The 121,477-nt window shown below is 45.4% G+C and overlaps 3 protein-coding genes across 4 annotated transcripts; all 3 read left to right on the forward strand.

Annotated features, from left to right (window-relative positions):
* The first annotated feature begins 4,479 nt into the window (after positions 1 to 4,479).
* Positions 4,480 to 53,595, forward strand: LOC143961311 (transmembrane 4 L6 family member 4-like). The gene is made up of 5 exons (XM_077470567.1): positions 4,480 to 4,816; positions 35,278 to 35,343; positions 36,706 to 36,869; positions 38,520 to 38,718; positions 53,341 to 53,595. The coding sequence occupies exons 1-4, from the start codon at positions 4,634 to 4,636 to the stop codon at positions 38,710 to 38,712; spliced, it is 606 nt and encodes a 201-aa protein (XP_077326693.1). The 5' UTR covers positions 4,480 to 4,633; the 3' UTR covers positions 38,713 to 38,718; positions 53,341 to 53,595.
* A 3,690-nt stretch (positions 53,596 to 57,285) lies between these two features.
* On the forward strand, positions 57,286 to 76,959 carry LOC143961312 (transmembrane protein 272-like). 2 transcript variants are annotated; one of them, XM_077470568.1, is made up of 5 exons: positions 57,286 to 57,362; positions 68,187 to 68,274; positions 69,541 to 69,591; positions 72,882 to 73,079; positions 75,365 to 76,959. In XM_077470568.1, the coding sequence occupies exons 1-5, from the start codon at positions 57,321 to 57,323 to the stop codon at positions 75,553 to 75,555; spliced, it is 570 nt and encodes a 189-aa protein (XP_077326694.1). In that variant the 5' UTR covers positions 57,286 to 57,320; the 3' UTR covers positions 75,556 to 76,959. The 2 variants fall into 2 exon arrangements, with proteins under 2 accessions (XP_077326694.1, XP_077326695.1); XM_077470569.1 differs by lacking the exon at positions 57,286 to 57,362 and adding an exon at positions 63,827 to 63,954.
* Positions 76,960 to 93,467: 16,508 nt separating this feature from the next.
* LAMTOR4 (late endosomal/lysosomal adaptor, MAPK and MTOR activator 4) lies at positions 93,468 to 101,503 on the forward strand. The gene is made up of 4 exons (XM_077470570.1): positions 93,468 to 93,585; positions 95,931 to 96,011; positions 99,808 to 99,922; positions 100,276 to 101,503. The coding sequence occupies exons 1-4, from the start codon at positions 93,583 to 93,585 to the stop codon at positions 100,371 to 100,373; spliced, it is 297 nt and encodes a 98-aa protein (XP_077326696.1). The 5' UTR covers positions 93,468 to 93,582; the 3' UTR covers positions 100,374 to 101,503.
* Positions 101,504 to 121,477: the final 19,974 nt, after the last annotated feature.

Genomic DNA, 121,477 nt, shown 5'->3' on the forward strand with positions numbered 1-121,477 from the left:
TGATGCTGTCATTCGTTTTGAATTTTTGCATCCTTGATTTCATTTTTCATATTCTTTTCTATTCTTTGTCACATTTAAATGATGATAGTGTTCCTTCATTTTTACATTTTTTAAAAGCTCTTTTCTTATTATTAAAGAGGGATTCCACCAAAAAAAAAAAATATTAAAAGCCAGCAGCTATAAATACTACAGCTGCTGACTTTTATTAAATGGACACTCACCTGTCCCGGGTTCCAGCGATGCCGGCAGCCGAGGCCGATCGATCGCTCGGCTCTCGGCTGCTGCCGCCACCATTCTAGGTGAGGGAATCAGGAAGTGAAGCGAATCGGCTTCACTTCCCGGTTCCCTACTGCGCATGCGCGAGTCGCGCCGCGCAATAGGAAATCTGCGCGCTGTCACTGGGACCCGTGTGTGTCCCAGCAGACAGCGCGGCAGGGCAGGAAATGGCGTAGACTCCCACTATGCCCGGAAGTGGGTGTAAATACCTGTCTTTGACAGGTATCTCCACCCCCCTCCCCCCTGAAAGGTGTCAATTGTGACACCGGAGGGGGGGAGGGATCCGATCAGCGGAGGTTCCACTTTAGGGTGGAATCCCGCTTTAAGGCCTCATGCGCACGAGACGCAGTTAAACACGTGTTCAGATGCAGTTGGACACTTTTTTCAACTGCCCCTGAACTCATTCAATGTTATCCTATGTGTCCATGCACACAGTCTCGTTTTTTGGCGTTTTTATGCAGTTGCGTTTAACCTCGTTTTTCCAGAAGCAAAAAAATGGGTTCAGACGCAAAAATTTCCACGTTTCAGATGCAAAACGCGTCTAAGCGCGTCTAAACGTGTCTAAACCCGGCACCCGCGTTTAGCCGCGTTTGCGTTTATATGCGTTTTTAAAGGAACCCAATTTTTTGGACCTGAAAACTCAGAAATATGATCTGAGAATGACATTTTGTGACCCGACTTTGGGGGTCCATATCTTGGGGCCAATTATAACCCCAAATTCGGTATGCAGACACTGTGTATCTTGCACTACAACATATCCAAATTTGGGGTTCCTATCACCAAGTGACCCTGAGATAGGGGGCCCCAAAGTCGGGTCACAAAATGTCATGCACTTTTCTGCATCAGAGAATGACATTTTGCCCCCCGAATTTGGGGGCCCATATCTTGGGGTCAATTATTGCCAGGAACCTCAAATTTGGTATGCAGACATTGTGGATCTAGCACTACAACATATCCAAATTTGAGGTTTCTACCACCAAGTGACCCTTAAATAGGGGGCCCCAAAATTGGGTCACAAAATGTCATGCACTTTTCTGCATCAGAGAATGACATTTTGCGACCCGACTTTGGGGGCCCATATCTTGGGGCCAATTATTGCCAGGAACCCCAAATTCGGTATGCAGACACAGTGGAACTAGCACTATAACATATCCAAATGAGGATCCCATCACCAAGCGACCCCGAGATAGGGGGCCCCAAAGTCGGGTCGCAAAATGTCATGCACTTTTCTGCATCAGAGATACATGGCCTCAAAGTCAACTGTGTTATTGTTTAGGATTAAGGGTTGGATTAGGGTTAGGGTTGTTTAGGGTTAGGGGTAGTGTAAGGGATAGGGTTAGCTGTTAGGGGTTAGGGTTAGTGGTTAGTGTTAGAGTTAGGATGAATGGTTAGGGTTAGGATTCTGAATATTTTAATAAGGCATTAAAAAATATTATACTACCATATACAGCAGCAAAGAATTAAAATATATTAATCAGTACATATTTCACGATAAAAATATATTAAAAAATTGGCCAAATAAATTTAAAACAATTATAAAAAATCCAATGAACATAGATTTGCTTTTAAATAAAACTATTTGAAACTAAAAAAATGAATAAAAACATATATTAAGATTAAAAAATAAATAATTAACTATTTTAATATTGTTTTATATTAGAAATAATGAAAGCATGTTAAAAATTGCCACAAGAAAATTTTAGATATTTAAAAAAATGGGATAATTTGCTATAAATAGACATTATTTTTTTTAAAATAAAGGACAGAGAAAAAAATTAATCTGTACATCCATAGATAAATATATTTTACAAATATATACAAATACCTGATCGTTACCAACAGATGTTTCTCTGGTGACACACTGTTTCTCATATTGGTGTCCATGAATGTCAGACCAGGTTGTATTTTTTCTAAGAGCAGATCAAATGTGACAATGGACATCCGGCTAAAATTTAAAAAACTTGTCGGGGTCGGTAGGCAGCTGCACATACATGTTTGTGAAATATCCAACGGACATTCGCTGTCCCATCAACGGATGGGTCCAATATCGATGAGCTCTGACTCTGGACCTCTCACGAAATTTGCGACGACGTTGCTGTCTCATCAAGAGCAACATCAGGAGCATTTCCTGACATATATTCAATATGGGATCCAGTTCAAAATATATACCACAGAAAGAGAGGCAAATGCAAGTGTACAACTGCTCTCTATGCTGCTGCTGCTCACTCTGATCAAAATAGCAGAAATAGTTAAAAAAACATGCTTTGAAAGCTTGGGGAGGGTCTACATGATGTTATCTTTATAAACGCTTATAAACGCAAAAGCAGCTAAACGCGGCATGCAAACGCGGCAAAAACGTGCGTTTCAGCTTTTTTTGAGCAGAGTTTTCCCCTGCGTCTCGTGTGCATGAGGCCTAAGGCCGCGTACACACGCGCGGACTGTTGGCCCAACTTTGTCCGTCCAACAGTTTGAGCGAACAGTCCGCTCAAACTTAGCATGGACGGACATGGCCACACACGACGGACGAACAGTTTGCTGAAACCGCGCGCGATGACGTGAACGGCACGTACGACGGGACGAAAAATACGACGTCCTATACACTGCAATGCAACCTTCCGACGTGGAAATCCTTTCTGAGCATGCGCGAGACTTAGTTGGCCGAACAAGCCTACACACGAGCGAACAGTCCGCTGAAACCTTGTTTCAGCGGACAGTTTTTCGGAATTTCCGTAAGACCTTGTTCGGCCAACTGTCCGCTGAAACTGTCCGCTGAAGCCCCACACACGAGCGGACTGTCCGCCCAAACACTGTTCAGCGGACAAGGTTGGGCGAACAGTCCGCGCGTGTGTACGCGGCCTAATAGTAAAGAGCCTTAAGTTATAATGTGAATCAGTGGTGCCACCCTAATTCTGATCTTCACATGATTGTGGCCTTGTCTGTTTTCATTATGATTTAAAGAGTAAACACAGTTGATTGATAATAAATGGCTTCAGCCAAACACTAACCAGGAGGGAAAGAAAAATTTTTGCGTCATCATTCATATCCTCTGAAAAATGGCCAAGAAATCATAAATTCTGCCAGGGTATGTAAAGAGCGACTTATGAGAAAAACTGTGTGTATATATATATATATATATATATATATATATATATATATATATATATATACACACAATATATACACTACTATATTACCAAAAGTATTGGGATGCCTGCCTTTACACACACATGAACTTTAATGTCAACCCAGTTTTAGTCTGTAGGGTTCAATATTGAGTTGGCCCACCCTTTGCAGCAATAACAGCTTCAACTCTTTTGGAAAGGCTGTCTACAAGGTTTAGGAGTGTGTCTATGGGATTGTTTGACCATTCTTCCAGAAGCGCATTTGTGAGGTCAGGCACTGATGTTGGACAAGAAGGCCTGGCTCACAGTCTCTGCTCTAATTCATCCCAAAGGTGCTCTATCAGGTTGAGATCAGGACTCTGTGCAGGCCAGTCAAGTTCCTCCACCCCAAACTCATTCATCCATGTCTTTATGGGCCTTGCATTGTGCACTGGTGTGCAGTCATGATGGAACAGGAAGGGACCATCCCCAAACTGTTCCTACAATGTTGGGAGCATGAAATTGTCCAAAATGGCTTGGTATGCTGATGCCTTAAGATTTCTCTTCACTGGAACTAAGGGGCCAAGCCCAACCCCTGAAAACCAACCCCACACCATAATCCCCCTGCACCAAACTTTACGCTTGGTCGGTGAGAATACTGCTCTGGTACTTGCTTCAGCTACTCACAGTGGTCCCTGGTAATAAGGTTGATGGTCCCTTAGTGGCGACAGCTTCCCCTCTACCTCCGACCATGACAGGTTCTCCAGTCGGCAGAACCGTCACTTCTGGTTGGACTGCAAGCCACAAGCCCAACCCTGCGCTGCTCTCCCGCTTCTGGATAAGCCCTCAAGAAGTGTCTGGCGCCCATCAATCTACCTTGCACTACACTCACCATGCCTTGTAACCTACTCAACACAGAAGAATGCCAGCTGTCCCTAACTCTGGAGGTCACCATTAGGCCTCTGAGGGCCCGGGATCTTGCTACAGCAACTTTTCCTTACATGTGTTTCCTGGAGTAAATGTAACGATGGGTGTGTTAATCTTCCATCTGGGAATCCTGAGTCCAAACTTCACTTTGCTATATTGCTGTGACTGAGAAAGTAATAAGGAAGTACAGTAGAGAGATACCCAGAAGGATTCATATATCCCTTCTTATTGCAATTGCCATCTATCTGCCTCCCGGAGGCTTTCAGCGACCATTTTGGAGGGTCATCTCTTTTCTCTTCAATTCAATTTTTTGGAAACGCTGGGACATCATGTGTACAGGTCACTGTGCAAAGTTTATCGGGGTCGCCCTGTACCCCTTCTGTGTTTTATGTATATTCTGTAACATTCTCCTCCTGTTCCCTGGGTGGAGTACAGAAGCCGTGAACAATCCTGGAGAAAAACTCACGGAGGAAGTTCTGTACCTCGGAGGCTTCTTTGGTAGCGGATTCCTGGTGAGTAGAACTGGGTGGGCATTTGGTAAATTTAAAGGGCCAGTCTGCCCATGTCAGGTATTTCGGGGCACTGTGGTTACAACTATACACCTGAGATTTTATCTGCTACTGTTATTACCCGGGGGGGGGCGTGGGGCCTCGTGCTCACTTTTGGGTTTTTAGCGCATGCTATGGAGTAATGATTTTGTTGGAGGGCTTTTTTGATGGCTTTAGTTCATTCTCACCATATCCTGCATGGATATTCCGTCTTGTTGGGTCCTAAACCGATGATGGCCAAAAAGCATAGCTCCCAACTGTCCCCGATTTGGAGGGACCGTCCCTGATTTGGAACAATGTCCCTCTGGTCCCTCATTCCTCCTCATTTGTCCCTCATTTTGGTCTGATCTATATAGCTGTATGTAAAATGCACTTTTAATCTATCATAAAGTGTTTTCCAGCGCTAAAACTTTCATCTGATTTCTAAATTGCTGCATTTGTAAATTCCAAAAGCCAATATAAAGGAAAAGTAGTGGTAAAAAAGCACTCGTGGGTTTAACCAATCTTGTTTTTTTGTACAATTCTCCATTAAGGGGGCGTGGCAGGGGGTGTGTCCAATGCCTGCATACTTTTGCTGATAGGTGTCCCTCATTCCCATCTCAAAAAGTTGGGAGGTATGAAAAAGCCTGAAGCAGCTGTATGCTTGTATTGCCTCTTTGCCCTTAGAATCTGTCCTGAAGACTGGCATCCTTTTGAACAGGGGAGGGCGCTGGTGAGTAATTCCCAATGTAATAAGGTGGGCACGATAGGAGGATCTAAGATTAGAGCAGCTAAGATTGGACAGGTAAACATGTAAAGCATAACCTACAGCCCCACCTGTTGGTTGAAAATGTAGACGTGACATATAAGACCCAAGTACAAAATGGACAGTACTGCTACTTACCCGTCCTTAGATGTGGTGTTGGTATTTGTTTTTTTGTTTTTCTTATATTTTCTTTTCTTTTATTTTAACCTGGTAATCCTTCCATTAAAGTGGTTGTAAATCTCAAGCATATGAACAAAGCATATCCCCCTATATTGTGTACTTGTCTCAATCCAAAGCACCAAGTGTCATTTCTGTCTGCTGATCCATTCCTCTGCTATCTGCATGAGTCATTTTTGACCAGTGGAGGCTGGTGCTAAATCTTTTTTTGGGGGGGCAGCAAACAAGCCCCCCCCCAAGGTCCGCACTCACCCCTCCAGTGTCATGGCGCAGCGGCTTCCTCGGTTTCTCCTCCCAGCAAACTCTGTCTTCTTTAGATCAGCCTCCTGTCCTGATTGGCAGAGAAGAAAAGCCAGAGACCAATAGTGAATATTGATTCGCTAGTGTCACAAGTGGGCGCTCTGAGCCCAACCTTTTTTAAGCCAATTAGAGCCTCAGGCTCTAATCGTGTGTTTGAAGGAAAAAAAAAAACTCATAAAAGCTGTGTCCGGCACCCTGCATGCAAACTAGGGGGGGGGGGGGGCAGCGCTCCTACACCCCTTGTGGACCGGCCACTCCTGCTTCTGACACGTTTTCCTGACACCAAGAGTAAAAAGGTGACAAAGGAGGGAACTCCAGCACACAACCTGTTATTGACAGCCTCCGCACTGTTCCTGTGTAAATCGGATATGTCCCTTCCCTCCAATCAGTTCTCAGAGCTCTCCTCACTGAGCTCCGCAGAGTGCCATTTCATCTCTTCATCCACTTTTTCTAACTTATCAGACAATTAAATGACAATTAAATTCTGGACTTTGAATGGCTGTAGATAAGGGAGGGAGGGATGCAGATAAAGAGGTACAACTTATGCACCGGATCACGCACATGTACTTCAGACGCTGCCCGATCTGTGCTGTCATGCAGTACAGCACAAGTCGGTCAGCAGGTCCTGGCCAGTGATTTATGGCTGGTACCTGCTGATCGGCTTAGCGAATGACAGCACAGAGTCCGGTGTTCACTAACAACACAAAGCTCTGTACAGAGAACAGCGATGTGGCTGTTTTCTGCTTCCTGCAAAGCAGAGAGAAAAGTCAGCCACATCTGTTAGTAAAATAAGCACATATTACACATAGTTAGGCACACAGTTAACCCTTTGATCGCCCTCGATTTTAGCCCCTTCCCAGTGTCATTAGTACAGTGACAGTGACTTATCACTGTATTAGTGTCACCGGTGATGTCAGCGTCAGTTAGTGTCAGACTGCTCACAACACTATCGCACTCCCATTATAAGTTGCTGATCACTGTCATTACTAGTATAAAAAAAAAAATAGAAATTCCAGTACATATCCCATAGTTTGTAGATGCTATAACTTTCACACAAACCAATCAATATACACTTATTGGGATTTATTTTTCTACCAAAGACATGTAGAAGAATACATTTTGGCCTAAATTTATGAAGAAATGTGATTTTTAAAATGTTTATTTTGGAAATGGTTTATAGTTGAAAGTACAAAAATAAAAAAAATGAAAAAGTATATATATATATATATATATATATATATATATATATATATATATATATATATATATATATATATACATATATATATATATATATATATATATATACATATATACACATATACATACATACACACATATACACACACACACATATATATATATATATATATATATATATATATATATATATATATTATTTATTATTTTTTCAAAAACTTTTTGGTCTTTTTTCGTTTGTATAATAAAAAATAAAAAATGCAGAGGTGATCAAATACCACCATAAGAAAGCTCTATTTGTGGAAAAAAAAATTAATAAATTAAATTTGCTTGTTGTATGACTGCGTCATTACCAATTAAAGTAGCGCAGTGCTGAATAGGGATGAGCTTCGTGTTCGAGTCGAACGTACGTTCGACTCGAACGTACGTTCGACTCGAACATTGGCCGTTCGGCCGTTCGGCGAATTCCGAACGTTTTGGCCGTTCGCGTCAAAATTCGAGTGACGCGCGCGCGGACCACAATGCACTGCGTTGGCGCAGTGCATTGCTGCCCGATGATTGGCCAAGCATGCACTGTGACCCCGCATGCTTGGCCAATCGCAGCGCCGGCAGCGAGGAGAGCCATGATTGGCCACAGGCATCCTGCCTGTGGCCAATCATAGCTCAGGCTGTGTAGTGCACGCCCCACACTATATAAGGCCGCCTTTAAGGCGGCCTCCTGTAGTGTGTTACTTTGCATCTGAAGCAGTGGGTGTTCTGTGTACCTTCAACACAGTACACACCAATCGTTTTTGGCTGATTTCCTATGTTGCTGCTGTGTAGTGGTTGTTGTCTGTGCCCTGACTGCAGTATACACCACTATATTCACCTCACCTATATAGCTAGTGATCTAGCTTTAACCACTTAACAACTGCCCATTGCCGATTAACGGCTTCAGGGCGGTTGTTTAACTCAGAGAGGCCGTTAATTAACGGCCTCCCAGAATTCTGCTCTCGCGTGCCCCGAGGTGTGCGCACTCGAGAGCATCCGTGACCGCCGGGTCCATAGGACCCGGCGCATCACGGTAAACGGCCGCTCATAGCGGCCGTTTACCACGTGATTGCTCCGTCAAATGACGGAGTGATCACTTGGAAACAAACCGGCGTCATGTTATGACGCCTGTTCCTCCCTCCCCTTTCTGTACCGATCGGTACAGCGGAGGGGAAAGAGATCGGTGTCAGCAGCGATGTGGGCTGCATCTGCAGTGCCCACATCGCTGCTCACCGAATTTAACCCCTCAATTCCCTGCCAATACTCTGCAATACCAGTGCATACTCTGCAGTACCCTGCCATTACTCTGCAGTACCCCGCCATTACTCTGCAGTACCCCGCCATTACTCTGCAGTGCAGTACCCCGCCATTACTCTGCAGTGCAGTACCCTGCCATTACTCTGCAGTGCAGTACCCTGCCATTACTCTGTAGTACCCCGCCATTACTCTGCAGTGCAGTACCCCACCATTACTCTGCAGTGCAGTACCCCGCCATTACTCTGCAGTGCAGTACCCTGCCATTACTCTGCAGTGCAGTACCCCGCCATTACTCTGCAGCGCAGTACCCTGCCATTACTCTGCAGTGCACTACCCCGCCATTACTCTGCAGTACCCCGCCATTACTCTGCAGTACCCCGCCATTACTCTGCAGTGCAGTACCCTGCCATTACTCTGCAGTGCAGTACCCTGCCATTACTCTGCAGTGCAGTACCCCGCCATTACTCTGCAGTACCCCGCCATTACTCTGCAGTGCAGTACCCCGCCATTACTCTGCAGTGCAGTACCCTGCCATTACTCTGCAGTGCAGTACCCCGCCATTACTCTGCAGTACCCCGCCATTACTCTGCAGTGCAGTACCCTGCCATTACTCTGCAGTGCAGTACCCCGCCATTACTCTGCAGTGCAGTACCCTGCCATTACTCTGCAGTGCAGTACCCTGCTATTACTCTGTAGTACCCCGCCAATACCCCGCCAATACTCTGTAATACCCTGCCATAAATTGCCATACCCAGCCATACTCAGAGATACCCAGCCATACTCGGTGATACCCTGAAATACCCAGCCATAGACGCCCCTCACCGCCCTCCGGTGCTTCTACCAACTCGCCAGTACGATCAAAGCCAGAATCTTTTTTTTATTTTTTATTTCAGGCTTCCCAGCCTAGAGGTGAGATGTGGGGTCATATTGACCCCCGAGATTTCACTGTAAAGAGGACCTGTCACCCCATATTCCTATTACAAGGGATGTTTACATTTCTTGTAATAGGAATAAAAGTGATCAAAAATATATTTTTGGGAAAAAAAATGTCAAACTAAAATAAATAAAGTAAAATGAACAATAAAAAAATAAAATAAAAATTAAAGCGCCCATGTCCCCATGTGCTCGCATGTGCCACACATGTGAGGTATCGCCGAGAATGTTAGAGCGAGAGCAATAATTCTAGTCCTAGACCTCCTCTGCAACTCAAAACATGTAACCAGTAAAAAAATATTTAAAGTGTCGCCTATGGGGATTTTTTAAGTAGCAACGTTTGGCGCCATTCAACGGGCATGTGCAATTTTGAAGAGTGACATGTTTGATATCTATTTACTCAGCATAACTTCATCTTTCACTTTATGCAAACATTGGGCTAACAAGTGGTTAATAATAGAGCTTGCAGTCAGTAGTGTTAGGAGATAGTGCGTGCTGTCTGCGTGCTCTGTACCCAGTACATACCGCTATAATATAGGGCAGGCCCCTACTTTCAAACATCCAACTTACAAACATCTCCTACTTGCAAACGCAAGGAGACAGCAGCAAGTGAGATGAAAAAAGACGGACGACAAAACAAATTATACAGGGGTGATAACCCTTCCCTATGTTTTCCAAAAAGCTTAAAGATAATTTTTTTGACTGGAGCTACACTTTAAAAATGTACCGGTTGAAAATGACAAACAGATTCAACTTAACACAACAAACCTACACAGTCCCTGTCTTGTTTGCACCGCCTGTATACTGCTGTTCTGAGTATATAGGGCCTGGGGGCCACACGCATTTCCTTTTTTTAATATGGGTACGGGGTTCCCCTTAATATGCGTACAAGACCCAAATAGGCTGGTAATGGGCAGGGAGGGCTACCCATGCCATGTTTCTCAATGATTTTCAACCATATTGCAGGAACCAGATATAACATTAAAACCGCAAGCAGTTTTAAATGGTGTTATTTCCGTTTAATGTCATTTTGTGCAGGGACTGTTCTAAACACGGGAAACACATGGCACTTCACAGGCATACTACAGACACCCCCCAGGCACCATATTTAAAGGAATATTTCACTTTTTTTTTTTCACTTTAATCGTCATTAAAATCAGTGCTCCCGCCAAAACGGTAGTTTTTAAAACTTTTTTTTGCAGTGACCCATGTCCCCTGAGGCAGGAGGCAGGTCACCAAACCCTTTTTAGGACACTATCTTGCATATTAGCCGTTAAAATGAGCACTTTCCAATTCGAACGTTCGAGTCCCATAGACTTCAATGGGGTTCTAACGTTCGTACCGAACGCGGGGGTCGTTCGCAAGTTCTGGTGCGAACCGAACCGGGGGGTGTTCGGCTCATCCCTAGTGCTGAATAATGGTCAGGGCCAGGGCTACCACTAGGCAAACTAGGCAGCCGCTTAGGGCACACTGCTGCCTAGGGTGCCCAACCACTGGTGTTCCTACTTTATTCTGCAGCAAGCAGCTAAGTCTCAGCATCAGCAGGCAGTCCGCTTGCACATAGTGTCAGAGGCGCAGCCGCAGCAGAGGACTGTGTCTGTGTCTGACTCCCGAATGAATGGAAGCAAGCAAACATTCATTGATGGGTGCAAATAGGCTGCATTTGATGGGTGCTGGTGAGGCTGCATTTGAGGGGTGCTTCATTAAAAATTTGGGGTATACATGGGTGGGGCAAAGGGGGCAGAGTCAGGGTTGGAGCCAAGGGGGGAGGCAAAATTAGGTTTCGCCTAGGGTGTTAAAAATCCTTGCACCAGCCCTGATAATGGTAAAACCTTCCAGAGCATAGGTGGTTAAAGAGGAAGTAAACCCTGATGGGTTTACTTCCTCTTTTTTTCCCTGCAAAGGTAAAGCATAATGGACTACTATGCATCGCATAGTAGCTCATTATGTGTCACTTACCTGACACAGGAGCCAGCGAAGTCGCCGCTGTCCCCTGTAGTCCGCCGCATTCATCTTGCTGGTGGCGTCTCGCAGCTCCGACGAATGACAGCGACGCACGGGAGTCGCGTCTCGCAGCTTCGCCGCTGCCATTCGGCGAAGCCGCGATGACGTCACTCCCGCGCATGCGCACGGGAGTCGACAAATTAGGCAAATCCATTCTTGGACTTGCCGCATTTAGTGCGCCTGCGCGCCGCTGTCTATGGCGCATGCGCCGTAGACAGCGGTGCCCATTTTCGGGCAAATATCTCCTAAACCATATAGGTTTAGGAGATATTGCTTGGACCTACAGGTAAGCCTTAATCTAGGCTTACCTGTAGGTCAAAGTGGTTTGAAAGGGTTTACTTCCTCTTTAAAGCCCAACTTGACTTCAACCTCTGGAAAAAACAGTAAACCAACTGCAGGAGCTGATGGACGAGAAGGGCAATGCAGGGGATGCTTGTAACTTGACTTCAACCTCTGAGAAAACCAGTAAACCAACCGCAGGAGCAGAGGGATGAGGACAATGCAGGGGATGCTTGTAACTTGACTTCAACCTCTGGGAATATCAGTAAACCAGCTGCAGGAGCAGAGGGATGAGAACCTTGCAGAGATGTTGCAACAAGATTAAACATATTTTTCTGCAGTTTTTTAATATCTTAGCTGGCCACAGAATATATTTTAAAAATGTCCCATTACAAAACGGATATACAGCCCATGTTTTATCAGTTTTTCTCTAGAAGATTTCCTTAGCTGTTGCTCTGGCAGTTCATTAACAATCTCTTGTTCTGCATTTTGCTGCGAGGCTCAGCCACAAGGGAGATGGTAATCGCTTGTAATCAGGAAATGTAACTTTATGGTAACGTTTGCCTGGTTTTGCAACAAATTGATTCCAAAATAGAGGCAGCAAAGCGTCGGGCTGGATTTACATCTATACATTTGATGCATTTCTCATTAAAATCAATGGAAACACACCAAAACCATGCATGTTAAACTGCAATTTCTCACGTTTTAACATCTATGCAAAGCATTGTACGGGATGTCAATGCGTATTGTAATGCACATCAATGTACATAATAGTACGTTAAAGCTGAAATATAGTAAAGACATTTAGGGCATATAGCACCAGTCATATAATGTACCTCTAACCAAGCCTATCCCAAGTCATGCTGGCTAGTATAATAATCTGCTGTGATCTTTTAGCACTGCAGGGATGGGAGGCTGTGACTGTGAAAGGTTGCACTGTCACAAGACTCCTTGTATCATTTTTCCAGAAGGTACGACATTCTATGAATAGAGGAGGGCATCCTCCTCTTCTCCATTCACAAAACATCTTGCATTCTGGGGGAAATAATACTAGGAGTTTTGTGAATGGGAGGACACAATCCTTAAGAGTTGCAGCCAAAGCCTCTTATTCCTGCAGCCCTTAAAGGGAGAGTATCCGGCATCACCGATCACATTACACCAGGTTTCCTCAACCTTCTAACCCTAGAGGAACCCCACAAATTATTTTCAGGTCTCGAGGAACCCTTACTAAAACCAATTTATCAGGGGTCAATATGAACAATGCCCCTGATACTGGTGGCCAAAAGGAAGAATGTTCCCCTTAAAGTGGCGCTCAGAATGCCACCCTAAAGACAGCTAAAAAGATATTTGGAGTCATGCTGCTGGCTTTGCTAGGTGATGCTGAACCTTCAACTCTGTAGGCATCATCAAAAAGGTGGTTCATCAGCCACAGCTCAAGGAAACCCTAGCAACCTGTGGAGGAACCCTGGATGAGAATGGCTGCTAACCAGCAGGCAGCAGCTGAGATAGGCTTCATTACAGGTAGGTTTGTGAAATGATTATACAGAAAGAAGCCGCGCTTGTGGAATGGACCACAATAGACAGGGATATAGATATATATTGATGTACCCCCCAAAAAATTTTTTTCCTTATTTATTAGTTTTAAGAGGTTGCTGCCTCCCTAGAATACGCGGGCTGTGTTCAACAGCCCGTGTTAAAAAGTGAATAATTAATGTGGGCTACTGGCGCTACCTCAAACTTATTTCTATTCAAAATATTAAAATTAAACTTATTTTAATCACCATTTACTGGCCCTAAGGCCTAAAATATACGCAGATAGTGTTAAGTGCTTTAAACCAACTAAAGTGATTAAGCTAAAAAATTCCTCACTATTTTGATCGAGGAAAATGTGATTTCTCAATACTTTATACCAACTGACATGAATGAGCTAAAAAATTCCTCACTATTTTAACCAAATAAAATTGAGTGATATCTAAACAATTATGTGATATCATAAACCAAAGAAAAAGAAAATTCCCATATATAGGGAGTGTGGCAGCTAAACCCCCAATTTAAACAAAACCAGCTACATAAACATCCCATGTGCTAAATGTACAAAATCCCCAAAAACAATCCTGCACATTGCTTGAACCGCTCATAGGCAAGGAGTATTATAATGTGAAATTGTACATGTGAAAAAAATGAAGAAATGTATATATAAAAATATATATGTAAAAGTGTGAAAAAACAAAAAATAAAAAGATGAAAAAAAAATTTTGGTAATTAGAATATAAACAAGAAGAAAGTGAAAAAAGTGAAAAAAATAGAAAAAATATATAGTCCACAGTAACTCTTCTATCAGGTATCCACAAATATGCAATTTTTCTGCTTCCGGAGACAAGAAGGTGACTTTCGTGATTATGACTGCTTATTGGTGACTTCCGTGCTCATTCCCCCTCAAGGGTCCCCACTCACCGAATCCACGTACCCCCTAAGGGGTTATACGCATGTAAGCTGTATTCCACTTTGTTGAGGATTCCACTGCTCGGCTGTATCTTCAAAGGTTCTCCACAGATTTTTTTCCGTTGTTAGAGAGGAAAAACTCTTATATCCGGTGGTAGTTCCTCAAAGGAAAAAAAACCCACTCATGGTGTAGTATTTCTGATATACAGAACACTTATTGTGGGAAGGGGAACAGGCTAGAGCTATTCTTCTATTATACTCTTAACAGAGCTGTAACAAAAATGTATTTATATATATATATATATAGTGGGAGACCTATAGCCACTATTTAAAATGAATGCTTTATTGCAAAAATTTAATGATAAAATCTTCCTAACAAAGAAAGATTTTTTTCAGCAATTATACAAAAAACGTTTTTTGAAAACATGAATTTTTCACAAAAATGCAAATATATAAAAAATGTTTTTATACAAAATACAGAAATAAAAAATAAAAATTGTAAATATAAAAAAATCCAAAAAATATATATATGAGAAAATGGGATTTTTATATACAGCTTACCTGTAAAATCCTTTTCTTGAGAGTACATCACGGGACACAGGAGCTTCATTACATAGTGGGTTATATAGGCACCTCTGGTGATTGGACACTGGTTGACCCTAATTAAAGAGAATTCCTCCCCTATATAACCCCTCCCATTTGGGAGGCACCTCAGTTTTGTAGCAAAGCAATAAGAAACCACGTAAAACCCAAGAGGGGCGGGAGCCCTGTGTCCCGTGATGTACTCTCAAGAAAAGGATTTTACAGGTAAGCTGTATATAAAAATCCCATTTTCTTGATCATACATCACGGGACACAGGAGCTTCATTACATAGTGGGATGTCCCATAGCAATGCTCAGGTTGAGGGGAGGGAGACACAGATCATAAATATAGACCGCCAGGGACCTGAGGACCTAAACTGCAGCCTGCAGTACACTGCGCCCCAAGGCGATATCCTCTTGCCCTCTGACATCCACCTGATAGAATCTGGTGAATGTGTGGACTGATGACCAAGTCGCAGCCTTACAGATCTGAGCCAGGGAGGCCTGGTGATGCACTGCCCAAGAAGCACTGACAGCCCTAGTAGAGTGCGCTTTCACCTGAAAAGGAGGAATCTTCCCCTTTAAGCTATAGGCCTGAGAAATAACCTGTCTGATCCACCTTGAGAGAGTGGACTTTGACGCTGCCTGACCCCTTCTAGGGCCTTCTGGCAGAATAAATAAACAGTCAGTTTTTCTTATCTGAGCAGTTGCTTGAAGATAAAGACTGATTGCTCTAACCACATCTAAAGTGTGTAAGGACTCTTCCTCTATGGACTGAGGATTTGGAAAAAAGGATGGTAGGATTATATCCTGATTCAGATGGAAACCTGAAACCACCTTAGGTAGAAAGGACCCGTTGGGACGCATAACCACCCGGTCCTTATGGATAATTAAATAGGGCTCTTTACAGGAAAGAGCTGCCAATTCTGATACCCTTCTAGCTGTGGATATGGCTACTAGGAAGACCAGCTTCTTTGTCAAGAGAGCTAAAGAAGCCAGATGCAGAGGTTCAAATGGTTGGGCCTCTAAGGCCGAGAGAACCAAATTCAGATCCCATGGGCATACCGGAGGTTTGACTGGCGGTTTTATCCGCATAGCCCCCTGGATAAAAGCCCGTACTAGGGAGTGTGATGCAAGAGGTCTTTGAAAAAAGACCGATAGGGCCGAAATCTGCACCTTGATGGTGCTTATGGCCAAATTCATTTCTAGGCCTGATTGGAGAAAGGCCAAGATTCTGCTAATGACATACCTTCTAGGATGCCATCTCCTGGGTTCACACCAGGAAACATATGTCCTCCAGATCTTGTAATAGATACGCCTGGAGGCCGGCTTTCTGGCATTGACCAGAGTGGAAAGGACTGGCCCCGAAAGACCACGGTCTCTCAAAATGTGGGTCTCAGCAGCCAGACCGTCAAATTCAGACTGCGTAATGCAGGATGGTAAATTGGACCCTGTGAGAGCAGATCTGGCCGGAGAGGGAGGGTCCATGGCCTGCCCACTGCCAACTTCATGATTTCTGCAAACCATGGTCGCCTGGGCCAAGCCGAGGCCACTAAAAGGACCGACTTCGACTCCCTCTTGACCCTTCCCAGGAACCGCGATAGCAGCGGGCTCGGGGGGAAGGCATAGATCAGATTGTACTGATCCCAGGGAACCGTCAGAGCATCTGACCCCTGAGCAAGTGCATCTCTTGTCCTTGACACAAAGTTGTCCAGTTTCCTGTTGAATCTGGACGCAAACAGATCCACGTCTGGAGTGCCCCACTCGTAACATATGTTCCGAAACACATCGGGGTGCAGAGCCCATTCTCCTGGGCATAACTGCTGGCGGGTGAGAAAATCCGCCTGCCAATTCTCCACTCCTGGGATGAAGACTGCAGAGAGGCACGGAACATGCTCCTCTGCCCAGACAAGTATGCGATTCACCTCCTTTTGGGCCACCAGACTTCTGGTACCGCCCTGGTGATTGATATAAGCCACTGTGGGGGCATTGTCGGACTGAATCCGAACTGGGAAACCTCGCAGTCTGTAAGACCACTCTATGAGTGCCATGTAAACTGCCCGAATCTCCAAGATATTTATGGGCAGCAGACTTTCGGTCGCAGACCATTTTCCCTGCGAGCATGTTCCCTCCAATACGGCTCCCCAGCCTGTCAGGCTGGCATCCGTTGTGACAATCTTCCATGAGAGGGGAAGAAAAGTTTTGCCTTTCAGCAAATTCCTGGTTTGTAACCACCAGACAAGACTTTTGCGTGCCCGGGGGGATAAACGCATAGGAAGATCCAGGGATTGGGGCTTCCTGTTCCAAATCGCAAGGATGCATCTTTGCAGAGGCCTTGAGTGGAACTGGGCGAATGGGACGGCCTCGAATGAGGCGACCATTTTTCCCAATAGTCTCATACATAAGCGAATGGAGGAAGATCTTCTGCCCAGAATCAGGCGCACCAGATCTCCAATGGCCAAGGCCTTTGGCCCTGGAAGGAACACCCTGCCCTGAGCGGTGTCGATAATCAGACCCAGGTAATCCAACCTGGTGGTCGGTTGCAGGGACGACCTTTCTAGGTTTATAATCCAACCTAGGCGCTCTAGATGTTCTAGCGTTCTGGTGACGCTGCGACTTAGGCACGTTGCAGTTCTCTCTACGAGAAGCAAGTCGTCTAGGTAAGCCATGACGGCTATGCCCTGAACTCTTAAGATTGCTAAGAGAGGGTCCAGAATCTTCGTGAAGACTCGGGGGGCCGTAGCTAGGCCGAACGGCAGGGCCACAAATTGAAAATGGCGCTGCTCTACCGCGAACCTTAGAAACTTCTGGTGTGCGGGAAATATTGGCACATGGAGATATGCATCTTTGATATCTATTGATGCCATGAATTCTCCTCCTTGCAGGGAGGAGACCACAGTGCGTATTGACTGCATCTGGAAGGTCTGGATGTGTAAAAACCGGTTTAAGTCTCTCAGATCCAAGATAGGTCTGACACTTCCGTTTGGTTTCGGAACGGTGAAGAGATTCGAATAAAAACCTGAACCCTGATCTTTCGGGCTCACTTCTACTATCACACCCTGGGATAGTAACTGATCTAAGGCCAGGAATAGCGGTTTCTGCTTTATCGGATCCTTGGGGATCCTTGACCTTAGAAAACGAGAAGGTGGAATCTTCTGAAATTCTAGCCTGTAGCCCAGAGATACTGAAGAGATCACCCATTTGTCCTGAATCTTCTCCCGCCAGGCGCCTGCAAACTGCAGGAGCCTTCCCCCCACTCGGCCGAGCGGGGGCGCCCCTTCACAAGGAGGTCTTGGGGGTCTGCTTGGCAGGCTTTCGCCCCCAAGTCTTTTTCTGTCCCTGGGCTCGGCCTTGAGGCTTTCTAGCAGCGGAGGGCTGGGAAGGCCGTCGCCACTGTTTAGAGCTTGATGCTTCGGGAGAAAGAGTACGCCTGAATGAAGGACGTTTGCTCTTTTTGACTGGAAGGAGTGTAGACTTACCTCCCGAAATATTTTGGACGGATTTATCTAATTCTTCCCCAAACAAACGCTCCCCTTTAAACGGAAACCCAGTCAAATGTTTTTTGCATGACATCTCAGCAGCCCAATTCTTTAGCCATAGGGTCCTTCGCATGTGAACCAACATGAGGGACAAACGTGATGCTTGTTGGACAGAATCCAAAATCGCATCAATTATGAAACACAAGATGTGAGGCAATTCTGCATAATTCTCTACTTCCTCACTGGGAAGGAGTTCAAACATCTGTTTAACCTGTTCCTTGAGGAACTGACACAATCCCACGGCTGCGACTGTAGGTTGCACCACAGCGCCAGCCATGGAAAAGGAGGCTTTTAATAAGGTTTCCAGCCCTTTGTCAGCTGGATCCTTAAATACCTGCGCATTATCCAAGGACAAGCTAGGTTTTTATTCACACAAGAAACCGCCGCATCGACAGGTGGGACCCCCTATTCCTTGGTGAAACTTTCCTCCAGAGGATAATGCATAGAAAACCTCTTGGGAGGAGTAAACAGTTTATTGGGATGTCCCCAGTCCTCATACATCAATTTATCCGTTAAAGGATGAATTGGGAAGGAACAAGCAGTCTGTGGGGCTTTCCTGACTCCCAGGGAAGAGACAGAGGATGTAGCGATTTCAGCAGCAGGCATTCTGAATGTGGTACGCACCAATTCAGTATAATACTGCACCTGCTTTCTGAGTGCCTGGGAGGAGGGGACTATCTCCTCTACCTCTGACTTATCCGACTGCTCATGATCCCTTATCCAAAGATAGGGATCCCTCCTCATTTTCAGAACAACTATCTGAGAGAGGGATTTCAGCAGAGGGAGGGGATCTACCCCTTTTCCTGCTATCTTTTAGGGAAGCAGAAATAAAATTCATGATCCTCCCTTCAAAACCCTCCAATGTAGCCCTAAGGGAGTCCTCAGTGATATAAACCGGGGCTGCGACATTAGGAGAGGCTGCAAAACCTGACAGGGGCACTGACTCGTTATGAGAGGCTGGCTCCAGTCTTGCAGAGGGGGATGGTAATTTACAGGCACTTTTGGAACAGGCGGTGACTTGCCAGTGCTTTTATTACCTGCCCCTGAAATCCTCTTACGAGGAGACATAGTACTAAGCTACAAAGCAGAGGTACTAGTACAAATGCAATCACTGTTGCGCTTAAAGTCTCACAATAAATCAATATATGCTTAAATTGCACAACCTGATGCTGAGTAGGTGTCTTAAGGTTTGCCTGGATCCAATCCCCACGGATGCTTACAGCCCACAGCTCCTGTGTCTCCAGTTACAGTCCCCTGACGCTCTGGGCTTTTTAAAACTGCCGCTTGGCGCCTGCACTACAGCGTTGTGCACACTAACGTGCACGGCTCGCAACCACACCCACACCCCCTCCTCCATTAGGCCGGGAGTGCGCCCGGCGCACGTGCACGCGCCCGCGCGCGTGCACGAGGACCGCGGGATCCGGGGGGGGGGGGGAGGAGAACCAAAAGGGAGCAACGTGGGACCCCTGGACCTGCATGGGACCCCTTTTTACCTTAACTGTGGCAGGAACTGTAAGGGAGACGTGAGTAGCTGGAGAACCAGGCTTTCACTGAGCGTGTTGTATTGAAAGGCATGTAAGTATGCATCAGGCTGCTCTTACTCCCTCTAGTGGTGGAAACCAGGTAAGACATACAACTACTCACAATGAAGAAATCCATTCATATATTTAAAATATATAGGATGACTTCCCTTACCTGTTCCCCGCCGCAGGAATTGCTGATCTCAGACCAATTCCAGCCTTCACCCATCACGGCGGGTATTGTTAGCCAACCTTCAGGCGTATCTGGGGTTCTTACGAAAAGATCCTCCTACCTGTGCCATGTAAAAAGCTCTGCCAGAAACTTACGGGCGCCCTGAGTCAACAGTACCCCAAGTCTGGTTGTCCCAGAGCCCAGTCTTCCAATGGAGAGGACTTACAGGCAAAACCTCGTTTCTTCGGCAGACGAGGCCCGGGTACCATACCATCTTGGGAGTCAAATATCGGCCCGAGGTATGGATCCGGTTTGTTGTAGCCCTTCGGCCCTCGCCGGGACCCGCATAGAGCTAAGTTTTACGTGACCATCGACCAGACACTGGCGAAAAAACTGAGGTGCCTCCCAAATGGGAGGGGTTATATAGGGGAGGAATTCTCTTTAATTAGGGTCAACCAGTGTCCAATCACCAGAGGTGCCTATATAACCCACTATGTAATGAAGCTCCTGTGTCCCGTGATGTATGATCAAGAAAACTGTATTTTAAATCAATCAATCATATAAAGCCTATTTTCCCGAAGTCGTATCCCTCCTTATTTTATCATTACATTTTTGCAATAAAGCATTCATTTTAAATAGTGGCTATAGGTCTCCCACTATATATATATATATATAAATACATTTTTGTTACAGCTCTGTTAAGAGTATAATAGAAGAATAGCTCTAGCCTGTTCCCCTTCCCACAATAAGTGTTCTGTATATCAGAAATACTACACCATGAGTGGGTTTTTTTTCCTTTGAGGAACTACCCCCGGATATAAGAGTTTTTCCTCTCTAACAACGGAAAAAAATCTGTGGAGAACCTTTGAAGATACAGCCGAGCAGTGGAATCCTCAACAAAGTGGAATACAGCTTACATGCGTATAACCCCTTAGGGGGTACGTGGATTCGGTGAGTGGGGACCTTTGAGGGGGAATGAGCACGAAAGTCACCAATAAGCAGTCATAATCACGAAAGTCACCTTCTTGTCTCCTGAAGCAGAAAAATTGCATATTTGTGGATACCTCTTAGAAGAGTTACTGTGGACTATATACAGTGGTGTGAAAAAGTGTTTGCCCCCTTCCTCATTTCCTGTTCCTTTGCATGTTTGTCACACTTAAGTGTTTTGGAGCATCAAACCAATTTAAACAATAGTCAAGGACAACACAAGTAAACACAAAATGCAATTTTTAAATGAAGGTGTTTATTATTAAAGGTGAAAAAAAATCCAAACCATCATGGCCCTGTGTGAAAAAGTGATTGCCCCCCTTGTTAAAACATACTATAACTGTGGTTGCCCACACCTGAGTTCAATTTCTCTAGCCACACCCAGGCCTGATTATTGCCACACCTGTTCACAATCAAGGCATCACTTAAATAGGAGCTGCTTGACACAGTAAGGTCCACCAGAAGATCTTTAAAAGCTAAACATCATGCCGAGACCCAAAGAAATTCAGGAACAATTGAGAAAGAAAGTAATTGAGATCTATCAGTCTGGAAAGGGTTATAAAGCCATTTCCAAAGCTTTGGGAATCCAGCGAACCACAGTGAGAGCCATTATCCACAAATGGCGAAGACATGGAACAGTGGTGAACCTTCCCAGGAGTGGCCGGCCGCCCAAAATTACCCCAAGAGCGCAGCGACGACTCATCCAAGAGGTCACAAAAGACCCCACAACAACGTCCAAGGAACTGCAGGCCTCACTTGCCTCAGTTAAGGTCAGCGTTCATGCCTCCACCATCAGGAAAAGACTGGGCAAAAATGGCCTGCATGGCAGAGTTCCAAGGAGAAAACCACTGCTGAGCAAAAAGAACATCAAAGCTCGTCTCAATTTCTCCACAACACATCTTGATGATCCCCAAGACTTTTGGGACAACATTCTGTGGACCGATGAGACAAAAGTGGAACTCTTTGGAAGGTGTGTGTCCAAGTATATCTGGCGTAGAAGGAACACTGCATTTCATAAAAAGAACATTATACCAACAGTAAAATATGGTGGTGGTAGTGTGATGGTCTGGGGCTGTTTTGCTGCTTCAGGACCTGGAAGACTTGCCGTGATAAAAGGAACTATGAATTCTGCTGTCTACCAAGAGATCCTGAAGGAGAATGTCCGACCATCTGTTCGTGTACTCAAGCTGAAACGAACTTGGGTTCTGCAGCAGGACAATGATCCTAAACACACCAGCAAGTCCACCACCGAATGGCTGAAGAAAAACAAAATGAAGACTTTGGAGTGGCCTAGCCAAAGTCCTGACCTGAATCCTATTGAGATGTTGTGGTATGACCTTAAAAAGGCCGTTCATGCTCGAAAACCCTCTAATGTAACTGAATTAGGACAATTCTGCAAAGATGAGTGGGCCAAAATTCCTCCAGGACGCTGTAAAAGCCTCATTGCACGTTATCGCAAACGCTTGGTTGCAGTTGTTGCTGCTAAGGGTGGCCCAACCAGTTATTAGGTTTAGGGGGCAATCACTTTTTCACACAGGGCCATGATGGTTTGGATTTTTTTTCACCTTTAATAATAAACACCTTCATTTACAAATTGCATTTTGTGTTTACTTGTGTTGTCCTTGACTATTGTTTAAATTGGTTTGATGTTCGAAACACTTAAGTGTGACAAACATGCAAAGGAACAGGAAATGAGGAAGGGGGCAAACACTTTTTCACACCACTGTATTTTTTCTATTTTTTTCACTTTTTTCACTTTCTTCTTGTTTATATTCTAATTACCAAAATTTTTTTTCATCTTTTTATTTTTTGTTTTTTCACACTTTTACATATATATTTTTATATATACATTTCTTCATTTTTTTCACATGTACAATTTCACATTATAATACTCCTTGCCTATGAGCGGTTCAAGCAATGTGCAGGATTGTTTTTGGGGATTTTGTACATTTAGCACATGGGATGTTTATGTAGCTGGTTTTGTTTAAATTGGGGGTTTAGCTGCCACACTCCCTATATATGGGAATTTTCTTTTTCTTTGGTTTATGATATCACATAATTGTTTAGATATCACTCAATTTTATTTGGTTAAAATAGTGAGGAATTTTTTAGCTCATTCATGTCAGTTGGTATAAAGTATTAAGAAATCACATTTTCCTTGATCAAAATAGTGAGGAATTTTTTAGCTTAATCACTATAGTTGGTTTAAAGCACTTAACACTATCTGCGTATATTTTAGGCCTTAGGGCCAGTAAATGGTGATTAAAATAAGTTTAATTTTAATATTTTGAATAGAAATAAGTTTGAGGTAGCGCCAGTAGCCCACATTAATTATTCAAGTTTGTGAAATGGAGCTGCATGGCCAAACATTCTTCAGCTTTAACGTATGGTATGATGCGTTGGCATGCATGATGATGTGCGTTGGTGCAATTATTGATGTATGCATTAAGATATTCTATGGTTTGAACAAAAAATGCATGAAGGAAAAATGCAGGGATGTGAATCCAGCCTTGAATTGCACAGGAAAGCGATCTGCTACTTTCTGTCCCTATAATTTATTTACAAAATAGAGTGCCAGTGCCGATTGCCCCCACTGCCTGGGCTTTCCCCTCATGTTGGCCCCACAGTGCTGCTGGTTTCCCTTCTCTCCCCCCAGCTGCAGCGGGGGATGTTTCAGGATGGAGTGCGGGGGAAGGGGCTAGTAAATATGTAATTTGCCGGCCCCTTCCATTTCTAAATGAACGCAGTGAACACGCTCACTCACTGTGTTCATTCATAACTGAAGCATAGTAAACTGTTTTCTCCAGACACACAAGGCAATCACTGTCCAGACACACAAGGCATGTGTGTCTGAGCTTTGGGGTGTACAAACCCTAATGCAATAGGCTGCGCACACCTATGATTATTCATGAAATAGTTTGTTAAGCCCCATACACACTATCAGATTTTCTGTAGATTTTTTCCTTCAGATTTACCAAAACCATATAATATGAGGTCAGACCTTGGGAGTTTCAATGTATATGCAATCAGGCAGGCTCTTGCACTACATGGTTTTGGTAAATCTGAAGACAAAAATCAGCAGAAAATCTGATAGTGTGTATGGGACTTTACTGTGTTTTTCTGTCTCCTTGTAACATCCTCTGTGAGCTCCCCAACCTCTCCTTTAAAACTCCTTATTTTCCAAACAATTATGGCAAAAAAATTACAACTTAAAAAAACTGACCATGCCTCTTATTAAATACCTTGGACTGTCTACTTTCCAAAATGGGGTCATGGGGGGGGGGGGGGTTAATTGTACTGTCCTGGTAATTTTGTGCCTCAAAAAATTTGATTGGCCCTCAGTATATCAGGATTGATTGATTTTCAGATATATACCATAGTCTGTGGGCTCTTTAACTTTCCTACAGACTGAATAATATACACTGATTTGAGTTATTTTCACCAAAGAAACGGAGCAGAATACATTTTGGCCTATTTTGATTAGGAAAGATTATTGTTGTGCAAAATTTTATAACAGAAACAAAGAAAACCCCGCTTTTGTTTTCTTTTTCCAAATTTTTGGTCTTTTTTAATTTATTTAGACAAAAACACTGTACTACCCTGGGGTGGTGATCATGATTTTTTTTTCACACCATGATTGCTTATAACAGCGAATTTCACTGTTATAAGCAACCTTTTTTTGCTGAGTGTTGACTATTGTGATTGGCTGTGATTTTTTTTGAGGAGAGAGCCTCGCTCTCCCCTCATTAGCTCACTGGCTGTGATTGACAGAAGTGGGAGCCAATGGGCTCTCACTGCTATCTCAGCCAATGAAAAGGGAGAGTCCCAGGACAGCCAAGGCTATTGTGAACATTGCTGGATCGGAGGGAGTTCAGGTAAAGATTGGGGGGGGGGGGGCTGCTGCACACAGGAGGTTTTTTACCCTCAGCCTTTAGAACCACTTTAAGGTTAAAAAACCTTACACCTTAACCACTTCAGCCCTGGAAGAATTTACCTGACCAGAGCACTTTTTGCGATTCGACACTGCGTCGCTTTAACTGACAATTGTGCGACGTTGCACCCAAACAAAATTGATCTCCTTTTTTTACTACAAATAGAGCTTTCTTTTGGTGGTATTTGATCGCCTCTGCGTTTTTTTATTTTTTGCGCTATAACCAAAAAAAATCAACAATTTTGGGAAAAAAACGCAATATTTTGTATTTTCTTCTATAATAAATATCCCCCTTTTTTTTTTTTCTCCGTTTAGGTTGATATGTATTCTTCTACATATTTTTGGTAAAAAAAAATCACAATAAGCGTTTGATTGGTTTAGTGTCTACAAAATAGGGGATAGATTTATAGCATTTTTATTATTATTAATTTTTTTTTTATTTGTAATGGCAGCAATTTCTATTGTGACTGTGACATTATGGCGGACACATCGGACAATTTTGACACATTTTTGGGGCACTTGGCACTAGTACAGCGATCAATGCTATAAAAAATGCATTGATTACTGTAAAAATGTCACTGGCAGTGAAGGGGTTAAAACTAGGGAGAGATCAATGGGATTAACTGTGTTCCCTGGGAGGTGATTCTAACTGAAGGGGGAAGAGACTGACTAGAGGAAGTGACGGATCGTGGTTCCTAGCTAATAGGAAACCACAATCTGTCACTCCTGTCAGAACAGAACAGGGAAGTGTGTTTACATACACTCGCCCCTGTTCTGTCTCTCCTGCTCGCGATCGCTCGTGGCCGGCGGTCATCATGACCATCGGCCACGAGTATAACTGCGACGGTTGGAAAAGTGGTTAAGGAATGACTTTAAAGCTGAACTCCGGCCAAAACAAAGGGGCTGCACCTGCACTGCATAAGTCAACTGCTGTGTTTTGTCTAGGACAGGGGTCTTCAAACTGCAGTTGAATCCATAATGACCTAGACAAAATCAGGGGCAGACTCACTGAGACCATGTCCCATGTTGCTGCCACGGAAGACACTACCTCACAGCATAATCAAACCCTGCAATCTCTACAGCAGACGTTCCGCACCCTTATGGCCAAATCAGATGATGCTGAAAATCGGCAGCACCGGAATAATGCGATGGGCCTGCAAGAAGGGGCAGAAGGTGATCACGTGGCAGAGTTTGCTGAGACCCTTTTTAGAGATCTGCTAGGCCTCTCTGAGGTCACACCCACCTATGAATTGGAACGCGCACATACAGTGCCAACGGGCCGTCGCATTCCGGGGAACTCCTCCTAGATCCTTCCTTGTCCAGTTTGTTAATTACAGGGACAGGATTCTTAGTGTAGCTAGGAAGTGCCCGGATCTCTCCTATCAAAACTCTGCAGTACATCTGTTTCACGATTTTTATGCTGAGCTTCAATAGAAAAGGAAATCCTTTAATGATGTCCGTGCAAAGCTCCGCACAAGGGACATCCCATACAGCATGCTGTACCCCAGGCGCCATTGAGTTTCCTATGAGGGAACAGTAAGGTTCTTTGATTCACCTGAAGATGCTGATAATTGGCTCTTGACACTCTGGAGAGAGGACTGTAGAGCATGATCTACTCATGATATCTGGTGAGTGGTACTGCACCCCATAATTTTCCTACAACCATCATTACTCCTGGTTTAACCGCAATTTCCCCTTGCTGTTTAATTTCCTGTATTCAACACCCCCCCCCCCCCCCCTCTTGGGATTGCTTTTTTTTTCATGTTGGGGAGGCCTTAAAACACACTTACTTCCGCCACCTGCCTTTGGATTGTCCTGTGTATGCTTTCCCATTCTACCCATAGGTTATGGATGGATGCTGCTGTTTTCTGAAGGCCCTTTGATGTGTAGACCTTATATTTGTATCATGGGCAATGGAGGCATATAATTCCTTTAGGCCAGGGATACGCTCCCTACTATTCAAATTTCTTGCTTCTCATAAACCACATATACTGTTTCTGCAGGAGACCCATCTCACTGGTAATCATATCCTAGCTCTGCGTAGACCCTGGGTCAAACCGGCATTTCATGCAACTTGCTCCACCTATGCAAGAGGTGTTGCTATACTCACAAATAAAGCCCTTCCATGTAAAGTTGAGAGAGTCATAACTAACCCTGGCGGTAGGTACATCATCTTACTGATGGATATCTACTTGGTCCTTTGGGAATTTGTTAATGTTTACCTGCCCCCTCCAGTAGATCCCTCTATTTCATATTTTATCTATGAAAAATTGTCTCCCATGTTCTAATTGCCGGAGATTATAACTCTATTCTAGATCTCACACTTGAGTCCTCCAATCTTCTAAGTACAGCTAACCCTGACCTGGTACATTGAGCAGACACCTTTGCTCTTACAGAGCTGTGGAGATGGAAGCATGATAACACTAATGCCACGTACACACGACCGGACTTTTTGACAGCAAAGGTCCGACGGAACGAGTCCGTCGGACAATTCGATCTTGTGTGGGCTCTATCAGACCTTTGCTTGCCAAAAATCTGGCGGACTTTAGAAATAGAACATGTTTTAAATTTTTCCACCAGAACTCCGCCGGACCCAGTTCCTACCGAGAAATCCGCTCGTTTGTATGCTAGTCCGACAGACAAAAGCCGACGCGAGGGCAGCTATTGGCTATGAACTTCCTTATTCTAGTCCGGTCTTAAGTCATCACGTTCGAATCCATCGGACTTTGGTGTGATTGTGTGTGGCCAAGTCTGTTCATTCGCAAAGTCCGTCAGAACTCCGTCAGAACTCCGCCGAAAGTCCGTTGGACCTAGTCCCTCGAAAAGTCTGGTCGTGTGTACGCAGCATTAGACTTTCTCCTACTTATCTGCAACTCACAAATCTAGTTTCAGAATTGATCTTACCTTTGGTAGCTCTACAGTTTTAGCTAGGTTGTCTGGTGCCTCTCAGTACTCTCTGACCATTCTCCATTGGAATTGTGCCTCCGGCTGGGAAGCTAGAGGGATTCAGGTACGTAGAGACTGGCTACCCGATGGATTCACAGTGAAAATGCTGCTGAAATAGTGTCTCCACAAATTGAATGCTATTGGTCTCTTAATGAAGCTACAGCCCCTCCGGTGATGGTCTGGGATGCTTTTAAGGCAACAATGCAAGGCAATTATATATCGGCCATTGAAGCTATCAGAGCTGACTGTAAGTCTGAGACAACTGATGCTTCCACTTCCTTTGCAGAGCATCCCACGCCAGACACTTATCTTCACCTGGCACAGGCCAGGAGAGAGGTCAATCTTCATTACACTTCCCTTGAACAAACTGATGTTCATTTATTAGCAGACAGAGTCTTTGAACCAGGAGATAAAAATGGTCGTCTTTTGGTCAATCTAGTGGCTGACCTCATTATCACACTGTTCTCCCTGAATTGCTGACAGGGGCCCACATTTCTGATCATAAAGCCATTCTTCAAGAGTTTTGTGCCTTTTTCAAAGACTCGTATAGCCAACCTCAGTGTCCTGCTTCCTCTGAACTCCCCATTGACAACGTCAACTTATGACGAAACGCGTCTGGGAAGGCACGCAGTGACGCCACCACGTTGCAGAAGGGGAGGACGGGCTCCCGAATGCCGGCCGGCTTTTTTTATGCTTTACCGTACATGCTGTACTGACTCGATGTTCTTGTAAGTGTGCTACCTTTTCTTGCTCTTATTAAACTTTTTATCAGTATTACACTATGTCGGTTCCCTCTTTTTCCTTTGAGCCATTGATAGCAATCTGTGGGACCATTGAATAAGATGTGTGCATATGAATACTGCTCATAAGTATGGTGTGCTGATCCATTAAGAGGAGGAGTACCCTGTGGCGACTAAGGATATATTTACCACGCTCTCATTAAGCTTTAATCTGGTAAGCGCACTCACTATAAGGTGACGGGCACGTGTGCGCAGTTTCAAGTGTGTGCAACCACCGTGGTGTTTTTATCGCAAGGGTTGACCATCTATGGACTTTTTTTCATGAACTCATTAATTATGGATTCATATTGACTGTCACTATTTTGTTATAAGTTTTGAAGTATACCAATTATTTATTAATTTATTACAAATTTTCTTTATATTTTGGGAAGTTGGTGTATACCATATTTTTTATATATTTTTTGTATGTTGGCGCAGTTTTTTATACTTTCTTATACATGTTGGCTCCATTGTTGAAAATCTTGCCCTTTACGCTGATGATTTGATGCTGTTCCTCAGCAATCCTGAACCTTCTCTCCAAGCAGCTCTGGATATTATTTCAGATTTTTCTGTATTGTCCGGTCTGCGGGTCAACTGGGACAAATCCCAAATTTTACCTGTTGACCCACAGGCCAGAACGCAGGCTGATTCCCTCACTCCCTTTGACATGGACCTCCCCTCTCTGCTATTTGGGCATTACCATTACTCCTAATGTCTCCGACTTTGCCAAATCGAACCTCTACCCACAGCTTACTTATCTCAAGGCCAAACTGAGAGATTGGGACAACTTACCATTGTCTCTCATTGGCAGAATAAATGTAGTCAAAATGAAAATTGGCCTGTCTGGATCTTCTAAAATATGTTTATGCCGCCTTGCTCACCTATGCCCACAATTGGGTGACCTCTGATGATTCTAATGCTTCAGTGGTTCTCAAGTCGGCATATCTTGGGTTGTACGAATCACTGAGGAATGTATTGCATAGAGGTATTAAGGTTTCTTCCCCCCTCACGTCCTCTGTGAAAGCTGTTATAAGAGTCTGGCAATTATTAGTCTGTAAACACAAAGAAGACCCCCATACGTGGTCTCCAATCACTCCTTTGTGGCTCAACCTACTCCTTCCTAAATTCCAATCTATTCTCGACCTGGTAATTTGGGCAGCCCAGAGAATTAAAAAACTGGAGCATATCTCTAAAGTTACGATGGCACTTTACTGTCTTTTGACGCCCGGAAGCAAAAATTTGGGCTCACTAACCGCCACTTCTTTAGATATTTCCAGCTACGGCATGCATTTGCTACTAAAGCCGCGTACACACGGGCGGACTGTATGGCCTACTTAGTCCGTCATACAATCCGACGGACAGTCCGTCCTACTTTTGAATGAACGGACTTGACCACACACGGATGCACAAACAGTCCGTCGAAAGCTTGCGCGATGACGTGTACAGCACGTACGACGGGACTAGAAATAGGAAGTCCAATACACAGCAATGCACCCTTCCGCCGTGTAAATCCTTTCTGAGCATGCGCCATTCTTAGTCCGTCGAACTAGCCTACTGACGAGCGGATTGTCCGCTGAAACCAAAGTATGACGGACAGAATTTCGAAAAATCCGAAATACTTAGTACGCCAGACTGCACGCTGAAAAAGTCCGCTGAAGCCCACACACGAGCGGACTGTCCGCTGAAATGTGTTTCGACGGACTAAGTAGGCCATACAGTCCGCCCGTGTGTACGCGGCATTAGTTTGATTCTCAATCTGTGCTCCTCTTACAGTCCAAACTGGAATCCTTGTTATGGGATGATCAATTGGCCAAACCAACATGAAACATTTATAAAGCGCTTATGCCTTCAGTTCACTTTGGCCTTGAGGGTCTATTCTCTAAGTGGCAGCGTAATGTCCCAGACTTGGATGCAGAGGATTGTGAAGACGTCTGGGAATACCCATATTTGCAACTAGTGTCTGTTATGGGTCATCTTATACAATTCAAAATACTTCACCGGGTCTATCTAACACTACAAAAATGTATCCGATGTCTCATTATGCTGCTGGAAATGTGGCTGAAGGGATGCATATTTAACCATATGCTGTGAACCTGTCCTCAGGTACAATCCTTCTGGGAAGAGGTCACGTGTTCCATTGCCACCCTTACTACGATCCCTATTCCTTTAAGTGTGTCAGTCTGCTTAATGGGATTGGTGGACCCCTTGGCTCACCGCTAAGCAACCAAGACCCTTCTAGGACTATTGCTATTCTATGCAAGGAAAACTCTGATTCTCAAATGGAAACAACCTGAAGTGCCCTTCCTAAAGCTCTGGAAGGCATTGATTAATTCTTCTATACCACTATATAAGGCTACATACCATTCCAGGGGATGTTCAGCCAAATTTGACAAAATATGGGACATTTGGCTAGAATCACCCTCTATTTTCCTTCAGTGTTTATAGATTCACTATAACATATCTTTCTACCTCTGATCTCCAGAATGGTGGTTACTGAGTTTGATATGTTGTCTTATCTATCCTAATACCATGTGAACATAAGCAGTCCAAGACTTTATAGTTTATATTTTTTTGTTAGACTTAGTTGGACTATGTTAGTTTCTCTGTTCGATGCAGGATATGCCCTGAGACTCTGTTTTGTGAACCACTCTTTAAATTGAAATCTTAAAAAAAGTCTAGGGGATTGGAGAACAGAGATATACATTTCTAATCCTCCGATCCTCCCTGCACAAGACCGGTCCCTGTGGCTCCTGCGTCATCGGGGTCAAGCAGTCTTGTGTGGTGGACTGTTCCTGACATCAACAAGCCTATAGACCTACTCTGGGCATGAGGACATCAGGAACAGACCACTGCTGAATTGTGGGGGAGCACTGTTCACTGGTGGAATGGAGAATCAGGTGAGCATAGGCTTTCTACTCTCCCCTGGACAAAATGAGCAGTTAACCCTTGCAGTGCAGGCACAGCCCCATTGCATGGGGAAATGTTTTTTTGCCCGAAGTTGGGCTTTAAGAACTTATTCTTAAATAGAATTGATCAAGGTAGACACAAAACTGCAGGATAAGCCTACCTGGAGGGTCATAAATTCCTTTGTGCACCTCAGGTAGGGCGTAGAAAACAGAAATAGTAACCAGAAGTAATTTCAGATATTCCTGTCATGGTATTAATAACTCCTTCTGATGTTGCTAAGTCAATGTTATCAAATAACTCAGATTGATCATTTTGCTATCTCTTCCCTGTATGTGCCTAAATCTCAACTAAGTTTATTACTGATATAAACAGATTGCACAACAAAACTGATCTCCTGGGTGTGGTACTCATGGCCTACCTGATATGTCTTCTGTGTAGCCTTGTAATGCACGTAGGAGATCATTTGCTGGAACACCACTGGACATCATGCTTATGCTGGATGCCCTTGTGCATCCAAGTCCATATCAGTTCAGCATTACAGTAAGGCCCGGTTCACACTGGTGCAACATACAGTGCGCTCTGACTTTGGTAGTTCATGTCACATGACGTGTATAAATCATTGCTTCCCTATGAGAGCAGTCTTAACTGGTCCGACACAAGACGGTCCGACTTTGAAAAAGGTTCCTGCACTACTTTGGTCCAACTTGGACACAATTTCAGCCCATTGATTTGAATGTAAGTCGCATCCAAGTCAGATCACCTGATCCGACTTGTGTCATGCGACTTGTGCTCTGAGGATCTTGAGAGGGGAACCCCACACCAAAATTGAGTACTGGTTTTATTTATTTTTGGCACTTTTTAGGGTAAATGAGTAGGGGTACAATGTAAAATGCAGATTCCAATAAGCCACCTGCCCGCAGACCCCCACAACCACCGCCCCTGGTTGTCAGGAAGAGGCACTTGTCCCCGTGCTTGGGGGCTGCCTCAAAGCACCCACGCCCCTATGTTGAGAGCATGTGCCCTGGTCGGTCGCTCGTCCCCCCCTTTCCTGACCTGCTGCGTTCTCGGATAGGGGTCTGATATGGATTTTGGGAGGACCCTATGCTGTTTGTTTTTTTGGCCTTGGGCTTCCCCTCAAAATCCATACCAAATGGACTGGTCTGGTATCTGCACCCCCCTCCCCCCTGAAAGGTGCCAATTGTGGCATCGGAGGGGTGGAGGAATCCGCTGAGCGGAAGTTCCACTTTAGGGTGGAGCTCCTCTTTAAGTCATAGGGCAAAGTCTGATCAAAAGTCTAAACCATTACGCTAGTGTAACACCCACCTAGCATAGCATGGGCTGCTAGGTACATTTCCACTGTAAACAGATGAACAAGGGGTTGATTAATTAGGGATGCTCAGTGCTTCATAGGCTGCTTCTCTGTTACTTTCCCCTATCCCCTTTCCCCTATCTTCTAGAGCAGTGGTTCTCAACCTCAGTCCTCAAGTACCTCTGACAGGCCATGTTTGCAGGATTTCTTTTATCTTGCACAGGTGCATTAAATCAGAATCAATGGCTTGGCATTTTGGACAGCTATTTTATTAAAGAAATTTAGAGAAATTCCAAAACCATGGCCTGTTAGGGGTACTTGAGGACTGAGGTTGAGAACCACTGTTCTAGAGCAGCGGTTTCCAACCTCCCTAGCACCAGGAACCTCCTTCTTGTGGGGACAAATGGGGGTTCTCTGTTGAGCCCTGAGTTGGGAATCAGTTTCCCTTCTTCTAGAAATATTTTTTGAAGATTTTTCTTTAACGGTTCCTGTTTGTTGGCCAATTTAAATGGTAGTTTCAGCCCAAACTTTTTTTTTTGTTTTGGGCTATATTGGGGAAGGGTTAGAATGTTTGCCAGGTTTTACATACAGTTTGTACCAACACTGGGGAGATTTTTATTCTCTTCCTGTTCTGTCTAACACCTTATAACTAGACAGGAAGTGAGGGAAATCTCTCATGAAGACACATGCAGCACTTTTGGGACATATTCATAAAGCAGTGAACCTTACATGGACCAAACATTCACTTCAGATGGATCTTCCTGCAATTACAAAAAAAGATTAACCGCGAGCAAACGTTTGGTGAAAATCAATATTCACTGTTTTATAAAGATGCCCCATTGTCTAAGGTCCAGGAGCTACTTTGGACTTTACAAATAGAGGTGTATTTATAAAAAATTTGCATAGCTTTTCATCCAACAAAACCGCATATACATTTGTTTTGTGCAAATTATTTGACTGTTGTTAGAATGGGGCAAAATTGAACATTCCTAGGCTGTTTTCTCTTCTGGTCGAATGGTCTTAGGCTATGTTCTCTTCTATTCAAATGTTGGGAGGAGGGTCACCCATATCTTGGTCTATTACAGGAAGTAGAAAAATACCGTATGTATTGGCGTATAACACGCACCCCAAGTTTAGGAGGGAATTTTAAGGAAAAAAACTTTTAGGAGGGAAATTTAAGGAAAAAAAACTTACATTTAAATGCCCATCAATGCAGCCTTATCAGTGTCCATCTGAAGCCTTGTCAGTGTCATTTGCAGCCTTGTCCTGCAGCCTGTCCATAACTGCAGCCTTGTCCTGCAGCCTGTCCATCATTGCAGCCTGTCTATTATTGCAGCCTTGTGTATCGTTGTCCCCTTGTGTTAATTGCAGATTTTATATTTGAAAATGGCGTTGCTGAGATGTCCTGTGTATTTCGGCGGCGCCCGGTAGTTCTTCGGCTCTTCTCGCAGCTTGCGCCCGCCTTCGGCTCTTCTCGCGGCTTTCGGATGCCTTCGGCAGTTCTCGACGGCTTTTGGCCGCTCTAGGCCATTCTTGGCGGTTTTCCGAGAATGGCCAAAGGCAGCCGAAAGCCGCCGAGAATGGTCGAACGCGGCAGAAAGCCGCAAGAAGAGCCGAAGGTGGCCGAAAGCCGTGAGAAGAGCCGAAGGCGGCTGAAAGCCACCCAGAGGCTCAAAATCGCTCAGCAATCGCGGAGGATCGGCGTATAACACCCGCTATTTTCCCCTGATTTTAAGGGGAGAAAAGTGCGTGTTATCCGCCGATAAATACGGTAATGAACCTACTTGCAGGTATAGTAGGTAAAAAAAAATAAAACAAGTTACAGGGGGGACTCCTAAAAACAAAATGCTAGTGACATACTGTATCATATACTGTATATATTTTTCTTTATTTATTTTTTTGGGCACTTTAAAGCTGAACTGGGCAGTTTTATTGAAATTTATTTCGCTATAGCCACAATGATATAAAGATACCTAATGTTTTTGAAAACTCCGTTATTACCTTGTAAAAGTAGCAGTGACATCAACACTGTGCAGAGAGCGGAGCTGTAGGAAGGGCCCAGCAGGTCCACCCACTACAGGATGCCTGCAGAAAATCAGAGGATGGGGCAGGGAGAAGACCAGTCACCCTGCACAAGAAGAGAGAGCAGCAGGAAGCTCCTGCACAGAGGAAAAGTCTCACACTGGATTACTGCACAGATCTGGAGGAAATACACAAAGCACACCGAGATTCAAAAAGAAAGAATACACATCTCTTGTATTTAGGCAATATTTGCTTATCCTGGAATTCAGCTTTAAGTAAGAATTTGAGTAAGAGGCTGGAGAGGATTGGGGAGCTCTGTAATAGGCTGTATTAGATTCATTGACTCCCACTCTTTGTCTTGTAGGTATTAATTCCAGCCATCTGCATTCAATGTGTGGGCCAACGTGGAACATGCAACAACCGATGTGGGGTAAGAGAAGACACCATGGATAATTTAAGGAGGCCCATTTCATATCTCTATTTTTTCAAGAGAAATGTTGATTATGATTATTTCACCAATTTATAAGGCTATTATCTACATTCATGTTCACCAACAAAAAGCAATTAGATTGCTAGTCTTTAGATATGGTTTACATAAAACTGACCAACACAAAACTGCTGTTTCACTTTAGACTGGATGTTGGAACGTTCAATTATTCACTAGCTTTTTCTATTTCTGAACATCTCCGTAAGAAATCCATGCACCCAGATTTGCCAATGAATTCCAGCACTTGTAGTGTTGCATTTCCCTTCATAATGAACCCCCTGTAGAGTACCATTAGAATGTTCCATTACTCTTCATACTGGACTCCATGTAGGGAACCATTAGAGTGCTGCATTCACCTTCCTACTGGACTCCATGTAGGGAACCATTAGCCTTTGTACACACGGTCGGAGATTCCGTCGGAATGTGTCCGATCGGATCGTTTTGTCAGATATTCCGACTGTGTGTGGTCTGCATCAGACTGTTTCCGTCGGAATATCCGTCGGAACAACTTTTCCAATTTGCCGGAAATATTTTCCGACAAAATGCTCCGATCGGACATACTCCGATCATGTGTAGAGAATTCTGATCGGACAAAGTGCCACGCATGCTCAGATCAAATTCCTACATCAAAGCTATTGGCTACTAGCGTGAACATAGTCCCGTCGTAACGAAATAACGTCATCACATCGGATTTTCCGACAACTTTATCCGACCGTGTGTATACAACAGTTTCGGACAAAATCCGTCGGATTTGGTTGTCGGAATCTCAGACCGTGTGTACAAGGGCTTAGAGTGTTCCATTTTCCCTTAATACTGGACCCCATGTTGGGTACCATTGGATTGTTCAATTTCCCTTCATACTGGACTCCAAATAGGGTACCATTGGAGTGTTCCATATCCTTTCATGTTGAACTCCATGTAGGGTACCATTAGAGTGTACCATTTCCGTTCATACTGGACTCCAAGTAGTGTATCATTAGAGTGTTTCCTTTCCCTTCATACTGGACCCATGTAGGGTACCATCCGTGTGTGCCAGTTCCCTTCATACTGGACCCTATGTTGGGTACAATTGGAGTGCACCATTTCCCTTCATACTGGACTCCAAGTAGGATACCATTAGAGTGTTCCATTTCCCTTCATACTGGACCCATGTATGGTACCATTGGAGTGTTCCTTTTCCCTTTATACTAGACGCATGTAGTGTACCATTGAAGTGTTCCATTTCCCTTCACATTGGACCCCATATTGTAAACACAGTGTAAAAGAGAATTATCCTGATACCACTCTCCTCTCCCTCTTCCCTAGATGTTGGTCTCTGCGGTCCTATCAGCGGTGGCAGTGGCCGGCTCCATCTACGGCTTTGTGACATCTCTGCTGGGCCTGATCCGGGGACCTAAGTGCTACTACCAGTTCATCACGGGAGATCAGCGCTGGACCACCCCCTTCAAACTGGAGAAAGAATTCATTGAGTGAGTGTGATCACAACATCTTAAAGCCTAAGATTAGCCAAAAACACAAACATAAAAATCAGCACAAGGGACATAACTTACAGTTAGTAGTGTTGATCCTTCTTGTTTTAGGAGAAATCTTCATCTTTCTGTACTACAGTTTCCATGCAAACAGGATCTCTAAATAGAGGGGGGCTATTAATCATCTGCCCATCCTCCATTCAGAGATCACTTGACATTTATAGGAGCTGTAGTATAGCTTCTATGAATGGCAGATCTGCTAGGAAAGAACAGGCATAGTCACGCTCTGTTGATAAGAGCTGCTGACAGCCCTTTAGTTGTATTACTCCTGCAGCACCAGTAGAATCCCAGGGGGATGGGAAGTTGGGGTAGGAAATGAAGATCTCCCCATAAACAAGGAGAGTCAATACAAGGGACACACCATACTAACTGTACGCTATGCCCCTTGTGCTGATTTTTATTGTTTGTGTTTTTAGCTAAACTTAGGCTTTATAGTATTAATAAACCCCACAGCAAGAATGTTGTATATTGAAACTCAACAGTCCCTACATGTGGTGCTTGCATTCGTTTTCTTTTTTTCAGGCTGATAACATTTTCAGCAAGTACAGAATATGCATTTAATATGCCAGACATTCAGTGCCTTGTTACTTTCTGTATGCTTAAAAGAAAGGACAAATAACGTACCTTTCTTCTATAAACTATTGATCCCATCAACTCCCAGATAATGGAGGTAAAGAGAGGAGGACTCCTTTGAAGATCAGTCTGGGTGACAACCATGGCTCCCTCCATAAATACAATGGAGAAAAGAGTGTAGTCACCCTAGAACAAGAAAGGTGTTATTCTCAAGATTACCAAGTGAAAATATAAATATCTTAAAAGTGATAACGAATGCAGTCACAACCACATCTAAGGACTGCTGAACTTCAGTATGCAAAATTAACTCCAACCTTGGCAGCTTTCTGTTCACTTGAGGTCTACTGCTATGAAATGGAATTTAAAAAGGGGCCACATAATCCACCATACTCTTTTTCACACTGTTGTACACTGGCTGTGGGGAGGTGAGGGGAAATTTGGTGCACTAGTGTCAGGTAAGCAGCCATGAGGGCACCCTGATTTCACCAAGACCAGTAGAGATTATAAATGGGCCACAAGGTTGGGCATTCCGACAGAAAATGTCCGATCAGACCATGTTGTCGGATAATCCGACTGTGTGTGGGCTCCATCGGACTGTTTCCATCGGAATATCCAACCGACAAAGTTTTAGAGCTGGGCTATAAAATTTTCCGACAACATGATCCGATCGGACTTTGTCCGATCATTTGTAGAGAATTCCGATCGGACAAAGTGCCACGCATGCTCAGATCAAATTCCTAGACCAAAGCTATTGGCTACTAGCCTGAACGTAGTCCCGTTGTAACAAAATAACGTCATCACATTACGAACGATCAGATTTTCCGACAACTTTGTCCGACCGTGTGTATGCAACATAAGTTTCGGCCAAAATCCGTCGGATTTTTGTTGTCGGAATGTCCGACCGTGTGTACAAGGGCTAACAGTTGGACCAGAAGGCACCAATTCATGAGCACGAGGCACTACACAATGTTAATTCATCTCCTAGACCATTCACGGCTTTTCCTTGTCTTCTTTCAGTTTGGATCGGAGTTACCTCTTCCACAGAGAAGTCTGGACTCGCTGTACCATGCCCGAAGGTGTGGTGGAGTTTAACGTCATCCTTTTTGCCACCATTATGGTAGCGAGTATAATTCAGATCATTCTGTGTGTAATCCAAGTGATAAATGGGTTTTTCGGCTTTCTCTGTGGGACCTGTCAAAGGAAGGTTTGAAAAAAAGTGAGTATCTCTATTCATTTTTTTGCAGTAGTAGAGTGTTGTACCTTGTGAGCCAATAATTAATGCAGAAAGTCTGGAGCTTGAGTTACCCTTTATTGGCTAAGCCCTTGTACATACGGTCGGAGATTCAGATGGAATGTGTCCGATCGGACCGTTTTGTCGGATGTTCCGACTGTGTGTGGTCTCCATCAGACTGTTTCCGTCGGAGTATCTGACGGACCAAGTTTTCCAACTTGTTGGTAAAATTTTCAGACAAAATGCTCCGATCGAGCATACTCCGATCATGTGTAGAGAATTCCGATCGGACAAAGTGCCACGCATGCTCAGATCAAATTCCTACACCAAAGCTATTGGCTACTAGCGTGAACGTAGTCCTGTCGTAACGAAATAACGTCATCACGTCGGATTTTCCGACAACTTTGTCCGACCATGTGTATACAACAGTTTCGGACAAAATCCGACGGATTTGGTTGTCGGAATGTCCGACCGTGTGTACAAGGGCTAAGAAGAACTCTAGGTATGGATATTTTTACATAATTACATTGGTACAGCTTGACCCAATGTAACTATGCATATACCACATGACAGACCGACTGGCCCCCCTCCAAGATAAAGCCTCCTCCACTCTGGAACCAGGAACAAGGTATTATACAGTGCCTTGAAAAAGTATTCATACCCCTTGACATTTCTCATATTTTGTCATGTTACAACCAAAAACGTAAATGTATTTTATTGGGATTTTATGTGATAGACCAACACAAAGTGGCACATAAATTGTGAAGTGGAAGGAAAATGATAAATGGTTTTGATTTTTTTTTTTACAAATTAATATCTGAAAAGTGTGGTGTGCATTTTTATTCAGCCCCCTTTTCTCCATAACTAAAATCTAGTGGAACCAATTGCCTTCAGAAATCACCTAATTAGTAAATAGAGTCCACCTGTGTGTAATTTAATTTCAGTATAAATACAGCTGTTCTACGAAGCCCTCTAAGGTTTGTTAGAGAACCTTAGTTAACAAACAGCATCACGAAGACCAAGGAACACACCAGACAGGACAGGGATAGAGTTGTGGAAAGTTTAAAGCAGGGTTAGGTTATCAAAAAATATCCCAAGCTTTGAACATCTCACGGAGCACTGTTCAATCAATCATCTGAAAATGGAAAGAGTATGGCACAACTGCAAACCTACTAAGACATGGCCGTCCACCTAAACTGACCGGCCAAGCAAGGAGAGTATTAATCAGAGAAGCAGCCAAGAGGCCCATGGTAACTCTGGAGGAGCTGCAGAGATCCACAGCTCAGGTGGGAGAATCTGTCCACAGGACAACTATTAGTGGTGCACTCCACAAATCTGGCTTTTATGGAAGAGTGGTAAGAAGAAAGCCATTGTTGAAAGAAAGCCATAAGAAGTCCCGTTTCCAGTTTTCGAGAAGCCATGTGGGGGACACGGCAAACATGTGGACAGGGGTGGACTGACCATTCGACCACTCGGGCACTGACCGAGGGCCCCGGGCCACTAGGGGGCCCCATCAGGGTTGCCAGCCTCAGTAAAACCAGGGACAGTATGTAAAAATCTGAGTTTTTTTTTTACATCTGTCTCTGAAATGTTCCTTACTGACATCCTTTTGGTCTAAAAATCCCAAGATTATAGCTGCCCAACCTCTCCAGTACCTTCTCAGCCAATAGAAACATGTCTGTGTATACTGTGTGTACATGTATGTGTATACTGTGTGATTGTATACTGTGTGTGTTTGTGTATACTATGTGGCCCCATAATCTCTGATTGCCTGGGGGCCCCATAATCTCCTATTGCCCGGGGGCCCCATGAGTTGTCAGTCCGCCCCTGCATGTGGAAGAAGGTGCTCTGGTCAGATGAGACCAACATTTTTCTTTTTGGCCTAAAAGCAAAACGCTATGTGTGGCAGAAAACTAACACTGCACATCACCCTGAACACACCACCCCCACCGTGAAACATGGTGGTGACAGCATCATGTTGTGGGGATTCATTTCTTCACCAGGGAGAAGGAAGCTGGTCGGAGTTGATTGGAAGATGGATGGAGCCAAATACAGGGCAATCTTAGAAGTTAGAGTCTGCAAAAGACTTGAGACTGGGCTGGAGGTTCACCTTCCAGCAAGACAACGACCCTAAACGTACAGCCAGAGCTACAATGGAACGGTTTAGATCAAAGCATATTCATGTGTTGGAATGGCCCAGTCACAGTCCAGAACTAAAACCAATTGAGAATCTGTGGCAGGACTGCTGTTCACAGACGCTCTCCATCCAATCTGACAGAGCTTGAGCTATTTTGCAAAGAATGAGCAAAAATGTCACTATCTAGATGTGCAAAGCTGGTAAGAGACATCCCCAAAAAGACTTACAGCTGTAATTGCAGTGAAAGGGGGTTCTACAAAGTATTGACTCAGGGGGGAATGAATACAAATACATGACACACTTTTCACATATTTATTTGTAAAAGAAATTTGAAAACCATTTATCATTTTCCTTCCACTTCACAATTATGTGCCACTTTGTACCGCACAGAATCAGATAGCAGCTTGATTACATTATCCTAAACAATGCAAACTTTAAACAATAATATCATCAGTACATCTATCAGTACATAAAATGAACAGCTAGCAGCTAACAGTAACCTAATTAAACAGTGATATAATTATCAGTAAGCTAATCAACAGCCAGGCACCAAGACAAGTTTTGATTAGTCAAGGAATGCCCACCCTAGACAGTCCGGCAACAAGTCCACAGCCCTGGATACACAAAGAATATTACACATGCTGTGTTTCAGGTGTTTGGCTTTCACTTGTGTAATCTATCCAGTATAATAAGGCCCCTTTCACACATGCTGTCTGATCAGGTCCCCCTGTCAATTTTCCAGGTGGACCTGATCGAAATCTCCATTCACCTCTATAGAGCGATGGATGTCAGCTGTGACATGTCTGCTCACTTCCGCCGCTATCCTATCTGATCCAGTCCGCCAAATCCAGACGGATGGAGACCCTATTTTCATGCAATTCCATCCGATCCGCCAGGCGGATCGGATGGAATCTGTTATAGCTGCAAAGGGTGGGCCAACTCAATATTGAACCCTATGGACTAAGACTGGAATGCCATTAAAGTTCATGTGCGTTTAAAGGCTGGTGTCCCAATACTTTTGGTAATATAGTGTGTATAATGTCTTTATGTAATCTTCAGGTCTAAAATAATTTTTAAACGTGTGCAAAAAAATGCAGAAACAGCTTTGGCAGTGAAAGGGTTAATGGTTGTATTTGATCACTCTTCTGGTACATTGACATTTCTGGAGGATTATGTCTTATCTCTGAGTCAATAACACCAATAATGCCCCTAACCTCTGATCTCCATTGCCCAACCCTTTACAGCAGTCTTTACCACTCAAGTGTGGAAAAATAAATTGTACTTTTTTTTAAAATATTCATATTTCATTGCTGCCATTTGTAACTCTGTGTATAAATATTCGGGTTTCAGAATTCTATAACATCTGAAAAAGGGGATCTAAGGCATCCTAAGGCATTTAAAAAAAAAACGTAAACCCCAAAACAAAAATGTATTATGTAGACAAGGTAATGTTTTTTGGTGGGATTTTAATGGCACCAAGCAGTAGAATTACTAACAATACACCAAGATGTAAAAAAAAATAAAAAAATAACAAAATTTATTATACAGAAGACACATTTAAAAGTATTGGCTGTACATATAATACGCAGATATGGATACACATCTAATCAAATGATGGAAAAAGTGGTCACTCAACAATGACATGGAGTGACTTGTCCCAACATGTTTCGCCTCTTAGGGCTTCTTCAGGGGATGTTTGAAGAGTAGATGTGATTCTGCATAGAACAGAGTACAATTAAAAACAATACAGAATTATAATACAACAAAAATGAAAAGTAATAATGATGAGTAGTCTGTTGACCTCCCTGCCCGATGCTCATTTGTCCCAACATGTTTCGCCTCTTAGGGCTTCTTCGGGGGATGTTTGAAGAGTAGATGTGATTCTGCATAGAACAGAGTACAATTAAAAGCAATACAGAATTATAATACAACAAAAATGAAAAGTATCAATGATGAGTATGCTGTTGACCTGGTGCTTAGTCACCCATGAAAGGATGTTTTACCTGCTACTAGATGTTAGGCCAAATGAAATACGGACAGTGAACAGCATGCAAAAAAGGCTGGCCAAGAAGAGCCCAGGATTGGGGCCAAACAGCCGGTATCTGTCTAGTGGAAAAAGTGGAAAAATGACCAAAGTGAGCAAATGGGGTCACTTAGGTGAAAAGAGATAAAGAAGGCAAAAATAGGGATAGGTGAGATTGAAAAGAGGGAGAAACAGAGCAAAGAAGGGGAATAAATAGAGAGAAGGGGGAAAAGATAGAGTGGATGGAGAAAAAGAAGGGGGGGGGGAAAGGGGGTAGGAGAAGAAAGGAATGTGGGTGGAGGAGAGAAAGAGGGGATGAATGGGGGGAGATGAGGGGAAGAAGACTGAAGATGGAGTAAAAAGGAAAGGGGGGGGAAAAAAAGTATTATATTGCATCTTACCAATTCTTAGATGCAGTGGCTGCATTAGTCGTTTCTTTTTTTTTTACTTTTTTTCTTAATTTTCCCATGTTGATCTGGTATTTTCCAACTTCCTTTACCAGAACAAGCTGCCCAGCAAAAGTGCCAGTTAGTGTTTTAAGACAAACAGGGCCGATCCTAGGGTCACAGACGTTGGGTGCAGAAATATTTCTGGCGCCCCCACATGGGCGTGGTCATCTTACTAACTCCTCCCCTTTACAAATGTTTCTATGGCTTCAACTCAAAACACAGAGATGCTCCCCTAAGAAGTCTTTATTACCCTGGGATCCTCCCATGATCTTTTAACAATAAAGAAAATGAGTACACTAATGGGACCTGAAAGGGGGTCTCTCTAATGCACACAGAGAGGGCTTCCACTAGAGAGTCTGTTAGAAAGAGCAGACATACTACAAGAGTTGGTCAGAGACTGCAGACACGCTACAGGAGAGGGTTAGAGACTGCAGACATAGTACAGGGGATGGTCAGAGACTGCAGTTCCTAAGGATGCAAGTAGATAATGGCCAACCAGCCCTCTCACCAGACCCGGCAATACAGCAACATCAGTTCTTCTGATCAGGAGTCAGCTCACTCTGGGTTGCCCGTGGCGACTCCGCTGGGTGGTGCTCAGATCTGTATTCTGGCAATGACTCCATTCCTTTCTTCACCGGGGATGGCGCCAGGCTGTGCGGCTTTCCCTCTGGTGGCACAGTGCAGCAGGGTTCTCTTTCTGATGGCATCCCCTCAGCACTGTCCTCTCCCTGGAGTCCTGGGTGCACTTCCCTGAAAGCTTTCCCGGGCTCCTGGCGCTCTCTCTCTCCCCCCCAGCCTCTCTTATTCAGCTGAGCATGCTGTGTGGGCTGCAGTTTCCGGGACACAATGGGGCCACCAGTCCTTCGGACTAAATGTCCCACAATCCTCTTCTCTGCTCCCTTATTTATTGTATTTCTTCCCTGGCCAATATGAAGGAGGGAGAAGAAACATAGCCGGCAGATGACCTGGCAAGTGCCTCTCACTAGTACAGCAGTACGAGGAGGAGAGGGAGGGGGGCTTTTAGAGCCTGCAGCTGCTCTCTCTCCACTCAGACACGGGCTCTCCAATATCCGGATGCTTCGCTCTTCTCCTCTGACAGGAGGAGGGAGGGGGATGGGCAGTAAACACAGAGAGCCCTCTTCCCATTGATAACAGGGACAGTGGTGGCACAGTCTCTCCTCCCCTGATCTGCTTCTGCATATCTCCCAACTTTTAAAGTTGAGAATGAGGGAATTCTGGGGAGAGAGTGACCTACGGCACGCGCAGCTTATATCAAAGTGCCCATTAGAGCCCTCCCACAGCAGGTGTCCCCCATCAGAGCCCCCCCCACAGCAGGTGTCCCCCATCAGAGACTCCCCCAACAGCAGGTGTTCCCCATCAGAGCCTCCCCCCACAGCAGGTGTCCCCCATCAGAGCCCCCCCACAGCAGGTGTCCCCCATCAGAGCCCCCCCACAGCAGGTGTCCCCCATCAGAGCCTCCCCCAACAGCAGGTGTCCCCCATCAGAGCCTCCCCCCACAGCAGGTGTCCCCCATCAGAGCCTCCCCTCACAGCAGGTGTCCCTCATCAGAGCCCCCCATCAGAGCCTCCCCCACAGCAGGTGTCCCCCATCAGAGCCCCCCACAGCAGGTGTCCCCCATCAGAGCCTCCCCCCACAGCAGGTGTCCCCCCACAGGGGCACCCCACAGCAGGTCCCCACAACAGAGCCCCCTCCACAGCAGGTGTCCCCCATCAGAGCCTCCCCCACAGCAGGTGTCCCCCATCAGAGCCCTCCCACAGTAGGTGTCCCCCATCATAGCCCCCCACAGTAGGTGTCCCCCATTAGAGTCCCCCCACAGCAGGTGTCCCCATCAGAGTCTGTCCCCCATCAGAGCACCCCACAGCAGGTGTCCCCTATCAGAGCCCCCCCCCCACAGCAGGTGTCCCCCATCAGAGCCCCCACAGCAGGTGTCCCCATAGATCAGTACCTGTCCAATAGATCCTTGTAGCTTGGACACGTTGGGAGCAGAAGCACTGTGCACGTTGCAGGGGGGCGGGGCGTCTGTGGCATCTTTGGTTACTAGGAGGGCAGCACTCGAACACCATTTTTGGGAGTGCACTGGATGATTTGCAGCAGCTCCGGCCAACCCAGAAGAGAAGAACCGACACACGCAGAGGGGGCAGGGCAGACAGGAGATTGCTCCACATGCACCGGACATAAAGATTAGTGGAGTCTAGTACTGGAATGTGTTCCGATACTAGGCTCCACAGCGGTACTCAGGCAGCACGGATTCCAGGGACAGTGGGAGCAGTTAGTGATGTCCAGTTCATGAACGAATCGTGAACTGGATGAATCGATTCTTTTCAGTGAACTGATTCGTTTGAAACAGTTCACTCTGCACTCAGTACATAGCAGAGCAGCAGAGCTGGCAGTGGTAATATGATCCTAGAGCAGTGATGGCGAACCTTGGCACCCCAGATGTTTTGGAACTACATTTCCCATGATCCTCATGCACTCTGCAGTGTAGTTGAGCATCATGGGAAATGTAGTTCCAAAACATCTGGGGTGCCAAGGTTCGCCATCACTGTCCTAGAGTGAGAGAGCTCGGCCCCTCCCTGCAACCAATCAGCTGACTCAAAGCACAGTGACACTCAGGAACTGGATACAAACTTAAAACAAGAGCCAGGAGTTCACAGTACACCGAGTTAAAGAATCGTACAAGTTACCGAGTTAATGAATCGTACAAGTTACCGAGTTAATGAATCGTACAAGTTACCGAGTTAATGAATCGTACAAGTTACCGAGTTAATGAATCGTACAAGTTACCGAGTTAAAGAATCGTACAAGTTACCGAGTTAAAGAATCGTACAAGTTACCGAGTTAAAGAATCATATCAGTTTTTAGAACCCAGTACACTGAAAGAACCACGAGTCACCACCAGTAAAACAATACACTAAACCAATGAGGTAGCAGCAGTGATCAGGTGGTACGGACAGCCTAAGTCCCTTTCACACTCGTGCGACTTGTCCTGCGACTTGAGACTGCAAAGTCACATGACAAGTCACACCCCATGATTTCCAACGAGTTCAGTTCATATCTGTGCGACTTCAAAGTAGTTTTTGTACTACTTTTGTCTGACTTTGATGCGACTTGTGGCAGAGACCTCAAGATTACACAAACATTGCTTCAAGTCATGGCAAAAATCATGGCAAAAGCACTTGACTTTCAAGTCGCACAAGTGTGAAAATAGCCTTAACGATTGGATTTTACTACCAGGGGTACTTCGCCCATGGTAGTGGTAGTAAAATCTGATCATCATTCCTGCGCATGCGCTGTATAGACTATGGGAAAATCTGATGGCTAGCAATGTTAACTGGGAAGTTGGCCCATCAGAATGCAGTTCACATGCACAAAAACCCACTTTTCATTTAGGCTCCATTTCCACTTGTGCAACTTGTCCTGCGACTTTGTACTCTATGATTTCCAATGAGTATTATTTGTATCTGTGCGACTTCAAAGTAGTCCCTGCACTACTTTGGTCCCACTTTGATGCAACTTGAGATCCATAGACCTCCGGAATACACAGGCATTGCTTTAAAGTCGCATCAAAATTGCGGCAGAATTGTGCAACTTTCAGGCTGCGTTAGCCTGAAAAGCCAGAAAGTTGCACGATTATGCCACGACTTGAAGCCATGCCTGTGTATTCTGGAGGTTTATGGACCTCAAGTCACATTACAATGGGACCAAAGTAGTGCAGGGACTACTTTGAAGTCGCTGTGACTTGAAGTCGCACAGATATGAATGGTACTCATTGGAAATCGGGTACTTCTTGTCATGCAACTTTGCAGTCCCAAGTCGCAGGACAAGTTGCACAAGTGGAAACAGAGCCTAAATGAAAAGCGGGGTTTGTGTGCATGTGAACTGCATTTTGGGGCAACTTCACAGGTAACATTGCTATCCATCAAATTTGCGGAAACCTAGGCTCAGGGCCGGTTCACACTGCAGCATAGTGCAAAATCGCATGCGAGTTGCACTGCAGTGCAAATCACAGGCAATGTCCGTGCAATGCGATTTCAGCCATACAGATAGTATGGTTGAAATCGTATCGCATTTGGACTAAACTCGCACAGGACCCTTTTTTTGGTCCGCACCAGAATCGGATCGCATAGCACTCATGCGATCCGATTCATGTCCAAACTGACACTTCGCAGTGCGACATGCGAACTGAAAAGGGGGTGCCATTAACATTGTATGACACTCCCCAGCAGTTCGCATATGTCGTTGTGAACTGTCGTGCGAGTTGGGTGCGATGCAGGAACCCGTCGTGGAATCGCAGGGTTCCCGCATCGCACAAGTGTGAACCCAGCCTAACACAGCTGTTTGTGTATCACCAAAATGCATGACACTGTGCTAATCTGACAACAATGGAATAATTGTCAATTGACAACAATTGTGCTCTGCGCCGATGAACTAAATCAAAGTAAACATTACCAGGACCTGCCAACCTTCTGTGTGAATCAGTCTTCTGATTCTACTCATTTAAGAAGGTTGAATCAGAGCTTCGGTTCACTTGCTTGTCAGTAGACTCAGCAAGTGAACCGAAGAACCGAAGAATCGATTCATTGAATCGGTTCATTTCAGTGAGCAGTTCGAAATGAACCGATTCATTTTAAAGATCCGAACTTCCCATCACTAGGAGCAGTATGTGCTCTTGTCAGTTTCCGGCAGGATGGGGAACTGCAGCACCCGCTACATGCGCTCCGCCTCTGGACACCGACGAGGAGGAGGGAGGGGAGCAGCACTCTGGAGCTTCGGCGCCCCCACCTCTGCGGCGCCTGGGTGCAGGGCACCCCACACACCCTGCCTAGGATCGGCCCTGAAGACAAACCATTTACCTAAAGGGCGTTGTCACTCTTTAAGGCTCGGTTCACACCTAAACTGGCCGCAATGCTGTCCGTCCCTGTTTTCTGTTTCAGGGATGAATCAGGGCAGAATCTTTGCCTGAATTCGGCCCTGAAACAGAGCCAAAGACGCACAGCTTGTAATTGGTACAGGAAGAGGAAAAATAATGGATCTGCTGGTGATAAAACTGTTATAAAGGGGAGTGATAGGAACAAAGACTGCTGTGTTACTGTCAGTGACAGTCGGTATCATGTAGGTCATTTTTAAATTTTTTTTGCTCAAAGTTCCACTCTAGCAGGTACAAGGTTTTGGGTTTGGCAGCTTATTTCAATGAGTGGGTTGTATTATCACAATGCGACAGAACGTGCATTAAATACAGAGCAGCGGTCTGACTCGATGTGTGTGTCCTCCAAGTCTAATAAGAGCTAAAAAAACACTTTGTGGTAACGTGTTAACACGCTGTAGTGATGGGTATTTTGAGTGGCACCTCAAACACACTAAGGCAGCGGTCTCCAAACTTTTCAGTATGAGGGCCACATCGGATATTTTTCAAATATTTATTGGACCATTCATTGATTCCCTGTCAGAGTCCCCCTTACATCAGGTTGTCCATCAGAGTCCCCCTTACATCAGGTTCTCCATTAGAGTCCCCCTTACATCAGGTTCTCCAACAGAGTGCCCCTTACATCAGGTTCTCCATCAGAGTGTCCCTTATATCAGGTTCTCCATCAGAGTGCCCCTTACATCAGGTTCTCCATCAGAGTGCCCCTTACATCAGGTTCTCAATCAGAGTGCCCCTTACATCAGGTTCTCCATCAGAGTACCCCTTACATCAGGTTCTCCATCAGAGTGCTCCTTACATCAGGTTCTCCATCAGAGTGCTCCTTACATCAGGTTCTCCATCAGAGTGCTCCTTACATCAGGTTCTCCATCAGAGTGCTCCTTACATCAGGTTCTCCATCAGAGTGCCCCTTACATCAGGTTCTGCATCAGAGTACCCCTTACATCAGGTTCTCCATCAGAGTGCTCCGTACATCAGGTTCTCCATCAGAGTACCCCTTACATCAGGTTCTCCATCAGAGTGCCCCTTATATCAGGTTCTCCATCAGAATGCCCCTTACATCAGGTTCTCCATCAGAGTGCCCCTTATATCAGGTTCTCCATCAGAGTGCCCCTTATATCAGGTTCTCCATCAGAGTGCCCCTTATATCAGGTTCTCCATCAGAGCCCCGCTTACATCAGGTTCCCCGTCAGAGTGCCCCTTACATCAGCATCACCATCAGAGTCCTGCCTTGCATCAGTGTCCCTATCAGAGACCCCCTTACATCAGGTTCCCCATCAGATTCCCCCTTTATATCAAAGTCCCCATCAGAGTTCTTCTTTACATCAGGTTCCCCATCAGTGCCCCCCTTACATCAGGTTCCCCATCAGAGTGTCCCTTATACATACCAGAGTTCCTCCTTACGCCAGGATCCCCATCAGAGTACCACATTTCATCAGGGGCTCCAGAGTCCCTCTTACATCAGGGACCCCATTAGAGCCCTCCATTACATCAGGGACCCCATCAGAGTCCCCCTTACATCAGAGACCCCAATCAGAGTCCTCCATTACATCAGGGACCCAATCAGGGTCCTCCATTACATCAGGGACCCCATCAGAGTCCCCCTTACATCAGAGTCCTCCATTACATCATGCAGAAGTTTACAAACTTTTGAGTATGAGGGCCCCATTGTATATTTTACAAATATTCCTGGACCGAAAATAAAACTCCATCATATTCCTCTCTTACATTAGGTCCCCACCAAGGTCCCCCACTACATCAGGTTCCCCATCAGATTGTCCCTTATATCAGAGTCCCTCCTAACACCAGGGTCCCCATCAGTGTCCCGCTTACACCGATGTCCCCATCAGAGTCCCCCTTACACCGATGTCCCCATCAGAGTCCCCCTTACACCGATGTCCCCATTAGAGTCCTCAATTACATCAGGAACCCCATCAGAGTCCTCAATTACATCAGGGTCCCCATCAGCATAGGTGTGTGCAGCCTATTGCAACAGGCTATACACCCCAAAGCTAAAATACACATGCGTGTGTGTGTCTATATATATGGCCCTGGCACATTGATCTCCCTGCCGGCACAGTAAAAGCGGAGTGCATAAGCACTTCTCTAATGGCAGAGCTGGTAAGAGGGAGATCTTTTCCATCTCCCTGCTGCTACACAGAGTGACAATGCTAATGCGCACAAGGTGATTAGTGTGTGCCCAGGCACACCCGACACACCCTGTGCGCACGCCTATGGCCATCAGGGTCCTCTATTGTATCAGGGTCCCCATCAGAGTCCCGCATTTCATCAGGGTCCCCATCAGAGTCCTCTATTACATCAGAGTCCCCCTTACATCAGGCAGGAGTCTCCAAACCTTTCAGTATCAGGGCCACATTGTATATTTTACAAACATTCCTGAACCAAAAATAAATCCCCATCATATTCCCCTCTTACATCAGATACTGGGAAGAAACAGACAGGGGACTGGAGGGTAACCAACCCCCGGGACTGTTAATACGGTACCCAATATCAAGGCAAAAAAATAAAATCAATATAATTTTACTGAAAATACAAATATATAAAACATTTCCGGAAAAGGAAAATATATAGATATAAGTAACAAGTCCTAAAATACAAGAACTAGTGCAGAATCATACAGAACTACACATGTTACAGAATTTGTACATTATATGTGCTGCATTTTTCTCTACATGTTTCGCTCTTCTGAGCTTCTTCAGGACATTGCAGCGTGTACAGTTACACAGAGAAACTTAAAAAAATATATACAAAATAGTGAATGAATTTATTAAATGCATCCCAAAAGTTTGAAACACATATTTTTCTATTCAACTAGGTATCTGCTCTGACCAACCTCAGTTGATCAAGGCAGACACATTCCTTATTAATTAGATATTCAAGCAAGGACATTATTACAAAGTAACATAGAGTAGATACAAATTAATATATCAAAGAATTATATATACATAAACGTCAACATTGGAACAAGATCGGACAGTTACAAAACTATCCCATTGGAGATCTAAATTAAGCTTCAAAAATGGCCGCCTTACCCAGTGGGTCTTTAAATTCATGCTTTTCAAAGGGTTCATTAAGTCAAATGTTGATGTATAGAGAAGATCACAATATGAAAACAATATATAATGAAAGTGCCACTAAGGAGCCCCGATGTTCCCTGGCAGTCTGTAGAGGCACGAGAAATAAGATAGGGTAAATATAAATCTATAGGTTTAGGTATAAGGAGAGGCAAATAATGGTCAGATAAGAACGTACCTGAGAAATGTCTAGGAAGTGAATGTATTTGAGCCAATTTTAGAATGTAGAGAACAAAGTATCTCAAGATAGCCAGAGTATTGTCAGATGGTATTGGAAATTAAATGCCTTTACAGAGAACGTTCGCCTGCAAGGGTTTAAAACAGAAAACGATTTCCTATAAATAAATTGCTATCAGTTAATTTGGGACCAAAGGAAAGTTCCCCAGCAAATGCTAAGCAAAACTTCCCAAGTCCCAAGGAGCTCACATGTAGACAATAGCCCATAAAATTTATTTAAGAATTCCCAGACTTTACCTCTCCTAAAGAAATGTGAAAAAGATTTGGACATTTCCTCCTAATTTCATCAGGGCGTCACAGAGATCCCTCTCCATCAATTGCCAAAGCGGCAATGAAAGAGAAGGTGTTTTAAGCTCGTGGCTCCAGCCCGGCAGCGTCTGATGTCACCGCTGGGCTGCGGGCGTGTCTCTAAAGAGGATTTCCCTTACTCGGCGAGATTGTATTATTGCGCATGCGCGGAGGACGTGATTCACGTCACTCTAACGCATCGGCCATTTTCAAAGATGGCAAGCGTTACATCAGGCTGCCTACCAGAATCCCCCTTACATAAGGGTCCAGAACAGATTCCCCCCTACCCCCACCCCTTACCTCATCAGAGCCCCCATTACATCAGGAGCAGACCATAGACCAGTGATGGTGAACCTGGGCAACCCAGATGTTTTGGAACTATATTTCTCATGCTCTCTGCAGTGTAGTGGAGCATCTTGGGAAATGTAGTTCCAAAACATCTGGGGGGCCAAGGTTCACCATCACTTCCATAGACAGTCTCTGCTAAACCTTATCCTCAGTAATGCCACTGTCCTTAGCTGTAGGCCATATACAATCTAGCAGAGGGCCGGATGTGACCCGCAGACTGTAGTTTGGAGACCCCCGCACCAAAGTAATGCAGCTTTGATACACATACACTGTAGGATGTGTATGGCAACATCTACTGTGCGTTGTGGTGTACAAGCACTGTAAAAATGCTGCATGTCCAATTTTTGATCTGCTTCTGTGCATTGGCAGCCCATTAAAAATGAATAGGTCACCTTAACACAATGTACATTAACGCATGGCACTATTCATGTTAATGCATAGCTCCTTACTGTCCCTGATTTCGAGGGACTGTCCCTGATTTCGAGGGACTGTCCCTGATTTCGAGGGACTGTCCCTGATTTCGAGGGACTGTCCCTGATTTCGAGGGATTGTCCCTGATTTGGAGCAATGTCCCTCTGTCCCTTATCCCTCCTCATTTGTCCCTCATGTTGGTCTGATCCATATAGTTGTATATAAAATGCACTTTTTATCTTTCAAAAAGTGTTTTCCAGCGCTAAACCTTTCATCTGATTTCTAAACTGCTGCATTTGTAAATGTTAAAAGCCAATATAAAGGAATAGGAGTGGTAAAAAAAAAAGGACTTGTGGGTTTAATTAACCTTTTTTTTTGTTAATTCTCCTTTAAGGGGATGTGGCAGTGGGTGTGTCCTATGCCTACATACATTTGCTAGTAGGTGTCCCTCATTCCCATCTCAAAATGTTGGGAAGTGTGCTAATGGGCATGTGTTATAGCAACACACAGGGATGGGCAAGGTATGAATGGGCTCTCGGTGCCAGCTGGCCACCTAGTTATGAATGCCAGGGGAAGGATTGGGAGTGGTGACGAGAGGTGGGACTGCGGTTTGTCCTCAGGATTTTTGCATGGTGCAAAAAAATTATTATTAATATAGTTTTTTTTTTTTCCTTTAGGTTCCATCCTGGAAAAGCACAAACCTGATGACCCTCAATGTTCCCTACGGTCACATATAGAAATCGAGTTTGAGAAGGGCTGTTATACAGAATACAAATACAGAATCGATGGGGAAAAAAGAAGTTCTGTCGGAAATACAAAAGGAACAAAAAATGCTGCAAATGGAACAAAAAACGAATTATAAAAATAGTGAACAAATATTTAATCTTATTCTGATGTGTAAATAAAGAATGGACTACCTCTCTGTGAAGAAATTGTGAATTCAATTTTTTTTAAAAACCTCAAACCTTATGGGTTACATTGTTTTAGGCTGGATTCACACCTATGGCATTTTTAGGCTTGATTCACACTAGCGCGTTTTTTGATGCATTTTGCATTTTTCAGAAATGCAAGGAAATTTTTTAACATGTGTTCCTATGGAACATGTTCACATCAATGCATTTTTGTGCCTCTGCGTTTTTGGAAAGGGTCAGGGACTTTTTTTCATGCAAAATGCGGCGTTTTGCATGTAATAGAAGTCAATGGACCCGCATCCAAAACGCAAATACCGCATTTTTTTTGTGTTTTGTGCCACGTTTTTGCCGCGATTTGAGTTTCTTTTCTTTTTTTTACACTGTATATAGCGGGTTGCTAAGCAACCACAGTGTAAAAAAAATAAAAATAAAATTGAAACGCAAAACGCAGAAAAAACGCAATAAAAACCTGTGTCCAAAAACACGGCAAGCGCCGCAAAAAGCACTGCAGAAACACTCAAAAGTAACATGCACAGATGTGAATCGAGCCTTTGGGTCTTTTAAAAAAATAAAAATAATAAAGAACCCAGCAGTGATTAAATACCACCAAAAGAAAGCTCTATTTGTGTGAAGAAAATGATAAAAGATTTGTTTGGGTACAGTGTAGCATGACCGCGCAATTGTTCAAAGTGCGACAGCCTTGAGCCTGGGTTCACACGTGTGCGTTGCGAATTGAAGCTCCGGTTTCACTGCAAAGATAAAAATCAGTTGTTCAGAGGTTCCTCTGCGTTTTTGCTGCGGATCAGTGAGCAGGGAGGGGGGGAGGTGTAGTGAGGAGAAGGAGATAATTTGCGAATCAGATGCATTCCCATAGAAGATAATGGGTTGTAATTCGCATCGCAATGCCCAGAAAACGCACACGTTTTTTGTGCAATGCGCAGTGCGAATGCAACGCACATATGTGAACCAGATCTATTCAAATGAATGTATTTTAAAATGTTCTGCGAATTGGATGCGGTGTAAGCCACATCTAATTAGCATAGGTGTGAACAGGGGGCTGAAAGCTGAAAAATGGCTTGGGCAGGAAGGGGGTGTAAGTGCCCGGTAGGCAAGAGGTTAAATTGGGCTAAAGTTGGGTTAATCAGGGTCCATAACCAAAGTTAGACGGAATTGGTATTGCCAGTCATTGGTTTTAGGAACATTGAGTTGAATGGAGTGGAGGGGAGGGGAGTGAAGTGGAGTGGAGTGGAGTGTAAGGGAGTGGAGTGTTGTGGAGGGGAGTGGAGTGGAGGGGAAGGGAAGGGAGTGGATGGAGTGGAGGGGAGTGGAGGGGAGTGGAGGGGAAGGGAGTGGAGTAGAGGGGAGGGGAGGGGAAGGGAGTGGAGTGGAGGGGAAGGGAGTGGATTGAAGGGGAGCGGATTGGAGTGGAGTGGAGTGGAAGGGGAGTGGAGTGGAGTGGAAGGGAAGGGAGTGGAGTGGAAGGGAGTGGAGTGGAGGGGAGTGGAGTGGAGTAGAGCGGAGGGGAGGGGAGGGGAGGGGAAGGGAGTGGAATGGAGTGGAGGGGAAGGGAGTGGAGTGGAATGGAGCGGAGTGGAATGGAAGGGAGTGGAGTGGAAGGGAGTGCAGTGGAGTGGAGAGGAAGGGAGTGGAGTAGAGGGGAGGGGAAGGGAGTGGAGTGGAATGGAGCGGAGTGGAAGGGAGTGGAGTGGAATGGAATGAAGTGGAGTGGAAGGGAATGAAGTGGAGTGGAGTGAAGTGGACGGGAGTGGAGGGGAGTGGAGTAGAGGGGAGGGGAAGGGAGTGGAGTAGAGGGGAGGGGAGGGGAAGGGAGTGGAGTGGAGTGGAGAGAAAGGGAGTGGAGTGGAGTGGAAGGGAGTGGAGTGGAGGGGAGTGGAGTGGAGTAGAGCGGAAGGGAGGGGAGGGGAAGGGAGTGGAATGGAGTGGAGGGGAAGGGAGTGGAGTGGAAGGGAGTGGAGTGGAGGGGAAGGGAGTGGAGTGGAGTGGAAGGGAGTGGAGTGGAGGGGAAGGGAGTGGAGTGGAAGGGAGTGGAGAGGAGGGGAAGGGAGTGGAGTAGAGGTGAGGGGAAGGGAGTGGAGTGGAGTAGAGTGGAATGGAGCGGAGTGGAGGGGAAGGGAGTGGAGTGGAAGGGAGTGGAATGGAGTGGAGTGTAAGGGAGTGGAATGGAGTGGAGTGGAGTGGACGGGAGTGGAGTGGAGTGGAATGGAGGGGAGTAGAGTGGAATGGAGGGGAGGGGAGTGGAGTGGAATGGAGGGGAGGGGAAGGGAAGGGAGTGGAGTGGAAGGGAGTGGAGGGGAAGGGAGTGGAGCGGAGTGGAGGGGAAGGGAGTGGAATGGAGTGGAAGGGAGTGGAGTGGAGTGAAAGGGAGTGGAGTGGAGGGGAGGGGAAGGAAGTGGAGTGGAGTGGAAGGGAGTAGAGTGGAAGGGAGGGGAGTGGAGCGGAGGGGAGTGGAAGGGAGTGGAGTGGAGGGGAGGGGAAGGGAGTGGAGTGGAGTGGAGTGGAAGGGAGTGGAGTGGAGGGGAGGGGAAGGGAGTGGAGGGGAGGGGAAGGGAGTGGAGTGGAGTGGAAGGGAGGGGAGTGGAGCGGAGGGGAGTGGAAGGGAGTGGAGTGGAGGGGAGGGGAAGGGAGTGGAGTGGAGGGGAGGGGAAGGGAGTGGAGTGGAGGGGAGGGGAAGGGAGTGGAGTGGAGTGGAGTGGGAGTGGAGTGGAGAGGAGGTGAAGGGAGTGGAGGGGAGGGGAAGGGAGTGGAGTGGAAGGGAGTGGAGTGGAGTGGAAGGGAAGGGAGTGGAGCGGAGGGGAGGGGAAGGGAGTGGAGTGGAGTGGAGTGGAAGGGAGTGGAGTGGAAGGGAGGGGAGTGGAAGGGAGGGGAGTGGAGTGGAGGGGAGTGGAAGGGAGTGGAGGGGAGGGGAAGGGAGTGGAGTGGAAGGGAGTGGAGTGGAAGGGAAGGGAGTGGAGTGGAGGGGAGGGGAGTGGAGCGGAGGGGAGGGGAAGGGAGTGGAGTGGAGTGGAAGGGAGTGGAGTGGAGTGGAGTGGAAGGGAGTGGAGTGGAGTGGAAGGGAGTGGAGTGGGGGGGGGAGGGAGTGGAGTGGAGTGGAGTGGAGTGGAGTGAAAGGGAGTGGAGTGGAAGGGAGGGGAATGGAGCGGAGGGGAGTGGAAGGGAGTGGAGTGGAAGGGAGTGGAGTGGAGTGAATGGGAAGGGAGTGGAGTGGAGTGAATGGGAAGGGAGTGGAGTGGAGGGGGGGGAAGAGAGTGGAGTGGAGTGGAAGGGAAGGGAGTGGAGCGGAGGGGAGGGGAGTTGCCTTAATACTACAGAGGTTTCACACCTATGCATTTTTTGTGCTTTTTGCATTTTGCAGAATTGCGCTACAGTCCATTTAACATGGTTTGCTATGGAACACGTTCTGTAGTGCAAATCTGCAAAAGGCAAAAAGCACTAAAAATGCATAGATGTGAATCAATAAAAGACATTAGAAGGTGAGGTTGCCTGCTTTGGATAAGCTGTATAGAGTCTATTGTTTTAACCAAGTCCCAGCTGACCCATAGACTTGCACTGAGAGAGGGAAGTAGTAAGGTCCAATTCACATGATGTGCAATTTAGGGCAGACTAGGAATTCCTGCAGGAGGCTGAAATGTGTTCATATGAACAGCTGTGGGTGGGAAGCCCTATACAAAGCAATGAGAGGCTAAGAAGGCCTGCAGCCATTCTCCACCAGTCCTGTGTGTTCAGACATGTATCGATCACCTATCAATGATTGGCCTGATCGTCCACAGGTAGGTTCTGGGGAAATAACAGTCCACCAGTTTTTAGCAAATGTGATTGGATTGCTCTTCAGAGAGCGTTTGACAGGTGGTCAGGAGGTGCCTCCTCTAACCTCTTGATCCCAGCACTAATGCGCCACAACTACATGCATTGCACGTGGTTGTAGGACCCCCCTATTGAGGCCGGGTTCCCACAGTTTCCTGTTGATCCATTTCTGCAGGGTGTTATGTATTGTTAATGCGTTTTTCAATATGTTATGCATTTAATGCCTTTTTGGGCAGATTAAAAACAGCAGATTGCTACAAAAACGCACTTCATACTTTTCTGCAGCTTCTCCATTAAAGTCTATTGAACCTTTGTATTCAAAAAAAGGTCCCTGACCCTTTCCAAAAATGCAGAGGCTGAATAAAGCATAGATGTGAACGTGTCCCATAGGAAACCATGTTAAATGGACTGCAGTGCATTGCTGAAAAAAAAGCACTAAAGCAGTGGTTCTCAACTCCTGTCCTTGGTCGGGGCCCACTAACAGGCCAGGTTTTATGTATTACCTTGGGGAGATGCAGACTAGAATACTGCAATCACTGAGCAGCAAATGATAGCACCTGTCATGTATTCCAGTTATCCTGCAAACCTGGCCTGTTAGTGGGTCTTGAGGTGTGAACTAGGCCTTAGCGGGTGGTATTGCCTACTGAATATGATATATATATATATATATTAGGGGTGCAACGGATCAAAAAACTCACAGATCGGATTGTTCCTCGGATCAGAGTCATGGATCGGATCATTTTTCAGATCAGCAAATAATAATTGAATTTGCAAAAACCTGTGAAAATTCCACCACCATATAGTCCCCACTGTAATATCCACATCATCTCCCCCACTGTAATATTGGCCGAGTATTGGCTGGGTACGGCTGGGTATGGCAGAGTATGGATGGATGTGACTGCAATTGTCACAGAGCAGCGCTGTGGGCACTACAGATCCAGCTCACATCGCTGCTGCCATCCGATCTCTCCCCTCCACTGTACAGATCAGTACACAGAGGGGAGAGAGAAACTGGCGTCATGACATGACGCCGGTTTGTTTACAAGTGATCGCTCCGTCATTTGACGGAGCGATCACATTGTAAACAGCCGCTGGGTGTACCAAGATGGCCGCCGCTCCGGAGCTAGGCCGAAGCCATGGCCTTTCCTAAGGCCGCGGCAGCGGAGCGCTCCATGGATCGCGGGGTGTGCCGATCCGAACAGGGTGACCTGTTCGGATGACGGATGGGTGACGATCTGTTGCACCCCTAATATATTTTTATTTCATACTCTATATTAGCAACAGTATTGGGACGCCTGCCTTTACACGCACATGAACTTTAATGGCATCCCAGTCTAAAGGCCTGTACACACGATACGAAAATCGGATGGCAAAATTTGTACGTGGAACGATCTGATGATTTTCGGATTGTTATTACAGTGCTTTCTAGACAGCTGATTTAGCTTTTTCGTCAGATAAAAGCTGGAGGTGCAGACTATAGAATTCTTATCACATGTGAACTTGATGTCCGATTTTCGTTTCATTAGTATGGATTTTGTATGAAAAAAATCATAAGAGCAAGACTACGCATGCCCAGAAATGAAAGAATACATACGAAACTATTCAACACACATCACTACTGAAGTTGTATACTGTTGTATGAAATTTTTTGTATTGTGGGTTACATCTTCACTTTCGACTTGCCACAAAAATTGAAGCGTGTGTACGAGGCTTAAGGCCCCATACACACTATACAACTTTTGTTATCTGATTTCCTTTAGATTTACCAAAATCATGTAGTACAAGCAGTGGCGTAACTAGAACCTTCAGGGCCCCGATGCAAGAAACCATGAAGGGCCCCCCTGAACCCCAGCCAGGGCCGTTCCCTCCGAGTCCAGTGGTGGAACTCCAGGGCGTGGTTATAGGTATGACCTTTGTGAGCCCTGTAGTTCCACCACTGGTTTCAGTCGTTTTTTTATTTTTATTTTTAGGTGCCCCATTGGGGGACTGTCCCTAGGCAGGATGGGGTCCCCGTCCCCAGAAGAGATGAGGTCCTTTTCTCCAGGGCAGATGAAGTCCCTGCCCCCAGGGGAGGTGGGGGTCCCTGCCCCCAGGGGAGGTGGGGGTCCCTGTCCCCAGAGGGAGATGGAGGGGGTATGTAATGGTGTGTGGAGGATGGGGTCCTCTCACTCACCATGACCAAGCTGTAGGCCGCGCACTCATCCATGTTGGCCTGGGCTCCATCCAGTGTGCTGGACGGGTGATCGGCATATCTCCCAGAAAGACCTTTCATCATCTGTGTATGACGAGGGAGGAGGGGGGCTGGCAGACAAGCCTGCAGTGTCCTCCGGCGAGCCGGCTCTCATAGGGCTGCACTGCATCTGTGTGCTTAAAGTTTGTTTACCCGAGAGAAGTATGCAGTGCAGAGTGGGCCGGACTCGGGGGGGGGGGGTCTGGGGGGCAGGACTCTGGCTGGGGAGAACAGACATCGGACTGAGCGGCAATGCATGGAGCAGGAGAGGGGTACTCTGAGGAGCCGGCCGAGGACACAGGTCATGCGGGGAATGCACAACTAAAGAGCAGCCAGTGCGATAGTCGAGCATGGAGCTCTGCTAGTCACCCTCCACCTCCAGCCACCCGTGTGCCTGGTGCACTGGTACCCCTAGCTGCCTATGCTGCTGCCGGCCATATGTAGAGGGGCTGCATGGGCCCCCTGCATCACAGGGCCTGGTTGCGGTCGCAACTGCTGCACCCCCTATAGTTACGTCCCTGAGTACAAGGGCCTGCCTGTCTGCATACAAATTGAAACGCTTAGGGTTTAACCACATATTATATGATTTTGGTAAATCTAAAAGAAAAAAATCTACAGAAAATTATATAGTGTGTGTCCAGCTTTAGACTGGAATGCCATTAAAGTTTAATATGTGTAAAGGTAGGCGTCCCAATACTTTTGACAATATAGTGTATGTAGGGATTGATTTACTAAAACGAGTGTGAAAAATATGCTAGCATGGTAGCCAAGCAGCTTTCAACTTCAGCTTGTTCAATTAACCGGTTGCCGACCAGCCGCCACAGTTTTACTGCAGCAGATTGGAACGGCTGGGCAAAACAACGTTACCTTGCGTTGCTTCGCCTTTTGGACATTAAGGGTGCGGCCTGTGCCCGGAGCCGATGCGAGTGCCCAGCGGGCGCGATGATTGCTGGGATCCCGCAATCGCTCATGACAGAGTGAAAACCGGGATCTGTGTGTAAACATACAGATCCCCGTTCTTTCGGGGGAGAGGAGACATATCGTGTGTTCATACTAAGTATGAACACTGATCTCTCTCTCTCTCTCTGCCTAGACAGTCCCCCTCCCCCAAAGTTAGAAACACACATAGGGAACACAGTTAACCCCTTGATCATCCAAAATTGTTAACCCCTTCCCTGCCAGTGACATTTACACAGTAATCAGTTCCTTTTTTTTTTTTTAGCACTGATCGCTGTATAATTGTTAGACATGTTGGGCGTCAATAAATTTTGTTTCGTTCCATTTCCTATTTCGTAATTTGTGACCGAAATTCAATTTGGATTTGTACGAAATACGAATTTTCGTTAAGGTTCGTTAACTTTTCGTAACAATTACGAATGTTCGTTATGATGAATTTATTATTATGAGGAGTTCCCACCATCTCTGTGCTGTGCTGACTTCCTGGGTTTTTTAACTTCATCATAACGAATAATTGTAATTAACGAACATTCTTATTTTGTCAGATTCTGAATCTCCCATCGACTACCAGTACCAGTCTCCCACTCCCATATTAAAAAAAGTCATTTTCGCTTTGTATCATCCGTACTTCAATATGTCTACTTTTTATTTCTGGTATCACATAATTTGTCTTATATTCTGTACATGTAATTTATTTTAACATAAAATAAAAAATTTTTGAACGAGAAAAAAAGTCATTTTCCCAACCCTCACTCAGCAGTAGAAGAAAACCTCTGATTGGTCAACAAAACCCCAATCACGTTTCCATTGTAACAGTGTTTGGATCCGCAAATTCGTAAATGAAATTTCGTCCAAAATTCGGAAGCATAGCGATTCGTATTTTGGATCCTCCCGAATGTATGAATTTACGGAAATTCGTACAAATTCTCGATTTGTACAAAACTAATCGCACACGTCCAATAATTGTCAGTGGTTTAAAAAATGTGTCAAAAGTATCCGATGTGTCCGGCATAATGTTGCTGTCCCGATAAAAATCACAGATCACCGCCATTACTAGTAAAAAAAATTATAATAATAAAAATGTCATAAATCTGTCTCCTATTTTGTAGATGCTATAACTTTTGCGCAAACCAATCAATATACGATTATTGTGATTTATTTATTTATTACCAAAAATATGTAGAAGAATACATATCGGCCTAAACTGAGTGGAAAAAATAATTATATATATATATATATATATATATATATATATATATATATACAGTGGTGTGAAAAAGTGTTTGCCCCCTTCCTCATTTCCTGTTCTTTGCATGTTTGTCACACTTAAGTGTTTCGGAACATCAAACCAATTTAAACAATAGTCAAGGACAACACAAGTAAACACAAAATGCAATTTGTAAATGAAGGTGTTTATTATTAAAGGTGAAAAAAAATCCAAACCATCATGGCCCTGTGTGAAAAAGTGATTGCCCCCCTTGTTAAAACATACTATAACTGTGGTTGTCCACACCTGAGTTCAATTTCTCTAGCCACACCCAGGCCTGATTATTGCCACACCTGTTCACAATCAAGGCATCACTTAAATAGGAGCTGCTTGACACAGTAAGGTCCACCAGAAGATCCTTAAAAGCTACACATCATGCCGAGACCCAAAGAAATTCAGGAACAATTGAGAAAGAAAGTAATTGAGATCTATCAGTCTGGAAAGGGTTATAAAGCCATTTCCAAAGCTTTGGGAATCCAGCGAACCACAGTGAGAGCCATTATCCACAAATGGCGAAGACATGGAACAGTGGTGAACCTTCCCAGGAGTGGCCGGCCGCCCAAAATTACCCCAAGAGCGCAGCGACGACTCATCCAAGAGGTCACAAAAGACCCCACAACAACGTCCAAGGAACTGCAGGCCTCACTTGCCTCAGTTAAGGTCAGCGTTCATGCCTCCACCATCAGGAAAAGACTGGGCAAAAATGGCCTGCATGGCAGAGTTACAAGGAGAAAACCACTGCTGAGCAAAAAGAACATCAAAGCTCCTCTCAATTTCTCCACAACACATCTTGATGATCCCCAAGACTTTTGGGACAACATTCTGTGGACCGATGAGACAAAAGAACATTATACCAACAGTAAAATATGGTGGTGGTAGTGTGATGGTCTGGGGCTGTTTTGCTGCTTCAGGACCTGGAAGACTTGCCGTGATAAAAGGAACTATGAATTCTGCTGTCTACCAAGAGATCCTGAAGGAGAATGTCCGACCATCTGTTCGTGTACTCAAGCTGAAACGAACTTGGGTTCTGCAGCAGGACAATGATCCTAAACACACCAGCAAGTCCACCACCGAATGGCTGAAGAAAAACAAAATGAAGACTTTGGAGTGGCCTAGCCAAAGTCCTGACCTGAATCCTATTGAGATGTTGTGGTATGACCTTAAAAAGGCCGTTCATGCTCGAAAACCCTCTAATGTAACTGAATTAGGACAATTCTGCAAAGATGAGTGGGCCAAAATTCCTCCAGGACGCTGTAAAAGCCTCATTGCACGTTATCGCAAACGCTTGGTTGCAGTTGTTGCTGCTAAGGGTGGCCCAACCAGTTATTAGGTTTAGGGGGCAATCACTTTTTCACTCAGGGCCATGATGGTTTGGATTTTTTTTCACCTTTAATAATAAGCACCTTCATTTACAAATTGCATTTTGTGTTTACTTGTGTTGTCCTTGACTATTGTTTAAATTGGTTTGATGTTCCGAAACACTTAATTGTGACAAACATGCAAAGGAACAGGAAATGAGGAAGGGGGCAAACACTTTTTCACACCACTGTATATATATATTTATTATTATTATTATTATTATTATATATATTTTTTTTTTTTTTATTAAAAAATGTGGGATATTTATTATAGCAAAAGGTAAAAGATATTGTGATTTATTTATTTATTTTTTCAAAATTGTCGCTCTTCTTTTGTTTATAGTGCAAAAAAAAACAAAAAACGCAGAGGTGATCAAATACCACCAAAAGAAATCTCTTTTTGTGGGAAAAAAGGACGTCAATTTTGTTTGGTTACATCGTCGCACGACCGCGCAATTGTCAGTTAAAGCAACATATTGCCGAATTGCAAAAAATGGCATGGTCATTGAGCAGCCAAATCTTCCGGGGCTGAAGCGGTTAAGCTTTGACAGTAATCTTTGACAGTGAGCTTTAGTGGTGGGGACGGCGCACATCGCGGTCACCATTGCTATAAGTGATATCTAATCTTTCTATCTCTTCCTGAGAAGTCACAAGTTGCTCGGTATAGGAAGTGCCTTGTCACATTCTGCTGACACTGTGGCTTCACGCTGTTTTATACTAAGAAACGAATGTCAGCAGACACAGGGGTGAGTAGAATCAATGCACTTTTATACCAAGTAAGAATTACCCTGCACTGCCTTTATGGGGGGGGGGGGGGGGGGGTGATGTCCCTTCAATGGGGACAGGTAGTAAGCTACTTACCTCTTCTGCCAAAACAGAAGTCTGCTGCCACTGTAGTGGTGACCTCATCTATGGGGACTGCGGTGGATTCCTTGATACATTGATGCCCGATGAGAACTTCCAGGTTCATGACCTGCCCAACCTCTGGCTGGAATACCAAAGAAAAGGCTGGGGTCCAAATTTTTGTAACCTTGGACCCCTCATGGAAGTAGTAGGGTGGGTGGCAGCGGTGGGGGTTAAACTCATGTAGCAAGGTCCCAGGCCTCCTTTGATCTAATAAGAACCTCCAGGGCCAGAGATAGCTGACATCCATGTGTAGTGAGTTGTGAGGCAAGGTGAGTGTAGAGTAGTTATTGGGCGCCAGACACTTCTTGGATGCAAAAGAAAGTTTATTTCTGTTAACAAACCTTTTTTTTGGGGGGAGGGGGAGGGTTAGGGCCAGGACACCCTTAGGTAGTTGCAAGGTTAATTGGCAGACTCTAAAACTTCCATGGGAGGACAGCCTTGCAGGGAAAGGCATCCAGCAGGACACCGCATCTGCATGTGTAGGAATGCTGTCTGCTATGGCAACAGTCTTTAACCACTTAAGCCCCGGACCATTTGGCTGGCCAAAGACCAGAGCACTTTTTGCGTCGCTTTAACAGACAAGTGCGCAGTAATGCGAAACAAAATTGATGTCCTTTTTTCCACACAAATAGAGATTTTTTTTGGTGGTATTTGATCACCTCTGCAGTTTTTTATTTTCTGCACTATAAACAAAAAAGAGCGACAATTAAAAAAAAATAATAAAATACATTCTTTTTTTACTTTTTGCTATAATAAATATCCCCCAAAAATATATTTAAAAAAAACATTTTTTTCCCTTAGTTTAGGCCGATGCGTATTCTTCTATATGTTTTTAGTAAAACAAAAATCACAATAAGCATTTATTGATTTGCGCAAAAGTTATAGCGTCTACATAATCGGGGATAGTTTGATTGCATTTATATTAATAATTTTTATTTTATTTTTTTGCTAGTAATGGCGGCAATCAGCAATTTTTTATTTTTATTTTTTGTGACTTCAACATTATGGCGGACAGATCGGACACTTTTGCTGCTATTTTGGGGCCATTCACATTTTATACAGCGATCAGTGCGATTAAAAATGCACTGATTACTGTGTAAATGTGACTGGCAGTGAAGGAGTTTACCAGGAGGGGGCGCTGCAGGGGTTAAGTGTGTCCTAGGGAGTGATTCTAACTGTGGGGGGGAGGGGCTATGTGTGACACGCACAGTCATCGACAGTGATCACCGCTCCCGATCACAGGGAGCCGTGATTAGTGTCAGTGTCACTAGGCAGAACAGGGAAATGCTTGTTTACGTTAGCATTTCTCCGTTCTTCATCTCCATGAGACGATCACGGGTATCCCCGCGGACATTGAGTCCGCGGGACCCGTGATCACACTCATGGAGCTCGCGGCAGGGTTGTACGCGTGACCATATGGCATAAAATTTTAAAGGACGTACCTGTACGCCCATTTGCCTGTCCGTGCCATTCTGCCCATGTAAATGCTTAAGCGGTGGTCGGCAAGCGGTTAACAGTTCCAAATACAAGGCTCAACAGTTCCTTTACTTTCTCTACAATCACGCCTTGTAGTTCTTCAATACACTGAGCTCCGGTCTCTCACTAGACCCGCTGATTCACTGCCAGTTCTTCACTGTGGTATCTTCCTCAAGCATCAGCCCTGCTTCTCTGCTGGGTCCCTAGCTTGGCATTCCAGATACCTCTCAAACTTCATCCCGCTGGTCTGCTCGGTCCCTGGCTTGGCACACAAGGCTACTCTGCAAGCATCACCTCCGCTGGCTGAGTCCCTGGCTTGGCACCTGCTGAAGTTTCCTGATTCTTTACCATCCTCGGTTGGTGAGAATACTACTCCGGTACTTGCTTCAGCTACTCACTGTGGTCCCTGGTAATAAGGTGGTTGGTCCCTTTAGTGGTTCCCCTCTACCTCCGACCATGACAGGTTCTCCAGCCGTCAGAACCGTCACTTCTGGTTGGACTGCAGTCCCAACCCTGCACTGCTCTCCCGCTTCTGGATAGGCCCTCAGACAGCCTAGCAGCCAGATGTGCCCGGGATGGGCCCAATCTCCGGCCTAGCAACCCAGGCAGCACAACACATGTGCATCCAGACAGCTGTCCAGGTGGCACAGAACATAGATCACCTGACTCCACCCAACTATATAGGCTCTCCCAGCAGGCCAATGGATCCAAGAAAACCCCTACCCATTTTGCTGAGATACCCAACATACCCATAACCTGACCTTGCATTGCCCTTGCGGTACAAAGTACCCGGTCATCTAGTGGTAGAAGAGAAAAGTGCAACAAGGCCAAACTTAGGGAGAAATCAATAGATCTCTCACAATCGACCAGGATAACTACTCCTGGCAAATAAACTTTTGAGGAGCAAGCCTGCCTAAGCTCCAGGGTGCTGCACAATCATACCAATTTCCTTATCCACAGAGATATTTAGTTGTGTATGTTCTCAACCAGGGCTAGGACAAGGGGTGGGCAGGAGGGACGGCTGCCTGGGCACTGTGGTATCGTGGGCGGTGCCGCAAGGAGATTGGGGGAGGGGATTTGTTGGGTGGGGGAACTTGTGAGGATCACAAGGGGTAAGAATTGTTATAGGAGTGGAAATTGTGGTGGGGGTGGGTGCTAGGAAAGGAGATCTGGGGGGGATTTGTGTGTTGGGGGGGGGGGGGAGGAGATTTGTGCTAGATGGGGAATTTTTTATTTTTTATGGAGGGGGGATTTGTGATAGTAGGGATGATTGGAGGGTATTTGTGCCAGCTCCTGAAGAGCATGCGCTATGTGTTTTTGTCATTTAACTTTACCCGTAAACCGCAGTTTGGTTTTGGGTTTAATTGTTCTAAATTTTGACCTCAGCACCGGTCTGACTGGACTGCAGGGCGTTCTGCCTATCCATAGGTGGAGTTGTCACTTTTGGCAGGTATTGAAACACAGTCTAGTTGGGTGTATTAAGGTTACTCTCTCTCTGAACCAGCCCAGTGGGAGTGTCACTCTTGCTGTGCTTCCTGGGAGAGGGTACTTAAGGTGCGGATGTCACGTGTGTTGGGGTTCCGGTCCAGAAGTGGTTTCTGGCTGATGGTCCTGGCCACCTGACCAGCCCCATGGACTTCCATGTCCTGGGGTGCGGATCCACTCGATTTTATGTCTTGAGGCTGGCTAGCCCGAGGCAAGGAAACTGAAGGAAGGATTCAGAGGTGGTCCGGTGCCGTCTCGGTTATTGGAGAGGCCCAGCAACTGTGAAGATATCCAGGGGAGGACTCTTTGGGCCAAGGCCACGCAAGGGTTGGCTTCTCAGCAAGAGCCTGGACAAGTTGAAAGACCCAAGTGAATCCAATCTCGTGTGGTATCGCTGGACCAGCTGCAAAATACTGGTACCATACGAGGGCTCTACAAATTTTCAGTTTACCAATGTGACCTGCATAAAGTCTGTGGCAGAGACTTGTTCTTGATCTGAGCACCCTGTTGGTTGCTAGGCCTGGTGAGAGAAGGACTATCCATAAGGGTGAAAATCCAGCTGTGAATGGCTATTCTCTGGATTTGCTGATACGAGAGACTTTTTTTTACACTAGCACTAGGAGTACCTGGATTTTCCCTACCTAACCCTTAAACCCTATGTCGAGAGACTGTGTTGTTAACTATTTTTCGCAAATAAAAATCCCTTCAAGCGGATCTGGCGTCAGTCTCTGCAGTTCTTGGGCCATCTACCTTGGGAAACCCCTAGATGTACACGAGGTGAAGAATGTAACGGTAACCCCAATAAAATCAGCCGCTCCTTTGGGGTCAGTGCTACATTTTTTGGGGAGAGAGAGAGGATTTGAGCTGGGAGAGGGGATGGGGATGCCAAAAATCTGTGCTGGGAGGGGGGAGATTTTAGCGGGGAGGATGTGTCATGGGAGGTAAGCATGCACATTAGTAGTGGTCAATTTATTTTTTATTTTTTTGGGGGGGGGGGGGCGCTTACATATAATACTCCTACATCTTGGGTGGGGGGTGCAGTTTGACATGTTTTGCCCTGAGCTCTAGATAACCTTGTCTAACCTTGTCCCTGCATTGTTCTCAATATTAGAGTGCACCCGGGATGGATGACAGCCAAAGTGACACCAGTCCACTGCTGAGGATAATCCAGGAGCCCTTCTTACCAAAGCCTATCACAAGTAAGTAAAGTACTGAACATTCATGCCAAAAATGACAGTAATATCAATCTGTTCTTCCCAGGGCTTTTTTTCTCAGGGAATAGGTGCAGGAACCCCCCCCCCCCTTGTTTCCACCCCCTACCCACCTCTTGTCTCCACCCCCTACCCACCTCTGAGCAACGTTCCTTGGTTTCATCCCCCACCAAACTCCCAGTACAGCCCCTTTTAGAGAATACAGAGCCCAGATCATTTTGTGGTGCTAAGTAATTTGTATGGAATTTGTTAAAGATGGCAAGAAAGGTAGTAAAATAGATCCCCCACAGCCAGCACCAATAGATTTGATCAAAAACAATAGACCCCCCCCCAGCAACAATGGACCCCCACAACAAAATACCACCCCAGCAGCAACAACAGATGCCACCAGCATCAATAGACTCTCCAGCAGCCACCAACAATAGACCCTCCCCTTTGTCAATAGTAGATCTCTTACAGCAATAATTGCCCCTCCAAGCAACAATAACTCCCCCCAGCAGCAACAATAGACCTCACAGAAACACTAGACCGCCACTCAAAAATAGATCCGCTCCAGCAACAGTAGATCGCCCTGCACCCCGCATTAATAGACTCTCCAGTGGCCAGCAACAATAGACCCCCCCTTTGTCAATAGTAGATCTCTTCCAGCAATAATTGACCCCAGCAATCATAGATTCCCCCCCCCCCCACCTGCAACACTAGACCGCCACTTAAAAATAGATCCGCTCCAGCAACAATAGATCGCTCAGCAGCCAGCATCAATAGGCCCTTCAGCCCACGCCAGCACCCCTTGCCATTACACATAGTACATTCAGTGCTGGAGGTGCCAGAACTGCGTTCCCCCCACGTTCCTGCTGAAAAAAAGCCCTGGTTCTTCCTATTAACATTATACTACAACCATCATCGTTTTTTTGTTTTTTTTTTAAATGGCACACGGGACAGCACTTACATTTAACGTGATGTGTCCCTTGTGCTGCTGGCTGTGGTTTTAGTTGAAATCCAAAGTTGCCTGATCCCCTGCTCCACCCCCCTCCGCAGCCTTAATCCTCTGGTGCCGCAGGGGTTAATACGATACCGTCATAGGCGCTAGTCAAGAATGCCAACTGAGTCAGTAGCACAAGGGACACTTTGAATGGAAGTTCTGTCCCTTGTGCTAATATACCTGTTGCTTTGTATCATTATTGTCCTTTCTATTAGAAATGCTAAATTTGACAGGGACTACTAGTTGTACGTCTTGTGTTTTCTTCTCCTCAGTTGTGCTAAAGTGTATCGTGGTTGGAATTCATATAACCAGTATTGCTTTAGGTGAGTACCATGTGCATTTTTTTTTATTACAACATTCTATTACTGCTTTCCCCAACCTTATCTACCCTCGGCCCTTGCAAAAGCTAGTTTAACAATACCCATTACATGGTAATGGATATGCCAGACTTATGGTGCAAGGATAAACATACAAGCCACTACAACAGGGATATGCAATTAGCAGACCTCCCAGCTGTTGCAAAACTACAAGTCTCAGCATGCCTCTGCCTCCGGGTGTCATGCTTGTGGCTGTCAGAGTCTTGCTATGCCTCATGGGACTTGTAGTTCTGCAACAGCTGGTGGTCCACTAATTGCATATCCCTGCACTACAATATATAGTAAGTGTCAGCCCTTTAACATAATGCATTGCCAAAAGGCCCATATTATACGCAAAAGACTTTGTTTTGAGTGACTCTTGACAAAAGCCCCAGAATTCTCCTTTTCAGACATATTTTATTCCATATTTACTGCACTAAGCATATTTATATTATAGTAAATATTTAAAAAAAGTTACTAAACATAAGGAAAATTAAAGAGGAAGTAAACCCTGATGGGTGGGTCTCGCTGCTCCAGCGCTGTGATTCGCCGGAGCAGCAATGACGTCACTCCCACCAATCCACACGGGAGCGACACTCGCGGCATATGGCCGCGATCTGCGGCTTGCCCAGTTGCGCCTGCGCGCCACTGTCTACGGTGCATGCGCCGTAGACAGCGGTGGCTGTCTTCAGGTAAATATATCTACTAAATCGTATAGGTTTAGGAGATATTTCTTGGACCTACAGGTAAGCCTTAATCTAGGCTTACCTGTAGGTCAAAGTGGTTTGTAAGGGTTTACAACCACTTTAAATAATAACCATAAGCAGCCACGAAAAGTGAGATATAGACTAAATAGGGAAAAAATTGTAGCAGCGCTAATTAATAAACAAAGGTGCAAAATAATATGAACATATTTGGCTAAGTTTGAACCAATAAATAAAATATGATTATGCCCAAAACATAATAAACAGTATATGTTACTGAATAGTAATAATCCAAAAGGTGTATATGGATGAAAATCATAAATTGCAACACAGCTATGATATTGGATTACACACAAGAAATGTCCATGAAGCAAGTGTGCATAAAGAATAAAAAAACAAGGACGATTCCTCCCCCCACAACCAAAGTGTGAACACCACATAAAATGCATGCTTACCATAAGGTAAGCTAGATGAGCTTGCGGCCAATTACCCCAGCCAGGGCCTTTATGCAAGAGTGGAAACCGCTGTCTCCAAATAAACCATGTGAGGATATATGAGGCTATAGCCAGCAAACAGCCCGGATACCCCGATCAGGCAGGTTCCATACAGAGTGGTCAGATGTTACCCAGAATGAAAAAGGGACTCGCCATAGCATAATTCCGATAGGACATCATTTAATAAAGAGATAAAATTACTTGCAGCATAGAAGGTTAAAAATAGCAAAATAGCCGGCTATGTGAATGCCTATCTGCTTTGACGGATACATGCGATGACGTCAGCTCCTCCCGACGTGCGTTTCGTCATATAATGATGTAGTCTGGGGCATGGGCGATGCACTGCGTTTATAAATGGAGCCAAACAAATCCAAAAGATCATTATCGTCCTACATCTACTGTAGTTGTTTGTAAACTGCCTATTAGAGAGAGCAAAGCTGACCTCACACTTGTAGAATTTAGTTTGAACATTCAGATGATGATAAAGTATGAAAATTGCTCATCCAGCCATTCGATTGTGCCTTCATGAATTCAAAATATTTCAAAAATTTTTTTGTTCAAGTACCATGTCATTGTCTCGATTTTCATAGAAAGATTTGACCAATGTATGTGTATTACACTAGTTACAATTTTTCTTGGCCAGGAACCAATTCAATGATTAGAAATATATTTGTTCCCATTAATTTAGACAAATTTCCATCCTTGACTTTTTGATTATTTTTGCTTGCTCTGGTTGAAGCCGATTGTCATATAGTTCTGTTAAAGTGGTTGTAAATCCTTACAACCAACTTTGACCTACATGTAAGCCTAGATTAAGGCTTACCTGTAGGTCCAAGAAATATCTCCTAAACCTACACGGTTTAGGAGATAATTGCCCGAAAGGCAGGCACCTCTGTCTATGGCGCATGCGCGGTAGACAGCGGCGCGCAGGCGCACTGAGCACGCCGCGGTCAACGGTGATATGCCGCGAGTGGCGGCTGTGGTGCGCATGCGCGGGAGTGACGTCATCGTGGCTTCAACGAATGACAGCGGCAGAACAGCAAGACCCACCGAGAAGATGGATGCGCCGGACTACAGGGGACAGCAGTGACTTTGTTGGCTCCTGTGTCAGGTAAGTGAAACATAATGGACTACTATGCGATGTATAGTAGTCCATTATGCTTTACCTTTGCAGGGAATCAAAGAGGAAGTAAACTCAGCAGGGTTTACTTCCTCTTTAACTCTTTTATATAACGAAATTCTGCAGGTGTAAGGCCAGCATCAGCCCTGACACCAGTCTTTCCCCCTAAACATAGCAGGGGCTGCAGTAGAGGAGAGCTACAAAAAGGTCTTCTGACATTTACACCATCCCTGTCAGGAGGCCTGGCCAGAAGAGGCATCAGCATGCCCTGGCCAGTCCCTCTGCACCTGTACAGCTAAGGATCCAGGAGCTGTGGCACCATGGAAGTGACCTCACACTATCCAGAAATGACTCTGTTGACTGGAAGGATCCAAACCAGGCTAAGCCAGGCCACCAATAGGTTATGGCGTATGCCCTTCTTCCTGCCCATAAAGAGGAAGGCATTGAGGGACAAAGATCCAAGAGGTGTGCAAATAACCTGGCACATTCCCAGGCAAGGATATCTATTCACTGCCCCAACAACACTGACCAAAGGATCCAAACCAGGCCAATCCAGTCCATCAAGGGGGTAGAGAGTAGGCCTAGACCTCTTCCTGCCCATAAAAAGGAATTGTCTGAGGGACAAAGATCAAGGAGGGTGAGGAAGAAGGGTTGGCTGGGGGACTGCAGATGAGAGCCTTGGGCTGAGCCTCCTTCTACCAGGTTACATGTGATATGTCTCCTCCTCATTGAGGAAACGCAAAAACCACTCAGTTCTGTAGATGGACTTCCTTTGTTTGTGGTGATATGTTTTCTGTTCCTGCTGGAAAAGATACCTATATCATGTGCTATTGCTGTCATTAAGGCATTATGGGGGATAAAAAAGGTTTGCCTAGAGTTCCTCGTAATTTTAAGAGTTTGATGACTATTTTGAATCCTGATGTCTGTTTTCATTTACAGGAGCTGTCTACTTCCGTGATTGCCCTGGACAATACCTGATACCCTACTATCTGATCATTTCAGGTGTGGCAGGTATCCTTTTCCTTTGTCTAACCTGCCTCCCATGTGGGGATGGACGTGAACCCCCAAAAACCAGTTTGGTCACTCTTTGTGCTCAGGGAGTGATGCTTGTCTTCATGTTTGCCTTCTTCATTGCAGGTAAATATCCAACAGAGCGACGCACCATCAAATAGGGGTGTTAACAGAACAAGGGATGGTGGGGGTTACACAGAACGGGCAGACCAGAGGGAAAGTGTATCAGAGTTTTTGTGGCTGTCAAAATGTTGCATATAGGCTTTGGCGAAAACGGATGGTTTCACAATAATTGTTACAGGAAAATCTTGTGGTCATAAGAACGTGCGCAGTGATGAAAATTTCAGAAGAAATGGTGCTGGTGTTCATAAAGAAATTCTGATAGGGGATTTCAGTATTAGAGTAGAGTATCATTACATAGATGAAAGTTCAGTGTTACAGAGATTAGAATGCAGGCAGTCGCACACAGGAGAGAGTGTAGGCAATTACAGAGAGAGAGAGAGAGAGAGAGAGAGAGAGCACAGGCAGTAACACACAGGAGAGAGTGTAGGCAATTGCAGAGAGAGAGCACAGGCAGTCACACACAGGAGATAGTGCAGGCGAACAGAGAGCGAGTACAGGCAGTCACACACAGGATAGAGTGTGGGCAATTACAGAGAGAGAGAACAGGCAGTCGCACACAGGAGAGAGAACAGGCAGTCGCACACAGGAGAGAGAACAGGCAGTCGCACACAGGAGAGAGAACAGGCAGTCGCACACAGGAGAGAGAACAGGCAGTCGCACACAGGAGAGAGTGTAGGCAATTACAGAGCAAGAGAGCACAGGCAGTTACACACAGGAGATAGTGCAGGCAGTTACACACAGGAGAGAGTGTGGGCAGGCTTTAGAGAAGAGTGAGTGCATCAGTCACAGAGTAAAGTGCTGAGAGATAGAGAATTGAAAAAGCTGACCAGCTTGCGAACATCCATCCATCCACTCATGATTACAACGCGATGACATCAGCAAGCCACTTCTTCCGACGCGAGTTTCGTCACAATCTGATGTCGTCCTGGGGCACGAGCAATGCACTGACGCATCGCATTATGTCGTATACAGAGGAAAACCATGCCTCGATCTGAGTCTCAGGTGGGGGATCCTAAACCTCCATGCAGGAGACTGGCAGGATGACTGTCACGCCACAATCGCCAGCATCTAAAGTTTTTAAGAGGATGAGAACGATAAAAATAATAAAAAGTTTCATTTGAGCCAACGGTGATAGAGTAATAACCAAAAAACAACTTCTCACCACCTCGGGGGGGGGGGGGGGGGGGGGGGGGGGGGGGAACAAGATGACTTGTTACCTATCTTATCCTCCTTCAGTTCTCAGTTGATACCATATCTGAGTTTCTATTATTAAACCCACAAACGGTCAACGGTCGTAACATCTGAGCTAATCAATCTATCAATACATAATGATGAACACAAAAGGGCAAAAGGGTTAAATACCCACATATCTCTGATGGGAGACTCCAACTCCCGGATGTGGGCAAAATTATTAACCTGGGAATAACGGGAATAACCTCAACAGTGACCCTTAATGGGGAAAAAAAGGTACTACTGTGTCATACACATCTGTGTACTCCTAATAGGTCATATAACTATAGGCACTACACCCTAACCAAAGCTAAGAACTAGAAGCCAAAAAAAAGGCATTGATAGGAAAGTGCCGAGTTACAGAGATTTGAGTGCTGGCAGTTACACAGAAGAAAAAGTGCAGTGCAGACACACAAGGAGAGTGCAGGCTCAACTAGTGCAGAAATAGCAGTGCAGACAAACATAGGACAGGATGCAAGAGAGGCGGAGGACATGCAATGTGCAAAGCAGGCACGTTAGAGACTACAGGGCAAGCAGAATGAGGTAACAGTGCAGGGCAGGCAGAGGAGAGAGGATAGGGCGAGCAGGCAGGCAGAGGAGAGAGGATATGGCGAGCAGGCAGGCAGAGGAGAGCGGATAGGATGGGCAGGCAGACGGGGGGAGAGAGGATATGCAAGGCAGGATAGGGTGGGCAGGCAGAGGAGAGAGGATAGGGTGGGCAGGCAGAGGAGAGAGGATAGGGTGGGCAGGCAGACGGGGGAGAGAGGATATGCAAGGCAGATGGGGAAGAGAGGATAGGGCAGGCAGAGGAGAGAGGATAGGGTGGGCAGGCAGATGGGGGAGAGAGGATAGGGCAGGCAGGCAGATGGGGGAGAGAGGATAGGGCAGGCAGGCAGATGGGGGAGAGAGGATAGGGCAGGCAGGCAGATGGAAGGGAGAGCGCAAGGGCAGGCAGAGGTGAGTGGGAAGCACAAGCAGACAGAGAGAATGCAGAATATAGGAAATGCCAGAGCAGGCAGCACAGGAGGTCATAGTTACCCTATCTCTCTTCTCTGCAGGCAATGTGTGGATCTATTCCTTATACAGTGAACCCTGGGATTCTCCTACAGGCTCGAAAAGATGTAACCGAGTCCTTTACCTCTATGCCTTCTGGATAACAACGGTGTGCCACCTGTGTTTTGCCGTCCTGTTCTGCACCTACCTGTGTTTACTGACTGTCCTCTGCATTCTGAAGAGAACATTTACTTAGCCACCATAAATCACAAGGACACAATTTCTGGGATGTACCTCCTATGTTTGTAGCATGCATTGTATACAGCATCTATACTATAATGAAGATAAACCCCACATAGATTACAAGATAGATGGTGCCTTGGAATTTTAAAGCATTTCTAATCTAAGCACGAAAACACAATATTTTGCAATTTAACAATCCTTAGGTGGTTGTGTTAGTTTTCTATTTTTCTGGCTTTTTTCCTCTCCTGGTAATCCTGCCTGTAACATACTTCCTGTCCTACCGTGACAAGGCTCACTCAATGTACTGTATAGCAAGCAGTGTTGTCACCCTAGGAAAGGACTACAGGATAACCCTATCTATATTACCAAAAGTATTGGGATGCTTGCCTTTATATGCACATTAATTTTAATGGCATCCCAGTCTTAGTCCGTAGGGTTCAATATTGAGTTGGCCCGCCCTTTGCAGCTATAACAGCTTCAAATCTTCTGACCGTCCACAAGGTTTAGGAGTGTGTCTATGGGAATGTTTGACTATTCTTCCAGGAGTGCATTCGTGAGGTCAGGCACTGATATGGATGAGAAGACCTGGCTTGCAGTCTCCGCTTAAGGTTGAAGTCAGGATTCTGTGCAGGTCAGTCAAGTTCCTCCACCCCAAACTCCCTCATTCATGTCTGTATGGTCCTTGCTTTGTGCACTGGTGTGCAGTCATGTTGGAACAGCCATTCCCAAACTGTTCCCACAAAGTTGGGAGCATGAAATGTCTTGGTATGCCGATGCCTTTAAGACAGTGATGGCGAACCTTGGCACCCCAGATGTTTTGGAACTACATTTCCCATGATGCTCCACTATGCTGCAGAGTGCCAAAGCATCATGGGAAATGTAGTTCCAAAACATCTGGGGTGCCAAGGTTCGCCATCACTGCTTTAAGAGTTCCCTTCACTGGAACTTAGGGGCAAAGCCCAACCCCTGTCCATAAAGACATGGTGGAGACTGCGAACCAGGCCTGACCTCACAAATGTGTTTTTGCAAGAGACACACTCCTAAACCTTGTGGACAGCCCTCCCAGAAGAGTTGAAGCTGTTATAGATGCAAAGGGTGGGCCAACTCAATATTGAACCGTACGGACAAAGACTTGGGTGCCATTAAAGTTCGTGTGTGGGTAAAGGCAGGCATCCAATACTTTTGGTAATATAGGGAAGGTGGAAGGGGCTCTGTTGTCCTGAGATAACTTGAAACAATTCATTTGATAACAGTTCAGCACAGGAAGTGACTTCTGGCAGGATGAACAGGTCTTTTTTTGCACTTGTCAAACAGATATAACAAAATGCTTTCAATTGTAATTTTTTTTTTTTTTGTGAATTTTTTTTATTGAAGATTTTCAATTGTACATACAAAAGAACGTTCTAAAATAACTTAATAAAAACAAAAAAAAAACAAAAAAAACACAGCCTCAGCCAATGAAAAATTAGATATTACCTAACAAGGGTAGCAGGATAAAGGAGGGTGAACCAGTGACTAGTGGAGTGCAATCCTCACTCTAATTGATACCATAGGGATAATCCAACCATGTTCTGTTACAGCTCCTTTATACTCCCTTCTCACCTTTACCTTGAATGAAAAAGTATAAGGCCATAACAGCCTTTATTAAACAAACTGAAGTAAAACTCCAAATTAACTTTAAATATATAACAATATATATAACCACAGAGAAACCAATATATCACCAGTACACTGCGAGACCTTTGCCAAACATCATAGGACTCCAGCTTTACCGCTCAGAGACCACCCCTTTTCCCGCAGTGCAACCAAACCAGTATTCATCAACCTTTTGATGTAATACACCGGAGGGGCCATACTACCGATGAGCCCCCCACCCCTTTTGCCACATCTGTTACTGCTACCATCACTGACCAACAAACCAAACATCGCCACAGCCTGTAAGGATGAAACCTCAACCTTGAGGGCCCCTCCACACCTGCAGGGGTGCCTGAATCACGTCCTGCAGCCCCATGGACCAAAGGTCAATGCCCACATCCGTGAGGTGAACCCCATCCCTTCTTAAATAGAGGCCAACGTTCGTCTCTAATTCTCTATGACGAATAACCATGCCCCCTTCCCGTGCCAAAAACCTCCCCACTACCTTGTTGACCCTTATGCTCGCTTTAAGCCTATCCACTGACCGGGCCATGCGCCATGCCGTCCTCGCCACCATGTCTGACCCCAGCAGCAATGTATTCGGAAAAGCCAAACGCAAGTAAACCAGATCCAACTTTACGTCCACGATCAGATCCCTGACCGTCCTCACTCCCAAATCATTTCCACCAGCATGTATAACTAACACGTACGGTGGTCTGTCCAACCACGCATACCGCTCAACCTCCAGGACCACCCTGCCCCACATCATTCCAGGCCTCCCCAGCCACCTTATGTATGCCTCTCTTCTGGGGATCCCTAACTGTCTCCCAGCTGGTCTAACATCCCCTCTCCTGGCACCCCAACACACGTATGAATGCCCCAGAATCCAGACGAGGCGTGGATGACCTCCATCTGAAACAAAAAAACATAACGTAAATGACAGTCAGCCCAAAAAACCCCAGATCAGTAAAACAATAAATGGACCCCCCTCCCCCCCAACCTTCTCCTTACACCAAGCAAAGAGAGATCTATATTTTTTTTGAATTTTTTTTTTATTTTATTCCCAAATCAAACTAGGCCGAATATAGGTGCGGAATCGCTTTGATTCCCATCTCCCCATCCGTCGCACAGCTGCCCCATCCAACCCACATCTGGCTGCCTCTGTGGCCGCCCCAATACGGAAGGAGTGTGAAGCGTATGCGGAACTATCCAAGCCAATCTTCCCCAAACATTTTCGCAATACGGCCACAAATTGGAATCTCAACAAGTGGGACCCATCTGCATGTAACAGGAAAGGCCCTCCCCCACCCAGTCTCACCCTTGAAAGATTCCCCACTGCCTGTACCGGCATACTGCACAACCCGGCAGCGCATAGAACCACACCTGTACCCCTTTCCCGATTTGATCAGTTTTTGATTTTCTCAGTCCTAACGATAACTTATCCTCGAACACTTGCACATCCTGTACCAATATTCCTCCTACCACAGCCTTCGAAGGACTAACCAATTCCCCAATGCGGAACACCCCCGAAAAAAGCCAGCGAAAAAGCCGCAGAAAAGAGTAACGCTTCATAATACGATGAGCACACCGACTCCAACTGTCCACATATGGCCAATAGATTTGCAAACGTAAACCGGTTGCCGCGTATCAACAGGCCGGTGCTCCTTCCGGTATCCCTTAATAGCCTGCTTAACCCAAAAATCCTTCGTCCAATCCACTTCCCCTTGCAGCTTAAACCAAAATGCTAAACTCGCCATTTTCTTTTCTATGGACGAAATTGAGCTCCCTGCTTCCATGTTTCTAGATACAAAATACAGTACTAACAACTTCACCGCAGACTTGTCCCTCTCGACCCCTGCCTCCTGAACCAACGCCGACCATTCCTTCCATACCTTTTAAATATGCCGCCCACGTGGACCCACTTACTGACCGCTGAATCCATCCTGCAGCGATTCCTACGCCAGCTCCCACATCCAGCCCGGGCAAGGGACTCCTTCCTCCTTCGTTGCCGGTGCCAGAGCCCTGAACTTGTCCCACTGTAAGCGAGACCGAGAATCAGCTAAAGTGTTCCACCCCCAGAATATGCTCAGCATAAAGAAAAACGTTCAATTGCAAGCAATGCAGCCTTATGACAGGTTGTGAAGACGCTGACATGCTATTGATAACCTGCACCACCCCCATATTATCACAGTTCAACCACAATTATAGATTCCGGCAGGCCTGCCCCCACAATTCCAATGCCAGCACCACCGGGAGAAGTTCCAGTAGCACCAAATTCTGAAGGAAACCTGCCATGACCCATGACTGTGGCCAAGGTTCCGCACTCCACTGCCCTCGGAAAAATGCGCCGTAGCCCATCGATCCCGCGGCGTCCGTAACCAATTCCACGTCGAAATTGCTCACCGGGCCCGACATCCACACTGACCTGCCATTGTACACCGAGAAGAATTGATATCATACCTTCAGATCCTCCCTGTGGTCCCTGTTCAGCCAAATGAAATGCGACGGAGACTTCACCCCCGCCATATCGGCCGACATCCGTCGACAAAAAATCCTACCGATGGGAATGATCCTGCATGCGAAGTTAAGTTTACCCAACAATGATTGCAACGTACGCAACTGAACCTTTTTTAAACCGTGGATTTCCCTAATTTCCTTCTGTAAATCCCTTAGCTTCTCCTCCGGTAACCAACATTTCATAGCCATGGAGTCGATCACGATACTGAGTAAGTATATATCAGATTTCGCCATTAATGCCCCTTGGCCGTATCGCCTGACCCACCTGACAGCCGTTTCGAAAGACGTATACGACACTGTACAGGCCTCGGGGTCAATTAAATCATTCACGAGCCCCCTTTTGGGAAGGGCAAGTGGTGTATCAATCAAAATTTATTTGGATCCTTCTTGGGAACCACCCCCAATGGGGACACCACTAAATCCGCTAGCGGTTTGACCACAAAGGGCCCAACCATGCGTCCCAAAGCCACCTCCTTAGACAGTTTGTCCGACACCACGTCGGGGTGCTGCAACGCAGTTTTCAAATTCCTTGGCAGCGGGGTACGACCTTCAACCCACAGGGAATCTTAAAACCTTGTTTAAATCCCGACATGAGCAGCCCCGCCGGTGCCCCCATCCGGGTATATACTTAGGAAAGGCTGCATCCTTTCCCATATCACTGAAGTCATTCCTCTTGTGAGTAGGCTCCCCGGCACGCTTTCCCTTCTTGAAGGACCTGGCAAGTGTATGGGCTCCCCCACACCCCGAGCACTCATGCTTAAATTTACACATTCCCCCCATTTTCACGAGCCCTCATTAAACTGCCAGCACAATCCCCATTTCTTTCCGGCCGACAGTCCCAAGGAGTGGCTACCCCCAGCCCCCCCCCCTGAAATAACTGAGGCGGGGTCCTAGCTGAAGCCATAAAGAGGCTAATGTCTTTATGGTCCCAACACAGCACGGGGCGGACAGTCCTGCGCTGGCAGAACTGCTCGTCGTAACACAACCAAGCAGAGCCTCCATACACCCTATGCGCCTCCCCCATGGCATCCATATAGCAAAACAACGCCAAACAGTGTTTGGGGTTCTTTTCGTCTATGACACTAGCCATAATGGCGAATGCTTGCAACCAATTAGCAAACGTCCGAGGGATCAACCAGTATCACCTCTTTTCCTCGTCCTCCTCCTTCGTGTCATCCGGCTTAACCCGATCCAGGTTAAACTTCTCAAGAGGCAACAGGGAGAAAATCTCCACGTATTCCCCCTTGACAATTTTATACTTACCTCCTGTTTCAAGTGTGCTCCCAATGGTCCCTCAAAGCAAACGTAGACCTTGCATTTCGCTGCATCAGCGATCCTCATAACGTCAGACCTTGTAGCCGGCTCCATAGACTCCTTGTCACTAGGACTCTCCTTCTCCACCCCCACCCCTGCTGTAGTGGCCGCCGGGATCACTTCCTCCCTAGGGAGCGCTCCCCCAGCCCCTCCGTCTGTCACACCACTGGTGACCCCCTGTGCTCTTACGGGGGATTGCACTTGCCCCCTGCAAAGCGGGCCACTAAAACCCGAAGACCGTCCAGCAATTCCTGCATCTGCCCCCCCCCGGACCCCATTCCTGCAGACCCGCTCCCTGCCCGCGGTTGGTCAGAGGTTCCCAACAGCGGTGCGGGAAGTAACGCCCCCCCCCCCCACCAGCAGACACTACCCCCATTAAACATTGCAAAGCATTAGTAAAAGCAGCATTATCACATGACTTACCGGGCTGACTCAATGGCTCCGAACGTCCAGTCTCCTCTTCCTCCTCCGACACCTCTCCTTTGGATCTGCTCTCCTCCACCTGTTCAGATACCACGGAAGCCCCCCAGGAGACGTGCTCCTGGACACCATGCGACTCTGCTCTGTGACTCTTCATCCTACTGGTAACCTGCTTTCCATCGGGGGCCCCTTGCCGCCCTGATTCCAGCACAGATGGGCCAGCCTGGGCACCACTCCGCCCCGGGACCCATTTCTGAAACCGCCTGGTGGCGACCGCCTACCCGCTGTGTATCCCAGTGCTCTGCCCGCTTGTTCCGCTGCGGCCAGTGGTCTCAATCCTTTTCTGTCCACCCCCCTCGGCTTGTGCAGAGCTGCTGGGGGAACTGCCGCTGACAAAGGCCCGGCTGTTGTGGTCCGTCTCACAGCCCTCCCTTGTGCAGCCTTCCATCCTGCTGGCCTCCTGTCATCCCCCCTCGGCTCGGCAACTGATGATTCCCCGGACACAACGGCCACCCTCATGTCCACACTTGGCTGCCTGGTCCTCCTTCCCGCCCCCTCCCTCATCTCATGCAGAGCTGCTGGGGGAACTGCTTGTGGGGAAAGTCCTCCTAGCCTGGCCGGGGAAGTGGCGCCATGTTGGCCCGTGGCCCCGCCCCCTGAGCTGTGTCCGCGGCGTGCAGGCCGCCTAGGCCCAGCCGTGGGTGAGTACAGGCTTCTCTTCGCCGGGGGAGTTGAGTGCTCCCCCCTCGGGCACCTTGCACCCCTGGATGGTCCAGCGATCGACCCCGGAGAGTACCTTAATGATGGCCGGGAGATCCTGCCGCACGCCGCCTCTCCACCGACACCCATGAGACCGCTGTCCTTGGACAGTACAGCCACGACTTGGCTCTGCAGCCAGTCGGGCACCCTAAATGCCGCTGCCCGCAGCCTGTTCATCAAGTCCCCAAAGTCTGCCATGCCGTCTGGTGTAGAAGAAATGAGGAGCAGTGAAAAAACTGCCTCCTCGTGTCACTTCTGCCAACTGACTCCTGCTCAGCACCGCCTCCTTTATCAATGGCTGCTACCCCCGCTCCAGCCCTGCCTCTTGCTCAGCCTAAACTCCTACCCCTCTTTTTTTTAAATAATCGGACACTTACCTGTCCCAGGGTCCAGCGATGTGGGGGAACGAAGCCCCGCTTGCCCCCCCCTCCTCTTGGTGGCGGTGGCATTGCAACTGTGGGCACCCGGCTGGGGCTTCACAGCCAGGCACCCACTGCGCAGTCATCTGGGACCTGTCACGTGTCCCAGATGACTGACAGGAGGGAGGGGCGGAGCTGGGCCCTTCCTGCGCCGAGGGGAAGTGACCTCAGGAGCCCAGGCACTGAAGGAGCCAGACTACAAGGGACCCCCTAGAAACAGACATTTAGAGGTGTTTTTCCAAAATTTTTTTTTTTTTTTTTTAGGAATTTTAAGCATCTTTTTTTTTTTTTTTTTTTGGTGTGTGGAACACCACTTTTAATTTTCTGAAGGCCCCTACTGGAATAACTGACCATGGAAAGAGGGACTGATTTATTCACCAATCACTTCCAGTTCAATTGTAAATGTAACTGGTCAAAAGAGATGGCGGCCCATGTGTTGAAACCCCAGCTGCAGCAAGGTTTTTCCACATTTCTGGATCTGTAGAATATCTGCTCCCCCCGCCCCCGCTGCATGATTTGGTTTCTCCAGCCAGCTCATAGGCCACTACAGGGTGTATGAGCTGGAGGGAGAGACTACAACATGTGGTGGGGGAGCAGATATTCAACCCACGTAAGGTGTTGAATACTTAAAGAAGCCAGGGAGCAGCATTATTGCATTGCGTATCAACACATGGGCAACTGGATAGGACAAGTATGTAACCTTTTCTTTTACAGTTAAACTATTGAAGAACATATTTCCTCTCTGAAGGGGACTTTGGCATAGAACAGATGGCAATGAAATGTAGAAAAAATATAAAAAAAGTATAAATATTTTAGTGAAAAATATTTAAAATATACAGCACGTACATAATATACAAAAACATCATATGATGAATCTGGAAACTGGTAAACACACAGATACAATGACAATGTACAGACAATCGCACAGAATCTGTTGAGCTAATGGTGAGCACAGCAGAAGTACCCAACGCATTTCAAGATTTACAAAAACGACTTTCTCTTCATCAGAGGTATATGCGATTTGTCGCAGAACATACAGAAAACCGTCTGCAAATAATAAACAGACAAAAATGCATTGCATATTAACAAATGTTCAGTAAGAGTGTGGCTTACAAATTACATAGATCAACACACCTTGACATATACATAATTGCTTAGAAAACTGACCGGCTCTGCAATCTCCCAGTCCTCTCAGGCGTGCCTCCTGCAAGGGTTTTCCACAGAGCAGCCCTGATCCTCCTTTTCTGTGGTCCTCCGGCTGCGTTCCTGGCTCCTCCTCTTTGAGTGCCCCCACATAGAGCGACTTTCCATGGGAGCAGTTGTGTGGGCGCGCTGCAGAGTCCTGCTGCTGCGTCCATTGACACAGACAACCCCCTCCCGCTCCCATGTCACTGAATTTGATTGGCAGCAGCGGGAACCAATGGCAGTGGCTGGAGCTGCAATTGGCCCGAGATAGCAGCTGGAGCGATTAGGTTCAGGTAAGGAAAAGGGGGGCTCTGGGGGGGGGGCAGCTGGGGCACAGAAGGATTTTCACATTAATGCATTCTAAGTCCAGCCTGAGCTTTTTAGGCTGGGCTTCTCCTCTGGGTCACAGGAGTGCAATTCGTTTTGCACTCTTGTGACCCGTTTTCAGCGGAGAGCAGTCTGAAGTCCACTGTCTGCTGACGTCACTGCTATCAGTCGAGGCACCGCATCATGTCGACTTCTCAAGTCTGGATCCGCCAGCTGCCTTGACTGATGGCAGTCTCGGTGAGCCGCTGAGACAGCCGCTCCCCACCCCTCCACAGCTCATCACTCCAATGAGCATGGAGGATCAGAGCAGGAGAGATGCTAACTAACAGCAGCTCCCTGCTTGGGCAAAAGTGAGAACCGAGCCATCGGCGGTGTTCGTGGCTCAGTTCTCAGTGCAGAGATGCTGGGGGACAGTTGCAGGTCTGATGCTCCACCTAGGTAAGTATGAATGTTAAAAAAAAAAAAACATACTTTTCCTTTAAAGTGGTTGTAAACCCTTACAAACCACTTTGCCCTACAGGTAAGCCTAGATTAAGGCTTACCTGTAGGTCTAAGAAATATCTCCTAAACCTACACGGTTTAGGAGACATTTGCTGAAAGACAGGCACCGTTGTCTACAGCGATATGCCGCGAGTGGTGGCTCCCGTGCGCATGCGTGGGAGTGACGTCATTGCGGCTTCGTCGAATGACAGCGGCGGAGCAGGTAAGTGACAAGGTAAAAGTGACACATAAGTTAAGTGAAAGTGACAAAGTAAAAGTGACACATAAGGTAAGTGAAAGGTAAGTGACACATAATGGACTACTATGCGATGCATAGTAGTCCATTATGCTTTACCTTTGCAGGGAATCAAAGAGGAAGTAAACCCATCAGGGTTTACTTCCTCTTTAAGATGAAAAACCTCGAGACTTTACAACTCCTTTAAGTAAACCCTAACAATGAACGTCTCTTATTTGGTTCCCATTCTTAATATGAGGGTTGAAAGATGATGGGCTGTGAAAAAAAAATTGAATGACACCATAACGTTCTGTTCCTTTGGTTAAGCTTCTCTTCTCTGGTCAGCCTCCTTTTTGTAAGCCCTTGTACACACGGTCGGACATTCTGACAACCAAATCCGTTGGATTTTGTCCGACGGATTTTGTCCGAAACTGTTGCATACACACACGGTCGGACAAAGTTGTCGGAAAATCCGATTATACATAACGGGATGACGTTATTTCGTTACGACGGGACTACTTTCAGGCTAGTAGCCAATAGCTTTGGTCTAGGAATTTGATCTGAGCATGCGTGGCACTTTGTCCGTCGGAGTAGGCTACACATGATCAGAGTATGTCCGATCGGAGCATTTTGTCGGAAAATTTTACGGACAAGTTGGAAAACTTGGTCCGTCGGATACTCAGATGGAAACCGTCCGATAGAGACCACACACAGTCGGATTATCCGACAAAACAGTCTGATAGGACACATTCCGTCGGAATCTCTGACCGTGTGTACAAGGGCTAAGGGATTCTGTTTTGCCTATAATGAATCCCAGTTTGAACTCACGTCCAATTGCAAAAATATGAATGTTTTTTCCTTTGAAACCTTTCACCCATCAGCCTTCCTCAACCGTTTCACCCCAGAGGAACTGAACCTGAAGTCATTTTGAGGTCACAAGGAACCTATTAAAAAATACTACAGCTCACATTATATGACTGTGATTAGTAAGTTGTAGAGATATAATCATAAAAAACCTATATATATTAATCATTATGATCAGAGTGGAAGAGCCGTTTAATGAACTCTTATGCCGCGTACACACGATCGGAATTACGGCCAGAAAAAGACAGATGAGAGCTTTTCATCTGAAAATGCGACCGTGTATATGCTCCATCGGAATTTAGCTGTCCGAATTTCCACCAGCCAAAAATTGATAGCATGTTCTCAATTTTCCCAACGGAAAAACTTTCTATCGGTAATTCTGATCGTGTGTATGCAATTGCGACACGCCCAAAATCACGCATGCTCAGATTCAACTACGAGGCAGGAGCTAAGGCTTACTGGCTATTCAACTTCCTTTTTCTATTCCCGTCGTACGTGTTGTACGTCATCGCCTTATAAACGATCGTAATTTGATATGACCGTGTGTAGGCCAGACAGCTTGAGCCGAATTCCATCAGAATTCCGTCGGGAAAACCATCAGAGCTTTTTCCGACGAGAATTACGATCGTGTGTACGCGGCATTACTTTGGTGATCAGTGGAGAAGGCTATTCCCTTACATTAATGGTCAGTAGGGAAGACCACCAGCTTGCTGTGGTGCTCAGTGGAGAAGGCTACTCCCTTACATTGGTGGTCAATGAAGAAAGCTATCACCTATTGTAGGTAGGTGGAGAAGTATCTTACCTTGCTGGTCAGTGGAAAAGTCCATTCCTTTACATTGGATCATCCAGTTAGCATGGTGGTCAGCAGAGAATGCCACCACCCTAAAATTGGTGGTCATTGACGAAGGCTATCCCTTTAAATTGTAGGTGAATGAAGAAGCACCTCCCTACATTTAAGGTCAGACTAGAAAGTCACTCCCTTACATTGGTGATCAATGGAGAAGTTCACACCCTTACACTGGTGGTTATTGGAGAAGGCCAACACCATCTATTGATGGACAGTGGAGAAGGCCACCACTTTACATTGATGGTCAGTGGAGAAGGCCACCACTTTACATTGGTGGTCAGTGGAGAAGGCCACCCCTTTACATTGGTGGTTATTGGAGAAGGCCACACCATTACATTGGTGGCTATTTGGGATGGCCAACCCCTTACATTGGTAGTTATTGGTGAAGGCCCCTCCCCTGCCCCCTTTACATTGGTGGTTATTGGAGATGGTCAACCCTTATATTGGTGGCTACTTGAGATGGCCAAACCCTTACAATGTTGGTTATTGGAGATGGCCTACCCCTTACATTGATCGTTATCGGAGAAGGCCACATCCTTACATTGGTGGCTATTGGAGATGGCCAACCCCTTACATTGGTGTTTATGTTTATTGGAGAAGGCCAACCTCTTACATTGGTGGTGATTGGAGAAGGCGACTCCCTTACACTGGTGGTTATTGGAGCACGCATGCAATGTTGGCTCCATGGCTCTCTGTGAGGAAATGGAACAACCTAATAACTGGAAGAATTTAAAAAAGTTAAACCCAATACATATCATTTTGTCTACACTGAAAACAGACAGAAAGCTCACGTGTTGTCGAAGCCAACCTCATAGAAGAACTTCATTAAACGCTTGCCATCCGCCCTATAGCAGTTTTACTGCTACAGGGTGGCAGCTGTGTACTGGATCAAGTATATCTGAATATATATATATATATATATATATATATATATATATATATATATATACAGTATATACGTGATCAAAAAGTTACGGCTAGGGGCCATGGATGTGCACCGCCGGTGGCTCGCTTCCACTGTCATTATACACAGTGGATGCCGATCGGTGGGTATCAGGTACTCGATATCCACCGCCAGCTGCCGATCGTCGGGCAGAGACAGAACTGCGATCTGCCTATGTAAACAGACGAAGTCTGTTGACCCCAGATGAAGTCTATTGAGACAAAATGTGTCGGGAGGACTCCACTGCCGCCATTTTTATACAATCGCTTGAAACACTTTTAAAATGTAACTGTGTTACCTTTTAATACATTTTTGTTGTCATATGGAATTACACTATATGGTCTTCTCTATCCTTTTCCATTTACCGGTTGAAACTTGATAATATATACTCTTGTGCGGAGACGGATCTTTTCCAAAAGTTTTGGGACACATTTCCAGAGATCGCATCCTATGTTGTCAGCTGACACTTTAACGCTCTATTGGCTCATAGAACGTAGGTTCTTTTGGGTCCGAGCTATTTGGTAAGCTCACATCTTTATAGGTGGTGGTGTTTTTACACTGGTGATTGAGAGTCAATACATACCTTTCGTCGTTTTGAAGAACATCCAAACTTCTGATCAATCACGTGGGATCTCTGCATGATGGACTCTTTCACTTAAAGACTATCGCACAATTTGTTTTGTTTATTTATGCTGCATTAACTTGCTTTTTACGCAAGTTCACTACAAGTTCATTTTATGTTTATGTATGTGTGATGATGACATTATTGCACTGGTCACAATTTTTTTGTGTTTTTCAAACCTGATATTATCTTAGTAGATAATCAGTATTAGTCACTATTTATTTTTGCACTTTTGCATGTATGGTGGCCTTGGCATTCCTTTAGCCAGACCATCGTTCTTATCATATTCAGCGCTACACTTTATATGCCAATCCACTTTTGAAACAAATTTATCTATTTGTTGTGTTAGCTGCTCGTTTTCCTTCATTTTAATTTTCAGGAAGCGCAGTGTTCCTCCGGACTGCATATTCTGCCTATGTAAACAAGGCAGATTGATGTTCTGACGGGAAGGAAAGGAGTGGAGTTTGAGTCCCTGCAAAGCAGAGAATAAATTCCATCTCTTGCACCTAATAAAAGCAGCACACAGTTTAGTAAAATATAAATAAATAAAAATATCCCATAGTTTGTAGACACTATAACATTCGCATAAACCAATCAATATATACGCTTATTGGGATTTATATTTTTAATAAAAATATGTATCAGAATATTGATTGGCCTAAATTGATCAAGAAACTAGATGTTTTTTAAAAATTGTATTAGATGTGTTTTATAGCAGAATGTAAAATATATATATTTTTTTTTATTTCATTTTTTTTAATTGTCTGTCTTTTTTTGTTTATAGTGCAAAAAATCTCTTTTCCTTCTATATTGAATTCCATCGAGCTATGATATGGTGAGTCTCCAGTCCGGATGTCCGTTGATCTACACGGGGGTTGCCATCATCCTCACCGTCTGGTTCTGGTCTTGGAGTTCGTCTTACCTTAGCGCAGGAGGTTGAGCGCTGAAAGCTTGTATGACACACCGCTGTAGGGTGGATGGGTCCAACGGTTTTGGTAAGAGTACCTACATTTTTTCTACTGTGACACCATCTGTAAAGCCTGTTTGGAGATGACTGCTGGCAAGTCTCTTCGAGTGTCAGCGTTTGACTACACAGAGACTCCTATAGACACCCATTGAATATTTGGCACTCACCGGACACTTTAACCACTTGAGACCCGTGCTATAGCCAAATGACGGCTACAGCGCGGACCTCCTTTGCCGGGACAACCACTATTGACGTCATCCCGTGCACGAGCGGCCTGCGCGCCCCCTGAGGGGCGCGTGCGGCGCGCTCTGTGATCGGCGAGTCTTATGAGACTCGCCTGATCACGGATCCGAGCAAGGGGTCGATCCCGACCCCTTACCACGTGATCAGCTGTCAGCCAATGACAGCTGATCATGTGATACAACGGAGACAGTAATCGGCTATTATTCCTCCTCGCGCTGTCAGTGCGAGGAGAAAAAAAAAGAGCCGATCACCGGCGGCCGTGATCGGGACATCAGTCCCGATCACGGCCAGCCCTGCCAGTGCCCACCTGCCCCCTGCCAGTGCCACCCATCAATAAATAAGTGCCCCCCATCAGTGCCCATAGTGCCACCCAGCAGTGCCACCCAGCAGTGCCCACAGTGCCACCCATCAGTGCCCGCAATCTGCCTCAACAACGGTGCTGCACCCCAGTGCCACATATCCGTGCCCGTCAGTGTCATCTACCAGTGCCCATCAGTGCCGCCCATCAGTGCCCAGCAGTGCCACCTACCAGAGCCACCTATCAGTGCCACCTATCAGTGCCCATCAGTCCCATCTATCAGTGGTACCTATCGGTGCCCCTTAGTGCCACCCATTCGTGCCACCCATCCGTGCCATCTTATCTGTGCCCATCTGTGCCCATCAGTGCCGCCTTATCTGTGCCCATCAGTACTACCTTATCTGTGCCTATTGGTGCCACCTTAACTATGCCTATCAGTGCCCACCAGTGCAGCCTATCAGTGCCGCCTCATCAGCGCACTTCAATGAAGGAGAAAAATGACCTGTTTGCACAATTTTATAACAAACTATTAAACATGATTTTTTTTTTTTTGCATCTTTTTTTGTTTGTTTAGCAAAAAATAAAACTCCCAGCTGTAATTAAATACCACCAAAAGAAAGCTCTATTTGTGGGGAAAAAATGATAAAAATTTCATTTGGGTACAGTGTTGTATGCCCGCGCAATTGTCATTCAAAGTGCATCAGCGCTGAAAGCTGAAAATTGGTCTGGGCAGGAGGGGGGTTTAAGTGCCCAGTAAGCAAGTGGTTCATTTTGGTGATGCAATTACCCCTCCTATTTATTTATGATATTGATTCGGTTTTTGTTGCAACGCTTCATTTACTGTTGATTTGTATGCACTTGGGAGTTTTGGCATGTATATGCTTTTATTTTAATGTGCACAGATTTTAGCGCCACATTTTTTGTTTGTATATGATTTAGGACTTTGTATGTTGGCAGCTTCTTGTTTGTACTATTTTGAAGTATAACGCAGTCTTTTTTCCTTTTTGCTTAAATAACGTAGTGCCATATCGCAAAAATAAATAAAAATTACCTGGTCAGGAAGGGGGGAAAATCTTCTGGAGGTCAAGTGGTTAAAATAGTCAGGGACTGCTTAACTACGAGAAACTATTGAGACAATGAACACTTTGGTGAGAAGTCTGTAATGTACAATTTAGTGTGTAAAGTGTAGAGTGTGTAACGCAGGGGTCAGGATTGTATAACGCAGGGGTCAGGAGTGTATAACGCAGGGGTCAGGAGTATGTAACGCAGGGGTCAGGAGTGTGTAACACAGGGGTAAAAAGTATCTTATGCAGGGGTCATGAGTGTGTAACTCAGGGGTCAGGAGTGTGTAACGTAGGGGTCAGGAGTGTGTAACGTAGGGGTCGGGAGTGTGTAACACAGGAGTAAGAAGTGTGTAACGCAGGGGTCAGGAGTGTGTAATGCAGGGGTCAGGAGTGTGTAACACAGGAGTCAGAAGTATGTAACGCAGGGGTCAAAAGTGTGTAACGCAGGGGTCAGAAGTGTGTAACGCAGGGGTCAGGAGTGTGTAACGCAGGGGTCAGAAGTGTGTAACGCAGGGGTCAGGAGTGTGTAACGCAGGGGTCAAAAGTGTGTTACGCAGGGGTCAGTAGTGTGTACCGCAGGGGTCAAAAGTGTGTTACGCAGGGGTCAGTAGTGTGTAACGCAGGGGTCAAAAGTATCTTACGCAGGGGTCATGAATGTGTAACTCAGGGGTCAAAAGTATCTTGCGCAGGGGTCAGGGGTGTGTAACTCAGGGGTAAAAAGTGTGTTACGCAGGGCCGGGAGTGTGTAACGCAGGGGTCGGGAGTGTGTAATACAGGAGTCAAAAGTGTGTAACGCAGGGCTCAGGAGGGTATAACGCAGGGGTCAGGAGTGTGTAACGCAGGGGTCAGAAGTATGTAATGCAGGGGTCAGGAGTGTGTCGTCAAAACAGTCAGACGGATCTCAAAATACAGTATTTCAGTGTAGCGCTGCCATGCTTGCCTATTAATGTGGTTATGTATACTTTAATGTAAGTTAATGGACATTACTGTGGTTTCATACCAGAGCCATCTAGTGATCAAATAGGGGTAAAGCACCTGTTTATTATTACCTCAGAGCAACCTAAAGACTTGTACAGGAATTGACTGTTTGTTTGGACTCTGAAGATTGACCTTGTTACCCAGGAGTCCACGTGACCTACCCATGAACACTCTCTTACGCAATGCATGTTGGGTAGGGGTATAAAATTGACCCGAGCGGCCATTTTAGGTCTCTTGGGACCACGCTGCCTGCCTGTGAGGATCTGTGGGGAAGCTTCCCGCAGACAGCGGCCGACAGCCATCGCAGAGTGCCAGCCTGTTTGTGAGGTGACTGGACGGAGCCTGAAAGACGGTGGCTGGATTGAGAAGGTCCGGAGACACTCAGTAGAGACTCGGAGATCAGCGAAACGATACAGGGCGTCTGGCCCAGCTGATAGAGAGGAAAACTACAGTCACCGGATCAAAGTGATCACGTGGAACTCTGATCCAGTTGGTGAGCGGGTTACGGCCCACCGTTTGTTAACCTTTGCACGCAGTAAGACTCACGTACAGGCCTCACTGGAATCTGTAGTTCCATGGAGGCATAGCAGAGCAACTAACACTGAGCAGGCTTGAGGCCTATCTACCTTGGCGCCTCAAGCGTTGTAAATAAGTTACTGGAGTTGCACCAGGAGCATTTCAGCTTAATCCTCCATAGACTTTGGATTACAAATACATAGGAGTGGCTTTAGCTAGCGAAGAAAAGAAGACCCCGGATAAAGTACTTTAAGTGAGGCCTCACATATAGCTTTTAAGCAGGGGAGCTCCCAGGTCTATATATGTATATATAAGTAAACTGTTTACATTGGAACATATTGTGCTGTCATCCTATGTTCGGATGACAGCACAACTTTCTGTAACCACCTGTTTAAAGATTTTGCAGTAAACAATATTTCTGGTTAAGTATCCAGTTGTGTGGCATACTGTTTTTCCCCACCAGGTGGAGCCAGAGGATCCTGAGGGTACAATACAGGTACTTTGCATTGTTTTATATTGTATTGTATTACATTGCACCACAGCTGTGCCAAGGGGATTGAGTGAAGTTAGTGGAGTTTCTTAGTAGAGTGCAGGCCCAATTCAAACCAGCCTCTCCTTCGGGGGTCAGTGCTACATCAGTATATAAGCTGAGTTTACTGGTAAAAAAAAAAAAAAGTGTGAAATTCAAGACTTCAGTGGGTGTAAAAAAATGTCCGCATGCCGCCTTCACTCTGTATTTTTACTGCAGCCGACTGCAGGGTGGAGCAAGATGGCCGTGACGGAACGTCACTTCCGTTACAAAATCTGACGGGTCGCATAATTTGCTGAAACACCGGAACTTGAAAAGCTCGGATAGGTCAATATTTAAGGATGAGGACACAGACAGCCCAAAAATATTTTATGTTTTATTTTATTCGTTTATTTTAATAATATTGTGTCTCCATTCGTAGCGCTATGTACCTGTTCCATAGGTTCAAGTCGGCTTCGGTCTTCGAAAAAATGGCGGCGATAACCTCTCACCCCTCAGCAGTAGAACAGCGGTTTAAGTTGCGATGACACATTGATAGCCGACAATAAGAAGCATTCACAAGCTACAATCAGAAGCTCTCACACGTAACATAAGCTTACTGTCCTCCTAACATACACAGACAGCAGAGCGAGGACAGCGATCGTTCAGTTCTAAAGAAGAACCAATCACAGCGCTAATAGGTGAAAGACACGAGAGCGAATCAGAAACAAGCACCTGTGGGCGGGACTATGATTAACAGACAGTCAGCCTGGCCGCTCAGGGCGCTGAGCTGAAGAAGTGACGGGGGAATGAACCTATCAGGAGAGGAGGGGTGGGGTGGGATGTGAGGAGGGTGGGCGGAGCGGAGGAGGAAGTAGCTTGGTGTAGAAGCAGCAGACATGGTGAGTGGTCATGTGATGTTCTGTGCGATGTTCTCCTTTTATTACAGGAAATGTTACCGGAGGAGTTTTACGTTTGATAAAGTTCTGTGTGTTGAATACATTGTATAATACCGTGCAGTCACCTGTCTACATTCACTCCTTGTGTGTCTTCCTGTCATCCCCTGGTGTGTGTCATACTTCTCATCTGTGTGTTAGTGGGGGTTCTATTACAGTGATCGCCAGTCTACCTTACACAAGATCCATCGCCCCTAAGATCACCCCTCTTCTCCCTCCTTACCACCACCCCTCCCCTAGTCCTCAGACTTACAGGCAAGTTATCTATTGAGCACCAGTGACCCCCCCCCCCCCCCCACCTCAGCAAGCGCCCTTCTCATCCTCCCTCCACACAGCGGCAGCCTCCTCCCAGAGTGCCAACACCCTTCCATCCTGCACTTTCACCTAGCAGCAATAGGGTTGCTGGTTCAAATCCCGACCACAACACTATCTGCCTGGAGTTTGCATGTTCTCCCTGTGCCTGCGTGGGTTTCCTCCGGGTACTCCGGTTTCCTCCCACACTCCAAAGACATGCTGGTAGGTCAATTAGACCCTGTCCAAAAAAAAAAGAATTGGCCATAATATGTGTATGTGTATGTCAATGTTGTAAGTGTGTCGGGACTCTACAGGTTAAAGGACCGCATAAATAGCTGCAGATGGACACCGGTGGCAAGAAAAAGCGCCCAGAGGCGATTCAGTTCGTATAGGTAGCGCTATATAAGTCATTCATTCATTCATTCATTCATTCATTCATCCTGCATGGTATGCCAGCGCCCTCCCTCTGCGGAGTGCCCTCCCCCTTTTGCGGAGTGCCAACACCCTTCCATCCTCCAGGGAGCGCCAGCATCCCTCCTCCATGGAGCGCCCTCCCCCTCCGAAGAGTGCCAACATCCTTCCATCCTCCATGGGGTGTGTCCTCCGTCCTCCACAGAACACCAGTGTCCTCCCCCCCCGTGGCGTGCCAGTGTCTTCCCTCTGCGGAACGCCCTCCACAGAGTGCCAACACCCTTCTATCTTCCATGGAGTGCCAGCGTCCTTCCTTCAAGGAGTTCCCTCCCCCTCCGCAGAGTGGCAACACCCTTCCATCCTCCGCAGAGTGCCAGCATCCTTCACAGAGTGCCATTGTCCTCCCTCCATGGCATGCCAGCGTCCTTCCTCCACGGAGCGCCCTCCCCCTCCGCAGAGTGCCAACACCCTTCCATCCTCCGGGGAGTGCCAGCGTCCTCCACAGAGCACCAGTGTTTTCCCTCCATGGCGTGCCAGCTTCCTCAGCATCCACAGAGCGCCCTCCCCCTTCGCCGAGTGCCAACACCCTTCCATCCTCCAGGGAGTGCCAGCGTCCTCCATCCACAGAGTGCCAACACCCTTCCATCCTCCACAGAGTGCCATTGTCCTCCCTCTGCGGAGGGCCCTCCCCCCTCCGCAGAGTGCCAACACCCTTCCATCCTCCATGGAATGCCAGGCTCCTCCCTTCGTTGAGCACCAGCGTCCTTCCTCCGTGGCATGCCCTCCCCCTTTCGCAGAGTGCAAACACCCTTCCATCCTCTGGGGAGTGCCAGCATCGTCCCTCCGTGGCGTGCCAGCATCCTTCCTCCACGGAGCACCCTCCCCCTCCACAGAGTGCAAACACCCTTTCATCCTCCTCCACAAAGTGCCAGCGCCCTCCCTCCCTCCAGAACCATCACTCCCTCCCCCAGTCCTCAGTTTACATGCAAGTTATCTACTGAGCACCAGTGACCCTTCCAGAACTAACACCACCCTCTTGGAACCAACCGGCATGAACACCTCACCCAACCACCCCTCCAGAACTAACCTGCTATATCACCACCCCACCAAAATCGCACCTAACCCAACCACCCACCACCACCTCCCCCCCTCTAAAACGCATTAACACCCCCCACTTCATCCCACCCAACCTAACCACCCCTCCAGAACTAACATGCACTTCAGAAGCAACTTGCACAAACACCCACCCCACCACTCCTCAATAACTGATCTGCACTATTGCCCAGACCCACCCCAGTCATCCTTCCAGAACTAACCTGCATGGACACCCCTCCACTCAACCCAACCACCCCACCAGCACTAAGCTACACTAACACTCCCAGCCCTCCAGAATTAACCTGCTCTAACACGCCATCCCAAAATCCCACCTGACCCAATCACCCACCACCACCCCATTAGAACTAACTTACATGAACGCCCCAACCTCACCCAGTCTAACCTAGCCACCTCTACCACCCCTCCAGAACTAACCTGCACTAACACCCCCACCCATTTTCATTTTTAATTCTTTTTTTCCCTTTCCTTAGACCTCCACACTCACTCAGGGCCTGGAGCGGATCCCGGATCAGCTGGGGTACTTGGTGATTAACGAGGATGGCGTGTTGGCGGTAAATTTGATAAATCTCTTGGAAAGATTGGGGAAAGGTTACATGCTCTGTTGGGATTTTATTTGCAGCCCCTGCCTCCTCTGGGAAGATTCGCCCTCAATTCCTGGTGGAACAAGAAGTGATGAGAAGTCTCTCCAGGGGGAGAAAATGCTGTTTATTGCAGTTGAAAGACAGAAGGGTTAGAAGCTCAAGCAGGTTTTTATTTATTTCTGATTGTTTCGGCTTGCCTCAGGGTCCGTTCACACAGGGGCAACTCTGATCTGACTTCAGGTCGCCCCTAGTCGCCTCAGGTCGGACAACATTTAAAAAGCAATGTAAGTGAATGAGAGCCGTCTTAATGCACACTACTGAAGTTGCTCCGACTTCAAAAAAGGTTCCTGTACTACTTCAATCCGACTTGTAGGCGACTGGTTCCCATTGATTTCAATGGAGGTCGCCTCCAAGTCGGATCTCCGTCTATACGGAGGCGACTCTGACAGAATTATCAGCTCTCAAGAGGGAACTCCACGCCAAATTTATGGAAAAAAATTTGGCGTGGGTTCCCCCTCCGAGAGCATACCAGGCCCTTAGGTCTGGTATGGATATCAAGGGGAACCCCCTACGCTGAAAAAACGGCGTGGGGGTCCCCCCCAGATCCATACCAGACCCTTATCCGAGCACGCTACCCGGCTGGCCAGGAAAGGGGGTGGGGACGAGCGTGCGCCACCCCCTCCTGAGCCGTACCAGGCCGCGTACCCTCAACGTGGGGGGGGGGGGTGCCCCCCACCCCAAAGCACCTTGTCCCCATGTTGATGAGGGCAAGGGCCTCTTCCAGACAACCCTGGCCGTTGGTTGTCTGGGTCTGCGGGCGGGGGGCTTATCGGAATTTAATAAGGGGGCCCCTGGATAACGGCCCCCCCACCCTATGTGAATCAGTATGGGGTACAATGTACCCCTACCCATTCACCCGTGAAAAAAGTAAAAAAAAAAAAAACACAACACAGGGTAAAAATAGTTTATTGCACAGCTCCGGGGGTCTTCTCGCCGGACTCCTCCGCTATCTTCTGCTAGCTCTTTTGCTAGCGGAGGAGCCCGGCTTTCTTCTTCGTCGCCGCCCTCTTCTTCAGACTTCGGGGGTCTTGTCCCCCTCTTCGGTTCTTCTTGCCGGGCCACCGCTTCTTCTTTCAGCTCTTTTACTAGCGGTGGCCCGGTCTTCTGTCACCGCCGCCTTCCGTTCTTCTTCTTCTCCTGGAGATGTTGACTCGACGCTTTCGGCCGCCTTCGGGAGCGGCCGAAAGCCTCCGAGTACGGCCGAGGCGGGCGAAAGCCTCCGAGTACGGCTGAGAAGCTGCGAGAGCGGCCGAAAGCCTCCGAGTACGGCCGAGGCGAGCGAAAGCCTCCGAGTACGGCCGAGAAGCTGCGAGAGCGGCCGAAAGCCTCTGAGAACTTCCGGGCGCCGCTGAGATACGAAGGACATCTCGGCGGCGCCATTTTTAAAAACAAAAGCTGAGGGGACAACGATGCACAAGGCTGCAATGACGGACATGCTGCAATGATGGGCAGGCTGCATGACAAGGCTGCAAATGACACTGACAAGGCTTCAGATGGACACTGATAAGGCTGCATTGATGGGCATTTAAATGTAAGTTTTTTTTTTTATTTTTCCTTAAAATTCCCTCCTAAACTTGGGGTGCGTGTTATACGCCGGCGCGTGTTGTACGCCGATAAATACGGTAACTAGAGTCCACTTGTGGTGTAATTTAACCTCTGTATTAATACAGCTGTTCTGTGGAGCCCGCATAGATTTATTAGAGAACCTTAGTGAACAAACGGCATCATAAACACCAGACGGGTCAGGGATAAAGTTGTGGAGAAATTTTAAAGCAGGGTTAGGTTATAAAAAAAAAAAATACAAAAAAAAAAATACCAAGCTGTGAACATCTCATGGAGCACTGTTCAATCCATCCATCTGAAAATGGAAAGAGTATGGCACAACTGCAAACCTAGTTGTGCACTCCACAAATCTGACCTTTATGGAAGAGTGACAAGAAGAAAGCAATTATTGGGGAAAAAAAAGCCATGAGAAATCCTGTTTGTAGTTTGTGAGAAGCCATGTGGTGGGCACAGCAAACATGTGGAAGAAGGTGTTCTGGTCAGATGTGACCAAAATTGAACCTTTTGGCCTAAAAGCAAAACACTATGTGTGGAGGAAAACTAATACTGCACATCACCCTGAACACACCATCCACACTGTGAAACATGGTGGTGGCAGCATCATGTTGTGGGGATGCTTTTCTTCAGCAGGGACAGGAAAGCTGGATGGAGCCAAATTTAGGGCAATCTTAGAAGAAAACCAGTTGGAGTATGCAAAAGACTTGAGACTGGGGTGGATGATCACCTACCAGCAGGACAAAGACCCTAAACATACAGCCAGAGCTACAATGGAATGGTTTAGATACAATCCCTTGAAACTTTCCACGTTTTGTCATGTTACAACCAAAAGCATAAGTGTATTTTATTGGGATTTTATGTGATAGACCAACACAAAGTGGCACATAATTGTGAAGTGGAAAAAAAATGATAAATGGTTTTTCAAATTTGTTTACAAATAAATGTGTGGGGTACATTTGTATAGCGCCCCCCGGAGTCAATACTTTGTAGAACTGCCTTTCTCTTCAATTACGGCTGCAAGTCTTTTTGGGGATGTCTCTACCAGATTTGCACATCTAGAGAGGGACATTTTTGCCCATTCTTCTTTGCAAAATAGCTCAAGCTCTGTCAGATTGGATGAAGAGCGTCTGTGAACAGCAATTTTCAAGTCTTGCCACAGATTCTCAATTGGATTTAGGTCTGGGAGTTTGGCTGGGCCATTCTAACACATGAATATGCCTTGATCTAAACCATTCCATTGGAGCTCTGGCTGTATGTTTAGGGTCGTTGTCCTGCTGGAAGGTGAACCTCCGCCCAGTCTCAAGTCTTTTGCAGACTCTAATGCCATGTACACACGACCGGACTTTCCTGCAGACTTTGTCTGGCGGACCGGATTCCATCAGACAAGTCAATCGTGTGGGGTCCAGCGGACTTTATTTTTATTTATTTTTTCCCCCCCAAAAGTCAGACGGACCTAGAAATAGAACATGTTTCGAATCTATCAGACGGACTCCAGTCCGACGGACTAAAAATCGGGAAAACCATTAGTCTGTGTGCTGGTCTGACGGACCAAATACGACGCAAGGGCAGCTATTGGCTACTGGCTATTGAACTTCCTTGTTTATGTCATCGTGTTCAAAACGAACGGACTTTCGAACATACTTAGTCCAGTCGCATGTGGCCAAGTCCGTTTCATTCAGGAAGTCCGTTGGACCTAGGTCCGTCAAAGTCCGGTCGTGTGTACGCGGCATAACAGGTTTTCTTCTAAGATTGCTCTGAAATTGAAGAGAAAGGCGGTTCTACAAAGTATTGACTCAGGGGGGCGCCATACAAATGCACTCCACACTTTTCACATATTTATTTGTAAACAAATTTGAAAAAACATTTATCATTTTCCTTCCACTTCACAATTATGTGCCACTTTGTTTTGGTCTATTACATAAAATCCCAATAAAATACATTTACGTTTTTGCTTGTAACATGACAAAATGTGGAAAATTTCAAGGGGTATGAATACTTTTTTCAAGGCACCGTAAATTGCCTAGATTAGAACTTCATTATGCTTTTTATCATTTTGTATTGTTAGTCTGTGTATGTTCTTTCTGTACAACTGTGCTGTTTACATCATTAGTGAGAATATAATTGCGGGTGATCTTTCTCCATGCAGAGTGCTGGTGATCTAGAAAACGATGAGCATATTGCCGGTGTGATCCGAGAGATGGTGACTACGGCTTGCAGCTTCCGCGGTCTTGGGGACCAGATACCATTTAAACGCATGAGCAGTGAGTAACCGGGTGCTGATAACTAGGACTTGGGGGTTCCCTTGGTGTTACATAATCCAATACCGGGTGCTGATGACTGGGACTTGGGGGTTCCCTTGGTGTTACATAATACAATACAGGGAGCTGATGACTGGGACTTGGGGGTTCCCTTGGTGTTACATAATACAATACAGGGAGCTGATGACTGGGACTTGGGGGTTCCCTTGGTGTTACATAATACAATACAGGGAGCTGATGACTGGGACTTGGGGGTTCCCTTGGTAATACAATACTGGGTGCTGATAACTGGGACTTGGGGGTTCCCTTGGTGTTACGTGATGATACAACACATCCTTTGTTTCTCTCCTGCACAGTTGTGTTCGGTGAGCACTCCTTCTTTGTCACCGTTTCCGGACAAAAGATCTACGTGGTGAAGAGACACAATGTTGTTCGTGAACCAATCAGTGTTTGATCTCTTGTGACCACGCCCTCTGCATTATTTTATATACATACTGGACTGAGCCCCGGTGAAGAGATGGTCATCATTTTGGTCATAGTGGAAGCTGCTTTCAGATTGTAAACTGCGGTCTCTCTGCTAACCTGTTTGTAAATAGTCAGTTTTTTTTTTTTTCCTCTAGCTGATATTAGGGTGGATTACCTAAAGGCAAATGGATTGTGCACTTTGCTAGTGTAATTGCACTCTTTAAAGTGCAGTTGCTCCAGAGTGTAGCAAATGAGGGGAGGTTCTGCTGACTTCCATCATCCAATCATGTGCAAGCAAAACTGCTATATATTTTTTTTTTCTTGCATATGAGTGGGTATTCTTTGCATAGTGAAGCTTCACCTCATTTACTAAGCTCAGGAGCAACTACACTTGCAAAGTGCACAGTATATTTGCCTTTAGTAAACCAACCCCAAAAATTGTCCTAAAACAGGTGCAAGTTCCCTCTTAGCAGTCATTTTTTTCCAGGTGCGGTCTATGGGAGACTTCTTCTCTTTGTGATTGGCAGTCTTGTTTATCAGACAGTGAAAGGAGGCAATGATATAATAATGAATAGAGATGGGCTCATGCGTGTTTGGCTCTCAATTGGGACCTACCGAACCCCCCCAGGAACTTGTCACCTGTATTGGGCCAGCTATCTGTGCCCCTGCCCTGCAGCAGCATGTATACAAGGGATGTGGGCGGAGATGCCTTAGATGCTGATGATCAGCCCAGTATAGTGACAGCTTGCTGGTGGGCTCGCTCAGATGGGGTTGGACTAGGATCCGATCACAGCCTGAGCTCATTGCTAATAGTGAAGAGAAGAGCTTTCTGCTACAACATTGTCAAGGGACAACTTGCATCTCTGTTTCAAGTTGCAATCTGGAGCCGAAAGCATTCGGCAAGGTTTACTTTATTCCTCATCTAGTGAGTGGCTTTAAGGATGCGGCTTTACCCGTATAGAGTTTGGAACGGTATGTTTACTCTGCCAGCTAAATCTGGCATCCTACCCCCCACATTTTACTTTGTGAATATTCCTTTATTTAAAAAAAAATAAATAATTCCACTGTGCTTGTAAAAGCGGGCATTGCACTTTCATAAAATAAAGAAAATGTTAACAAGTTTGATGTTTTATTTCTGACAGGGGAAGTTTAATAAAGGTGCTAGAGTCAGAGATCTACACTATATTACCAAAAGTATTGGGACGTCTGCCTTTACACACATGCACGCACACGCACGAACTTTGATGGCGTCCCAGTCTTAGTCCATAGAGTTCAATATGGAGTTGGCCCACCTTTTGCAGCTATAACAGCTTCAACTCTTCTGACAAGGCCGTCCACAAGATTTAGGAGTGTGTCTATGGGAATGTTTGCCCATTCTTCCAGAAGCACATTTGTGAGGTCAGGCACTGATGTTGGATGAGAAGGCCTGGCTCACAGTTTCCTCTCTAATTCATCCCAAAGGTCTTCTATCGGGTTTAGGTCAGGACTCTGTGCAGGCCAGTCAAACCCACTCCACCCACAAACTCGCTCATTCATGTCTTTATGGACCTTGCTTTGTGCACTGCTGTGCAGTCATATTGGAAAAGGAAGGGGCCACCCCCCCAAACTGTTCCCACAACGTTGGGAGCATGAAATTTGTCCAAAATATCTTGGTATGCTGACAACTTTTAGGAGTTCCCTTCACTGGAACTAAGGGGCCAAGCCCAACCCCATACTATAATCCCACCTCCACCAAATGATTTGGATCAGTGCATAAAGCAAGGTCAGTTTTTTGGATGGCGAGTTTTTTTTAAGCTGTCGTTTTCTCACAATTTTTTGAAAATTAAAAAATAACCCCCCCCCCATATCGTCACCAGTGCAGTAGAGCATCATTATATGACAGGTAAGAGTATGTTTAAAAAAATATATATATACATTTTTTTTTTTCTTTAGCGTGAACAATGTCACCATAGTACTATGATCACTGACACACCAATAGTTTGAACTGTCGTGAATAGGTTACGTTGTGATTACTATTGTGTGCTGTGATTGCCCCCACAGCTATCGCATTGTACAGGGTCCTGTAAATAGCCCCAGGTACCATGTGATAGCTGTGGGTCAATCACAGGATCACAATACTAAGTATAGTTGTTCTGAATGGGTTCCATTCATAACAGCTGTGTTTACATTGTGATTGCATAGCGATCACATGATATTCCGTACCGTCAGCTGCAATACACATAGCAAGCGTGGGAGCAGCGGGCTCATCAGCTGGCAATATACATGTGTGTAATACAGCCTGCCCACCTGTAATAAATGTACTGTGGGTGGGCGGGAACTAGTTAATCATTTTGGGGGGGGGGGGGGTGCCCGCATATTTTTGGCTATATAGATAGGTGTGATGGTAAGGCGTTCACAAGCTGTTGGCCATATAGTGTAATTAAACATTATACTTGGACTTGTTGCAGTGCTGTCCAGTGTTCACCACAGTAAGATAGAGCTCCCTCCTAAAGAGGGTTGGTGAAGGGTTAAAATGTGTACAACTTATGCTGTGGTTAGTAACCATAATTTGATGCATTTTTTTTTTTTATCAAAACGCGGGGGCGGCTTTACTAACTGGTCAGATTTCATCATTATCATGTTGGTGCTAATCGATTAGGACTTGTAATATCAGTAACTGATCCCTGAGACCTCCTTGTAATTGGCTTCACTTGGGTACTGGCCCCAGCATATTTCATCTGAAACCAGTGATGAGTCTACATTGATCAGTTGTCTTGTGTCTCTATACACCCACCATCCTCCGTTTTCATCAGGTAAGTTGGAACATAAGCACCAAGAGGCTGAATGACCTAGCAGCAATGTCCTCTAGTTCTTAGCTTTAGGAACTGATGCCCCTCCTGTAAAGAGGTCTGTGGCCTTGTTTAAGGTGAATGCGGAACGATGTCACAGAAATGCCTTTTTATAGTTGGTTCCATGCTACTTTGGAGTTTTTGGAGCGCAACTCATAAAGTCAATTTCTTGGAATTGGAGGGACACGGGAAGTCTTTTACCTTCGGGTAATACTGCCACCTACAGAAGGATTGGACACTGCCAGAAAAAAAAACTGTAGGACAGATCAAGCTATCCCCGCTAGTTACGAGCCTTGTAGTAGTACCCTAGAACATGCAATATCCACTTGAAGACTGCAATATAAAAAAAATAAAAATGATATATACACATATATATATATATATATATATATATATATATATATATATATATATAATTACGTTGTGGCTTTTAAAGAAGAGTTCCAGGCTAAAATGCAACAAAGCCTTAAATAGAGAACCCTACACCACTGTATTTTTGGATATCCTCTTTTTTTTTCTTTTCTTTTTGGTACTTTTTGTGTTAATTTTCTGCTGGACTTCTGTCCTACCTTGTCGTGGCGAGGTACGTCATTTCCGCGATTCCATCAGGCCCTCCTCCTTCCCCCCCCCCCCCCCCCACGCTGCCTTCTGGGACCCGTGCCTGTCCAAGAAGATGATGAGACCATTCAGTAAGCGCATTGCGACTCGTGCATGTGCAGTGGGAAACTGGCTGAGAAACCTGAAGGATTTCCCTTACTAGCAATGCCGGCGCCTGCATCCAAAGCTAACGGATGGATCGGCTTGGGGTGCTACTGCTAACTTTTATTATATATTTTTTTATAGAGGCTGGAACTTAAAGTGGAAGTAAACATCGATTTAAAGTTTCAAAAAACGGCATGCCGAGGAATGCTAACTGCAAATTGGCTGTGCTATCAAACAAAATGTCAAACCACCCAATAGCTGGTGTCATAACAGATCACATGTGCAGCACCGTGGCAGCTGAAGATTAAACAGAGGCGAAGATGGCAGCTTTCCTGGATGAAAACGATAGGGGAGTTTACTTCTACTTTAAATTGAAGTAGTATTCTGGAATTGTCTTTGCTGCTGGCGACCGGCTTTTTTGTAAAAGCGATACTAGCAGCTAATTAGCCTCGGAATTGCTGGAGAACCTGGTCCTTCTGCCGGCTTATCGTAAAGACTTTTGAGCATCAGAAGGTCCCTGATCAGCCCTATGGTATAGGGAACCGGTGTTCCATCAGATTAGGTAATGGAAGTGACGTTCCGTCAGCTGAATACTTACTGCGCAGGTTTGCTAATCTGACAGAACACCTGCAGTCATAAGACGCCAGCGGACTTGAATTTCACAGTCGTGGGACGAATAAAGTGAGCAAATATAAATAAACATAGTATATTGAGATCCGTCCTGCTGTTTTTATGTTACATTTTCAAAGCCTAAAGGTTTAACGCTGAGCAGTGCGGGGTGTAGCAAGATGGTCTCCGCCACCTTCCTACTGCTGGTGTACAGCTTTTTTCAAAATGTAACATTCAAAACAGCATCACAGATGTGAATATACTATATATATATATATATTTACAGTATCTCACAAAAGTGAGTACACCCCTCACATTTTTGTAAATATTTTATTCTATCTTTTCATATGACAACACTGAAGAAATGACACTTTGCTACAATGTAAAGTAGTGAGTGTACAGCTTGTATAACAGTGTAAATTTACTGTTCCCTCAAAATAACTCAACACACAGCCATTAACCACTTGCCTCCCGCCATATAGCAGAATGACGGCGGCAAAGTGGTTTCAATATCCTGACTGGGCATCATATGACATTCTCAGGATATTAAGCCGCTGCGCGCCCCCGGGGGCACACATTGCGGCAATTGTTGTTGCGGTGCATCAGTCTGACACCCTGCAACACCAATCTAGGTAACGACTCTGACGGAGACTCTTTAGCACGTGATCAGCCGTGTCCAATCACGGCTGATCACAATGTAAATAGGAAGAGCCGGTAGAGGAGAGCTGATCACCGGCTCTCCTCACAGGGGGCATCTGTGCTGATTGTTTATTAGCGCAGCCCCCCCTCGGATCCTGCCCAGAACCACCATAATGCCGCCCCCACCTAGACCCCCAGGGAAATGCACATCTGTGCCCAGGCAGCTGCCAATCAGTGTCCACTGAGAATTCCTACCACTGCCAGTGCCACCAGGGATGCCCATCAATGCCACATATCAATGCCCACCAGTGCCACCCATAAGTACCCATTTTTTCATCCTTTAAGTGCCCATCAGTGTCGCCTATCAGTGCCACCCATGATTGCCCAGCAATGCTGCCTATCAATGCCCATCAGTGCCCACTCATTGGTGCCGCCTTATCAGTGCCCTTCAGTAAAAGAGGAAATGTACTTATTTACAAAATTTGATAACAAAACCAAAACTTATTTTTTTCAACATTTTTGGTCTTTTTTTATTTGTTTAGCAAAAAATAAAAACCGCAGAGGTGATCAAATGCCACCAAAAGAAATCTCTATTTGTGGGAACAGAATGATAAAAATTCTGTTTGGGTACAGTGTAGCATGACTGCACAATTGTCATTCAAAGTGCAACAGCGCTGAAAGCTAAAAATTGTCCTGGGCAGGAAGGTGTATAAGCACCCTGTATTGAAGTGGTTAATGTCTAAACTGCTGGCAATAAAACTGAGTACACCCCTAAGTGAAAATGTCCAAATTGGGGCCAAAGTGTCAATATTTTGTGTGGCCACCATGATTTTCCAGCACTCCCTTAACCCTCTTGGGCATGGAGTTCACCAGAGCTTCACAGGTTGCCACTGGAGTCCTCTTCCACTCCTCCATGATGACATCACAGAGCTGGTGGATGTTAGAGACCTTGCGCTCCTCCACCTTCCATTTGAGGATGCCCCACAGATGTTCAATGGGGCTTAGGTCTGGAAACATGCTTGGCCAGTCCATCACCTTTACCCTCAGATTCTTTAGCAAGACAGTGGTCATCTTAGAGGTGTGTTTGGGGTCGTTATGTTGGAATACTGCCCTGCGTCCCAGTCTCCAAAGGGAAGGGATCATGCTGTGCTTCAGTATGTCACAGTACATGTTGGCATTCATGGTTTTCTCAATGAACTGTAGCTTCCCAGTGCCAGCAGTAGTGAGGCAGCCCCAGACCATGACACTCCCACCACTATGCTTGACTGTAGGCAAGACTCACTTGTCTTTGTACTCCTCACCGGGCTGCCGCCACACATGCTTGGCACCATCTGAACCAAATCAGTTTATCTTGGCCCACAGGACATGGTTCCAGTAATCCATGTCCTTAGTTTGCTTGTCTTCAGCAAACTGCGGGCTTTCTTGTGCATCATCTTTAGAAGAGGCTTCTTTCTGGGACAACAGTCAAGCAGACCAATTTGATGCAGGGTGCGGGATATGGTCTGAGCACTGATAGGCTAACCCCTCCACCCCTTCGACATCTGCAGCAATGCTGGCAGAATTCATATGTTTATTTCCCAAAGACAACCTCTGGATGTGATCCTGAGCACGTGCACTCAACTTCTTTGGTCGACCATGGCGAGGCCTGTTCTGAGTGGAACCTGTCCTGTTAAACCACTGTATGGTCTTGGACATCATGCTGCAGCTCAGTTTCAGGGTCTTGGCAATCTTCTTATAGCCTAGGCCAGTGATGGCGAACCTTGGCACCCCAGATGTTTTGGAACTACATTTCCCATGATTCTCATGCACTCTGCAGTGTATTTGAGCATCATGGGAAATGTAGTTCCAAAACATCTGGGGTGCCAAGGTTCGCCATCTTTACATACGAATGTGACAAATATTCATGTGAAAAGGAAAATAAAATGTAGCGCTAGTGTCTAAATAACATGTGCTTATAATACATAAACACCAACAAAAATAAACTAATCAGTGATTAAGTGCATAAATAAGTCCACAAAGTGGGCTGAACCACCCTGAACAATTGTGCAAAAAAAAAAAGTGTAGCGCTGAAATACATATATTTTTAAAAAAATGCAATAAAATCCATATAAATAATCAAAAAAGGTCCATCATTATTACACAAATCCAAGTGAAAAAAGTGTCCCAAGTAAAATGAAATGTTCAAAAAAAAAACAACTATATTTTAATGTTGTAATAATATATGTATTTCAGCACTACACTTTTTTTTTTTTGCACAAGAAAGATGTATATAATTACCTATTTTCAGGCTACTCTGTTCTGGTCATATATCAGCCAACGCCAACTGTAGGGGAGAAGAGAGAGTGCTAGACAATGGCTGGGAATGGCTTAGAGCGATGATGTCACTCATAGGCAGGCTCCTGCAGCCCATCCATGGTTGGCACTCCCTCCTCTCCCCTGCAGATGCAGCTGGCTGACCCAGGAGAGCTGGATCATGTGACCGAATCAGAGAAGCCTAAAAAGTAAGTACATACATCTTTTTTCACACATTAGTCAGCATAGGTGTTTAGGGGGAGGGAGAATTTATAAGACTAATAAAGGTCTTCGCTGGAATTCTACTTTAACTCCTTTATGGCCACCCAATACATGTGTGGTGTCAAAACGTGGACTTTACCGCCCACATGTGTCGTTGAGCATCCAATGTTTATATAGTGAGCGTGCTCTCAGCACACAGGGGTTAATTTACTAAAACTAGAGTGCAAAATCTGGTGCAGCTCTGCATAGTAGCCAATAAGCTTCTAACTTCAGCTTGTTCAGTTAAGCTTTGTAGCTGCACCAGATTTAGCACGCTCCAGTTTTAGTAAATCAACCCTTGTGGGCAGAAAACACGCAGTAAATCAACTCCACAAAAAAAAAAAACTTTCTGACAACTCCCAGTCTGGGGTAAAGATTGGTAGCCGATGGAATCGACTTCCGATCATGTGACTACTGTGACTGTTTGCCCACCAAGCCATGTCATTTAAGTAGGTCCCAGCCTACTCACAAAAATGAGTCTTCAAAGACAGGGAAAATGCAGTGGCTCTGAACCTGGAAAGTACTTTGCGGCTTGATGTCTGGAAAACACCCTATGTGGAAAGTATTTGCTCACATTTCCAGGCTATCCTCACCACCTCAAGGCTAAATAGGGTCTGGGCACAGTCCTCCAAAAGTCAGGAGGAAAAGCAGCTAGAAAATACAGCTAGGTTAGTCTTCCACCCAGCAAAGCCAAAGAGAAGATGTCCATCCAACCTAGGACACTAGCAAAAAAAAATCATGCTGATAGGAGGAGGTGGTATCTTGGGCTTGCGTCTTTTTTTTTTTTTTTCATTGGCCAATAACCAATCCTTTTGTGGGTGGTAGTATAACCCAAAAATTAGTCTCTCAATTGATGAGAAATAAAATCAGTTTCCATTGAGTGAGTTGGATGCCTACGTTTCCACCTACGCCACAGGGCTAGCTAGCTGCTCTGATGAATGTTGGATAGTACTGGAACTGACACAGGGTTGATTATACAGGGTGACCTGCGGGAGTTGGACATTTTTAGAATAGGTCGTACACGGCCATTGGTGATGGGAGGGGGAGGAGCTAGCCCCCCCGGAATGCCAATTCAGTCACAATGAAGCAGTTGATGTTACAACATCGCTTGTTTGCTTATGACAGCTTTGTTCAAAGTTGTGTCTCTCACTAACACAGCGGCTATTTCGATGAGAATTCAATGTTGGTCGGTATGGGGCCATTCCTAGTCGCAATAATCATGATAAGCGACAAAGTTCATTTTCATTTAATGGAACAGTAAATAAGCAGAACCTTCATTACTGGGCTCCCGAAAATCCTAGGAACACTCAAGAAAGACCTTTCGACTCAGGTGCAGGTGTCACAGTGTGGTTGCCCCTTTTGGCGTTACCGCCCCATATATATATATATATATATATATATATATATATTTTTTTTTTTTTTTTAAGAAAACCAGTGTAACAGTGACTGTTAACGCAGAATGTTAAATTCACACGCTGAACAACTTCTTACTACCAGAACCATGAAGACAATGAATAACCATGAAATTTTTATTTTTATTTTCAGCAGGATGGTGCCACAGCGCTTACTGCCAACGCACCAATGGAAATTATTAAAAACATGTTCCCTGGGCGCCTCATTTCAGTGACGTGCCATGGCTCCCAAGGTCTCCTGACTTGTCACCATGTGATTTCTTCCTATGGGGTACCTGAAGAGCTGTGTGTACACTCACAAACCCTGTACTTTGAATGAATTGAAGGATGCCACCTGACAAGAAGTGCTCACAAATCAACAGCTGCTGAACCGAGTGATGGACACTTTCAAGCAAAGGATTGAAAGCTGCATTCAAGAGGATGGTCGTCATCTAAATGACAATATTTTTTCATAACTGAATAAGTAACTTAAATGGTATATCTTGACCTCTGTTTTTGTAAAAAAAAAAAAAAAAAAAATCAATTTCGAGTTGAAAATCTACAGAGTACTGGTTTTTTCCAAAACCGTTCGACTTCTGGAAGTCACCCTGTTGTATCACCGTGTTCCATCATGTGACAGCGTGCAGGCCTGGAAACTGGCTACTCAAGCCTGGACACTGCATAGCTGGAGAAGGTCAGATGCTCTGATATACCCAGAAGCTCTATTTTGTAGAGGCTGTGGCTGTGAAATACAGCGACTTGAAGTATATGTGGCTCTCCCACCTCATCTCCGCCCCACCTTGTCGCAGCGATTGGCAGCACTGTAGAAAAGAAAACTTCTCCCCCAGATCCTGTACTTCTCCCTGCAGTGGCTCATCTCTTCCCCCCCTTCCTTATCAGTTAGCAGCAGAAGGGTGGACAGAACACCTACTATCCTGTACCTCTCTGTGCACCCACAGCACTCCATCTCCACCTCTCAGCATTCAGACTCCAGTCCTCATCTAGACCCTGCACTTTCTGCTTCCCAGCTCCACCCCAGCAGCAGCAAAAGGTAAAGGGGTGCACTGTGATGTAAGGGAAAGTGGGTGGGGGGGGGGGTGGACTTTACTTCTGATGGTGGGGGACTCTTGACATCTGTTGTAAGGGGGGTGGGGATACTCGACATCGAAACTGGCCCTTTAAAAGGCAACCATAATGCTGATACAGTTCGTGATGAAATGGAGTTTGACACCCCTGGTTGTAAGCACATACCTTAACATGCACCAACTGTCAGTGTACCATCAGGTACCACACACCCTGGATGCATCCTTTCTTCATAGAGTGTTGCAAGCCAGTGTTTCTCTACTCCAGTCCTCAAGGCGCCCCAACAGGTCATGTTTTCAGGCCTTCCATTATTTTGCACAGGTGATTTGGTCAGTTTCACTGCCTTAGCATTCAGCACAGCTGTTTCATTGGAGGGAAATCCTGAAAACATGACCTGTTGGGGCGCCTTGAGGACTGGAGCTGAGAAACACTGTTGTAAGCAACTAAAGAATGTCATGATAAAGAACATAGGTAGAAGATGTTGGTTTGACGCGAAGAGGCGGCTGGAAGGGCATACTCTGTTAACACCTTTATTGAAGACAGTTTAAAAATTCTTCTGGTACAAAGACATCAGAGGCACAGGATTAATGAAAAGCTGACATGTTTCACAACACTATGGGGTGCTTAGTTATAGCTGTTGGAAGATGGAATGGCCGTCCATATATATGGGGCTGAGAAAAAGGTTGATCAAACAGGAAATCCTTTTGATAGGCCACCCACATGGACAGGTCAGTCCAGAATTCCTGGAAACATACGAAACATCTGGAGTCATGCGGGTGCATGGGGTATCTTAATAAAAACTTAAAACACAACATCCCAAAATAACCTGATAGACCTACCTGATGTATCACGCAACACAAAAATGCATGATGAACAAACATAATATGTAAATATTCATACTTAAAATTTGGAACAAATTAATCAATGAACAAAAAGGCAAAGAAAGTGAAAAAAAGAAAAAGTTTGATCAACCCTTTTCTCATCCCCATGTATATGGATGGTCATTCCATCTTCTAACAGCTATGACTAAGCACCCCCCCCATAGTGTTGTGAAACATGTCAGCTTTTCATTGATCCTGTGCCTCTGATGTCTTTGTACCAGAAGAATTTTTAAACCATCTTCAACAAAAAGGTGTTAACAGAGTGCGGCCGTCCAGCCTTTTCTTTGATTCATTCCTACATGCAGAGCCAGCACCTGTTTCCATCAGCAGGAGGGGTGCATTTTGAGATGTCTGCCTAGAGCAGTGATGGCGAACCTTGGCACCCCAGATGTTTTGGAACTACATTTCCCATGATGCTCAGCTACACTGCAGCGTGCAGGAGCATCATGGGAAATGTAGTTCCAAAACATCTGGAGTGCCAAGGTTCGCCATCACTGGCCTAGAGCAATGTTCTTTCGTTGTAGAATATGTTTGTAATGCACCTTTTTTTTTTTTGAAGTGCAAATCATGAAAAAAATATGCATTTGGAATCTGCATTAAACTATAATAAAAATATCCTGGCAACATATTCTACCTTTGTTACCCAAGGCCCTCCCCTGACCCCAGGGCCTGCCACAAACCCTACCAGAGTTTTTCTTTATTTTACCCACTTTATTACATTTATTTTGGCATCAACTATCTCCAGAAATAAACACAGCCAGACAAATTTTCCTTTAAACTTCAGTGTGTATTTTTGCACCTTATTGTTCAAAATAAATTATAAACTCATAGAATAAAACATAAAGTGCAACATGGGAAAAACATGTCAGAAACATCCATTTAAAAAAAAAAACAATGTAAAACCAAAAAAAATAAAATAAAAAAAAATGTCCAGTGTAAGCGGATTGGCGGAAAGCACTCAAGTATCAGCAGGAATGTTGGAGTGACAAGTGCAGTGTGCGGCGGAGTGCCAACGCGTACCAGCGACTTAGGACAACACGTGTAGCCGTGCTCTGTGTCCTGTATCCAGTGACAACCAGGAAAAACAAACAGTACTAAAGAAAGACACACAGACCTCAAAGATACCCGAGCAAGAATTGATTCACGGCTTTGTGACTGGCAGTGTCTGAAGGAGAAACTGTGTTGCCCACATTAACCAATTACCTTTAAAAGATCACCTTGAAGATGGTATGCAAGTCCACACCTTTTCTTAGGTCCTGGAAATGTTTAAAAAAAAAAAAAAAAAAAAAAGAACTCCAGACAAAAAGGAACATATAGGTTTGGCTAAAGAGATGAAGAGTTAGTCCCTCTTTTGGGTTTGGGTTTTTATCCCTGCCTGTGTCACGACTGGGGAGATTTTCTCACTTCCTGTACTAGAAATACCTAGAATATTGATGTAGGCTAAACCTGGAGCACCCTCTAAGGATGTAAGTGGCAGTGTCACTGTCTGTATAGTTGATTCTTTAGCGGAATACATGGAGAAAAGGGGAACAAGAACACAATAATGGCTTAAGTGACACCAGAAAGGAAATTAAAAACATGTCACCCCAGGGGGGACACAAATGGATATAAAATCCCGGCAGAAAAACTAACTACTCCATACTTTCTTCAAAACAAAGTTTTTTGTCTTTTCAATTTTGGTGAAAATATAGCAGAGATATCTCGCTCTCTCTCTATATGTGTGTGTGTGTGTATATATATATATATATATATATATATATATATATATATATATATATATATATATACACACATATACACACACACACACACGTGCCTATATATATATATATATATATTATATACACACACATACACACACATATATACATATACACACACACATATACATACACAGTTGTGCTCATAAGTTTACACACCCTGGCAGAATTTAGGATTTCGTCTTTCTTAGCTGAAGCCATTATCAATCAACTGTGTTTACTCTTTTTAAATCATAATGAAAACAGAAACTACCCAAATGACCCTGATCAAAAATGTACATACCCTGGTGATTTTGGTCTGATAACATGCACACAAGTTGACACAAAGAGGGTTGAATGGCTATTAAAAGGTAACCATCCTCACCTGTGATCTGTTTGCTTGTAATTAGTGTGTGTGTATAAAAGGTCAATGAGTTTCTGGACTCCTGACAGACCCTTGCATCTTTCATCCAGTGCTGCACTGACGTTTCTGGATTCTGGGTCATGGGGAAAGCAAAAGGATTGTCAAAGGATCTGCGGGAAAAGGTAGTTGAACTGTATAAAACAGGAAAGGGATATAAAAAGATATCCAAGGAATTGAGAATGCCAATCAGCAGTGTTCAAACTCTAATCAAGAAGAGGAAAATGAGGGGTTCTGTTGAAACCAAACCAGGGTCAGGTAGACAAAATAAAATTTCAGCCACAACTGCAGCGAAAATTGTTCGGAATGCAAAGAAAAACCCACAAATAACTTCAAGTAAAATACAGGACTCTGAAAACATGTGGTGTGGCTGTTTCAAGATGCACAATAAGGAGGCACTTGAAGAAAGATGGGCTGCATGGTCGAGTCGCCAGAAGAAAGCCATTACTACACAAATGCCACAAAGTATCCCGCTTACAATATGCCAAACAGCACAGAGACAAGCCTCAAACCTTCTGGTACAAAGTCATTTGCAGTGATGAGCCCAAAATTTTGCTTTTTGGCCACAACCATAAACGCTTCATTTGGAGACTCAACAAGGCCTATGATGAAAGGTACACCATTCCTACTGTGAAACACTGAGGTGGATCGCTGATGTTTTGGGGATGTGTGAGCTACAAAGGCACAGGAAATTTGGTCAAAATTGATGGCAAGATGAATGCAGTATCATATCAAAAAATACTGGAGGAACATTTGCATTCATTAGCCAGGAAGCTGCGCTTGGAACGTACTTGGACATTCCAACATGACAATGATCCAAAACACAAGGCCAAGTTGACCTGCCATTGGCTACAGCAGAATAAAGTGAAGGTTCTGGAGTGGCCATCTCAGTCTCCTGACCTCAATATCATTGAGCCACTCTGGGGAGATCTCAGACATGTAGTTCATGTAAGACAGCCCAAGAATTTACAGAAACTGGAGGCTTTTTGCCAAGAGGAACGGGCAGCTTTACCATCTGAGAAGATAAAGAGCCTCATCCACAAATAACACAAAAGACTTCAAGCTGTCATTGATGTTAAAGGGGGCAATACACAGTATTAAGAATTGGTGTATGTAAACTTTTGATAATTTGGTAATTAGGGTAGTTCTTGCTGCGATTACGATTTTAAAAAGAGTAAATGATGTTTGCTAATAAATGGCTTCAGCCAAATACTAACCCTGAGTGAAAGAAACGTTTTTGTGTTATTCATATTCTCTGAAAAAGCGGCCAAGAAATCATAAATTTTGCCAGGGTATATAAACTTATGAGCACAAATATATATATTATATATATAGTTATCAGTTATCCATGTGCCTGGTGTTGATTTCTCCTGTAGGTGGCAGCGCAACCCTAGGCTAAATTATTAAAGTGGTTGTAAACCTACCCGAGAGATATTTACATATAGGCAAGACTATAATAAGGCTTACCTATATGCACTGAAAATATCTCCTTAAAGTGGTTGTAAACCCTTACAAACCACTTTGACCTACAGGTAAGCCTAGATTAAGGCTTACCTGTAGGTCCAAGAAATATCTCCTAAACCTACACGGTTTAGGAGATATTTGCCCCAAGACCGGCACAGCTGTCTACGGCGCATGCGCCGTAGACAGCGGTGCGCAGGCGCACTGAGCGCGGCATTTCCAACAACGGAGCTGCCGCGCGTGTCGGCTCCCCTGCGCATGCGCGGGAGTGACGTCATCGCGGCTCCGCTGAATGACAGCGGCGGAGCTGCGAGACCCCATCGAAAAGATGGATGCGCCGGACTACAGGGGACATCGGTGACATCGCTGGCTCCTGTGTCAGGTAAGACAGAGCTGCTGCACCACAATGCCTGCCACCCGCTGATGGGGCAAGTGCCGGACTGACCGGCAAACAGTGGTGGGGTGGGTGCTACAAAAAAATAAAATAAAAAAATAAAAACAGCCGTCTGCCGGAAAGGTACAGATTTCGTGTATTGGAGCGTTTTCTTGTAAAAATACTCAGTATCGGCACCGATTCAAGTACCAGTGCAACCCTGGTGACTATAGTTCCACTTTAATGGAAGAATATGACAGATTGACAGGGCAGCACAAATGGTTCATTCAAACAGTATCAGTCACAAAGCCACCATGAATCATCAAGTCCAAAAAATAAACCTTTTAGACATGTAAATGCCGCATGTCTAGAGAACAATGATCCTTGCCAGAAACTTGGCACTTCGCTATGGAAACATAAAAAAATAATAATAATATGTTTGCATAGCAAGCTATGGGTTTTTAAGTTAAAAAGAGACGTTGTTACCATGCCCATTCAGGGCCAAGTGACAGCGTCTTGTAAAGGTGGCCCCCCTGAGCCATTTATACTTACCAAACCTTTTCTCCATCGCCGTCTCAAAGATGGTCACAGACAGTTTGGTCTATGAGATGGATGAAGGAAATTGCCCCCCACTCTGGAATACTGTATTCTGATAGTGGGACCCGCCACTGTCAGAATTAACTGATCAGCTGCTGCAACCGCTGATATACACAAGTTTACAAAGCATGTCCTGTTTACAGAAGTGGGTCTAGTGATCGATTTCTGTTGAGCAAGGACAGCTGCACACCAATCAAAAATTTGGGTGGTCCCCGTTGAACCAGCCAAATTTTTGATCAGTGTATTGCCAGCTTAGGGGAGGGGGGGTGACTTCACTCATGTGACAAGCGCTTGGACCTAATGATTGGCTGCTATATCAAAAGGAGGGAGGAAGTCAGTCAAACGTAGACATGTGCAATTCGTTTTGTTCCAAATTTGTTTTACGACAAATTTTTTAATTTAGAAATGTCCGAAATAACGAAAAACCCGTTTGTCAAATTTTTCCAAATATTTGTAATTTTGAGAATTCAAAAATCTGAAAACTCGAAAATTTGAAATAACTAATAATAAAGTAACTATTAGGCTCGGTTCACACAGGAAGCGGCACGACTTGCCGCACCGCGACCTGACAAGTCGCCCCCGTTCTGTACTACGGAACCGGTCTAAGAGGAGCGACTCAAGTCGCTCCGACTTAGAAAAAAGGTTCCTGTACTACTTTTGGCATGACTTCGGGCGACTTGCATTGACTTCTATACAGAAGTCATTTTGCAAGTCGCCGCTGAGGTCTCGGCAGGTCGCGGCGCTGCAAGTCGTGCCGCGTACGGTGTGAACCGAGCCTTACCAACTATAAAACCTCATACATCCGATCAGATTTTCTGCAGACAAAAAACTTGTCCAAAAGGACGTGTGCCGTGGACTTGTCTTGTATACAAGCGGTACACAATTGTCGGCCAACAAACACGAACGTAGTGACGCACTACTACATGGATTTTCAGCTCTTGAGCGCCACCTTTTGGGCACCTTCTGCTAATGTCGTGTTTGGTGAGCACCGATTCCAAGCAAGCGTATTTGTACTTAGGACTTATGTGTGTGACGGACTTGTGTACACACGATAAGAAAATCTGACAACAGACCATTGTCCGCCGATAATTTACTAGCCTGCCATCCAACATTTGTTGGTGGAAAGCTGGCCAACAATTGTCTGATGGAGCGTACCAACGGTCGGATTTTAGGCATCACACAATTCCCTGTCGAAAATCCGATCCTGTGTACGAGGCTTTACAATTCTAGGTATTGCAATTGCCTTTCAAATTTGGCCGTTAGTGAAAGTAAAAAATACGAATTTATCCGACGTTACGAATTATCCGAAATAATGAATCTAAATGAATGCAACGTAACAAATTATTAACAATAATAAAAAAATTTCTTTTTATTATTAATTTGTTCCGTTCCATTTGTTTAGACAATGCAGTCGTTATTACGGATAATTCGTAACTTCGGATAAATTCGTATTCGTTCCGTTCTCTAACAGCCAAATTTGAAAGGAAATTACAATACCTATACATTTAATAGCTAATTATTAGTTATTCTTTCGAATTTACCAATGCTGGAATTTTTCGAATTGCGATCATAAAACGAATTACCCAAAAAACAAAAAAAATAAAATGAAACGAAAACAAACTAATTTTTTGGCAGTGCGCATGTCTAGTCAAATACACACCCCATACCAGACAACACATGGTATTGTTGCCAGCTGAAAGAAGCAGAGGCAGAAGTGGCGAGGGAAGCTGGCAGGATGGTTGGTATGGGTCAGGAGGGTCCTTACCAAGACACTGGGGGTTATCTACGAAAGGCAAATCCACTTTGCACGAAAAGTGCACTTGGAAGTGCAGTCGCTCTAAATCTGAGGGGTAGATCTGAAATGAGGGGAAGCTCTGCCGATTTTATAATCCAATCACGTGCAAACTAAAATGCTGTTTTTTTATTTTCCTTGCATATCCCCCCTCGGATTTACAGCGACTTTACTTCCAAATACACTTGCAGTGTAAAGTGTATTTGCCTTTAGTAAATAACCCCCAATGTCACTTTGCCCTTTGGAAGGTGACAGTCTCTTTAAAGAGAACCAGTCTTCAGCAGACTAATGTTAAAGGAGTTGTAAAAGCAGTTTTTTTTTTTTATCTTAATGCATTCTATGCATTAAGATAAAAAACCTTCTGCGTGTAGCAGCCTCCCCAGCAATCCCCTAATTACCTACCTACCCTTCCCTCTCCAGCGATGTCCACGACCCCCTCAGCCATCCAGGACATGCCTCCCGATTGGCTGAGACAGATCAGCAGTGCCACTAGCTCTGTAATCAAAGTCAGTCAACCAATCAGGAGAGAGAGGGGGCGGGCCAGGTCAGGGCTCCGTGTCTGAATGGATACACGGAGCTCTGACTTGGCTTGGGTGCCCCCTGTAGCAAGCTGCTGGCTGAGGGGGCACTCAAAGGAGGGAGGGGCCAGGAGCAGCAAAGAAAGACCAGAGAAGAGGAGGATCCGGGCTGCTCTGTGTAAAACCAACTACACAGAGGAGGCAAGTATAACATGCTTGTTATTTAAGAAAAAAAAAAAAGACTTTACAATCACTTTAAAAACACAGAGTGGCTAATCCCTGTCTTTGCTATTGACTGAAGGAGACATGGGAAAGTCCTTGTCATCAGGGGCGGACTGACAACTCATGTGGCCCCCGGGCAATGGGAGATTATGGAGCCCCCAGGCAATCCAACATTATGGGGCCACACAGTATACACAAACACACACACACACACACAGTAAACAATCACACAGTATACACAGACATGTTTCTATTGGCTGAGAAGGTACTGGAGAGGTGGAGCAGCTATAATCTCAGGATTTTTAGACCAAAAGGATGTCGGTAAGGGACATTTCAGAGACAGATGTAAAAACAAAAAAAAAAGGTTTTTACATACTTTCCCTGGTTTTACTGAGGCTGGCAACCCTGATGGGGCCCTCTAGTGGCACGGGGCCCTTGGGCAATGCCCGAGTGGCCCAATAGTCAGTCCGCCCCTGCTTGTCATGTCATGTAAATTAGACTTGGAGCTGGTTGATATGGTTTCTGGTGGGAGTCTCATCACTGGCAGGGGAGCCAAGTCCATTCAGTTCTACAATCCTAGAATCTGAATGAAGCCACCTTTGTTTGCCACTGGCTTTTTCATACAGACATGGCAGAGAATTCACTATACTAATATGCTCTCTCATGGAGAGAGGGTTACCAGTGGGGATTGGACTTCACCAGAGTACACAGGACACGTTCTGTCTGCTCCTAGGATTAGCACATGGCAGACTGGTTCCCAGGACACCTATATATTATTATCAACAACTCTGCTATTATAACACATGGCAGCAACATATTGCAAACAGCATTTATTACCAGTATTGATCCCTCAGCCTTGTCCTTGACGTATCCAATGGTGTGCTTGCAGATGACTTTCCACGGCTGTGTCAGCCATCCACCCTACAGGCAGAAACTTTACACTTTAAACATCAAACTTGCCTAAAGACATGGGGGGGGGGGGTTAATAAATATACTATTCTAATCACATATTTATTCTCTTGTCTAATGGCACAGCGCCACCTGGTGGCTTGTCTATATTCCGCCAGCAGATTGAACTAAGAATCAAGTATTCAGAAAAGAAAGGTTGTCCTTTTTATCACCTAAGGCAGGGGGTCTCAAACTGGTGGACCTCCAGCTGTTCAGGAACTACATTTCCCATCATGCCTTGTCATGTCTGTGAATGTCAGAGTTTTACAATGCCTCATGGGACATGTAGTTCCGCAACAGCTGGAGGGCCGTAGTTTGGAGACCAAAGGAATCGGCTGTCATATATATATAATATATATATATATATATATATATATATATATAATATATATAAATATATATTTAAGCTGCCATTACAGACCTCATAAAATCCTAGTTGCCTGGAAGTCATTCTGATCCACCAACGATAATACTTTAAGCACTGAAAGAAAGCAACAAATAAAGTCTGAATGATTTGTTGATCCTGCCAGTAACACGAGTTCCTGTCCTAGGGTCACGATGATCACTTACTGTATTGGATCTATAGAGAAACAGGGTTGTCATCCTAGGACAGGACTACAAGAACACCCTCCTCTCCTCCATAATATTAAAGGGAGGAGTTCTATAGTCCTACAGATAGCTGGGAACAATGCAGCTGATAAAGAATGTAGGACAGGAAGTTATCAGCTGACAAGACAGGTATTTCCTGCAGTTATTGAACAGATAATAAAAAAACAAAATAAAAAAACAAACACTTCCAAGGCAACAGGGACCAAAACAGGAGAAATTCACTGGTAGGGTTTACACAACCCTTAACTGGGTATAACAGCCAGTCAGCCAGGATTTCTTGGAAGCAGAGGTCAGCCATGACAGCCTACATTTTTTTCCCTCAGCTCGTTAAAATAGAGCTATAGACAAAACTTTTTTTTTTTTTCCATTTTGGCTAGAGTAAGGGAGGGTTAGAACTCCTGTCAGATTATTTTTTGCCATCTGTGTCCCATTGGAGAGATTTCCCTTCACTTCCTGTCCCATAGCCCAACAGGAAGTAAGAGGAAATCCCTGCAAATTAAAGGAATTCCTTGGGCCCTCCCCCGGTCACAAGAACTAGTGTCCCTACTGGAAAATTTCCCCTTCATTACTTTTCTGGGGACAACCTAAAATTCAGGATTTTCTTTTACTTTCAATGATAATTGTAAACAGGAGAAAGAGAGGATGACGGGGTGGGGGCACAGATAGCCATAAAAATTGGCAAGCCTTCCAATCCCTCTCCAAAAAAAAAAAAAAAAAAAAGTTTTGCCTTTACTTATACTTTAAACATACAAAATATCCAACCCCTTGCTTTACATCATGGGTGCTCAACCTGTGGCCCTCCAGCTGTTGTGGAACTACAACTCCCATCATGCCTCTACCTTTGGGTGTCAGGCTTCTAACTGTCAGCAGTTTGCAAAGCCTCATGGGACTTGTAGTTCCGCATCAGCTGGAGGACAACAGGTTGAGCAACCATGCTTTACATATAGGTGTAACTAAGCTGCAGTACCTAAAACAATCCTGAAGGTGGCACAATAATCCCTTTGTCTAACTTTCTCCAGTGTTTGAAGGGATTCTGTCACAGAGCAGAACACAGATGCCTCATGACTATCCCTTTAAGGGGATCATTTGTTATTCATAATCCCTACTACGTAAACTTCCAGTGAAAACAACTGCCTATTATTATATATATCCATATGTTTTAGTGGTTCCATAATCTTAATTTCTCATGATCCAAAGCAGATTCAGCCAGGGCATGCTGGGTCCTGCAGTACCGAATGAGCAGTAGACTGACAGTCATGCACTTGTGTGGCGGACACTTTGGGGGGTGGGTGATTTACTAAGGCTAGGTTCACACATGCTGCGGCTTGGTGTGATTTATTTTTTTGCCTGAAATTGCACCTAAACTGAACGCAAAAACGCACGGGACCCTTTTCAAAACCGCCCCAGACATGTTTGAACTGGTTCCATTGAGAGTCGGTCCCATTCACATGTTATGTAAATTGGATGCGGTGAAAAACAGGTCCATCTGTGATTGGACAAGGGGAGATTGTGAAGTTCGTATGCCCTTTGTCCAATCACAGAACGCCTTTTCATCTTGCCGTTTTCTGAATGGAGCAGCTACATTGTGATCCTCGTTAGAGGCTGCGTGTAAGTAACATTGTTCAAGAAAGCAGCCACCAACGAGGCGCACATCATTAGGAGGTACCTAGCTAATGCCCCAATCAAGTTTTTGCGCACACCTTTAACAATTATTGTTTTTTTTTTTT

Source organism: Lithobates pipiens, unplaced genomic scaffold (assembly GCF_037356315.1).
Source record: "Lithobates pipiens isolate NorthernLeopardFrog02 unplaced genomic scaffold, aLitPip1_a1.2 Scaffold_8, whole genome shotgun sequence".
NCBI lineage: Eukaryota > Metazoa > Chordata > Amphibia > Anura > Ranidae > Lithobates > Lithobates pipiens.

Excerpts from the sequence above, each read along its gene's own strand:
- LAMTOR4 (XM_077470570.1), top strand. Across the intron at positions 96,012-99,807 it reads ACGAGGATGGCGTGTTGGCG|AGTGCTGGTGATCTAGAAAA; the intron begins GTAAATTTGATA and ends TTCTCCATGCAG. Across the intron at positions 99,923-100,275 it reads ACCATTTAAACGCATGAGCA|TTGTGTTCGGTGAGCACTCC; the intron begins GTGAGTAACCGG and ends TCTCCTGCACAG.
- LOC143961311 (XM_077470567.1), top strand. The coding sequence starts at position 4,634 with ATGTGTACAGGTCACTGTGCAAAGTTTATCGGGGTCGCCCTGTACCCC. Across the intron at positions 4,817-35,277 it reads TCTTTGGTAGCGGATTCCTG|GTATTAATTCCAGCCATCTG; the intron begins GTGAGTAGAACT and ends TTTGTCTTGTAG. Across the intron at positions 36,870-38,519 it reads CTGGAGAAAGAATTCATTGA|TTTGGATCGGAGTTACCTCT; the intron begins GTGAGTGTGATC and ends GTCTTCTTTCAG.
- LOC143961312 (XM_077470568.1), top strand. The coding sequence starts at position 57,321 with ATGTATCGATCACCTATCAATGATTGGCCTGATCGTCCACAG. Across the intron at positions 57,363-68,186 it reads ATTGGCCTGATCGTCCACAG|AGTGCACCCGGGATGGATGA; the intron begins GTAGGTTCTGGG and ends TCTCAATATTAG. Across the intron at positions 68,275-69,540 it reads CTTACCAAAGCCTATCACAA|TTGTGCTAAAGTGTATCGTG; the intron begins GTAAGTAAAGTA and ends TCTTCTCCTCAG.